This window comes from Lichenostomus cassidix, chromosome 4 (genome assembly GCF_008360975.1).
Source record: "Lichenostomus cassidix isolate B80296 chromosome 4, HeHo_3.0, whole genome shotgun sequence".
In the NCBI taxonomy this organism is placed as follows: Eukaryota; Metazoa; Chordata; class Aves; order Passeriformes; family Meliphagidae; genus Lichenostomus; species Lichenostomus cassidix.
Window position 1 is genome coordinate 55765960 of NC_139484.1, and position 121896 is coordinate 55887855.

General features: G+C 37.5%; 2 protein-coding genes across 8 annotated transcripts; one reads left to right on the forward strand and one right to left on the reverse strand.

Annotated features, from left to right (window-relative positions):
• Positions 1-37202: 37202 nt before the first annotated feature.
• LOC146438520 (uncharacterized) lies at positions 37203-39965 on the reverse strand. Of its 3 annotated transcripts, XM_085059267.1 has the most exons (3): positions 39431-39965; positions 39017-39127; positions 37203-38521 (listed from the first exon to the last, which is right to left on the reverse strand). In XM_085059267.1, the coding sequence occupies exons 1-2, from the start codon at positions 39846-39848 to the stop codon at positions 39057-39059; spliced, it is 489 nt and encodes a 162-aa protein (XP_084915393.1). In that variant the 5' UTR covers positions 39849-39965; the 3' UTR covers positions 37203-38521; positions 39017-39056. The 3 variants fall into 3 exon arrangements, with proteins under 3 accessions (XP_084915393.1, XP_084915392.1, XP_084915391.1); XM_085059266.1 differs by having other exon boundaries at positions 37203-39127; XM_085059265.1 differs by having other exon boundaries at positions 39017-39965.
• Positions 39943-121024, forward strand: LCORL (ligand dependent nuclear receptor corepressor like). 5 transcript variants are annotated; one of them, XM_085059260.1, is made up of 9 exons: positions 43650-43727; positions 51329-51593; positions 65892-65957; positions 72596-72675; positions 72898-73027; positions 82139-82393; positions 91267-91357; positions 100547-105419; positions 120830-121024. In XM_085059260.1, exons 4-9 carry the CDS (start codon positions 72628-72630, stop codon positions 120887-120889), a joined length of 5457 nt encoding a protein of 1818 aa, XP_084915386.1. In that variant the 5' UTR covers positions 43650-43727; positions 51329-51593; positions 65892-65957; positions 72596-72627; the 3' UTR covers positions 120890-121024. The 5 variants fall into 5 exon arrangements, 4 of the variants coding, with proteins under 4 accessions (XP_084915384.1, XP_084915385.1, XP_084915386.1 ...); XR_014851808.1 differs by lacking the exons at positions 43650-43727; positions 51329-51593; positions 120830-121024 and adding exons at positions 39943-40161; positions 112425-114291 and having other exon boundaries at positions 100547-112156; XM_085059258.1 differs by lacking the exons at positions 43650-43727; positions 51329-51593 and adding an exon at positions 39943-40161.
• The last annotated feature ends 872 nt before the right edge of the window (positions 121025-121896 follow it).

Sequence of the window (121896 nt, forward strand, 5' to 3'; positions counted from 1 at the left end):
AGGCCTAGTCTAAAATATTTAGATAAATCAATCAGACATCAAAGGACATGGAATTAAACTGGACTGATACAGCCAAAACAAGAAATCAAACTTTTTTGTGGGGTTCTTGGCATGGATTTATTTCTGCTCATAGAGCTAAAATTGCTGTGAAAATATGGTGATGCCATACTAATGGGCTGGATTAGATCAAAAGAAAGAAATGCCTTTCTTTTCAAGGGTATAATGTGTCCCTACAAGTAATCATTCTCCACTGCTCCTGAAAGTTTAGAGTACTTAGTCACAAGGCAAAAAAAGGAAGCCTTCAGCAGTAAGTTACAATCCCTCTGTTTTTCTGATTAGCTACTCTAACAAATTGCCTTGAGAAATACAGCTACCACATAGAGCAAAAGCACTGTGGGATAAACATGGAGTGCAACAGAACCAGAAAGTTTACTTAACATTGGTCATAACTGGTAACAAAGCTGAGGCCTTGCAGATCCTGTCATGCTGCTGCAGGAGACATAGAGTATAACAGGAATAAAGGAGGAAAACATAAGGAAGCCCATTAGTATCTGTATCTTATTTCTTCCCTTCCACTTACAGGGAAGAGGACAGATAAGTCAAGCCTGACAAGTCATCAAGTAGACCATTAGCCACTTTTTCCACAGCTTTGTCTGCAGGTTTGTGAGCAGGTAGGGAAAAAGCATTTTATTTCCCCTTGTATTTCCATTCCTCATATCTCTCCCTCTCAGATTTGCTGCACAGCAAAGGAGGTTACCTCTCTGGAGCTCTCAAAAAAGACTTTCTTCGTTCTTTGGTACATTTGGATTCTGGAGGAGAGAATTGTCCTTCCTTTTTATTTTCTTTCTCCACTTTCTGCACTCTGCCCTTAATATTGCTTCCAACAAGACTCATGGGCTTTGTGGGGTTTCTGTAGTTCTTCCAGCCTAAAGACCAAGCACTATCTTTGTAATCTGTGCCTCGTAGTTGCAAAAATAAGAGTTTTAACCTGCCAGTGCAAACAGGGGGTGATCCTATTGATTCAAATGGTCCATAAAAGCATATCATATGTAATACAAATAGACCTAGCATAAAATCACTTGCTCTAGCTACTATATATGTTAGCATTCTCCTTTTTTTTCTTTTCTTTTCTGAAGGCAAAGTATTTGTTAAAGCAAAAGTAACATTCATCTAAATTGTGATTAAGGAAAATAGTTTCCTATCTGATATGGTCAATCATTCTATTAAAATATTAATTAGGAAATGACAGCAGTAAAATTTCAGGGTTTTTTTTTAATATTTAATTTACACATTTCACATCCTCTAAATCATAGTTTACTTTGTAAATATTTGCTAATCTAACAAAACATGTACTACCAGCCTCAGATCATAACTCACGCAGATAGCAAAGAGGACTTCGTGCCATTTTATGATGTGACTTCTGCATTTAATTAACTCATTTAAACTATTAATACCAGACTTTTTTCCCTAGCTCTTGTGCTTTTGCTTGTGTGACTAAAAAGCTCGCTGTACCGTTCAGCCAGCACAGGTTGGCTTCCTCCCTCTCTCATAGCAACAACATCCTGGCTACCTCTGAAGTGGATATGCTAAATGGGAGGGATGTCACATCATCTCTTGTCTCTCTCATGCACAAAATATCACAGTTCTGCTCAGAAGGTGTTTTTCAGCAAACATTTTGTATGTGATATTAATCAGTTTTCTATTCATCACCACATCTACTCAGTAACAAAAATATATCAATAACATAATTAGTCTATTTCATGATGTATGGTATAGACAGACATTATTTTCCTAATTTTTTTTAATTTCAAACCATGCTTAAAGAGCATGAACATTTACAAATCTAGTTGCTATTCTTGTTTAAGTAAGAAAGTCACGTTCTTCTCTGGATGCTTCGCTTAGAAAAATACTTCTGGCTAGCAATCTCTTGCACCAATACATTAAGCATTTATGTTGAAAATTTCAGCCAATTTTTTCTGACAGAATATATACTTTTTGTTAGCACAGGGTCCAATCCTGGTCCAGTCCTATAGCTCTGATTCAAATGACTTCATGGGAATAATACCTCTAATTGCAATAAATCTATATGCATTTGTGCTGTTCAACATCCTGTCAGCTTGCTGAATCTGACCATTATCAAAGAAAGACAAAAGTATTCAGTGACAGGCAACTTGCACATTCCTGTTTTTAAATAAATGAACTTATCCTGCAGTGTAAACAGCATTTATTTTTCTCAAAACTTTAAAGGAATGAACACGGTCGAGATTAATCCCTTTACTATGACATATGCTATTTTTTTCATTATCCATTACTAAATTTTGTTGCATGCCCTGCAATTAGGGAATGTTTTGTTGCTTGGTTGAGCAGTAAAAAAGATAGTTTCTACAAGGCACGACTGAACTATCTCCAGACCAGTTCAATGAGTTTCTGAGCTCCTTTCAGTTGTAATCAAGCACCATTACTTACAATCATAGAGCATTTGCTAGCCTACAATAGCTCTTACTCCATGAGACTATTTATGACAGCAGAACTAAAAGTGAGTATAAGCATCTGCAGTGACAGCTTTGACAAGAGGTTCGTTGAAGAGTATTGCTAACACAACACCTTACTCCTCAGAGCAAAGGCAGGCAATGTGGAGCATTGCTAACCAAGCTGCTATGTTAATAATAGAAGAATAATTGAAGTTAGAGGGATTTTTTACCTAGTGGTAAAAGGAAAAACCAAATGCATTACCAGTTTGGTGCAGTAATATTGCCTAAATCCATTTACCTCCATCTACCCTCATCTACATTACTGTAGTGTTTTTTCTCTCCTTTTATCTAAGTCAAAATTCTGGTTTGATAGATTTGCTGGAAGGGAAATATGAGAAACAGAAGGTCTGCGGCAGCTGAAGAGAAAAGGAAAGATCAGGACCTTCAGTGAGACTGCAGTGTGCATTGCCTGAATTTTCCTTTCCATCTCCTTGGACAAATAAGAGTGCTTCTAGTCTAGGTTACCATAGTTTCTGGTTTCCTTAGTAACCCTTTTGAGAGCATTCATGTGTTTGTGTCAGTAGGCAACAGTGTGAGGGGGTCGAAAATGGAGTATAAACCTCTCAAATTTGGAGTGAAAAAATTCCAAATTTTCTCCTCAGCCAACAAAAGAAAACAAAACTTAAAGCGAGCAAAGTCTCACTGAAAATCCAGTGAAAAAACTATGAGTGGGTATGATTTAAATCATGATGTGATGAAAGGATGAGTTTGTTCTCAAGCCAGAAGGATCTTCAGGGTAAACCTGGAAATTGAACAGAAGAAATGCACAGTTCAAGTTCCTGGGTTTGGACTTTGGGTTATGATCTGTCACTTGCAAGGATGCTTCCTTTCTAGAGTTTTGTTGCGTGGTAGTTACAAAGAAAGCAGTCACCCATTTGAGGCATAATGCTAGCAAATAAAAACAAGGCCAGTAAGACTTATGTGTTAGTATCTCTGTGTAAGTATAATGGAAATGCTGTAATAAGAATATACCCAGTAATATTTTGTACAACATTTCCTCCTCCCTTCATGCAATAGACACTAAATACCAACATAATGTGGTTTATGAGCTAATGGCTTGATCTTGCTTTTTTTCTTAATCTGAAATATTTTATATGGTACTTCAACACTTGAGAGAGGAAGGAAGGAAGGAAGGAAGGAAGGAAGGAAGGAAGGAAGGAAGGAAGGAAGGAAGGAAGGAAGGAAGGAAGGAAGGAAGGAAGGAAGGAAGGAGGAAGGAAGGAAGGAAGGAAGGAAGGAAGGAAGGAAGGAAGGAAGGAAGGAAGGAAGGAAGGAAGGAAGGAAGGAAGGAAGGAAGGAAGGAAGGAAGGAAGGAAGGAAACGGATTAATACAAATAAAATCTAATAGTAACTATGGCATTGGTGTTAAATACGTCAAATGTCCTAAAAACAAGTTTGGTAATTATAGGATTTTGAATTATAGGGATTTGGTAAAGTTAGCAAAATTTGAAGTTAGAGTTGGAAGGATTTCTTTTTTGTATGAAAAAAGCTCTTGCCACATACAAATGGGAGAAAGATAGAAACCAAGGACATGGACAAGAGTGATATGAAAAATGGAATGCTGTTAAAAAGACAAGAGCATAAACTTTTTTTTTTGTTGTTCATATTTTCCATTCTTGTCCCTCAGCTGTCATTCCCTTGTGCTGTTGAGGGTTTGCTGTGTTTTTGAAGGCAGTTATGGCAAAGCTGCTGACACTACTTTTCTATTTTTTGGCTCCTGTGCCAATGTTTTTTAACTTATAGTAACAGATTGCAAAATACATTTGTTGATATTTGTCTAACCGATTTTGTAAAACAAAAATAAAAAAGTATTACATAGGTCAGCAATGAATGGTTTGGGTTTTTTCTGTGAGTTTCTTTAGCTTGAAAGGAAATTAAATTTTCATGTATTGTATGTGAAAGAAGCATCACTAACAGCCTTGTTCTATACACAATATATTACATATGCATCTTAATCAGGTAGGCAGTTTCAGTAGGTGGCTCCTAACAAGCTACACGTCAGAGGTGATTTATTGATTGGGTTTCCATTAATTAGCAGTAGGAGCTCTGCCCTTTGGTAGATATTGGCCAGTTTATCGTCCTTCAACTATCTCTGATCCTACCTCTGTTAGATGTTTCATTGCCTTGGATCTTGCACAACAATTACTTCAGCACAAAGAGGAGAATCAGAACAGTAATGTTTTGTGCCTGTTTTGTACCTATTGTTCCCATCAAGAAAGAGTCAGAACCTTTTCCTTCAGATAAATACCACGAAAAACACATGGGATTACAGCACAACACTTAAAGGTCTGACTCAAACCTCAGTAAAATCAGTGGGAATCTTCTATTTAATTTCATCAACTTCAGATCAGATCCTAAATAACCCTGGCTTTATATGAGAGTCAAAGACATCTCTCTCCTCTAAGAGGCTGAAGTGACTCCCTAGTGACTTCTAATGCTGTTTTTGAGAAGTAGAAAACTGTCAAGATGTGAATGCAGAATAACAAAGTAACAATTGAAAATACCATTGCCACACTTCTTAGCTGCTGACCACAAAATTTAAGATTCAGCTCAGCTGAAAAAAAAAACCCAAACCCAAAGCAAACCATCTACAGGGAGAGCTGTAGTTTGAATGTGTCCAGATTCCTGGTAGAATTTCCCTCCCCACGTTTAAAAAAGTCTGGACTGTAGGGGATACTTATAATTTCAGCATTATTCTTGGTTTGCAGTCTGAAAATGCACAGGTATTGAGAAAAATTCTTTCAACATAAAATAGTAGTATAACACATTAGTGCTACAGTTAAGATTAGTATTTTTAGAAATATACATATTATTGTATATTAATAAATTTTATTCTTGGTAAAGTGGGTCCCTTCCAGATGTTGATGTTTAATATTCAGTAAGAGGAAATAAATAACTGTTACTGTTTTCTTTCATCTTCTCATTCGTTCTTTTACTACTGCATTCAAGGTTCATATGGAAAAAATAATGAGCATTCTTAAATAGACAAAAAAATCACTGAAGTTCTGTTCACTTATTAACAACTAGCTATCATAAAAAAAAGTGTTTTCTAACCCAGTGGCATGCATAAATATGATAGTAAGAAGTCATTAATTGGATCACAGGCTCGTTACAATACCATATATCACAACCACAAAATCATATATGAAGTACCCAGTGCAGTATGTTATTGAAATGCCTTTCTCATATAGTAAGGTTATACTTCACACATTCTTCTTGAAATTAATTTCCATAAAATCTACAATCAAATGTCTCAGAGGATTAGCAGATCAATGCCTATACTTGCAGTTTCAGGTATGTGGTTTGAGTGTCAAAAGGTTGTAGATGTCATGTTGTTACCACCTGATGGTGTTTAATAGCTCATATAATCCAGGTCACACTTCACTTTCTTGCAGCAAGTGATGTGTCCCCTCCCCAGTAAAAGGAGACATTAACTGGCACACTGGGTGACAACCTCAACATAAGGCTTGAGTGAGAGAGGTTTAAATTATCTCTGAACATACAGAGTGCTACCCTAAAACTGAGTTTAGGCAAAATGACACGGGAAAATGTTCATTAACACTGCCTGGTATTGAAACTTGATCAGAAAAATATTACATTGCCATGGAAAAGAGCTTAGGGGACAGTGGGTTTTTGTACATGACAGCTACTTTTAACTGGAGTGCTGTGTACCACTACAGGGATAATTTTCAGTTATGGAATTAAAACAGCAATGCTGTATGATACTTCTTTCAGCAGAGGCTGTCTGGTAAGATTGTTGGAGAACCAGTCAGAAAGGTGTCTCATTCCAATTAGACTATTTCTTTCTAGTAACTTTGTAATTTGTTCAGGTTCAGGGGCATAGAAAGAAATTCATGTTCCTTATTTTGACCCTCAGTAACCCACTGGCTTTGTGTACTTTTCTTTTAGAATGAGAAGCACTGAATTTCTAAGGTACTATTAAATAGATGCATTGTCAGTAACGTTATGAAAACCCCTACTCTTATACAGTTAATTAGTCTTGTTACATTAATTGAAAACCATTCAGAACTCCGAAGTGAATGGAGGGCGCTCTGGGAAAGCAGCCAAGAGGGGTTTTAGGCAGCAGCGCACAATGGATGTGCCTCTCCGCAGCCTGCGGCAGGCAGGGGACAGAGCCTGCACCGGGCACGGGATCCGGCTACGCTCCTATTCAAAGCACAGCTGAGGAGCCACGGATTTATTTCAAGTAATCACATTTAGTAGTGGTTATAATAATGGAAAAGGTGTAAAAGGGAAAGCCTTTTAAAGACTTTCAGGAATTAAGAAGAGAGGAAGGTATCTTCTTGCATTGGCCATACTGAGTCATTGATACTGGCTAATTGCTCTTCAGGAAATAGCTGTGCCATATTGCAAATGTTTGAAATCCTCAGAATACAGTTTTGTCCTTTTGGGGTTTGGGGGGTTTTTTTCTGTTATTCCTGGTTTGATTCTTTGAAAACAGAACGGTAATAAAACAACAATAGGTTGTAAATAAAAAAGGTAGATCAAATATCCTGTTTACACCGAGAAACTGAACTCTGCAGTGCAGCAAATAGAAAAAAAAAAAACAGGACTAAGATGAAAACATTTTTAAGAGCTGGATGACTCAATGTGAAGATGTTTGCTCAGCTCCTTCTGAGCTCCCACTCTAGAAGAAAACATAAAATACAGTAACAAAGTGCCCTATGATGGATTTCTCTTACTAAAAGGCAAAAATATAGAAAATCAGAAAATTAAGAATTATATGTACACTTGTATTTTAGTTAATGGAAAACTGAATTGCAATGAACTTGTCTTCAGGAAAATAAATGTTTTTGTAGTTGCTTACCCTTGGCCATAGAACAAACTCCCACCCAGCAGCTCTGTCATTCCCCTTTTCAACAGCCCAAGGGGTGAAAATAAGATAGAAATATTCCTGGTCTAGGAGAAAGACAGGGAGATTGCTTAACAGTTTACATCATGGGCAAAAAGGACTTGACTTGGGAAAAATTAATTTATTTTAATACCAATTAAAATAGATTTGGGTAGAGAAACAAAGACAAAAACCAAAGCAACTATCCCAAATTTTTTAAATATGTTTCTCTAGAGACTCCCTACCCATGGCTAAGGGACTTAGCTGTGCTCTGCTATGAGCCTGTTGGAGCCAGATGAAATGGGCAGTGTCCTCACAGAGGCCCTTCATCAAGTAAACCCCACATAGGGTTTGGTTCAGAAAAATTACTAAATTTAAACATGAAAGAACATTGTTCTTCATAAGGAAAGCTGCTTGTGTTACCTTTGGAGGTAATAACAAAATGCTCTTGGTCTGTTCAGCCTGGAGGAGAAGACTGAGGGGAGACCTCATTACAGTCTGCAACTTCCTCATGAGGGGAAGAAGAGGGGCAGACACTGATCTCTTCTGTCTGGTAACAGGACTCAAGGGAATGGCATCGAGCTGAGTAAGGGGATGTTTATGTTTGATGTTAGGAAATCCTTCATCCAGAGGGTGATTGGACACTGGAAGAGGCTCCCCAGGGAAGTGGTCACAGCACCATACCTTACAGAGTCCGAGAAGTGTTTGGACAATGCACATGGTGTGATTCTTGGAGATGTCCTGTGAAGGGCTGAGCTGGACTTTGATGATCCTTGTTCAGTCCCTTCCAACTCAGGATAGTCCATGATTTTATGATTTATAAAGATTTGTACAATATTCTTTATATTGTTGTGATATAAGATGACCCAAATTAAATAAAATTCTAGATTGAAAGTTAGTAGTAGCACTTGATTTTCTGACAAATACATAGCTCTTCCAAAAGGCAGATCATTTTCTTTCTGGAATATGTTGACAAATTGATGGAAAAGATTCAACTCTTTTGGGAAATAATGCTTTGAAACAGAGAATGGTGTTGATGGTCTTACAGAAAAGATACGCACCTGAAGGCTCTCCTCTTTCTGTCATACTGTGGTTGGACCAGTAAAGGTATCTTTCTTAAAAATACTGCCTTTTTAAACCACTGCAGAGTTCATTCCCATGTCCTGAATACCATGGGGCTTGTAAGATATTTTCATAATCAAGACTGTCATTAAATGCTGTAATTCATTGCTACAATATATCTTTTTCTGTTTCCTCCCATAAGTATATCATAAATTACCCTCATTCCAGATACCTTATTAGAGCCATCCTTATTCAGTCATGAGCATTGTTTTTGACTTTTTCCTACTGTGACATTTTTTTCTTTTTTAGCTACAGATCATTTTGCGACCTGAGCTGTTTTTGTAATAATAGAAAAAAAAAATGGGATCAGGGCATGCATTTTTCAAAAATTGATGCTTGAATTATTAAATACATCTCTATTCCCATGTGCAGTGGCAGGCAAGTAGAAAATGGAAACTGTCTATAATTTAATCACGGTACGTACAATAATAATTAGTTGTCATTAGGACCCTGATTTTCACTGTGATGTACAAACAGAGAAATGCCAAATTCACAAAAGTGAGGTGTTGCAGTGAAGGACTGGGTAATTTTGTTGTGTAAAACTGCACTTTTTATTTATTTCTAGTGTTTATTTCTGGTGATGGTATGTCACTCTAAACTTTTAATTGGACACAGGGAGTACATGGTACTAACAAGTGTTATAACTTCGAGAGTCCGCAGCTTACAAATAATTAATTTTAATGCAAATCATAAGAGTAGGCATATTCTAGAAAAGGAATCAGAGACCATGTTCTTATATCAAAGTGATTCCTGTTTAAATTGTGAGCTCGTGCTACTATTTTGAAGTTAAATGCCACAGTCTCGGCTCTCTAATGATAGAAATTTGTTGATTATTGCAGATCTTTAAACAGCACTCGGGCACATATTGAAACAGATTGATAATGCCAACTGGAACATAGTGGGAGTGTTAAATTCTGCTGCCAGTTTCAGATGCTTTGAAACACTTCAGGAGCAGAATTCTGGTGGCTCCAGCATGAAGACTGTGCTAAGCACTCCACATATATATAATAAAAGGTGCCTAACTCAGTCAGCTTACATCCAGTGTGGAAAAAGAGTCATGTTGACCAGATCAATACTCAAGTGACACAGGGCAAAAGTCATTAACACAATGATATGAAGATATGAAAAATTCAAAGTCCAATTATCACGGCTGTGCAACTGAAGGACTGGCAGGAAAGATGTCCATAGTCTGTTGAAGGACAAGTGTAAGTCTGCTTGTGGCATTGTGTTGATGCAGCCTGGAAAATGTTAGAAATAGCTTTCAAATATATATAGTTTGTACTGAACATGTGGTGCTACTAATGACTACATTCTGTGTACATGTTTTGCATGTTAATAAATTAATTAAGCGATTTTAAAGGCACATGGTGAAAATTATAGCCTATAGGGTTTTGTTTAAGGAACTGATTAGATATCTATGAAGGAGAGGTGTAAGCTTGATTCCAGTTGCTGAACAACAGACATTGTGGTGCTGGTGATGATTAAGCAGCAAAGCACTCTCAGTGCTTTTCTGTGGCCACACAGCCTTAATCAAGAAACCATTCTCCAGGAGGTGAACCAGGAGCTGCTTCAGTCAGCCTTTGTGGCTGGGCAAGGTCAAGTAAATTTGGTTCCCATGAAAGTTAGTATTCAAGGCAGACACCAGGACAGTGAGAAGTACTCTCTGGAAGTGCCCATGAGCCTTGTAGCACCTGGCATGTCAGGGTGCTCAGCCACCCATCACCAAACAGATGAAATCTCTGTAAGAAAGATCTCAATGCTCTATATTGCATATTTTGGGGGGTTGGAGCCTTTATTTTTCACAGTTTACATGATCAACAGAATACCTAAACCTGCATATTGCAAATGGCCACTAGTTCCCAAAGAAATTAAGAGGTATTTTCAGGCTACCAGAGATTTCCTACTCAGTTGAAGAACCCTACTCATGACTATCTGAAAAAACCCTGTCAGATTCAAGACAGCACCCCACTGCTTACATACAATGGAAACAACAACACAACACTTGCACAGGAGCTTAATTGCTGAAAATTTCACAGCCAATTTTGCCACAAGTCACAAACTTTCAGTACAAAAGGGTTTTGTAAGGCCTTGGGTCTCAAACTGATGCCATGAAATGAGACTTGCAGTTTTCATGTAATCAAAATAATGATTTCCAGGTGTCATAGCTGGAAGCATATTCTTAAATGTATGACTCAGCCACACCTTGTGGGTTTAGAAAACAAAATGTAGACCAGTTATCTACAGACCTGCCTACCAAAGTGCCAGTGTCACACACATGAACACCTTTTCCTCTCTCTTACTACATAAACTTTGGTCTGAATTCTTAACAGCACCTTGATCCAGCCCTAAAATAAGGCATTCCTTACTGGTCTCACTAAACCCACCAAGTCCAGCATCAAGAAGGAACCAGCACATTCCACTCAAGTCTGCTACGAGACAGGATTTTGTCTCAAGTAAAGCAGAGTAACGATTCCATACCTACTCCTTTTTTGTTTTATGAATTTTCCACAGTATTCACCTACTGAATTATACATTTAAGCCATGATACCACAATTTTTTAAAAGTGGTTATTTTTTGAATTTGCTTTCTTTCTTCTATTGTAAGGGCCATTTAATGCTTTTAGTAACGCAGAACTTTTGAACTACCTTTAGTAACAGCATAGTTAAAACCTGTAGGCAAAACTTGAGTTCTGCACCACCCCAGGCTTTCTCTGCTTTTAAGAGAATATTTACTGGTCAAAAGACAAATTTGCAAGCCTTTCACTTCTGAAAAAAAGAAAAACTTCTGTAGCAATGTGATCTCCATGTGGTTTTTCCTTTGTTCCCCTGTTCTGTATGTTATTGGCTGTTTTTGAAATATGCATCCTGCTTTACCTGAAATCTATTGGTGTGTTCCCCTTGCCTGTCTTCCCTTCAGACCTCCTGGGATAGGCTCTGAGAGAGCCAATCCCTCCCATTTCCCTTCCCTTATAAGCCGATGCCAGCAGGAGTTCAGGGTCTCCATCTTCAAGCCTGCCAGCCCTTACTCCCTTCCCCTGCTTTCCTCACCCTTTCCCTTCCATGCACCCCACCTAAGGACCCTAATAAACTTCCCTGGCAGACCCGGAGATGGCGTCCAGTATGTTCTTTTGTCTCACCACGTTTCCTGCTAGAATTTCTGTGGCCAGAGTCCCATGCCACGCGAAGTGCACCCCGGGGCCGCCCAGCCCAGACTTCGTGGAGATATGCGCAGTGGAGACCTCTTTTTGTGAGGTTGCTGCTTCCTGCCGTCCCCCCGCAGTGAGAAAATCAAACTTCAGGTAATGGTATCAAGAAAAAGCCCCTTCTCTTTCAAGGGAAAATTTGGTTTAACACCTGTCATACAGGACTAAATATAGCCTGATTCTGTACTCCACCACCATATATTGCCTGTTTCTGAGCGCGGCAAAAGTGGTTCTAGACTTAAAAGATTCTATGCAAATTCCAGCTGCTAATGGCACTCATTTTTATGTTCAAGAGTGGTCTACCGCTTTATGTAGATATTTAATTTCTACTTGTAGTTACTTAATGTATAATTAGACATCAGATGGCACTTGTCTAAATTTTAGATGGTATACTCAGTCTGTAAACCTGTAAAGTTTCTTGAGAATAATTAGATATGGCCAACTAGTCGCAGAAAATGTTAGTTTGTGCTAATCAGCACGTTATGAAAACACATAAGTCATTGCTTAAACTCCTAGCCTCCATCTATTTGGTCCTTACAGATTACATATTCTCAAATAGAATTAGAATTATGGCTTTCTTATTAACTACTTCTACAAGAAAATAGGGTATTCTGGAAGCAGGTTAAGGGAAGCATTCCTTCCAATGTTTGGGATAAGACTCTTGCTCATACCCCGTACATACAAACACTTTTAGGCCAGGCATAAAAATAAATCCATAAGCAAAGACTACTCTGCACATGAAGAGGGAACTTTTTCCTTAGTAGTTGCAAACTGAACACTCTGTATGATAAGTTCAGCAGAACAGCCCTCCGATGAGTCCCAGAGAGTGGCAGCAACAGAAGAGAACATCTGTGAATTCAATATGCTAAACCCCAACAGAGCCCTAACACAGTATTTAAGGGCACCTCATCTCACTGTTCACTGCAGGAAAGGAATCATCCCTTTCATACCCTTAGTCTGACGCCAGGAGTGTTAAAAACTCATGAAAGAGTTGAATCCCTAGTTCAGTAATCCAGATCATCTTGATTCTGCTTAGATGTTCCCTGTATGGAGCATTTTCACTGAAACTCTCACTGTGTTCAGAGGTTGCCTAATCACAGCTTTTCAGACCCAGCCTGCCTGACCTTGTAGACCTATCTCAGTACCACTTCTATGCTTTATTTGTAGAAAGTTCAGGCCAGGTGGAAAAGTCTGGCTTTTATTTTGTTCATAGAAAGAGAGGATAGAAGAAAAGTTGTCACTACTGCATTCCATAATAATCACCTCATTTTTTGGCTTCCAATTGTCTGTAGTAAGACTTGACAACACCTTGAATAGTCAGTGACCTCTCAGAGAACTTTTGTTACTCTGTAGACACTGAACCAGAAAAACTTTTATAGTCAGTTCCAGTTCAGCTTATTTTAAAGTGTCCTCACACCCTTCTGGAGAACAGTGCTTTCTCCAAAACTGTGTTCAGAGCAGAGTATTTGGAAATCCAGTATGACAATCTGATACCTTATAATCTATATTTTCTATAAACTTACAATCAACATCTGAAACATATGGCAATTCAAAATCAAAATGCTGATCGATTTTTTTTGAAATATCGATTAATCATTTTCTTCAGTGATGTGGAATCCACTTGTGAAAAATAACAGATATGACACCTTGTAGAACCCACACCTTTTTCATCTTGCCTAAAAAGCAATTGCCAGAGCAAACAGAACAAATGCCAGAAGCTTGGAAAACTTCTTTAAAAGAAAACTCAGAAAAAATTCAAGTTCAAAATCTGGTTGATTGTGCTTTATCTTCAGGAGCCAAACTTGAAATCAACAAAGTGTTTTTGATTTTCAGGAAGCCCCAAACTCACTTTCTGAAGACTAGATCTGTAGGACAAGGCATTTTGGGACTTCCTTGTCCATTCAAATTCCTTTGAAAAATATCAGCCAAAGCCGGTGGGAGTTTTCTTAGCTCTTCAATTAAGCTGACACGTTGTCAGTTGCTATGCTGAAGGGATACATTTTAGGATGATTTAGGATTGACTTTTTGTGAAAGCCAAAACAGGGTCCAGCAATGAATTATATAAAACTGCTAATCCAGAGCTTGTATAACTAGTGTGTAACTATTAACCTGTGTAACATGTAGAACAGTTACATCATCCTATTTTGCATCTGCCTTTTTCTATTTTATGCAATTAAAGACAGTGGCATGAAAAGACCATCAAACAGGTACAGGACAAGTAATAATAAAAGATTTTATAACCATGATTCTGGGAAGAGTATGTTCCTCACAAAGAAGTTACGCAACTCATTCTTAGAAGTGACAATAAAATCTTTATTCCTCTTCTTTTTCACCCTTTCCCATCCACACACATAGGCGCAAATTTTATATGTTATCTGTTGGTAAAACATACTTTATTAAATTTTCAGATTTGGAGCCTGTTTGTCATTTGCCTAGTTTATTCACTAGTCTGTATCTGTGTGAGGCTTTTGACAGCTTCATATACACATACAAATATATGTAAATTTCTTCTTTATTCTACCCTTTTGTTAGGTATCAGAAAAAACAGTTTCAAAATATTTTAGGTCAGGTCTGGAAAGATTCATTGTTAAGTCATGCTGTTCTAAACATACTGTCTTGTAAAAGAGCATAACTGGAAACTTGCAGATTATTACATTAGACTACTAGGATTCCAGTCTCTCCCAAAACTTTTAAAGCTTTTGAAATAAACCTCCCAGATAGAAAGTCATCAGTCTCATAGTCAAAACAAGCATTTTTAGAGATAATCCTTTTAATCTATTTTGAAGTCTTGCATTTCACATTAGAGAGCACAGGAAGATCTAGCAAGGCAGAATATAAACAGCCAAACTGTGCTGAGGAATTTGTAAGGATTTCTTGGGTCAGAGCAGGCAAGCAGACTTCTACCTGTCACACACTGTCTTCCTCTGTAATAATGAATCATGGTTTCTCTCTTTCACAAGGCGCTTCAGATTTGGCTAAGTGCTTTTTTCTTTCTCTCCCCCCCACCCCTGCCCCAAGAGGAAATAAAAGTCACAAAATTAAAAGGGGGTTTCTTGAACAGAAAAATGACAAAACCAAAACTGACAGCATAATGCCAAACATTTCCATGGAGCTTATTACAATAACAGGTACAACTTAAAATACAAAAAAGGATTAGATATTGAGGGATAGTGTTCCTGACATATATTTATTAAAGATACTCCAAAACATTTAACTGAAAGATTGAGGCAAAAAACTAAACTTTTGGTTTAAACCTCTTCCTGTGCATAAGTTAGGATGGTACTTAATGTATAGGAAATTTTTTACTGTAGCTGCTCAGTGAAGTTTTTGGATCTGTGCTCTTCAGTCTGTGCTACTGGTCACTGGCTATCGGCAAAGTCTGGCTGTGGGCTTGATCCACTGTGTCAATTCCAGTATATATATTCTGTTGTTTATTACATGGATAAAACACTACCATTTCCCGGACTAAAAAGACAAAAGTGCTACCTAGTGCTACAAATTAACAAAAGCTGAAAACAGTACTTCTTAGTTACACTATTAGATTATGTGTGGTACAGGTGAATTCTTCTGAGGTGGCTCATAAATTTGAGACAAAGACTTTGCCTCCTATAAAGTCTGCAAGTTGTAGGTGCCGCCTTCTGTAAATATTAATATGGCTGCAGAGCGAGTGCCACAAGCAAAGGGCGCTCAGCCACTCGCAGCCAGCCCAACAAAACCCTCACTATGCCAGAGACCATTGCTTGTTCTCAAAGCTTCCTATAAGACTGGATATGTAAGGAATACACTTGTACATTCTGCAACATCAGGTGGATTAACGACTGCATATACACCTACACTGCTATCTGCATTTTAATTTAAATAGTTTTTGCAGCAGCTGGGAAAGATTTGGTGTGCTTTAGTAACTGCCCCAACCCAAAGTACACGCCCAGCTTCTCTAACCACATGCTAAAACATACTCTTCAAACATAAACTACTTCAAAGCAGAATCACTTAATCTCTTTCAGAAATTAAAAATAAATACATAATGGAACTTTTCAATCACTGTAAAAGACAGCACCCAAAATTCTGCTTAACAACCTGACAGCCTAAGCAGGTGCCCGGCAGAGATCCCGTGTGCCTTGCTTCCTGGGTAATGAGGACACAGGCTGCAGAATGGAGCACAAACCTGCTAGAAGCAACCCAGAGCCTTTCTACTTTTTTGCTGCTCTGTCACTTTAACATATCTCAAAAGCATCCACTGTCTCAAAAGGCTTCTTGAGAGAGGCAGAAATTGCCATGTGTGCACTCTCCTTTTGAATTCAGGGCAGATCAATGACTGTTTATTTATCCTGAGTGAAGCAAGTGATGGTTTTTTTTTTTAAATTCTAACAGAAAAATCTCCCGCCACTGAACCTGGCAGGGCACATGTCACACAGAGCTGGGAGTGGGCACAGGACTGGAGCAGGTTAGAAACCGGCTGCCTTGGTCACCAAGGGAGTACAATTACTTAATGACAGCAATTTACCCGTTTTACAGTTTGCAATGCCAAGGAAATATCGCCTGTGACAGTGGAACAAATCAAGCCTGGACTGGTAATGCAGCACAGAAAATCAGAGCTACTTCTTTTAACACTGAAAATTATGGAATTTATTTCAGTGTTTGATTAATGGTTTAGATACTTAGTCCTAAGTAGATTTGCTGGAAATTTTGGGACACCATTCCCGTCAAATAATCAGAAGTTATGGATGAAAATGTCTTTGCTTCTTGCAATTATTAACTTGATGCTAGATTTTTTTCTAATGATTATTCCCTATGTGCTACTCATCTTCCAACTGTGAGAGTTATTTATTTGTGCTGTTTTCCTAAGCACCCCTGCTAATTCCCTACTGAAAGATCATGCATAAGCATGGGGCTATCGAAGCCGGCTGAAGCCTTTCAGTGTACAAGGAGAGGACATTAAGAAAGAAAAGGGTTATTGAAACCACTCAAGGCTAGATTAATATCTTCACCTTTCCACATTTAATGAGTGCTTTTCAATTTAGTATAATCATCTGCTGTAATAGGAGCTCATGAACAGAAAAAAAAATACTCCTTTATATTTAAAATCACTTAAGGAGAAAAGACAGGAAGGGATTTGGTTTAACAGGTAACGAACTCACAACAATCTTCAGGAATAACGTCATTGGTGCACAGGAGGGGAAATCCCAGCTATATGTATTTTTCCCTGTTTATATACAGCTTTGATGATTTCTCCAAGTTAAAGGACACAAATGAAAACCAATATGTGAAAGAATCAATAATTAAACTAGAGGGTTGATTTTTTACTAAAAAAATAATTAGCCCAAAAACTAATACTAAAATATTTTTACAGTTGGATAACTTTCAGACCAAAAAACACTAGAAATCTATCACTGCTTTCTGACCTACTTTCCATGGTCATGGCTAATTCGATCTTCTTGCCTTTCATATCTCTCTGTCTCTGCCAACAGACAGATGAGCAGTGGAAGAACAGAAGAGGCAGGTTGGGTTAAGAGGCCAGATCAAGACAAATCATAACAAACAAGAGACTGGAAGATTTCAGAGACCTACTCCCTAAATAAACAGACAATTATTCTTGTTAGGATTAAGTCAAAAGACATTATTAACACAAATATAATATTTCTCATAAATCACTAAAAAGTGTTCATGCAAATGATCTATGCCAGGATAATGTCATGTCTCAAATCATTACACGACTTATAGTTTGAAATCTAAATGCTACAAGAGGTTAAACAAGGAAATTGAATAAATAGTAGATCTGTTGAAAAAAAATGAAAGAAATTAAGGGTGAAATCAAGTACTTCATACATTTGCTACAAGAATTATTATTTTTGCTTAAGAACTATGTATTTGTTTTGAAACAGAAACAATTATAGGATGTGAAACCATCTTATAAACCCAGAAATCATACATTTAATTTCAATTCAACTCCTTCACTTGACCTGAACAACATAAAGGAATGCATTTCAAGCTAATTGAATTTTGCTCTTTTTCCCCTAAGAAACTTTTCATATGTCCCAATTTCTATCCTGAGTCATCCCACATTAATTTTATTCTGACTTTCGGAGTAAATTAGGTTTAGGTAACAGTACTGTCAATTGATATCTGTATTCTGTGTCTTCTAATAGCTTTTCATCCCATGACTACATTAAAACACAAATGTAAAGATATGAATTTGCACAAATGCATCTCCTAATCGAGAGCTGTTTGAAGAAGGCAGACTAAATTGCATGTCCCTATTTAAAGCAAGACAGTGTAACTCCAGCAGTTTCCTGTTCTACAGGCAGTGTATACATGGACTAAGCCAGCCGCTGCATAAGCTGCTACGTGCCCAGCCAAACATGGAAGTGATTTAGGAGTTAGAAGAAGAAGAGGGGGAGAGGATTGGAGCAACAGCACATCAGAGTGTTCTGTGAGATGAGAGAGAGAATTAAGCCACTGAAAGGCTGAAAGCTCGTCTCCACTAGTACTGTCCCTGTGACATTTTTCCCCCTCAAATTTTTCAGTATAGCCCCCAAAACGAAGAAGTTATTATTTGCAAACTCCTAATTAAATGTTAATAAACTGATGGTAAAAGCTGCATGGAAGTGATTGAGAATGTAAATTTCAGATATTAGGAAGGTTCAAAGAGAGATACCTGACACCAGCAACAAGGCCTTGATTCTGAGGATCTGCATCTTCTGACCTTGGCCCAACTGTAAAGCAGACCACCAGCTGCATGGATCCATGTCTACAGTTCCTAAAGACAACTCTCACTCCCTTTCATGATTGCCTCTAAGAAACACATTGCCTACAGGATTGACTACCTTTTTGAGATGAACAGTTAATTCATCATTGAAAATTGTATTTGGACTGAGACAGATGTAAAAGTGGCAGGAGTGTCGAGTCACTCAAACAACATGCAGATGTCTTCTCAGTCCCATGCTGTGTATACACTGCTGTAATCCTATTTTAAAGAATGTGTTGATTTTTTTTCAGCCTGAAAGAGCTATCTGGATTTTGTGCTTTTCAATTATAACCACAGAAAACTACAGGACAAGTTTCAACCAACAGTCCCAAGCTTTCCCAAAGAAAGTTCACTTTTGAAAAAGCAATCTTTCATAGGGCTTCTTAAAACAAAGAGGAAATTTTTTGCTGTTATTCGGAAACAATTATCATTTTACAGTTTTCTGCTTCCATCCTTTTTTCCAAACCTTTGAAGCCATACTTTCACAAGAAAGGAAAAACTTACTTCCCTCAGGATAGCAGGAAGAATTTTTTAATGTGGTAGAAGTACATAGTTCAAGCTCAGAAATACTTGACAGACATCTATTTATTTATTTATAATAGTTTACCTTCTTCCTTATATGGACTAAAAATATTGTCAGAAGACCTTTTTAAAAAATAGAAATTGTTCACATACTGTGATATTGCTTCAGTGGTCTTCTAAAAAGTGTTTTAGAACCTCTGTTATAGTTTAAAATTACACATACTTTTTATAAGAATGTAATAAAATATTTAGTACAAAATTCTATAGTTCTGTACTGAAAGAAATTATGAATCTTCAAAGGTCAGCTATAAATATATTTTCTAATGCCTTTGTGACTGAAAAGAGCTTCCTAGTAATGAGTATAATCTTGGTCTAGATTTTCTTTTTCAAGGAAATCACAATTTGGTAATTTCTACTTCTTGAATTGTTTTCTCTAACTCTCTTGTTTACAGGTACTCTGCAGTGTTCACCCTTTCATAGCAAAGGAGAAAAAAATAAACCTCTCTGAAAGGAGCAGCTGGCATCACTGCAAAGTGGACTGAAAGTCTACATTCAGAGTAGAATTCAGGAAGACAAACTTCAGGGAAAAATGATCAGTTATGTTTCACCTCTGTTACAGAAATCTGAGAATTATTTCATGTCAAGGAACTGGAAGGAACTGAAAAGAATAGTAATTTTAAAAGACTGCTAAATACAGACATTTCCAGTGTTCAAGTCAATGCAGCAATAATTCATCCTGTCTGAACAGTTGCAATTATGAATATAACACAATGCCTTATGTCATGATTCCCCAATTAGTTTAATTCAGTGTAGAGCCACACTACTGCTGAAGGCATTGAGCCTGTCTTCCCCCTTCCCCATTCCACTCCCCTCTCTGGTGCTAGCACTAGCACTCAGGAAAAGACATGGTGCCTCAGACATAGATCTCATGTCCACGAAAATTACAGCTGGGGGTTTAGTTTTTAACCAGACCATTGCCAGACACAATTCACCTTGCAGTGCCATGAATATTCAGGTCTGCTCAAGGGAAGGGGCAAGAATAAACAACTAAAACTCAGCTAACTGCTGTTGGACCCCCCAGGTAACAAGGAAACCCTAAAAATGGAGCAAAGAGACTGTTGCCTACTGTAGCCTTGCAGAGGAGCAGTGACTGATTCCTCAGTTACCTCTCACAGTTTCTTTTTCTGCCTGGCACTTCATATATTTCTGTAATAATAGTTATTATTGCAGTAATAATAGTTATCTGAGCCTCATTCACTAATGAGAATAATTGCCTATTTTCATCTTTATTAAATTCCTCCTTTTCTTTTTTTTTTAATAGTTATGGTTTTTACAGTACTTCTTTCCCGTAAGTTGAATAGGATGAGTTTATTTCCACAGTGTCTGCTAGCATAGGATGTTGTTTTAATAATTATGGATTAAATCCCTGTACAAATTAAATCACAAGCATTTTTGTTATTGGATTGCTGCTTCAATTAACCCATTGCCACTCAAATGCAGGAACTCTGCTAGAAGAACTCCAAGCCTCTGTTGCTTTCTGTCTAGGGATCAGCATCCTTACTTGTGCTATAACTTCCCCAAGCCCATGCAGATTTTACAGTGCCTCTGACCTGCTGTGAAGGGAGTTGTATTTTACAGCCCAAAAGCACACAGATCTCCCCTAGCTGCCCTTAGACTAATTTAAAGACACATGGAGAATGTGGCAGACTATTGCAGTGCAGTGAATGGAACTACTGTAGTTAGTAAGGACTTCGTGAACAAGCCCATATTACAGTGTCATACCACAAATATATAACTAATTAACTAAATAATGAAGGGGAAACATAAAAACAGACTCTAATGCCTTGGGAATTAGAGAGCTTAAAGCAGAAATAGCAGCTTTAAATAAATTATTCTTTGTTTTTGTTAACACAGGTTGCTTTGTTTTAATACACATTTATATTAAAATCAATTACAATGTATATTGGATTTTGTGGCTATAATTTGTATTTTCTGCTTTATGTGTCACTCACTCATTAGTTTCCTAAATAACAGAGAACACACTTAGTCAGTTGGCATTTTCCAGTGTTTTAATTGCCTGCTGTGTTATAATTATTGTGACATTTTGGGATGTTTTTAACATCCTGAATTAAATATTCTGACATCCCACAGAGCACTTCATGAAAACAGTCAAACTGTATTCAAGTCATTAGGAGTCTACAGTTGTCCTTTAATATTAAAATAATTTTTGACATAAAAAATGCAGATAAAATTAAACTGCTTAACAACTTATATCTTATGCCAGTTTTCATCTCTAAAATTTTAAAATATTATTAGCATATAATGAGCAACTGTGGAGCTCAAAATATCACATTAATTTGTATTTTATTTTCCTTTTTTTAAAGTAGCTATCAAAGAATGTGACATAAGAAAACCTATCTACAAAGCTTAATTTTTGGTGAATTTTCAGAGCAAAATATCACAATTATTTTAAAGAATAAAATAAATCATTTATTCTGATTCTTCTTTCACAATAGCTGTGAAATACTGTACATTTTTAAAAATTATTTTACTTGCCACAGAAATAGTTCATGACAGAACATAAAATGCTTTGACTTTCAGATTAGACTTCATTTCTGCGAACATTAATTATTTAATGGGCTAAACAATGAGAATGACATATGTTAAATAAAATGTTGTGAATTAGTTTCTAACAATGTGCAAGAATCCCTAAGAGTAAGAGAAATTTACATAACAAACAGCCATTATCCTGTCTTGCTTTTTTGGCCCTGTTTTGCAAATAGTATAGAAGCTTCCTGGTCCATGCTAGGTGAGCCTAGAAGAGGTTTTGGGAAACACAGAGCCAATAAGGTCAGCTCAGTACAGACCTCCAGTGCAGCCCCTCTGTCTGTACCACCACTGCTACAAAAATGTGTAGATCTCATCGAGGACAGAAAGAGAAATCAGGAGACTGAGGGAGGGAGCTACCCTGGCAATCTCCAGTTTGCACCTGCTCCCTAAGGACTCGTATGCAGCCTTCTGCACATCCCTGTATTAAACTGCACTACAGTCACTCTGGAAAACCAGACATAACTTGCCACTTCATTTACACGTGTGAGAGAATGGCTCTAAGGGCAATGTTTTAATAAATACCTAATGTTTTAATAAATACCTAATGTTTTATTTTTGCTTAGCATTGACATGCCAAAGACTCAAACAAAATCCTCAGTTCATTTTCTCACATTTTAACAACTAAATAATTATTTCTTTTTATCTTAACTGCAAATTTAGCTAGTTTATGACATTAGTAATTTAAATTTCAAAAGATTGCCTGTATTTTCCTGAGATACAGTTTAAAATGAAATGCACTTCTGTAACACTGAAGTAATATTCCACAAGTTTTAAATGTAATTATGTATGTTTATACAAAAAATATATTGGGCTTTTGAGTGACTAAAGTCCACGTAAGAGGAGTGGCAAGGCTTTATAGCTTGTGTGGAAAGACAGTAGTCGGTAGGGAAAAAGAACAGAAACCAGAAGTGAGGAAGCAACTGTAAACAGCATTATACCATGTTGGCATCTATTTGATAGCATTATAGGAAGTGAAGTTCTTTATGTTTCTTAGGCAGAATACAGAAAAAATCTACTCAATCAAGTAAATTATCTGATACAAGTAATGAAGATGGCAGTATTTCTGAGCACAGTGTGTGCAAAATTAACATCCATCATAACTGTAGCGAGAACCTGGAGAGAGAGATAATGGAGATACAGCCAGGGGACAAATTGGCAGCAAGGATGTTACTTGTATGTATACAATTACCTGTCTCTTCTGAGTTATAGCTCTACTTATGGGAGTACTTATTTACTTTATATCTTTCTGATGATTCGTATTGACTTGGGTGTGCCCCAGTATACTTATTACAATAAAATTCACTGAAACAATTGCAATTATATGACCAAAAGCTTCAATCATCCAGCTGACATTTAATGCTGACACTCTGTCCACACATCAGGCTTCTACGCGGGCTTGAGAATGTTTTTATGTTCAAATCATGTCTTCATTTTGTATACATCTTTAAAGCAATTTCAATGAATTAAATACAATTCCAAAGAGCGGATGTGTGGTTTAAAAGACATAGGGTTTGCACCAACAGGATATCTGAGCAAATATCCTGTTAACTGAAGTGAAACTTGCAAGGATAAGGAATCAAGAAATTAGAGATGAAAAATAACACGGTTAAAATTAGGCAAACAAAACCTTTGTTTGCATTAATAGTCAAGAGCAGATCATCACTGGTCTTATTTTAGTTTATTATTGAACCCCTTTTTGATATAAGAGCATGAAGTTTAACGAGACCAAGTTCAAGGTCCTGCACCTCGGTCAGGGCAATCCCAAGAAAAAATACAGGCTGGCAGGAAAATGGATTGAGAGCAGCACCAAGGAGAAAGACTTGGGGCTGCTGAATGATGAGAAACTCAACATGACCCAGCAATGTGCACTCACAGCCCAGAAAGCCAAGCACGTTCTGGGCTGCATCAAAAACAGCATGGCCAGCAGAGCAAAAGAGCTGTTAAATGCCAGGTGCAAGACTTCAAAAATATTTTCTAAAAGTTTTTTGGGTCTTTATTTTTATCACAGGAACATCTATTAAATATTATTGTGTTTATATGTTGAAAAATGCCAAAAGACTGTCTCCTCAATTCGTTAGAAAATAAGCACCCATTTAACAAAAAAACCCTTATTTCTCTAGTCACTGAATTCATTACTTGCTCTGAGATAATACAGAGTTACTGTCATATATTTACTTACATAGTTCTTTCAGGTACATTAAAGTCCTGACTAAAATACTGCTTATGTTTCAACACTTTCAGCAAGGTATTATGCTATTAATAAGTTGGATCATTATCTTTACTGAAGGAATATTATATAACAGTAGCATTTTAGTTCAATCAGAGATTACTGTTCTCAAGCATGTTTCCCACTCATTGCCAACTACTGTTCTCTTCACCTCATGGAACTAGTCTAGAGTCTAAAATATGCATTCTTTTCAGATAAAACTAAGCCAGAAGGTATGTCCCAGAAACACAGGAAATAGTGTCCACTCCTGTCCAGTCATCTAGGCCAGAGGATAGATTACTGCAAGTCCAAAGAAAACCTCAAAAAATATAAATAACAGGAACATAAGACACAATCACTAGTGCATAACTCTACAGGTCCAATGAGGAAAGCCTCTTGCTGATATGAACATAGCCTTTCTGTCCAGACAAGTGCTATAGGAGTTTTGATTTTTAAATGTACAAATCATTTAAACTCGAGGTTTTTAAATGATAAGCACCATGGTGAATGAAACAGATGGCAGGAAGTTTCTCTCTTCTTATGAGGTACATAATAATTTAGTGGAACATCAAGTCCTCCGTTGACAATGGTTCACCTTCTAACTGTATGGGTGTCCCAAAATAAGCCATCCTTGAAACTTAAGCTTCCAGGTTATCTCTGACAAATCCTTCTTGACAATGCATCTTCACCTCTTAAATAAAAAAACTTAACAAGGTGATCCAGACTCCACTCTTGGTTCCATTTGTAGGGTTTTAAACCTCTCTCCCTCAAGAAACATCTATAGCCATGAACCTCTGGGTGATTTGGCAGATAATGTGCCCTCTAACTATACTACTGACACTGTGACACTACGCAGAAAGGAATTGGTCATAAATTGGATGGGAAAGAGACAGTCCAATTTTGACTTATTGATTGGGACATTTCTGTTAAAGGGAAAGGTAATCCTAGCATTGACTTAGAAAAAAGCATTACAACTGCATTTTGTCAGGGGCCTAATCCCATAGTATTAGGTATGCTCTGAGAATACCTCCCAGATGAAGCTGCTTAGAGGATTTGGTAGAGAAATGTTTCCCAGATTGCTGCCAGACTGTGGTAGAAAACATAGGAAAACTCCAAGTAGGACATGCGTAATACCAAGTGTCTAGACACATATACACATTAAAAGGAAAAGAAATCAAGGAAGTCAAGTGCATCTAGAATGAAACAGCTACTGAGTAAGGTCTTTTTGAATCATACTTTAGGCTTCATGATCATAAGCCTGTTATTTGAGCTTCTATCCAGTTCCTCTGACTTTGAGGTCTAGTGGTGTTCTCCCTAAAAAAGGAACAGAAGTGTATTGGAAAAATAGAGAGGGAAATGCTCTGCAGAAACAAGAGGAGGGGAACAGAAGGAAGCAAATATACTGCAAGCTGCACAACACAACAGGCTTTACCAAGGCAGCTTGAGCCCTGGAAGGCAGTCAGTGAACTCACCCCGAGTGCCAGGCAGCTGTGCTTATAGAGCATTTCCAGCCCCTGAGCACAGTCCTTTCTGACTGGCTCAGAGAGCACTGTGCTCTGCTGCGGTCAACAGGCATAGCATAAAACCAATGCAGGAAAGAACTTTTGGTATGCACTTAAGTTCATAATTAGGAAAGTGGATAAGTGGATGCTTGAAGTTAATCACCTACTTAAGTGCTTTCCTGAATTAGAGCCATACACTGGTATAACTGATAACTATATCTTTATGTAGACTCCATTTTATAATTCTATGCAGAAGCAGAGAAAGTATTCAGGTTAAAGCAAGGGAAATGAAGCTGAGTAAATTCTATTCATGCTAGTTTTGTTAGCTTTTTTCCAATGCTGTCACACCAGTTTGACCTTTATTTAGAAATCTGTTTGATTTTTGTAATTTGAGATTGATAGGTTTCTAAGCAATAGCCTATTTATACAAAAACATTTCATTTCCCTTTTGCTTTTTGTTTTCCGTCATATTATAACAATTTGTACCATTTCTTACCTCAATTGCCAAATAGATATGGTTGTTAGGTTTGCAGAAATTCCAACCACAACTGTTCAGTGTATATGTTTCCTATCCCTCATCCCGGTGAGAAGCTTTCTGAGTAAATATTTACAAGGACATAATTTCAGTGCCGTTTAATTAAAATGTTAATTTTTACAGAATTAGAAATACGTGCTGTTTAAAGCAAATTTTAAAATTCACAACAAATAAGAAAACATGAGCTAGTCTTAGTATAATCCTATTGCTCATTGTAAACAACTGGACATTTATTTTTGAAAATTATCATTCAGACTGGAATGTTTTATGTTCACTGAATTCATACAAAAACACTTCCACATTTTTGCATTTACCAAACATTCTCCCAAATGTCATAAAAAGTGGAAACAATATCATTAGCTGTTCTGAAAAACTCCCAGGTTTCCATAAATGTAATCTATTCTGCTCACACCAGAATTGAGACAGATGTAGTTAAAAGAGTTACAATATCAGCAAGGCCACTTATTAATCCACAGTTTGATCTTTGTTCTCTGAAAATTGTTGTTCAGGTTGTTAAATACTCATTGCATTTCATTTCAGGGGTAGGAAACTACTCCTAAGTATATTGTGTTTCAAGTTTGGTGTTATACTTTTCTCTAGAACAAAAATATACCATATATAGCCTCAGTCTTGCCTAGTTAAAACCAAGCTTTACTAAACATTCACCTTGGAATAAGTGACAAAAAATGGTGAAAGGATGACCAAATAAAATATTATTTTGCAGATATAGAGCTGAGTAATGAAACAAGAACACAAAGATCTTTATTTTTTACCTGCAGTCAGACAAGTTCGGATGAAACTTCTGGAAGAACAAATACTTGTCCACATAAATATTCTGGGAGGATCAAGGTTTTCAGTTATACAAAAAAAGAACCCAAATTCAGCCAGAAGCTTGACATTAGCTCAGTTTCCCCTTTTCTTAAAGATAAAGCTACCCCAAGATGTGATAGATTTATAATCCCTAAAAAGAAGTTCTCTTGGACAAATAACAAAGTAGAACAAATCCCCTGTAACTAGAGCAAATTCAAAAGTATTGAGACATGTTTAAAAAATCACCTGAAAACAAATCTGTCCCATACCTGCTAAGCCCCTAGAGGCTACAACCTTCCTTGGAGGTAATTTTTCTTACCCAGAAATTGTCCAAACTAAATAGAGTCTGTATAACCACCTCAACAAATTCTTTCTGTTCCCTCTGAGACATAACTATTTGAGTATTAATGTTACTCTAACTTAACCCTAACTCTTTTACAAATTTGTTTCCTGTAGAAATTCACTATGTTTTCTTTCTCAGACTCTCCCTCACCCTCCTAAAAAGGCAAGAGTTTTTCTCATCAGGTAGTAAAGAAATCACTTATTGTAAAAATCTTATTATTTCACACTGACACTTTCTCCCAGGTGAACACAGTTAACTGCTCCCAGGGGAATTTCCCCCCTCTCCCTATGGACTTCACCTGAGCAGAGGGCAACACCCAGAGCAATAGAGACAGGTAGCTACTCTCTCTGTGCCTCAGACACAGATTTATTAACAGAGCATAACATAGAGTAAACTGTGCACAAAAAGTTCAATTGACTATCATAATAGGCCTGGTTATAGCACTAAGCTTGGATAATCAGGTTAGATAAAAATAGTCTTTGTGTTCTATTTTCTAATCTGAAATGCATCTGTTTTAGAAGAAGGCAAAAAAAAAAAAAAAAAAGGAAACACCTTGATTTTAGCTGTGCTGGTTTCATCTGGGGTAGTGTTAACTTTTTTCCCAGTGGCTCATGTGAGGCTATGTTTTGGCTTTATGCTGAACACAGGGTTGATAATACAGAGGTGTTTTTGTTATTGCTGGACAGGGCTTACACAGAGCCAAGGCCTTTTCTGTTTTTCATACAGCCACACCGGCAAGGAAGTTGGGTGTACATGGGAAGCTGGGAGGAGATACAGCCAGGACAGGTGAACCAAACTGACCAAAGGGACATTCCAGACCATGTGTCATCCTGCTCTGTATATAAAGTCAGGGGAAAAAGTAGGGGACACTTGAAGTCATGGTGTTTGTCTTCCCAAGTCACCATTATGTGTGATGGGGTCCTGCTCTCCTGTGGATGGCTGAGCACCTGCCTGTCCATGGGAAGTAGCAAATTTATTCCTTGTTTTGCTTTGCTTGTGTGCATGGCTTTTGCTTTCCCTATTAAATTGTCTTTATCTCAACCCATGAGTCTTCTAACTTTTACCCTTCCAATTCTCCCTAGTCCCACTGGCGGAGGAGTGAGTAAGTGGCTGTGTGGGCCTTTGTTGCTGACTGGGCACCACAAGCCCTCATTTAGGGAATGATTAGCTTGTGTTTTGCATTCCTCAGCTCTTGTACTGGGTAATTCTTTGAATATATTTTCCTTTGCTCTGATTCTTTTGAAGATGCCACGTTACAGTTTTTTTTAAATTCTGTTTTGGGTTTGCTTCATTGTTTTGTTGTTCGTTGGGGTTTGTTTAACAATAAATCTGCTGATACTGCCTAAAAGCCCACAGTATGTGCTGGAGATAGGAGCATTAGTTATGTTAGAGGCAAGTGAGCAGATCTTCAAACAACCTTTCTAGAAACTCCAGGATCCCCACTCCTCCTCAGTGAGAGATGCAAAAGGAATACTGGATCACTTAATATTTTGAGGAAAGATGATTTCTAAGTCATAATTTCTTAAGCAAGTTATATCAAAATTAAAAGAAATATCTCCAAAATGAAACTTCAAGAAGCTTATGTAGCTTAGAGGTTTGTACAGGTTGTACCAAGAGGATTTCCTTACAACCTCTTTCTCTAGCTACTCTTGCCTGTCATTTATACAAAGAAGCTGTATTTCTTCTCAATAGGCAGTAGGAAAAACTGTCATAATGACCCTTTCTTTGCATACTTTTGCCCCACCAGTAAGACCCCATTCACCCATGTCTCTAATTTCTGTCATATTTATAAGAAGGAATGTGAAGGAAGAAAAATGTGTAAGCATATGTTTCAATACTCCTTTCTTTTGACTTTAATTTTCATACTGAGTTTTGCCTGCATGACAAGGAATTTCTTCTGGGTTTTTTGTATGTACATATATATGTGGCTTTGTTTCTAGGACAGAAAAATCTGCTGCAGGTGATCTGGATTCTTCACAGAATTGAACTGTTTCTTCACCTTCAAAGGTGGTTTTGTTTGTTTTCAATGTTACAAAGTGGCATTTTAAGGAAGCATATTGGCTCAGAAAGATTTGTTTTACATGCATTTCTTTGCTCCATGGCATGTTATTACTTGGCTGAATACCTCTGTAACTAAGAGGAAATGTATTTCCAGATGATCAAAAGGGTGACCATTTTCCCATGTCTACTATCTCCACCATTGTTTAAGTTTCTATCTTTAGATAAACCTATTACCTCATTTTTCTCTGCTTTTAGTCAGAGCACAGATGTGCTTCCCAGACTAAATTCTAGCTGTAGATGGAATAGCCAATTCCCATGTCAGACAGAACAGCTGAACATCATATACTGGGAAATGTAAATGAGAAAAGCAAAATCAAATAGCTAGGAGCTGAATAGGTGCACTGCCTGTTTGGTGACCAGTCATTTATCCATGCAAGGTCTTATCATGAGGGCCAATCTGAGTTCAAGTTTCTGCTTTGTTTGTTTCTCCAGCTTGCTCTTGTTTCATGCCTTCCCTGTGGCTTTTGTCCTCTACTGTGTGTATGTTTATCATCTCATCCTGGACATGGTTCTTGTATTATCTATTACATAAGTAACAGCAGCATTATTTTATTAGCAAACTCCAAGGTTTCAATTCTAGTGAAACAAATAAAATGCATCCCAAATAATATATCATGTACAAAATGGTTGATAGAAGTTGTGTAATAATATTGAACACTTAATGTGAAACTCTCTTCATGTCAAGACATCCTTGGATGACATTGATTTGTCACATACCGTGTAAGACTGTTTATGAAAACTTTGATCAGAAGTACTCAAATTTAAGAAACAATCAGGCCACAGATGGTAGTTAATCTAGTCTTTGACTAAATTAATTGGTTTCATAACTGGGTACGCATGGAGCTCTTTAAACATTAATCACAGTCCTCTTAGATATCTTTAACAAGAGAAAGTATGGCTGTTCTAACCAAATGCTTTGTGAAGCTGAAAATAACTGGAGAGTGTGTGTCCTAGGAAAAAAACCCAAACCTCAGAATGCTGTGATTGTATTTAGTCCTCCAGATACAAGAAATAGCAAGATGAAAATCGGCATGTTTAGTTAATTTTAAGAAACGCTTTGTAACTGCATAGAGGTAGGAAACTTGTTACTGTTATCCTTTCACTGGGCACTGAATTACTTTAAATATTTGAGAGAGAACATTTTTTATCAGTTTCCCCTACATTTAACCAACTGTCCACATATGAAAATAAGGGAAAGGAGTTTTAGTTACTAAATGTACAACCTTTCCTGTGCGGGAGTGTGCAGATCTTGTTGAAGTTCTGACATATCTGGCTAGGGAGCCTTTGTGAGGAGAATGGTGATAACCAGGGTGAAAACATGATAGGTGTGGTAAGGGAAATAGATAAGCACTAGAATACCAGTGAATGGGGATTTTGCACTTGTGAATTTGTGCACTTGCACAGCACTCTACAGGTAAAGTTACTTGAGCATCCTAGCAAGTTGTGCTGACCTGGATTGGTTTCTATCTGATGAGCCAAGTCTGTCCTAGCTCATCAGGTGGTTTGGGGAAGACAATTTTTCACATATTCACAAGTTTCTGTCTATCAGCCTACAGAGCTGTACAGAGCTACACAAGAATTTCTCAGCAGCAGACCAAGTTCCTGTCTTTCCAGCTGGACCTGGGAAGGCTATACCAAACAGTAAAGCACCTCCACTGAAAGTCCTAATATGCCTGAATGAACAGTGAAAGTTCTGTCATTTAGACTCTATTTATATTCCATCTAGTATGCTCTTCCTATCTTTTCCTGCCCTACAAAGGAAATGCAAGATGTTTTAAAATTTAATATTTTCACTGAAAAGAAATATTGATCCTAGCAGTAAAAAATCTTTTTTTCCAATAATCTGTTGCCAGTAATCATGCAAAAAAGTTGTACAATGTCCATGTGGAAATGAACCTGAGATTTATTTTAGAAGTAGCACTCCATGTATAGAAACCATTCACAGCGGACAAGGCCACTGCTAAAGAACTTAATGAGTTCTTTGCATCAGTGTTGGACGTGGGAGACAACAGGGAGACCCTCATGCTGAACCTTTTATTTTTGGAAGGCGGGAATTTGGCAGAGGAGTTATCAAGAGTTATAAGAGAGTGAAATCAAAGTGGTTATGGAACAAGTTGCTAAAATAAACACTAAAAATAAATCACCATGCCTTGAGTAATCAGTTGAGTTCTAAAAGAATTCCAGACTGAAATAACAAAATTACTAGGGCACGTGTGTGAGATCTTACAGTTTGTTGGAACATGATGGCTGGGTATAGTCTCCCTAGAATTTTTCTGCCTTCCAAATAAGTAAAAACTGGGGGAAAAAAGCAACCAACCGTAAATCAAGATCAACGTTGCTTTGGATTCTAAAAGCTTATGCAATTTCGACAATGAGCCTGTAGCTAAATCTATTCCAGTTTCATAGACCTGTAGATACAATAATAAAAGATTAGACACTACTTGAATCATCAGCAACAAATGGTGTTGGCTTAAGACATTCAGAGCACTTCCTTTAACCCTCCAGTCTGTAAGATTATTTGAATCTCACTAGAATCTATATTAAGGCAGCTATGCCTGATTGGCAAATGTTGAGAAAAAGCTAATTGTGAGAATGCATAAAAGGCTAACAATACAAGAAATAGTCTAAATAGGAAGGGCTTATTACAAGGGTATGAAAAGTACTCAGTATGAAACCTTGTCAGCCAGGTCTGATGAAGTGATGGTACAGTCTTGGCTTATAAAAATATTTGTGTAACACTTAAGCAGCTAATTTTTAGTAGTAAAACACTACAGTTAAGATGGAGTTTCTACCTTAAAGAACAAAACATTGTCAGCTCTAATGCTTGCATTATGAATTCTGTTTTTTCTTTAAGCCCGAGACTCTAGAATCAGAAGACAGGAGCCTTTTGGCTTTTATTTGAAAGAGTTATTCAGCCCTAAGCAGAAAGGTAAGAAAAAATGCAAAATGGAAAGTAATAGACTAGAGAGAATGGATGGAGAAGGAATAGATTTGAATCACTGTGGCACTGGGCTGAAACTTGAAGGAGCAAGATTGTAGCATTGCTCTGAAGTGCCGCACATCAGCTTCTCAGCCAACCTGCTCTGCACTGTGGGGCAGTATTGCCAGGGAATATAGACATCTAGTTGTGAAAACATCCTTCATGGCAAATGGTAGGAAATTAAACACTTAAATTTTAAACAAGAGGAGGAAAAGGAAGAAACCCTCAAAATGTTTGGGTTTTTAGGGGAAGCTGCCTTGCTTAAAACAACGAAGGAAACTATGCATCTGAACCCATGAACACTTGAACTCATGAAAGGGGTTTTTCAAGGATGATCAAATTATGGGAAAGGACAACAGCAATGTTATGCTTTTACTCATGATAATCTGCAGTAGATCATCTCTGCTGTCTACTTTTCTCAGCAGGAATCCAATGAGGAACTGCTCAGTTTGTCATATTCAGCCTACTGTGACTTCATTTTTTTATTAGCTGAGAGGCTTATTTAATGTAGTTTTAAAAAGGAATACTCAATATGAATATATACTTGTTCTGTTAATTTGTTTGAATTAGCCTAATATAAAAACAGTCTTTAAAAATTAATGTGAAAATGGTCAGTGTAAGAAAGTAATAAAATTTTAAAAAAACTACTTGAGAAATAACATGAACAAAAAAACCCCCAATTGTATGCATTTGATTTTCAAATCTCAGTATGAAAAAAGGGAAAATAAGAGAACATCTTGGTTATGATGAATTAACTGCCATTACAAAATAGAAATGTTATTTTCAGTACTTTTGCAGCACTACTGAGATTGATTATAACCACTTGAAAATATACTTATTGAAAACCAGCAGACAAAATCCCAAATATTTCAAGAATGCAGTTATGTGAAGAAATCTAAGGTCACAGCACACTAAAACCCTAAACACTGTTGTAGCTACTGAAATTAAACCCTACAACACTGATCTACCTTCTGAAAGAGTTGCATTTCAGAAATAACCAGGTCTTTTTTTTTTTCAACTTATTTTGGGTCTGAGAAATCATGTTGCTCTCTATTTTGCTAAAAGGATAGTGAATTTCATACACAACATTCCTTCTTTTCTTTTTCTTCTACTCCTTTTCAATTCAAGAAGTTTAGCTTGAAAATGGAAGATATGGAATTGGTAGGAAAAGAGGGAAAGGGGAAATCAGTGGGGGATTCAGAACATAACCTAAACTACATGCAATTCAGCTAAAAGAAAGGATATACATAAAATTGATAAGATGAAGCTTAAAGATGTAATAAAAATAGTTGTTCTAAATCAATCCATGAATAGTTCTACTTCAAGAGGGAGCAATTCTGCAAGTGACATTACAGGAAATATACTGCCTTACCCAAGTGCCTATCACCCGTGGTGGATGCTGGTTAGGCTGGTTATAAAATTGCAGCCTATTCTGGAAACTGCAGCTGGAAAGAGGTGCAAAGGACTCCAAAACATGAATTTCTGCAGTAAAACAAAAAACCTGTTACAGGCATACACCTTCCTCCTCACCAAATCACACACACATCCTGGGAAGATGCTAGAGACCCAGGAGGTGATACCCTGTGCTCTGCTTCCTGGGCAATGTCTTTCTTGGATCAGCCAGCTTGAGAACTGGGTGATTCTTAGGCAATACTCTCCCTTTCCATTTAGATTGCAATCCTTCAGGGAGAAGGAGCCACCTCCTGTGATGTTCTAATTGTGCTGTATCTTGTCACATGCTCTGTTGGTACAACTTTCATCCAGGGAAACCTACCCAGTGTGACATTCCATACAAGGAAGGGTAGGTTTTAGGCAAAGTTTCTTCCTTAGCTTAAATAATAATTAAGCTGTAGTTGCAACAAAAATAGCAGTGCTTGTCTTACTTAGCTTTAGCAAGTTCTTAGCTACTGTAATTCTAAGAGTCATTCATGAAAACATAAACAGTTCTTTGTATTTTCAATTATAACACAAGTTTGGATTACCAGTGCATACTCTCATGGCTGGCTCAGTATTTCATGTCCATCTCTTATATTAAGCTGCAATTAGTGATCTATTCTCTCTGGGTTTAATAGCAGTATATTTTCAGCTGCAGAGTTGCTCTGGTGATGGCATACTTAAATTACTTGGCCACATGGGAAACTTTAGAGGGAGTGAGTGACATTACTTGGCTGTGTGGAACACAGGATAACAGTTTAAATGGAAGAAAAAACAGCCGTATTTGATAGATGGTGCTACAGAGACATCACTTAGGAGTATATATTGGATTTTACCTTCACTCTAAATTTAATTTTAATAGTCAAATAATGACATGCTAAAACAGCAGTTTAATCTATAGAAGAGTAATTTGTTATTTTTTGGCATTTCAAGCTGACTGCTTTCACTAACACACCTTTTTCTGCCAGACTAGTACTGAAACAAGATATATCATCCTCATAAGAACACATTGAGAATAATAAATATTTTAAATTAGTACTGAACAAAAGTTGCTGTTCTACTTGCTTTTTATAAGACAACACCATGGAGTCTTTCATATAGTTGTATATTAATATTTGATTTCACCTTACAAGCCTGTGTTGTTTAAAGTCCCATTTTTCCTACCTTACTGAAACATAGCTCTGCTTTGAGGAACAATTCTATAAAGTAACAGGATTTTACTGTGATCAAGTGTACTTAGCTCACCATAAAAGTTGTGTGACTGTTTTCCTAAGAGTTTGTCTAAATACAATGCAGTCTTCATACATGTGTGTTCTCGTGTAGCAGAACATGCATGTGATGAGATCATGGCTCCATCGCCCTTTGGCCCCAGTACCACCACATCCTTAGGCTCTAAACAGTAACAATAAACAAAGACCTGAAAATAACCTATGAAAATTTCACCATATATTCTAAAATGGTATAAGCTGAGAGCTCTATTCATGTTTCAGTTGCCCACATAAAACCAAGTGCATCTATTTTATAAACATTTTCTGTAGAGTTTCATTATAATGCTTGCTTGCTACAAACAAGGATAGTTTGATATATGGAAGTGACATCTCTATTTAACTATACTAGCTGAAATAAGTAGACAGGACATGAAGAGTATTGGTGTTCTTGAAAGCCTGCCTGCTTTTTGCTGAGCTAATTAGATGATGTGATAGCTCAACTGCTCAGATACAAACTCAGATACATGCTCACATCTTTAAGAGCACTACTGCTAGAACAAAAGAATCATATTCCCACTTTTTACCTTCCTATACAAAGGACAAAGATGTTTGTAAAAAGTCTGCTTGAAATAATCATGTTTCATGTACTTCGAATTAGGTCAATAACAGGAGCAGAAATACAGGTAGTGGAATTAGCTAATGCCAATGAGATTTACAAAAGCAGACCCTGTAATTAGGAGGCAGCAGTACTTTTAATTGTATATTCTACTGAAATACACAGTCACTGAACACTAAATATATATCCTGAGATATTCCTATATGTGTGATGTGGTTTTGGGGGTTTTCCTGTGCAGAGCCAGGAGCTGGACTCAATGATCCATACGGATCCATTCCAACTCACAATATTCTATGTACCCTGAATTTTCAGGTATAAACAGGCAATTTCTTTCTTCATCTGTTAGATATTAGATATTAAATATATAATTATAGTCTCTCCACACATCATCATTTGTAAATTATTTTGAATTTTATATGAGCACAGGGAGGTAAAAGATCTAAACCTATAATGCTTACAAATCATACTTCTTCCCACTGATCCAAAAGTCAATGAGCAGACCTGAAGTTGCTTCACTTTCCTGCTCTGTTAAAAAGCTCATTCTTTCACTTGTGTGTGAAATGGAACCTTTTCCAATTGTTCATATTAGAGTTTGAGCTTTCACTTTCCCTTCATTTCCCTTCATTTTCATTTAGAACTGACAACAATGCAAAGGAATGTTTGGGGTTTAATTTTCAAGGCTCACTGGGCCCCTAACCTAGATATCAGCAACATCTGGATTATGAACATGTTTTTGTGTATCTTCACACTGATTAAGGTTGTCATGAAAATTCATAGTCTAAACTACTAGATTAGGGATAATCTTTTTACCTGGGCTGTGCTGCTTGCCACCACAGACAGGGAAGTGATAGATAAAGGGCTGGCCCCTCTCTCACAGCATTCTTGCTGTACTGCTCTACAGCTGCTGGTCCAGCTGCCTTTGCTGAAGGAAAAAGAATAGGCTGTATATCAAACTTGGAATATTGGAGATAACCGCTGTTTTGTGTTAGTATTCCCACTACTTACTAAATAACCCTTACCCAGTTTGTTAGATCCTATATCTAAATGATCATGTCAGTGTTCGTGCTGAAATATCCTCCAGTGTCATTATTTCTACCCTTCTATTTTCTGTTGCAGTATATCTTTCAAATATCAAGAATTATCTGCAATACTCATTCATGAAGCTATGACACAATTCATCACTTAACCCTTTCTGTTTTACCAAGACACTGACAATTTCAAGGTTTACAATTGCATTCATGTGAGAGAAGAGCTCACCACTGAAAAATGTATTCACTTGCAGATTGCATCTGCAGAAGGCTTGCTACAGGGTTTTGACTGCTCTAGTTAGACTGTTTTAATTGCACTTCATCCTTGCCCCCAGTTTCCATAGAGCAGTGACAAAGAGCCATGCAAAGCTGTCTGTACAGGAGTGAATTTCACCTTTGGGGATTAATTATAAAGAGGTTTTGGTGATGAACAATTTTGCAATGTTTCAATAAGATAGCTAAATCTCCCAAATGTGTTCAAAAATTAATTCAAAATGTCGGATTTTGATAGGGTTGTGGTATCAAACTGTAAGCACCTGTGACTATTTTAATTTCTCTTTACCCTCAAATTAGTATGAGATGAAACATACAGGAAGAACAGCAGTAATAGTTCCTGTAGTCTCAAAAAAAAATTGTACTGGACTTTGTATCCAGAGCCATTTCTAAGTAACTGGCACTCTGATGCCATAAAAATTAGCTAGGACAGGCAGCTAAAATTACCTAAATTGAAACTATCCCTCACTGCTCCAGCTTCTGCCCTCAATCAGCCTTGGAGTTTTGATCCAACCCTTGTTCAGAAAACTGGAAATGTTTCTATAAAATCAAGTACAAATCCACATAAAAAGTAATCTCTCGGCTAGAAAGTCACATAGAGAAGAAAAACCAGTACCGTAAATGTAAAAATATCATCCCTGAAGGTTTGATGAAGCACAATCCTTGGTTTATCTGGTTCACTTTTGTTCCAAAAAATAAAACATCTGCAAGGGAGGGAGCGGTGCAAAACTAGTCTCTACAGCATATCTGATTTCAAAGCAGTATTTTCAGAAGGATTCAGAGTTCAAAACCTAGGCAACTATAAAAATGGAGTTAAAAATGCTTTCTTTCTCCTTTTCTGCTCCTTCTCTCTGAAATCTGCCCACCAAGCTTTTTAGGTTTGTTACTTCTTTTTCCTTTCATTCCTGGAGAAGTCTCTCTAACAGGAGAAACCTTGAAACTGCAACAAAAATTATGTTAATTTCAAAAAATGAGAAGGGGGAGGTGTAGTTCCTTCTCTACTCTTTTTATTATCATAGAAACCTCAAAATAAAAGTCTTCACATTTGTGTCCCTATGAAACTGATTCATGTCACATAAGCTCAGGGATTCAGTTAAACGCCATTCATTTAAAATTCCTCTGTGTTGAATTCATTAAGCTCAATTAGCTATCTTACAGAAGAGACAAAGTTTATTTTTATGAAATTTCTTTACAAAAAAAAAAAAAAGAAAAAAAAGAAAATGTGATCTGCCATCTGTTCCCAAAGCTTTGTTTGTTCCAGTGGAAACAGAACCAATCTTCAGATCTTCAGGGCTGTCCTCTACAAGCAATCCCTGAGTGTGTCCTTCACCCATTAAAAAAAGAACACCTTTATGAAGTTCAGAAGGAAATATCCACCAGGTAAGGCTTGCAATAGAAGCCAATGCACAATAGATTTTTTTTTAACCAGTCTTATGGCCAAAAAAAAAGAAATTACAGGAGGGATACTATTAGTTTAAAACCAATGCATTCTCTCCAAGTAAGGTTACATTTTAGTTTGTGTGGGTTTTGTCTTCTCTGAGTTACCTCAGTTTTTGCCATTTCTTTGAGGCAAGAATGAAATTTTTTTTGCTGTTTGGAAGTCCAGTAAAAGTAAGAGACCCAAGGTACTTGTAAGAGATCTGAGGTGAAGAAGGATACTGGTAAGTTGCAGCTTATTTATTGCTGGCTGCCATGCTGGAAAGTTAGAGGAAGCAACAGGCTGTCTTTTCACCTCCACTTCCAGTCTTGCCATTCTCCTGAAATGCTCCACTAAAAGGCAGTAAGGGCTCCACTCCTACACAGCCTTGCTTCTGACAGTCTACACAGATATGGAGAGGGATGAATAAGTGAGGAACACCTTCCCCTTCATTGTTCAAACTTGAAGCTCTTCTGCAGTTTTGATACTTTAATGGTATCGCTGCTGTTACCTCTGCTCATACTCTAGAACAAGAAGAAAACTGGGCAAAGATGGAGTGATATGGTTCTTTCCAGCCTTGTTCCTTCAACCCGTATAGGACAGTAAGGGGATAAGCAATGGTGCTTTGTCTTTTCTATGGCCTTATTAAATCCTCTTTTCTATCACAACCTTCAAATAAACACAGAAGATGTAATTTCTTGCTGAAGTAATCCTGCTAACAAACATTGTTATGAGAAGGGGAGGATGGGGGAGGAGGAGGCACTCAAAGACACACCAGGATCTGAGAAAACGGCAAGATCTTGATTTTTCTGTCTGGGGAATTAAAGACTGTTAATTGCTCTCTTGCAAGGCATGGGTAGCGATTGTCACATTAGACTGGTGCGGAGGGCTATGTGTCTTGTGCTGGAGGCACGACACCAGGGTGGCTGTGCAGAGCAGCACAACCACCCATCCAAGTGGCTGTCAAACGCTCCAAGTAATCCAATCTGACGTTTGTGTGTTAACTTTCTTGCAGTTACCTTAATCTGACTTTAGCTGGTAGGTTGATAGTAAGCCTTCTCAGGCGTGCTCCCAGATGCTGAACTGAACTGATTTGGCTCCTAGTTTCCACGCCAGTCTGTTCCGAAGGGCTGGTGGGAGATAACGCTGTGTGACGCCAATCCCCAGCAAACCTCCCTGTCCGGCTGTAATTGACCAACACCCCCAGAAAAACTGGACTGAAAGCAAAGCCGTCGAAAACAGCCTGGTGGACCGGGCAGCAGTTCAGAGAACTTTGAATATCTCCCTACGGAGTGAAGCCGGCTTGCTGGCTCGGCAGGCACAGCGCTGTGTGACAGCCGCGTCCGTGCTGCGGTGGCAGGGGCGGAGGGGAGCGGGCGGGCGGCAGCCCGGGGCAGGCGTGGGAGAGGGGCTGGGAGAGGCGGCGGGGGCACCTGCGCTCCAAGCAGCGCCCAGGGCAGACCGTGGGATGAAGGCGAGCCCCGCGCCGGTTTTTGAGGTGTTCTGAGCGCGGCGCTGTGAGGCGAGGGGCGCTGGGGCCGCTAGCAGGGCCGGCTGTGCTGCTCGCTCGGGCACAAACCTCGGGGGCGGTGCCGCTCCCCTCACTCGCGAACTACAGCTCCCGGCGTGCCTTGCTGCCGCCCGCCCTGGCCGGGCTAGAGCAGGTGGCGCGCTGCCCTGCGGGAACTGTAGGCCGGGGCACATCGATGGGCAGCGGGGCAGTGGCGGGCAAGGAAGGGTTGTCGGTTCTCGGCCCGGTTCTCGGCCCAGCCCGCGGTCTGTGGGGGAGAACCGGGGCCCGGGCAGGGCGGGCGGCGGGGCAGGGGCGCCGCGGGGAGCGGGGACGCGCATCAGTCACCCCGCCAGGCGGCGCGCGCGCTCCCCGCGCCGGATGCTGAGGGGGGAAGGGGGGACGCGGGCGCGCGCTCGACGAGGCAAAGGGGGGTGGGGGGGAGGGAGAGGAGCCGGGGGAGCGCGCGCTCGTATGTAAATGAGCGGGCGTGAGGTCAGAGGCAGATGGAAAAGGGAACAGAAGGAATGGCCGCCGCGGCTCCCGCTCCTCCTGCCGCCGCCTCCCAGTGCCGGAGCCCCCGCTGCACGGCGGAGCGCAGGGGAGTCCGCCGAGAACTCGACTCCTGGCGGCACCGGCTCATGCACTGTGTGGGTAAGAGAGGGGGCGGCGGCGGCGTGTCCCGGCTGCAGCCGGGGGACCGAGGGGCGGGGAACGGGGTCTGAGAGGGGAACGGGCAGCGGGGCGGGCGAGGCTCTCCGAGCCCGGCTCTGTCGGGTGGGCGGAGGGGGGAAGCGGGGATGGGGGAGCGGCTCCAGCGGCTTTCTTGGAGGGCGGGAGCGGAGACGGGGTCTGTAGGGGAGAGCGAAGGTCCTAAGCCGCCTCCAGGCAGCAGAGGGTGGGTGTTACGGCTTCGGCTGGGGCCGCTCGGTCCCTTCCGTCGCCGCCGACCGAGACCCTTTCTCGGCTCGGGTCCTTTTGTCTCGGTTCCTCATCGTTCGCGCGGCGAGCGCCGGTGGCTGCCCCCCTCCTCTCCTCCTCCATCTCCAGTGCCTGGGGGGCGGAGGGGGGAAGGGAGCCCGCCTCTGTGTGTGTGTGTGTCTGTGTGTGCGTGCGCCTTTAAGAGGGAGCCGCTCCTGCACTGACGGTTGGGATTTGAAGTTTTCCCTCCCCCTGGAAGTTGTCATGGCGACGGCAGCTCTCCCCCCGCCCCGGGGCTGCCCCGGTGGCTCTCGTGCCGGGAGGTTCCCCGGGTCACGTGGCTCCCCCGCGCGTGTCCGGCTGTCGGGGGCGCGCGGGCACCGGCGGCGTTCCCGCCCGGAGGAGCGCCGGGAGCGGGGCTGCTCCGCTGCGCTCCGCCCGGGCCGTGCAGCCTCCCCTCCCGCCCCGGTCCCTGCAAACGCTGGCATTCGGCACGTGTGCCGCCTCGGGGCGGCGAGCGCTTCGCTCGGGTTTTTTGTTTGTTTGTTTGTTTGTATTGGGGAGGTGGGGTGTGAACACTGATGCCAGGAACTGCTTATTTTGTATTGTTTCAACAGACGTTTCCCTTCTTGGGGAAACAGAATTCTCGATCTTCAAGTAGCGTGTTAAGAGTCAGTGCCGATCCTCCCCGATGTCTGAGCGGGGAAACACAGCTAGTGTGGCTGGCAGGGAGAGCAGCTCTTCATTCAGTGTTTCTGCTGCGCTTGAGACCAGAGCAAAGGAAGAAGTGAATACCTAACAAGCTGGTACGCCTCTATTTGCAGGCAATTAGCGCTGTCCGAGTTCGTGGATTTTTTACATTTTTCGGTAACCTGGTATCTGCTTCGTATGTACAAGCTCTTGATCTTGCTGTGTTGCCCCAATAACACTTGTAAACACCTGTTGTAACACCTGTGTATGTGTTAACATACCTGTGCATCCTTTCACTGTCTTTTTAGTCCTCCAAGTTATAGTATTGTTTAGAAAGCAGTGCTTGTGTATTTCTGTACACTACTACGCTATGTAACACTTCTAATAAAAAGAATACAGGTTAATTAGAATATGTAGGAGAGCCAGTTTAATCGCATAGATGCTGTGATAAGATGTTCAATCTGATGATGGACATCTCTCACAAATGGCACTTTCTGTGGTTGCCTGTTATTTAATGGCATTTCACTTAAAATGTAAACTGAAATCCTGAAAGTCTGCTTGACGGTGAATGACTGAAGGGACATTTGGGTGGTAATTGTGTACTGCCAGATGTGTTTGGGAAACAGTTGGACAGCACAACCCACACTGTGAAGGAGTGCAAAGAAATACTATTGGTTGGGTCCTCTCCTGGACAGATCTTCTGGGTTTAGGGAATTTCTTCAAAGTTGCCTTTTGGGTTGCCCTTTCACTGAGACTTGCAGAGTGCAAAACAGTCACGTAATTACTTACATATTACACTAATGGCTCTGTGGTGGTGCTTTGCATTCAGCTTTGTCTTACTTGGAATAAAAGTTATTTAGGGTATGATTTCTTTGTATATTCATGATGTAAAAATTCTGTTAATAGAAAGGAGCCCTGAAATTAGTGGCAGCTGCTAAGAAGAAAGGACATAGGTTATGGTTTAATAGTTAGTCAAGAGCTATCTCGTTAAGAACTACTAACTGGCATGCCGGTTGAGCAGCCTTTATCAGAGAGACAGTGTAAACAAAGTGGCAAGAAAGTGAGTAGTTGGGATAATGGAGGTAGAGTATGCTGAACAGTTTTGGGCTGGGGTTTTTTGGTGGGGTTTTTTTTTCCCTTTACTCCTTTGAATTTTTGTTGCATTAATTTAGTAAAATAACCTACAATAGCTCAAAATAACTTCTAAAGTAAAAATGGTTCATTGTTCTCACTTGCCAAAGTATTCCTAAAGATTTGAAGAGTCTAACAAAATTAGTATTAACTGGAAGTTCTGAACAGTGGCTGGGTTGATGGCTGAAATGTCAACATGGTGGAGGAAGGAATGGTGAGTGTGATGGATTTGGTATAATTTACTTTTTCTTTCTCCACTCTTCTCAGGAACCCTATGTTTGTAGCAAAGTGAGAAAACTAATGTGGTAATGCAGTAGTCCCCCAATTCCTGAACTAGCTTAATGTCAATCCTAACAAACAAAAAACCCACCAACACCTACAAATTGTTCTACCCTTAAAATTCCTCAAAATTATTTAAAAATACTGAAAGATGATATGGTTCTGTGGACTGTCATTTGTGAAGCATCCTGTTCAGAGAGCAGAGTAAGAAAGTACAGGCTCCTTTAACAAGTCATAGTGTTTCTGCTAAACTTTTTGGATGAACAGCTTTATTTTTATATCTTGTGTCATTTACTGTATTGATACTAAATTTGATATTGGCATTTCTGTAATATAATCAGTTGAACACTTTGAAATCCTTTATCTGTCAAGGATTCTACATCTACTTTCTTAATGGAAGTGGTAAACTGAGCCAAATATAACACCTCCAAGACGGTGATTAAGATTCACAGTGGACATTGTTCATATTTACAGCAGTAAGACTGAAATAATATTCAGTGGGGGGCCAGTGATGGTTAGGGACCTCAACTCGAAAGATGCAGTTGCTGAATTGTTCGTTGGTCAAAACCTGGTTGCAGACTTAACTCTGAAGCCCACGCATATATATAAAACTTGGGGTTTGCCAGCCTAGTTTGTTAATTTGTGACCTTCAGAATATGATTTAAAGTCTTGTGTCAAAATGTTCAAACACTTAAAGAATTTGAAAAGGAAAACAGTGATAAAATTTCACTGACATTACTGCAAATTTGTTTATTTGGTATCTAAACATACTTGAAGGTACAAAGGACTCCACATGGTAGATGAGTGGAACATATGAACAGAAATTTGAAATAGGTGTTCAGTACAAAATGTCTGTTCAGCTGGAAATCTTTGTGTGTGTTATGTTGAGCACTAACATTCCTAAGATGCTTAGACTTGTGCTTATTGGATGTTCTGAACTCTTGCATGACTCAATCAGAGTTCAAAACTAGATGCTCTTAAAAGGCACCTGGAGATCTCAGTTCTGTTGATGTCCTTTCAGCTACATGGTACATGCTAACAAGTACTGCTCACAACAGTGCTCACTGGTATGTTTTGTCCTAGGTACAGTCTTTGTGACATAACAAACACAAAATACCCTAATTCTAAATTGAGAAAGCTCAGAGTTGAAGTACCAGACTTAGCCAGTAACTGAGTTCTGTGGCGGTTTAAATTGCAAGGTATTTTATAGAGGTGACTATCAGAAGGGTTAAAAATTGCTCTCCGGTGCTCTTTGATTAAAACTTTGTAATATGAATTGATTCATTCTATTCCATTGGGTTGAGAGGCTTTGTCAGTATGGAGCTGTAAGTCTAGCTTTGCAATCAGCCTTAAGAAACAGGATTTATGCAGGTTTTTTTTAGCAGTAATTGATCCCACTGCCTGATTTCATTTGAACTTCATCGGTAGAGTGTTGGCAAGTACTTTGAGTTCCCATTGCTTTCAATAGGCACAGAGGAGAGACCGAGGAATTGCTGGGATACAAGAAAGCTTCAAGCACAAGGTTGGGCTTCTTGCTAACTTATCTAAGTAGTCTGTGGCTGAGATATGGAGCAGTAACATGAGGCTTTTTAATGGAAAGTGCCAGGTAACTCCAACCAAGGATGTTGGAACCTTGCTAGGACCCTGCAGTGTGTTATGAAAATATAACAGTGTCTGAGAAAAATTTTCATTTTCAGTGAAAGATTAAAATATTATTGCTACTTTCTCTGAAAAAAAATATATCACTGTTTGGGTGAAGGGCAGAAGTTTTACTGTTCCTCTGCTGCAGCTCAAGGGCACACATTTGACAGGAAATAGCCTTGGTATTGCTTTCTTATGAAAACTGAAATTTGATCAAAGTGAAAATCCATTTTTGGATGCTTGTGAAATCTAGCATACAAATACTCCTTTACTCTTGTTACATTTTTTCAGACTTTTTGCCTTCAAAACTAGTGCATCTAACTCTGTTTTGATAGATCTAGACTTCAGGGGTTTTTTTTTAGTATTTGAGCTTCTGCTTCAGCTTACTATTTTTGAACAAGCTGTCTCAAAATTGGACTTTCCAAGCAGAGGAACTCCCCCCCAAACAAAAGACAGCTGCTTCATTTGGTGGTATTCACACACTTGCAACACTCCTGCATTAAGTACCTCCTATCTTTATTCCCTCAATATGCAGCAGTGTTCTCACTTTCCATGTGACTGTAAGTACTTTACAGCAGGTTAATGTCACTTTTTTTAGTGGTAATGGCAGAAACAGTTTACTACAGGTGTGTAAAGTTCTTGTGTATCTACTAATGATTGTTGTGGTGGCTCAGTGCTCTGTTACCTGTCAGGCCACTAACAGACTGCATGCAGGAGTTACATGCAGTAATGGCTTCAGTATAATACCTGCTTTGAACTCTTGCTTCCTTGGCACTCCAGCACCTTTCAACAGCCAGCAAGCCTGCTATGGCCATAGTGCCATCATCCAATATGATGGGCAGTAATACTGGTGTAAGGTGTTCCTGTGGGTCTGTTGTGCTTTGAGCTGTGATGTGAAACCTTTTGGAGTGATTCCAGCGTGAAGCAGATCAAGGAAGTAATCTCAGCGTTACTGCAAATGTTGGAAGAACAGGACTTAAATCTAGATCAGAATCGCAGCACAGGTTCACAGGCAGTTTTTGATGCAATGAGAGAAGATGGTATAATGTAAGGGAATAGCTCAAACTAGTATTACACAGTCAGGTGTGCAAGTTGGCATTAGTGTTGAACACTCACTGTGATCCACAGTTTAAGAATGCAGTGAAGTGCCATTTGGATTGTCAAGTCCCATGGAACTGTTACCAGAATGGAGAAATTGCAATTATGACTGCATGTTCATGCCTCTTGGATGCTTTCATCAGCACTCATTGGACCCCTGTCTGATCTGCTTTAACTCAGTAGCTAGTCAGCTGGCTGTTGAGGAGTTGGGGGTTTGCAAAAATAAATAAAAATCTGATGGATGCTTCTGCTAGCACAAGGATATGGATGGGCCTTTGCAAGAGAAGAAGCATGGGTAATAACGAAGGGAGCCACTCGATTGGTTTAGCTGACCGGATTGGAACAGTCCTAAACGTACCATCCCAATTTTCCCTGAACAAAACAGGTTAACAAAAGAGGAAAAAATGGTCAGTGTGTGTATATAGGGCCTTTGGAAGTTGCTGTGGTGTATGTATTGCGCTAACTGTCTTTAGATTGAAGTAAGAGAAAACACATGGGCTTTGTTTTGCTGGTGTTGGACTATCTTTATTTCAAATATGTAGTGTTAAATCTCTCAGAAAGAAGTAATTGCCCACTGCTGTCACTGTGTGTTTTTCAAGGGCTATCTTATGGTTGACTCTTGAGAGAAATCTCTACGTGGTGAAAACAATACAAGAAAAGTTAGATTAATGACACCCAGAGACTTAGTTGAAAAGGGGGAGGGAGGAAGTTCTGTGTGTTTAGCAGTAGATGCAGTACTAGTTCATTGATCCCTTGTGAACCTGCAGTTGTAAGGATCTATGGAGCATAATTTTTCTGAAAGACAAAACTGCACCTGCTACACAAACTAATCCATGGATTGTGTGGGGTTTAAGCAGCGCTTGGTTTGAATTCTTTGTACTTGGAACAGAAAGGTGTTGCTGGGCATGCAAGTAGATGCAAGTAGTGTTGATAAAACCTGTGATTGTTTTTGGTGCTCCCTATGTCTAGATACTGGTATGTGGAAGCAGTTCAATTTTTAAGTGTTCCAGGAACTACTGTAATCTTTGTCAGTGTTTCTAGGCATAGCTTGAACTTTATTGTATGTTCTTATATGGTAGCTGTTTACTTTTTATGTGACTGATGGAGAGCTGAGAAATTTAAACTCTGATAATCTTTCTGCATTATAGGCACTGAGAATTTCCTAAGCTGGAACTTGTGTAAACCAAAACCATGGAGTGCAAATAAAGTCACTCTAACTCCCTCTCAGTTCTTCCCTTGATTTGGCATTCAGTAACTGTGTACTCTAATGCTTGAGGTTGGTAGTTTTCAGGGGATTTTTTTTTTTTTTTTTTTTTTTCGTTGATGCATAACACAATTTTATTGTTTTTCTTTCTGAACTCATTGTACCTACCTTCATGATTTATGTTGCGTGGTATGAGCATTCATTTATGAAACAGTTTAACAAACTAGGCTGTAAAACTAATCTAGCTTAACTAACCTAGAAAACAGGAGAGGAAACGTGGCAGGAGGAGGAAGAGGAAAGAAAAGGTCAGGTCTGGTTTAACTTGGATCAGTTTTCTAATCAGGTTTACTATGTACCTGTTCTTTCTCCTGAGTTAAGTGTAAGTAGCTTTGCTGGGGAGAACAAGGCTTCTGATTTTTAGCAACTGCTTATTTTAGCAACAGTTTTTTGTGGGTTTGAAGTGAGCTGGAAACTAAGTTGGCTCTAGAGTGTCCTAACTAACAAAACTGTTGATGAGAGAAAATACAGTACCACTAACAATTAAGGTCTTTCCACTTGTTCTCCCTTTGTAGTGGAGCTTGTCTGGTGTAACAGTGACCTGCCCTTCTGTTTTAAGTTAGTCTGGGAGGCCTACTGTGAATTTTTTTGTTGTTACTCTGGTTGATTTTCTGTTGGTGGAGTCTCCTGAACTGTCTTGCTATGTAAGGGTAATAATAATAGGAATGTGTTATGCTGATCAATTTATCAGATCAGTCTATTTTGTTGAGGAGCTGTATTCCAGCTACTGGCAAATGGCCAAGGCTTGTACTGCCTGCAGCTCAAATGGGAAAAATTAGTACCTCTTTCCCTTTTCGACCCTTGCCTTTTTATTTTTCAGCTGTATTATATGGGTGTTTTGGGTAGAGTTACAATGGATCCCTTCTTCTTGAATATGACTCAAGTATCAGGGCTTCAAACAAAGTTGTTATTCTAACCTTTAGAGTTCAGTGTGTTTATGTAAAGTGTAGAGGTCAGGCGGGGCTTTATAGACTTCACTAACTTAAAATTCTTTGTCCCAGTTAGAACCACTGTCTTTTATGTTATTCTTGAACCTTGCTCTCTTCAATATGCTTGGTTGTAACTTTGATAAGATAGGTTGAAACATTAATAGAGGTTGGAACAGCACTGAATTGGTGTGATTCACATGTATAGTATCAAACTTCTGAAAAGTAAGATGACATAAATTTAGCTACCATACATTAGGGAAAAAAAACCACAGAACACAAAAGCAAACAAAACTGAAATCAAACACAACCTTGTTTAGGGGTATAAAGTTGTTATGTGATACAACTCTTCTTTTTCCACTGCTAATCTACCACTTTATCCTTCCATTCACTAAAGGCATAAAGAAGCCAGGGAGAAGGAAGGGGAGAATAGAGAAGGTGGATAGTAGTGGCTCATCTGTTTGAGTGTGTAAGGGCACAGAAGATCTATTGCAAAGAGCAGAGAACTCTGAATCTGCAGAAATGCATAGAGCTGTGGAGGCTGAATTCCTTTTTATGGGGCGTGGTCAGCAGCATGTCACTCTGCAGATCAAAGAGCCACGTGTCAGGGTTTTTTTTTGTTTCCACTTCTGGCGAAGTCCAGGTTCCTGTGTAGTATCTTGAGAAGCTGGATTAACCCCTTCTTAGATAAACATCCTATTCTTGGAAAAATTCTTCTAATGTCTCAGCTACTGCTCTTGTGCTTGGTTCTTAACGTTCATCCGGGCTTGTATCTCCATAGCAGCATGTGTTGTATTGCAGGAGGGAGAGTTGGGTAAATGTCACTAGATGCGATTTTTTTTTTTTTTTTTTTTTTTTTTAAGTTTGGTCATAAATGAAAGCTCACTGAATTTGTGACCTCTTTAACTATGTTCCTTGCTTTCAGTTTCTGTATAACTTAGTAGAGTCCTGATATCCAATTATGAGACATCCTAGCTTTTGGGGCACCTTTTTGTGGCACTCATGTTCAAAGTGCTGTTCTGTGGAAAAAAACATTGGTTTTCATGTTTTATTGTAAAATGTTGCTAATTTGTTTTAAAAATGTTAAATTTTCAGGTTATAAGTATTTATCTTCCTCCTTCCACTGTTCCCAGCCTCTTCAAATCATCTTAAAGGCTAGATAGTCTTACTTCTGAGTAATAGCTCTCACTGTCATAATTCCACTGCTTTATAAACCAGCTTTAGTGCATTTCTAGCCTGCTGATCCACTAAGTCAGAGGGCAGTGTAATTAATCTAGGGTTGAATATGCTCCTGCTTTTCATAACTTGTCAAAAAGCTTTGCATATCTTACTTAGAAGTTTTATTTTCCATTCTAAAAATACAACACCATTTAGTAATGCCAGGTTAAAATACTGCTGGTGTAAAATTACTGGACATCTTTTGATTTTCGATGAATTGGTATTGCTGTCATATATAATGTAGATTATAGAAGTCTGCTTTAATGGAGCCCTGCCTGTGACTGCAGCTGGCAGTTTGGCTCTCAGAACAGAGTGTGCCACAGCAAGGCCTAGCTAAATACGAAGGTCTGACTTTACCTGAGTGTAGCTACTAAGCCCCCTAATCTGAAAATGGGGGAGGGTTATCAAATGGCTACTGTTTTGTGACCTTAGTTCAGATGTCAGTCATTCTGGTTTTAGCCACAGATGAGGAGGAGAAAAATAGACTCTGCTTGAGTTTTACTGCTGCCTTAGGCTGTTCTGTGTATGGGCTTCAGTGCTAGTTGTGACAAACTGTTTCAAAAGTTTGCTGTGCTATCAGCTAAATCATGCAGTGATTGTGGAGTTACCTGTGAAGGAGTGAATACTCCTTCAATTTCGTTTTTGTTCCTGGGCCATCTCTATCCTTCTCTCCATCCTTCAACTATCATGAGTAGTATTTAACTGACTAAAAACAAGCTGGAAAGTGATACAGTACAATGGCTGTTGGGGAAATACAGTTTATAAACTCACTTCTGCCATTTTGAAAGGTGTCCCTTCCCACAGCAGGGGGCCAGGACTGGAAGAGCTTTAAGGTCCCTTTCAAGCTGATCCCTATCTGCTTGGGAATTTTTCCACCTGTTGTGTGTTCCATTCTGTTGTGGCTTCTGAGGTAGGAGATCTTCCTGTGATATTTAGAGAGTATCAAAGCTCTCCTGATTGAAGTCTTGCACACCTCTTTCTGTTTTTGCCTAAATCTGAGGAATTGTTCAGTTATAGTTGTCCTGTTATCTGTCAGGAAATGAGATCCTTTGGTCAAAGTAATTGCAGCTGTGCAGCTTTTATTGGATTCTTTACTTGTTTACAGGTGTATTCCTGCATGTTGTTTAATTAATGTGAAATGAAATGTCATTTGTTTCTCTTTGAGGCCTGCATCGTGCTCTCTTCTGATGCAGTGAGTCAGACTTCAGGTGTACTTGTATACTTCTTTTAATTGTTGGTTAAATGTAGTGAGGTAAAACCTACTCCTAAGGAAATTGTCTCCTCTAGGCTGGACCATCTCCTTCAGCATTACTTGTTCTTGTCTTCCTCCTTTTTCGCCAGTTCTGTGCCTGTTTCACATGCACAATTCCCCTCAGGCTTGATGAAGTTTTGTCTTGAGATGCCAATTCATGTTTAAATTGGTTAAACCATGACAACACATCTGTCATAACTCTAACTGATGTATATGCCATTAGCACTTAATATCAGTCTGCTGTAGTGGTGTCCAAAACCATGCACTCTTATTCCATGTCACCAAGCCCTCACAGCTATCTAAGGACTTCAGAAATGTGAGGTGGTTCTTGATTTTTGACCTTCCTCTTTTTTCTTAGGTGCCTTACGATAGTTTGTTTGAATCCCTTACTGCTTTTTAAACAGCAACAACAAACCCTCTCTTAAACTGATACTGGCCTTACTTTTGAAATGCTGTATATGTTATACCTTCTCAAAAAGAATTTCTTTAACAAGACCGTTAGACTAGTTAGGATATATTGGAAAGTACCTTTATTTCCCGCCTGCATCCATGTCAAAGTCTACTGACTCTTGAGCAATTGGATTCTACTCCAGTGAAACAGGATTTAACAAGAAATGATCCATTTGGAGCTTGTGGTGTCAGTTCTTATCTTGAAATATTGGAAGTGTCCAGAGACCTCTGAGCTTAGTGCTGATGTGAGAAACTGCACTTCAGCACTGACCCTAGATCTACTTTTGTCCGCAGCCCTTAGAAGCAATCGTAGATTACTCAAGTCCTGGATACCTTGCTATGTCACTTGCACAGAACAGTGCTGTCTTAAAGCTAGAGCTTTTCAGCAAAACATCAGTGTTTCACTGGAGAATTCACATTAGAGATAAACTGCTCAGTAAATACTAAAATACCAGGGTTTTTGAGGAAGCATTTGTCTGTAAATCAGTCACGTCTAAATTACTGTTGTCACCTCTGGCAAGCACTCTTTGTCCCACAAACCTTCAAAGAGTGAACTGAAAATTTAATATATCATGGATTTCTTATTTAGGTAGTCATTTATTTAGCTTTTTGCAGTTACACTGCAGGAGAAAAAACTGTGAGAGAAACACACTAATGTGGCCTAAGAAAACTTGCATCATGAATTTAGGTTATTGAAGTCTGTGATATTACTTGCTACATGTCTGTTAATTAGTGACTTTAAGAGTACTTGTCTAGTGGTTCAGGAATGGGTTTTGCTGCCCCACTCCTGGCTTTATAAGGCCTTTGCTCCAGGTTGTCACATACAGTAGTAGTTTGATGGCTGCTACTTGATGTAACTTGAAGTAATTTCTGGGTCTTTCATATTGTCTGAGGAGATCCTGACATCTTTTCGGACTGAGGAATCAAATCACTCACCTTGTCTGCCCCATTCAGCCACCAGCATCATAAACTAAGAGCCAAAACAGCCTCTTTGGCTGCTGTCTGTGAGAGTAGTCACTTGGTAGTGATTGGGACAGTGTATTTGAGAGCTGTTAACTCCCCTTTGCTCTGTGTGGTGCTGCACTTCTCCACCTGCCCTTAACTGACCTGATTAAGTGGCATTCAGGGTAGTTGCAAACTGGATACTCGACAGCTTCATCAGTTCAGCATCTCAAGTGGTAATCGGGCATTTTCTCCTCTTCCATTCTCAACCATTCTGGTAAGTAATAAATGGTGTTTTGCTCTTTGTGTGAGAGATATGAGTGATCTTGACCTATGAGACTGATTTAGAAATTTAGTACCCGATAAGTAACTTTATAGGAAGTTTTCCAGAATTCTGGAACTGAGATTTATCTGGTTCCTGCAGAAGTTTCCCTCTTGCTGGAAATGCAGACTCTAATCACACCTTTCTTTTAAGAAATCCTATTCATGTATTCTTGACCTTCATGTATTCTTGACCTTGCAGTTCATTTTGCTTCCCTGAGTGCTTCCAGTTGTCTTTCCAAATTTTTTCATTATGCGGGAAAAGTATCCTACTTATAGATCAGCTCAAAATGCTGAAGTTTCCTGTTTTGTCTTGCTTGAAACTTGTGGGAGGCAATGGGATATGGCACTGTTGGGTCAAGGAAACTCACTAAACTGTGAATGAAATAATGAACTCTGGTAAAGATTCTACCTTTTCCATTTATTTTATAAATTATGGTTCTTATAGAGAAAAAAATGAACCCCAAAACAACTGATTCAAATACTTCCTTTCATTTCTCTTTTTTTTTTTTAAGCTGCTTGATCGTAGTGCAGAATTTGTGCTGAGATGTTTTTAAGGAGTAAAAAACAAGGACATTAACTTTTTTCCTTATTTGCACAGTATAAAGTAAAGAGGTATCTCTTTGTTTTAAAAGTAAACTAACAAATGTAGAAGTGAGAATCACTGTCTCTGGAAATAATGAATGTTTGCTTTTGCTAAGGAAGAGACTGCTGGAATACAGAAGGAACAGAGTGTTTCTAAGTCAGGATAGCTGCTGTTTAAACCCATCTGCCTTGTGTAAGAGCTCTTGTCTGTTCCCCACATGATTCAAGTATTCAGAATCTTGCCAATAGGTACTTAAAGATGTATCTGGTTTTCCTTTGTGGTGTTCTACTCCCTGCTCCCCAACTCAGGTTGGACAGTTGTTAGGAATGTGAGTTTTATAGAGTCTAATCAAAGGTTCAGTACAGAACTGTTATAAAAATCTCCCAGTAAATTCTCAGATCTAGTATATGGTTGGATTTGAGTGCTGTATGAATTCTGTTCCACTGCAGATGAGTTCAAGTCCCACACTTTGAAGTTTACCATTTTGGGCCTTATCTTGTGCCATTCAGTGATTGGGAGGAAGCTTATCAAAAGGTTTTACAGATGCATGCTAATTGCTTTAAGAAAAAAAGCCAGACCAAAAAAAAAGCCCACATAAACACACCTGCTTAATCTTCAAATTGTGTCAAATACTAAAAGCAAATCCCAAAGACTTTTTCCTGTTCTTTTCTTATGTGTGACACCTTTTATCTGATGAAAATGCCTAATGTGAAGTAAAAATTTGTGTTTAAAGTCTTTGTTTCTGTATTTCTGCTTTTCTAAATCCAGAGGGAAATGAGGGGATTCAGCCTTCTTAATCAAAAGTTAAACAATTGGAAACTTGTGTCTATTCATTTCGGTATATTCTGCAAGTTCGACAGATGTTGACTTAATGCAGATTCTGGGTTGGTTGTCCATGCCCTGTGAGCTGGGATACACTGTCTGCCTATCTTGAGCAATGTCATCTTTTCTTTTGTGCACTGAGCATGTTTAAGAACTGTTTTGAAATCACAGTTTAGCCGAGTTCTTTCAGTCTAAGTGGAGCATCTGAGGCACTTGTGATTTTGACCTTGAGTACCAGAAAATATTTTTTAGAGAAAGTAGGCATAGTTAATTTTTTTTATTTTAAGTGAAGGCTTTAAATAGATATGTGTTTCTTGTTAACATGTTGCTAGCTCTAAATTTTGTCTAATTTGCCAAGCCAATTTTTGGCTGGATTCAAAAATGATGGATTTTAGAGGGGCTTGGGGAGTTTTGTTGGTTTATTTTTTTAAAACTAGGTATCTGTAAAAATAAGCTATAAATTAAAGGTGAAAATACATGGCACAGGTATTATAAAATGCAGAAAAGTGAACTAAGACGAATATAAGAAATTAACTATTATTAAAAAAGCATGTTCCACTCATTTCATGCTAACATTTTGGTATTTCTAGGATTATTTAGATGTTTTTAATAATCTGTTTTCAGTATTGATGTTAATGATGTGTTTGAAAATAAATATTTTGAAGAATGTGACACTGAGATTTATAGAGTTGATAGTTCACTTACTGTGTTATAATTTGGTGTCTTGATACAAGATGCCTTTCTTTCTGGAGCTTCAGCAGGTAAGAAAAGTGTTGATTTCACTGCAGTCTAGTCATAGGATTTCAGTCAATGTCAAACTTTTTTCTTTAAATAATAGAAACCAATAAATACTTTCTGAATAGGAGAAAGATGGATCTGCTGGGAGAGAAGAATGACTTTTCTCCAGTTCATAATTTCAAGGCTGTTTGAGGGGAATAGACAGGTTGTTTGAGTGACACAGAAATTATAATTGAAAAGAAATCTGAAAACTCCCTTGAAACTGATTCTCTTCTGAAATTCCTCTCCCTTGTAAAGCTTAGTGTCAGGCATCAGTTTTGTAGAATGCTCTGAAGACTTTTAACCTCCTTAGCTTGCAGTAGACACATGGTGCAATACAGAATCCTAAGCCTCAGTTTCTTAAAAGCCCATCAGGCTAGGAATGTTTTGAATTTTTTTTCTTGGCTCAGTGAACTGCTGTTTTCTGATAAATGTATTTTTTTCTAACAGCTTTTTTAGCAAAAAGCCCAATGTTCTTCGATTCTGGTAATTCAGGAAGTCTGCGAGACCTGTTTATTTGTTAGTTGACTCCTAGACTTTCTCCCAGATGCTGGTTATGTGTGTGGTACTGCATAGTAGTAAAACAGTGTTGTGACCTATTTATTTGACTAGGCCTTCATGTAGAAAAGAAGAATTTGTCTAACAGTTCTAAACTTGTTAGGTAAAATAGCCAAACTTTAGTTCTCTTTTTAATCTTAAAATGATATTTAAGAAATAATCGCATGTTTTAGGCACACGGTTTTCTGAAAATGACAGTTGTTTCTGTGTCTTCACTTGGGCATCATTCTCCTCATGTTGTGAAACACTTACATTGATATCAAATGAGGAAGTCATGAGCATTTTTCCAAGCTGGATGTAATTGTCTTTTACAGTGACTTCCTCCCTCTGAATTTCCTTCTCTAAGGATACAAGCGATAAACTGGTCCAATTATTGCCAGCACTGTTCTCAGTAACAGTTGGTGTCTATCTAGCTCTGATGTAGAGTCTTGGAAAAAGAAAGGCAGTAGGATAAGCTTCAGAGTCTGAAGAACACCAATATTCACACCAATTCCGTATTTAAATATCCCAGTGCAGCAGCTGAGATTAGATCACTGTTCAAAGAGAGTTTTTAGCAAGATGAGAAATGAAGTTTTAATAACTGTCACTTACAGAGCATTTTTTTCTCTCCCTATCCACAGAGCAGCATAGTCACTTCTGAAGTGTCTTCCCTACGCCTTTTAAATTATAAATAACACAAGTCTCTCAGAATATCTGGCTACTAAATTAGAAATTAAATCTACTTTTAATTTTGCCAGTGTCTGGAAGGTACAGTAAAAGGTGTCGTGTTGGGCTCTCCTGTTTACAAGTCTGCAGGGACACATTGGCGTAGAAGATTACTTTGGAAAATGGGGATGCTTTATTTTTATTGAACCTCATTTTTCTTGTTGTGATTTATAAATACCTGAACTCAGATTTGATGCTAATCGCAGTCTTTATTTGACCTACAAAAGCTTCTCCCTCCCACCCCTGTTGGCTTCCACCCCTTTCTTTAAAATTGTGAACAATTGGGGGGCAGGCATGACATTTCCTCTTTTTGTTCTGCCTCTGAGGTATGGCCAATGTCAGTTTCCCTCCTTGTGTTCCACTTAATGCTTGTAACTGCTTAATGTTGTAGCTAGGTCTTTTGAAGTACATAGTATTTTTCTGAAATTATATTTCATCACTGTCTTTATCCCCACAATAAAGCACAGCATAGAGAGTTGAAACCAAAGATTTTTTTCTTAAGTGGAATGTAAGCAGTTAGAACTGAAAGTGTTCTGTAGTCTCATTTGAAGTTTTGATCACCCTGTCTTGTTGGCAGCAGCAGTGTCCTCAGCTGTGTTAGTTCTTGGAGTCAAGATCTGCAGAGAAGGAAAAGCATCATTTTAGCTATGGTTTGGAATTTGTATTGGAGTCTAAATAGAGGATTTCCTCCCTTTCATTTTGGAATCTCTGGTATGTTGGTTCCTGTTTGCTCAGGGAACTGAATCAATATGGTAAGGAAAATGAGTCTTTTAAGTTAAATGTTTAGAACTTTCTATTATAAGAAAACTTTTTTAGTGCTGTAAGCAAGAAATGGATTCAAGCTAGACAACATATTCAACAGAAGCCCCCTCCTTCCTTCATTCCTATGTAAAGTCTGACCTAAATTAAGTCTCAAGAATTTTTCTGTAAGAAAAATGGGCTGCATTTTACCTGGTAATCTGGCCAATGTTTTATCAAATAATGGATTTGAAGAATAGATACTCAGTAGTAATGTTACAAACAGGAAAAATATAATGTTTGAATAAAGATATATTAATTTTTGTATTTGCTGTCATGCTTTGCATCTTGAATATTCTATCTAGCAAGTTACTTTATTGTTTTTCTCTTGCCATTTGTATAAATGGCAAAAAGGTGATTTGAGTGTTTGATTATTGGTTTGTGTGTTTGTATTTTTGGGGAGTTTTTTCAGGGTTTTTTTGTTTGTTTGTTTGTTTGTTTGTTTTTGCGGGGGTGGGGTTTTTTTGGTTATTTGGTTGGGGTTTTTTTGACTCAGTGCTTCAGTCGTTTCATACTATAGTCAATCCTTTCCAGATTGTTGTAGTAGTAGATTTAAAAACAAATCAAAACAAGCCACCATCAACGACAAAAACCCCATGACTTTGAGATTTATGTCAATATAGGAGCAAGACTAAAATTATTAATCCATCTATGGTTGGGGGGGTAGTGGGCAGAGAGGACAGCTGCTGACCTGTGGAAGGAAGGGACAGGCAAAAGAAACAGCCACAGATGTTAATGTTTAATTTAAGTTTCTCTGTTAAACGCACTGCTCCACTCTTATAAAATATTAAAATAACTGTCTTCTCTACAGAGTATTCTCCTTTAACAAGTTGTAAGGGAATTGCTGCTTATATCCTAATGGTAGGATAAAGGTAAATGGGTATAATAAAAAAATGGATGTAATTAATGTTTTTTCCGAATTTTGAATTAGTGTCCACAAAGCTCATAAAATGTTTTCTGCATAATTGAGAGTGGCCTGATATATCAAAGGAACTTGGTGATGGCTGAGTAATAAACACATGTTCTTAAGGGGTTTGAGTTTCTGATGTAATTAATTTTATTTTCCTGTCAGCTGGAGACAAAAAAAGAAAAAAGCAAAAGTCTGGAGCAGATAACCATTTTTCAGGTAAACCAGTTGCCTTCTGTACTGGCAAATAATGGTGGACAACAGAGTACAAGCAGCACTGGAAAATAGATGTATACTTCAGAAGGCTGTACCTTAACATGATTAGAAAGTAAAAGATGACTGAACATGAGCTCCAAGTCCCTTTTCTGTGAAAGGCAGATGACTTTTTCCTTTTTAAGTAAGCCAAAACAAAATAGTGCTTCCTACTCTTGCATATGTGTTAATGATTATTAGTATTTATCAATAAATATTGAAGCACTATTGAGAGAGAATTTGAAGCAAAGCAAAAGTTTTTCTTTCAGGGAAACTGCATCTGGTGCTTTGCCTGCCTGGGATATTTAAAAAAAAAATTAAAGGCAGTTCTAATGCTTGACAAAACTAATGAAGCTCAGTTCTGTCTGTGATATGATTGTTTTAATCCAAGGTAGCTGTCTTGGTAATGCAAACCACAAAACTTCCTCCAGATATACTCCTGTACTGGGCCAAGCTAAATAAGGCAGTCATGCAAATGTATGGGGAGAAGAAGAACTGAAGTTTTTTATTTAGATATAATACTTTTTTGAATTACATGCTGTTTTCAAAAGGAATCACTTTTCAGATTAGTGAAAGAGGGCAAAATTACAAGGCTAGTGAGGGGAAATCTAAGTCATTGTTCTCGTGGTTCTGTCAGTGAGTTTTAGCTCAGAGCTGCGTGTCTGTGTGTTATACCTTGGCATGAAGTTACTGCTACTTAAATAAAAGTGTATGGAGTGAAGGGAGCAGGTAATGGAGAAGGTTGGCCTGTTGGTTGGGGCATAAACCAGTGTGCAGGATCTGTCTTTCAGTCCTTACTTGTCCATAGTTTCTTTTCAGTGTGATTTTAGTTTCTGAGACTCCTCATACAATTTGTGTAATAGTCCTCATTGATCAAGAAATACCAACTCAAAATATAAGCTGTATAACTTCAGAATGGAAACAGAATTTATATGACAATTAGGTAAGTGTTCAGAGGCAAATACAGAAACAGGAACTCTTGAGTTGTTATCAAGTCTATTAACAACTGGGTAAAGTAACAGTAACTATTATCGCACCAAAAAATAAAAGAAGGTATTTTCATTTTAATGCTGTGTCTGGCAGTACAGTGCCCAATCTCATTAAATGTAATCTTATTCTTTGGATTTTCCTAATTACATTTTAAAAGACCATTTATTAAATTTTGCAATCTTTTAAGAATTGAAATCAGCAGTTCTGAACCTACTTTCACATTAGTTTTGATTTTAAAAGCAGCATTAATGGGCTAAACTCCACCCTGCTTAGAATGTGCAATTTTTTTTTAATTTCAACTGTCAGTTGAAATAAGAACTGTCAGTTCTTAGCAGTTTTCTCTGCTAAGTATATTAAATTCAAAAAACTAGAAGTATACATGAATCTTCCTTACTGATGCTTGTTACTTAGCAGGATCTTAATAGGAGTAGAGGTGGGGCCTGATCTTACATAAGAAACTAAATAACAAGTGTTTTGGACTTCAGTAAAACAATTGGAACTACTATAATTCAGATGTGGTCTTTGGTATAGTAAGCCACAAAGAAGGATGATGGAACTTAACTTCTGGGCACATAGAGATTTTGAAGATTTCAGCATACACTTCTGCTAACTTTCTTAGGTGGTTTAACAAAATTGTTTTTTACAGAGCCTCAAGGTTCTTCTTTTCCTGCAATGCCTCCAGAGGCTGTAGTGCTTAAAGCTAAAAGTCTCGTTTCATTATAGTGAAAATACACATGCATGCCCTGTCCTTCAAAGCAGTGTGCAGCAGTTTTACCCTGTGCCTGAGGATATGCTGGAAAAGAAAGGAGGAAGTAAAACTTAATTTGCATGCGCCCAGAATCTTCTGAATTCATTAACACGTAGTTAGAGAGGACAGTAGGATCTCATCTAAAGAATAACCTTTCATATTAAGATGAAAAGTAGAGCAGTAACTATGAATCAGATGAGCAATCTTGATAAGCATCTCCCTCTTTAATTTAAATTTTTACTATTCCTGTAAGGAGCATTCATCTGCTGGTTCTGGTATGAATCCAGAGGTAGGAATAAAACAGTCTTTATGGCTTAAAAAAATATCAAACAAAAAATGAATTTATTTAGAAGTAGTTTCACTTTTATCTTTGAGCAGATGAACTGATAAAAAGCTTGTCCTTTCCTAAACTGGAAAAAGCTGCAGCAGATCAGAGGAGACGAGAGCAAGTATAAGCAAAAGGTGGTTTTAGGTGGCTTATTGTGAGGTCATTGGTGTGATGACAGTCTGCATTACAGTGTTTTTGTTAGCATTTTCCTTCAGTGTTGTTTGGGGTTTTTCCTTATTTTAGATTCAGTGTCTAACAGCATCGTAGCTAGTTACATGGATTCCCAGTTGTCCTGTTACAAGGGCCTATATATGCCCCTTGCATCAGTTGTAATTACTATAGTTTGTAGAAGTCTTGCGAGGCCCATTTTGAGATTTAGTATTGTTGGGTTCTAGCACTGAGTAAAAGAACAAATAAAAAGTGCTTTGTTAAATTTTTTTAACAAAAAGTTATTAAATTTTTTTAAAATGTCCCAGATACAGCAGGCTTTAAGAAAAATGAAAAAAAAGCCGTGTAGCTAAAGCCCTAGAATTGGATTACTTCTTAAACAGAAGCTCAGAAAGGGGAAGATAAAAAAGACTACTGAAGGAACGAAGAGTCAAAGGGGAAAGGAAATATATCTGCTTTTATGAAACAGACTTTCATTTGAAAAGAACATACAAATACAGGAGTTAATAGGACCACATACAAGAATAGGGGAATCAAGAAATTAGTATGATCTAGAGTGTACCAAACCTATCAAAAACTTTTTAATACAACCTGTGCATATACTGCTGTTCACTTTCCCAGCTGTAGAGTAGGTACTTCTCACATCTTCAGACCCACCTAGTGTTGCATTTCAAAGCAGTAGTCAAATGTCAGCTTCCATTTATTACATTTTTTTTTGGCTGTTCTAACACATAGTCTGAGTCGTTCAAATTTTTTGAAAACATACTTGCTGGTCTCTGTTCACTAGAGGATGTGAGGAGGGAAGGAGGAGATGGACAGTTTGAGAAGGTGTTGAATTCAACTCCAAGGCTAAAGTAACTATTTCCTCTTAGAAACATTATGGAGATAAAGCTTTTGGAAAATCAATAACCAATGTATAGCTAAACCTGTCTGACCTCAATTTGTATTGTATAACTGTTCAATTACTATATCTGTCCAAAATTAACCTAGACCAACTCTGCATTAAAATTTCTGTTAATCTTCACCTCGTGATTTTCTCTAGGCTCAGTGCAGCATAGAATATCGATTGCTTCCACAGTGACAGGGACCACGTGGCTACTTAGGAATTTCTGAATGGAAGAGGCTTTTATAATACACAGCTGTGCTGCTGCTGCTGAGGAGTAAGATGAAGAAAGGCTGTGTCTGGTCATGAGGAAGAGTCCTTGTGTATTCCTTGAGTACCTCTAAGTGTGTATAAGGTGCACAGTGCTGGAAGCTTCCCATGGAATGTATCCATTTAATTATTACTTTGTTTTATTCATGAGAAAGAATTTTAGAGCCTGCGCTGTTCATATGTGGCAGCTCTCTAATGTGTAGATAGGCTTTAAGATGTTTCAGACACTAAGTAGTTTACAGTGATAAAACATTATGGAAAACTTTATGATTTAAGTTTTGTGAACAACTGAAAAGTAGCTCCTCTTTAAGAAGATTTTAAATAAAAAGTTGTGAAGACAATCTAAAGACTTCTTTGGACTTAATAATCATGTTTTAAATCTGAGTAAACTTGTAGAGGTGCTTAACATACTGGAATTAATTCATGAAGTATCATTTTTTGAATTGCTCAATAGTGGTAATTGCTCTTGAACTTGCAATTCCTTTGACTTTATAAAATAGCAGGGTAACTCAATAAAAACTTGCCATAGACCCTTGGCCCATATGAGACTTCTCTGGTTTAGGCAAGTCAGTACAACATCCTACTTCTAGTTCCACTGTGCTGACCCCATCCTGGGGGAGGGGTGTAAATGACTACTAAGCCCACAGAAAATTACTCAGCTATTCAAGTTCCTCACTTCCCTTGGGATCTTGTGTTCCATCTCATAGCTGCTGTGGCCAAGACCACTGTTAACAGTCACATCACTGATTAACTCTTCCTTAATGATGAGTAGCAGCTAGGTAGTGCCTCCCTTATTGAGCTTTTCCACCACCTCAGGCAGGTTTGTCCTCCAGACACCACGGAATCTCCTGGGTTGCTTGTGCACTGGCATATTGCCTTTCCAGCATATATCCTGGTTATTGTGCAGCCTTTCTTCTTTTTTTTTTTTTGTTAATGGTGGTGGTGGTGGTGGTTGTTTTTGGGGTATTTTTGTTTCTTGAAGACTTCATCTTTAAAAGATTGGCAGATTAGCAGTCTGTACAGTCTGTATCAGATGTTCACTATGATGTTCACCTGGTTGAATCCTGACCTGTAGATTTTTAACTGTCCAGTAGCCTATTCCACGCTAAGGCTCCATTCATTCAAGTCTAGGCACTGTCCTTGACTTCCTCACTTCTCCTTTCTTAAAAGCCAGTGTCTATCCACTGCAGTTGTGTGAACTGTCTCACCAGTAAGGTTGCTATGTGCTCTGGTTTATAATCCTTAGTGCTGCCTTCCTGTGCTCAATGCCTTCATATGCAGCTGCTTAAGGTCCCTGCTTATGGCACTTGTTCAGGGGGACTGTAAAGTCCTTGTGTGCATTTACCCTCTCTGCCATTCCCTTCCTTTCTAGGCTTCAGTCTCCACTTTCCTGACAAACCTACTTTGAAGACCTCATTATGAGGCAAGCCCGTTGGCAATAATGATTTGCATTATCAAATAGATCCTGTCTTTCTCAAGCACTGTTTCTCAGAGTATCTTACTGTGTTGAGCTGAAGTCCTGCCTGCAGCCATGTAGTCAGATGTTGATCCCACAGGATGTTTGTTTGCCCTAGGAAAGCCTTTGCCCTGGATCAGCACCTGGGCTCTATTACTTATTACATTGACACCTGGTGTCATTCACCATTGTCCCTGTGCTCCTGTAGTTAGCTCTGGTGTGCTGAAGATCACTTTTGGCAATATTGTGGTGGCCAGGTAGACGGACAACAGATTATATTTGCAATGGCCAGATGTGCTATAAGAGTTTCTCTGCAACATTCTGGGTTTGGACCAGAGACAAACAGCTGAACTTTTAAGACATCCAGTGTAGCTGTTGGGCAGAAGCCCCATGGAAGTCTGCGATTACTGTCACCTATTGCTTCATTTTGGTGGTCTTGGCTGTGACCCATGGATCAGGCTTATATGCCAAACCTGACAGAACTTGTTCCTGGGCTGTTTGCCTTTTTGGTACCTGAATAGCTACTGATGGAAAAAGAGAGCTTGCTTCCTGTTGCTGGAGGTCACAGCTTCAGCCTCCCTGCTCTGGGGAGTTCCTGTCCCATCCCAGCCCTGAGTGGGGAAAGCAGTAGAGTTGGTGGGGGAAAGGGGGTAGGGAGAGTTTTAATATCGGGGGAAAAAAAACCCTGTTCACAGCTTTATTCAGAAATGTAAACTGTGGAAACTTGTGACTGGGTTAAGAGATTATCTGTATCTCAAATTTCTACTTTTGAAGACTATTGGAGGAACCTATCTTGGATTTTCAAGGTGTCAGGTAATAAAGAAAGCTGATTCTTTCTACACGAAGATATGATCAATTTATTAGAGAAATAAGGAGTTTGAAAAATAGGGGCATTGCAAGTTAATAGAGCCAAGCATTGCTTTTCAGTTTGGAGCTAGAAAGTGTCAGATCTCAAGTAACTATTTTGAAAGGCAGTTTCAAAGAGGCAATCAACTACCAAGAGACAGAAAAATTTGTAAAATTACTTTAAAGCAGATTTTTTTCCATTAGTGAATCATAAGAAATACAAGCAAAGTGTATTTCTGACTGGTTTCTCTAGGCTCTTCAGGTTCTGGAGAGTTCCAAAGCTGCTACTACTGTTTGCATAAGCATACTGACTCAAGAAGAAAACAAAGGTTTATTGAACTGCTTGTGTCCAGGTGGTTACATTTTAGGAACTGATGCCAGCATTCATTCATCAGTACTTGAAACTAAGACATATCTTCATGTCTAGGTTAAGCTAAAATTGTATCAATTCTGCTGAAAGGCAGCAGAAGTACTTTGTGGATCGTGGAAGTAACACAGGTACTTTCTGGGGAAATTTTAGCATGAGGTGTGGAAAAGGATTTTCTTGCTGTTAGGTTGCACAAGTAAATGTTGTTTTAAAAGAAAACATCCAGTATCTAAGGATGAGGAAGCAAATGATTGTGCAGGGTAACTGTTGTGGCTGCTTGGAGAAGTTCTGTAAGACTTGGAAGAGGAGCAGCACTTTGGATGCATAGGATGGGACTAAGTTTGGTGAATTAGCAGAGAAGCAGGTTGGTGTGCTCTTTCCTCAGGGTAAAGAAAAAAACCCCAAACCAACAAAAACCCTGGCAACCCCCATAGTGTACTAATTGTCGTCTATAATACAAGCTGTATGGAAGTCTGGAAATTGCATTCTTCCTAAACTGCTGTTTCACAGAGCTGGGGTTCCTGTGCTCATGGTCTTGCTTAGGCAGGAGCAGGCAGTAGGGCAGGCAGATGAGGGCAAAAGTAAAGGCAGAAACAAGTAACAGCCTCCGCAGGGTGGGACAGCGTAGTCGATGTCCAAAGAGCAAGGAGGTTTTGGTGCTGATAGGGATGGTAAATAAGCTTCCTGTTGTTTGATTGACAAAGTCCTAAGAAATAGGAGTTGCTGTTTGCGCTTTCAAAATAAGCAGAGTGTCGCTGTTGAGCAGCTAGCAGAGTAAGGAAATCAGTTCTCAGTGGCAAGATGGAAAAGGGGCTTTATTGTTTTGATTTCATCATATATATAGAGTTTTCAAAAGTCACCTAGATTGGTCAGTCAAAAACCTCCCCCTAGGCCTGATTGGCCAGGTCTGCACCGTCCAAGTCTTGGGACACTGTTTTTAATAACATCCAAGCCTTATCTTTATTTATAAAACACAAAAGGATTTCTCATGGGAAAGACCTGTGCTAACCACAGCAGAGCTGTCTCCAAGAGCTGTTTCATTCATTTCTTTTCCCAGTGACAATAACTTGCCAGAGCCTAACTAGCTGCTGACCTGAAATGGCTTACAGTCTGTAACATTAATGGTCACAGCAATACATGTGGCATGGTTTGTATTTCCAGTCTGTTGTGTTTGGAGAATTGCTATCTTAACTTCAGGCTTCAATTCTCTTGCTTTTTTTGTTCATAACCCTTTGAAGCCAGAAGAACAGGGAATTTGTGCAATGCTAATATGATGTGAATTTATATTACATTGAATCTAAGAATCCGTGGATGGTGCTTTAAGGTAAATTTTAGCATGTGCCTGGGTCTTGGGTTTTTCATTTCTAGTTCTTGTACACTGTTTAAAAGATGTGTGTGTGTATTCGTGAGAGGACAATGGTTTTGTCATTTAATTTGTGTTGTCTCATAGTACCATATTTATTACAAAGAAAAGTGAAAAATAAAATCCATATAGCTCAAGATATAGAGATATAAATCAGTTTCTAGCTTGAATAGCAGATTTGTAGAGATTATAATTGATCGAATGTCACAACATAGTCCATATATTAAATTATTTTGTAATACAAATTTTAACAAAATCTGACTTGTCAAACTGAACAGCTCCTTTGTGTTAAGAAAGTTCCCTTGTCTGCTTTAGATACAGTACATATTTATTCTTCCTTATACTAGTGTACATACAATCTAAACCAAAAAGTAAATATAACATTTCATGAGAGAACAGGATGTTGTGTTGTCTTAAAAGGCATCACATGATGAGCAGATTTTGTGATTCTGAATGTTCTGTGTTGATGGTAGTTGTGTCCTGAATATTTTGGCATCTTTTATGTGGTGTGATGATAAAATAGTCTTGCAAAGTTCTGAGATATAAATAGCTACATATATTATACAGACAGTCCTATAGTGTAAGGAATGAGAACCTTCAAATGCTGCTTGGAATTATCCTCTTATTTTCAAATAAGCTTATTATTTGGAAGGAGAAAGGGGGGCACTTGGAAATTGTTTCTATATTGAACAGAACTTGTGTTACATTGATGCTGTAAATTCTCACCATATTTCATCAGTTGAAATGCTTTTTTTTTAAAAAAAAAATTTTTTTCAATCATTTGATTTGCTCTGTGTCTCATCTCCCTTATTGAAGTATGTGATTTTTACCAAATACCTAAGCAGACTAGCTGGTAAATCTGTAAAATAATTGGATTTATCTAATCCTCAATTTTAAAATGTTTTTGTATGGATAGGAGGACTAGAGAGCACTGTCATGGTATCAGAAGCAAAAGAAGCTTGTGTTTTTTCCATTTGTAGTAATATTAGCCTGCTCAGATTATGTAGTTCCAGGAGAACATAAATGAGAAGTTTCTGATCTTTAAGTTTTCCTTCTTTTTTCTTTTAATTTTTTCCTCTCTCTTTGCATGACTGATTCTCAGGGTAAGAGAGAAACTCCTTCACTTGCATAGAGCTGAGGCTAATCCTCCCACCTTTAAGATTCTGTGGAAGTTATTTTAAGTCTAATGAGGTTGTTGGGGCATGGCTTAATAGGGTGATTGTGGGCAGATGGCAGTTGCCTTGTCTTATTTTTATCTTCTAATGCTGTTGAGTAGTACTATAGTGGAAGGAGTAAATATTTGTGTGATAAATGTGACAGTTTTTGGAATTGCTCTCAGAATTTAAGGATATTGGTTGCCAGTTCTTTGGAATCTGCTTTCTTTTAAGAAACTTTTGATTTACTGTTTTAAATGTTTCTTTTGTCTCCAGGTTTTGAAAGTATTTTAGAAGGGCTTTATGGACCAAGGCTACGAAGAGACCTCAGTTTATTTGAAGGTAAATGAGCCAGCTTTTAGTGCAATGACCTTAACTTTCTGGTTTTTCTTTTAGCTAAAGGTAGTTTAAACTATATGTTGAATTTGAGAAAAGGAAATGTTCCAATGCTTTTCTTTCCAATATTAATTTAATAATTTTCTTGTCAGTACTGTGCATAAGCAAAACACTACTTAGAATGATACCTAGATTTTGTTCCCATACAGGAGAATTTGGATTAGCTAAGCTTTTCTGAGAAGCTCCCATGAGAAAGACTTACTCTTCTTGAATAGTGCATCTCCTACTTTGTTTTTGAGCATCTTTTAGAAAGGGAAGACAAGCTGTTCAGCTTCTTGTTGACATTAATTGGTAAAAGGAAGGTAGTGGGTGCTAGTTTGGTCTTGTAGTGGTCAAGAAAGTTTAAGCTTTTTATATATTCATATTTTTAATATCTTTATGATATATAAACCAAGCTTTTTATTTGCATAATGCTTTATATGGATAGATATATGAAGCCATATCTTTATTTAAGTGTCTGTGTGTGTATATATACACACCTTTTTCATTACCCTTATAAGACCTAGCATTAGTGCAAATGGGCTGGCTTTGCTGGAATAGCTGTCAATAACACCTAAGTCCTTAGTTAAGTATGGAATGATATATCTGTCTGACAACATGAATTGCTTTGAAGTGTTGAAAGAAGTGTTTTGCGAAGTTCATTTTACAACTTAAAAAAATGTTCTTTCTGTTATCAAACCTTCAAAATGTTCCATCTCATTTCTTTATAATTCATTGTCTGATAGTGTAATTTGTAAAGCATATCACTTATGTAGTGCTATGAGGCAGAGTGGCATGTGCTGTATATCTTTGCTTAGATTACTTTTGGTTATGGTTTTCTCCTCTTCATAATGTGCAAGTTCCTTGGCCTCTGTCATATGCATAACACAGTATTTTCATGAGGAAAGGGGGAAACTTGAAATACTACTTTGCTGATGTTTTCAGAATATTTTTTCTTGTCTCAAGCTAGGCATGCCACTAATAAAACATAAAAAACATTGCAGAAATATGTACATTTGAATTAAAGTTTGTTTTCATGACTAACGCTCCCATCTGCTGTGATAAGCAAGCACATTTGAAAAGGAAACAGGATATTGTTATAAGTGTACAGTATCTTTTTTTTTTTTTTCTGGTTGTAATTCCAGTAGGTTGTATGTATTGGGCTTTACACTGATTACTGATTAAAGCTTTTTTTTTTTTCTATCAAAGGGTTTACTCTTTTTTTTTTTTTTTTTGCTTTTGGGTGAAAAGGCAGGGAGTACTGAGCTAATGAGGCAGCGACCAAAGTCTAAATGCTACAGTTAAAGGAGCCTGACATGCTACACAGTAAAGTGTATATTGCTCCTTTAGAGTTCATGTATGCAGGTATTTGAGGTGTCTTATGGGTAGAGTTTTAACTTTATTTGCCTCATACTGTTGAAGATTTCTTACCTATTTAAAATCTGGTATTTCCTTTGCATGCATATCTCTGCTATTTGATGCCCTTGTGACTTTGTCTTGCAAATTAAATTCATGTCTATCTAAAATGTAAACTTTCAGAGCAGTTTTTAATTTCTGAAATTTTTAGTCAGTAATGTGCAAGATTTCTTTAACAAAGCCTATTTCCATGTTCGTTGCATCTTTAAAATAGATTTTAGTTCTGGAGCCAACTATAGAAGAGAGAGGTGGTGTGTTATGTTGGGATGCCCACTTTAACTTACTAGTTTTGGTTCATTTTTATAGATAAAGTATCTGTAACTTCAATAGTGCCATTTGAAATTGTTTATACTGGCACAGTAGAGGTCAACTTTATCATTAGTATAGTATGCAGGGCTATTTCTGGTTTGAGATCTGAATTTTGTTTTAAAGATTAATACAAAACTCTCAAGTAAAATTTATACAAATAAGTGCCACTTTTCACTTAACAGATGATGAAACTAAGGTATAAAGTAAATAATTTGCCTTTGTTAAAGGATATGGCTGGTAGAATTAGAATTCATATTTTTAGACTCTAAGCAATGTGCCTAAATTACTGCATCTTTTCAGCTGTTCCTTTTCCTCAGCATAACTACTAAACTGATATTGTCAACCTGCAATATTATGGCTCATTAGCAGTGAAAGCATGTTTCCTCAAACATACTTCAAGAAATTATGTGGCTTTCATGTGCAGAAATGTGAGACTTGGCTTAAATATATGCTGTTTACCTACAATGGCATTTTTTTATTTTATGTTGTTGGCTTTACTTATTGTGACATGAAAAAAAACCGATAATGTGCATAAAACATAATATGATTGATATATTTCCTCCTTGTGTCTTGAGACAGTATTTGATCTATAGATTAAATTACTGTATTGTATGCTCTTAAGGTTATTTGAGTGAATAATAAATTGTAATGACAAATTTAAATGGTAAAAGGTACACTTCAATTTTACTAGATTATTATACCTTTCAAAAAAAAAAAACCTTGTAAACCTTTTTCTTGTATGTGTAGGATTTACTTTGGACTTGCTTAATGGTTCTTGTCACCATTATTCAGCACCAGGTTTTTTCCTGACTACTTGGATTCTGCAGCTTCTGGTTGCAAAGGTGTCAAGTTCCATATCTTGGCATCTGACCTTGGTTCATGCTCTTAGGTTCATCTTTAGGGCTTTCTAATCCTTTCCTTATACCCATTTTCAGCTAAGTAGATTCACATATAAATTGTTATTTACATTCTACTTATGGGTAGTTAGCTAAATTTAAAAAGCTTTTCCTCTAATCAGGTGATATGTGTGTACTTTCTTTTTTGGGGGATTATATACTGGGGTTCTAGTCTCTTAACCACTGTTGAGAAGCTATGTCTTTTTGGAGAAAAGCAGCTCTCATTGTTCTTTCTCTGCCAGGAAAAATCCTTTTTATATAGGATGAAAGGTTTTATTTTTCCTTATATTCTTCTGGATTATTTCTAGTAGTGAAAAATTACATTAGAAACACAAATCTAATAGAATTGGAGTTTTTATGAAATTAAAAATAGGAAGGACATGGTAAACACTTCAGCTGTTTTAATGTACTTATTGGGAAGCAGCAGTGCTATGTAAAAAGAAAGGGGGTGATATGTTCAAATTGTCACAAAGCTGGAAAATCTTTTGGGACATTATTATAATCAAAAAGTACTGGAAAGTAAGGGGTGAATTTTTCAAGCTATTTTGTGTTTAGATGTACTAGACAATTATTTCATATTTTAAGATGTAAACATGGAATCTCTTCAGCACTACAGATGTCTGAATTAATTTACTTAATTTGGTGTTACTCCTTGGGAAAAGTGGTTTGGGGAAGCAAAGATTTGAGTGTCTAAGAAATTTAAAAAAAAAATTCCCAAAGTTCACCATTTTATTCTTAATAAACAGAAATAAATTGAACAGCTTTGTGCTAAATGGTTAAAATCCTATTTGCACAGTCTAAGTAACTTTTTCACATGGGCTGGCAAGCATTATACATTGTCTGCAAATCTTTCATCATCTGACCCCAAGCAAGATACAATGGGGAGGGAAGATGATCATCATCCTAAATTCAATGCAGCTGAGGAAAGTTTGTTCTGCTTAAAGTGCTGTCTGTGGCTCTGATTTTTCTGAGAGTATGGCTGCCTATCTGTGGTCAAAAACTTAATTCTGATCTGAGTACGTTTCCTGTGGTGGTGACTTGACACTGTTGGCTCTCTGGCATTTGATATATCTTGTATATATCTGCTGTCTGATGTCAGTTTTGCTTAGCTCACTGACAGACTTACTATATTGTATGTGATTTATACTGCTTTGAGTAAAGGGTTTAGTGTTATATAGAGCTGTTTCTCAAGGTTTGCTTTTTTGGCAATACACAAGGATTGGTCTCTAGTTTGACTTTTACCAGTGGAAATGCAGGATTCCAAGGCAGAAGAATTTCTCTGAAAGTATAAAACCTGTCTTATAGTTAGGTGTAGAGGTCCAGGGTTCATAAATAGATTTTTTCATGGTTGCAAGGAAAACAGTGAACTTGTTATGAAGGAGCATGGTTGTTTTTTTAATCTGTAGACATCTTAAAGGAATAGCTCTAACAGGCTGGGACAACTAGATTAATTCAGCAAAAATTACTCATTATCTCTTGTTACTGTCCAGCCAAGAAAAATACCATGTCTGTTTGTGATCATCAGCTGCCCAACGTGTAAAAACTGCTGGTTTGCATCCCTGAAAGTGTGTAACACATTAATTCAAAATTCTGTTCTAAATTAGTATCTTAGAGCAGAGCAAACTAGATTTAAGTAATAATATGGAGTTACTTCCATTGTGTTTGTGCTCAACTGAAGAACCTTTCTTTTTCAGAAAACTTTTATTCTGATTTTGCCTTTTTAATAATACCTGTGAGAAGAAATGAAAGGTCAGTAATTGAGGGAGGAGGGTGGAGGACAGTGGGCAGTGGGAAACAACCCTGCAAACAGCAAGGTCAGAAAAGGAAGAGGGGAGAGGTGCTCTGGTCTCTGGAGCAGAGATTCCCCTGCAGCCCATTCAGAGGACCGAGGTGAAGCACGTAGAACCTGCAGCCCATGGAGGGCCATGTCAGAACAGATATCTGCACTGCAGCCCATGGAGGACCCACTGGAGCAGGTGGAGATGCCCTGAAGGAAGCTACAGCCCGTGGAGATCCCAGGCTGGAGCAGACCTCTGTCAGGAATTGCAGCTTATAGAAAGGAGCCCATGCCAGGAGCAGGTTTTCTGGCAGGAACTGTGGGTCTGTGGAATGGGCTCTTCCTGAAGGACTGTGCCCTGTGGAAAAGACACGTAGGAGAGCAGTTCATGAAGAGCTGCAGTTGCGGGAAGTACTCTGGAGCAGTGTGTGAAGGTCTGTAGCCCATGGAAGTACACTGGAGCAGTGTGTGAAGGCCTGTAGCCCATGGAAAGGACCCCAAGCTGGAACAAGGGAAAAAAGCAAGTGGTAGAAAGGAACTGTTCTGGATGGAGTGCTGCCTGTTTCCCATTCTCCTTGCACTGTTTGGGGTGGGGGAAGAGGTAGAAGAGTAGGGAATGAAGGAGTAAAGCTGCAGCCTGGGAAGAAGGGGGTGGTAAGGTGGTTTAGTGTTTGCCCTTTCTTATTACACAAATCTGTTTTTATTGGCTATAAATGAAATTGATTCTTCCCCAAGTTGAGTCTGACTTCCCTGTGACAATAATTGGTAAGTGATCTCCCTGTCTTTATCTTGACCTGCAAGTTTCTCCCCCATACTTTCTCCCCTACCATCTTATATCCTCACCTCTGCCCTTTTGAGGGGGAGAGAGTGAGAGCATCACTGGCTTGGGGAGGTTGGCAGCCAGCCAAGATCAGGCTACTGATTGAAAGCAGGTAATCTGAAGAACCTCCCTAAACAGAACTGTGATTGTAATCTAGTGGTATGGAGAAATGGAGGAAACATACCTGGTAATTAATGATGGGGGGCGGGGGTTAAAAAGTTCTTTAGGTTATAAAGACGTGACCTGGAAACGAACAGGATTGAGAAGACCTTGGTGTTGTAGTTAATTGTGTTTGTATTCATGTGCCAAAACACTGCAGCTCTGATAAAGACTGCTGCATAACTAGGTTACTGTAGGAAAAGTACTGCCTGCAGTGTAAGGAAGTCCAGTGTAAAGGTGAAAGACATCATCTTGAGATCTTGGTCCCCGTGTTCAGTGAAGAAACAGGTGTTCAAGTGAGACTTGTGCAAAAGAGATGGAATTGAATCTCATGAGGAAAACCAGGTGGACTAGATTAGCCTTAAAATGAAGTGTAAAGGGGATAATTATAGTCTTTGGAAATGCATCAAGGTGCTAAATACCTAAACAGTTACTATTCATAGGTACAAGAATAATATTGCCACAAAAGCAAACTGGAATAAGTTGCCATGTGCAATTTTAAACAAGAAATTAGAAGCTTACTTTTAACTATTAGCACAGTTGGTTTGAGAAAAGTTTTACAGTAACTGGTGTTTGTGAAGAGAAGGATATTGGTTGAAAACTCTTCATTTTTGAAATGGAGATTAGTAACTTGTTTAAAGCAAGTAGACATTGTGTCTCCATTCAATAGAAGACTGGAATTGATATAGGCAATGTAAGTTTAAGTCCTGCATTCCCTCTAGACCAAAGTGCATTTTCTGATAAAACATATAATCCTAGATAAATCAAGTGCTATAAGTCTTTGATTTACCTATATTGATAGCATCAAATCAATTAAAATATTTTAAGTCCAATGCATGTAGCTCACATGGTGAGGAGTCTATATCCTAATTCCTAGCTTAGTTTACTACAAGTGTGCACACTTCAGTTAAAAAGAGTGCCTGCAATTCAGAGCTTTCTTTGCAGTATTCAGATGCCTCCAGTAATTATGACAGGTAATCAATTCAATTACATGAGTTAACCTTTCCTTTTAAGAAAGGCACTCTCTGCTATTTGTAGGGTGAGCTGTACAAGCCAGATAAAAATTTGAAAATACCTGAAGAATTATATATGACTAAATGCATTGTATCAATAAATACATATGATATTACTGATAGAATTTATTTAAGAGAATTTTAGGATGTGCATTTTGTTCTCAAAATTCATTTTTGCTTGTTTAAAACATCTAGCTTTCTTTTCTTCCTTTAAGACTGTGAGCCAGAAGAGCTAACTGACTGGTCTATGGATGAGAAATGTTCCTTTTGTAATTTACACAAAGAAACAGCCAGTGTAAGTATGAGCATTATATTAAGCATTACTTCCCAACACTCATTTTTTAATGTGAAAGTAAGAATCAGGGAATTGAATTTTGCAGATAAGTTAATTCTGTATTTTGACTCAAGATAGTTTGATTTTAGTGGTTTTATTCCATTCCATAGCTCAGTAATTTGTGTATTTTACTACCAGCAGACTAACTTCTGAAAGATGTTGTGATCTTCATATGTTTTCTAGGATCGTGCATCAGTTTTCGGTTCTTCACAGTCAACGCCTACAGAGGAACTGTCATCTCAGGGCCAGTCCAACACTGATAAGATTGAATGCCAAGCAGAAAACTATCTAAATGCACTCTTTCGAAAGAAAGGTAATAAAAGCATGTCTTTTGTATTATGAAATAGGACAAAAAATCTAGAAGAATCAAATTATTCAGGGCAATTTGATTAAGTATTTTCTCATTTATCTACTGAAACAGTTGTTTCTGCTGTTTCTCTTTTTTTATTCCTTTGGTTTTCCTTAATCTTTTTCTTACTTGAATTACCAAATAAAGTACTACTCTTCCTCCTTGCCGTTCCTCTTTGTCATGTTTCATTATGTGTCATTCTCTTGAATCCCTGTTCATGAATTGTGTTGGATTTTTCTTTTTACCATGAGCTGCTACTTTGTTTTTATGCCACCCTCAGGTGTCATTCTCTTGAATTTTTTAAATTTTCACTTCTCGTTTTCAACAAGAAGACCATTTTAGGTGAGAAAATGTGTTGTGCAAATTGCAAAATAGAATTTGGGATCTTCTTGCACAAAAGCTGCTCCTTCACATACATTCAAGTTGGAGGTTAAAACTTCTTGTCAAAATACAGTATTTAGTAATTCATTAATTCTTTGACTGTTCTTGTTCTTTGACACTCAGCAAGATAGATCAGTACATGAGTGAGTGACAAGTCAGCTTAGTTCATGGAAGTTACTTGGTTACTCACTGTCAACAGCAGCAGAAATAGTCATTTTCTTCCTTAAACTCATGTGAATGAAAAAATGTGAATGAAGTTACTGTGAATGCAGTAACTACAATTTTCAGATTTTTCTTGGGTTTAGTAGATGTGCATGGATGTCAGAATAGCTGAGTATGGCTGGGATGACAGTTCTCTCTTGCTTTTAACAAAGAGTTAGAGTCAGACACATTCTCTTCCTTCACATAGGTGGAAGAAAAAAAGCAAAGTTAGTTTTCTCCCTTTCACATTTCTGTAGTAGGAGAGATTGTTATGCCCTTGAACCTGGAGTGTGTAGAATAATTTTCTGTATGGACTTTGTGTCTATTCAGTCTACATTTTGCTTTTTTGCATTTTAAACAACATGAAATACAGTGCACCAGTATTTTGAGTCCATCCTTTGGACTCTTGGCTTTCTTTCAAACCAGCTATTTTCCATTTGAAATAAAATGTCCAATTAAGTTGGCACCTTGTTAATTCTTAAAATCTTATTATGTTTTCATCACAGGCCCAGTTGTGTGGCATCTCCCTAGGCAGGTGTTTTAATTCCTTCAAATTTCTGCTTTGTCAGATCTCTTCTTGTTCTGGATATGTACAATGTTTTTCAGTGTTCGCCTGCTTTATGCTCTTGCTGCAGATGATCTCTTTTGATACTCCTTGAGAGGAACTTTTATCATGGGAGAAGTGAAACTTGGCATGACCTCACTTTAGCAGAATGAAAGACTTTTAAGTGAAGCTTTTCACAAAGAACATTTGGCTTTTAGCATCTTCTTTAGGTTTGATCTGCTAGATCAGTAATACTAGGTTAAAAAGGTTTTGTGTATTGAAAAACAAAACTTCCAGTTGTTTTTGTGATTCTCTGAAGTACTTCTGTATTCTTGGGTAAGAATTTACTAAGAATATTGCTTCAGTTCACGTTTTAACAAAGTCTTTTAAGTTGTTTAAATTACAGGAAGTGAAAAGGAAAAAAAGTTGTAAAAGGGCATGTGAAACCAATTTATGAGGTATTCAAGTGACTGGTTTGGATTTTAGGAGGAAAATGAAGAGTTATACTAAGAAAATCCCAAGTCTGCTTTCGAAATTTTTATAGGTTTTTGTGTTCAACTATCCACTTAGGAAGAAAGGAATTAAAAAAAATTCTAGTAATTGTATAGCTAAGGAATAGTTCTTATACCTGGTCCTAAATGAGATGTTCTTTTGTTGTCAGAAAAATGTAGAATTCTTGGCTGGCTGTCTTTAAGATGGAGTAACACTTGTTTGGATTGCAAAGTCGTCAAGAGTATATACTCTCTTACTATTGTAGCTAATTTAGGCCTCTATGAACAACTTCTAAGACTAGTGAGAGTTGCATTTGTTGGTCCCATTAACCTTTTATTTTGCACAAACTAACAAAATGGCTTTTTTAACTTGCAGACTAGCTTGAGCGGATTTAGTTGTGGGTTTAGGGTTTTTTTAATATATGGAAACAAGTTCAGAAGGTCTTGAAACATGCAGCTATGATATATTGTCTGGAGCTTACAGCCTTCAGACATTAATGTATGACAATTCATCTGTAGAATCTAGGACAGAAGATGGTAGAACTACTGCCAAAATGGGTAAACTCTTGAGATGCTGTAAATAACAAAGTCTTCCCATTAGGAGCCCAACTTCACTATGTATTAGTGAAAGGCCAGTTTGGTAGTCAGTTGTCTGTGGGAAAGTCCTGTGCTCAGCAGACACCTCAGCAAATCCAAAGTGCTTCCTGTCATCAAACATTGATTGTTCCCATTAAACAGTGTATCGAAACCCAGATGCATTCTTCCCAAGTGTGACATCTCTCTTTACCCTTTTGGTGGTGTAAGCAGAGTAGGCTGTGGTACTTTTCTGCTTACATAATGCTGTAGTTCAATTTTTCTTTTTTTGTTAAGGGAAAAATGCAGTACGATTTAAAAAATACATATTCAGTCTTTTTTTACTATGAATATTATAGAAATGTGATCATTGTTATATAGCAGAACCACAGTTGTTTAAAATGTCGATCCAACATTTTGTTCATTTTGTTCAGACTATTAACTTTCTGTGTTTCTAGCAATCCACATTGTGTGTTCTTAGAAGCTCATTTTTCCATGCAATATTAATATGACCTCTTAAAAAAAAAACCAAAGAAAAACAGTTGTGAATCAGATTTTGTCTTCAGGACATGATCTACCAAGAGAAGACTGACACACGAGAAGCTCTTGTAGAAGTTAAGGAATTGAGGCACAAAATTATAGGGAGAATATTTAAGATTACTTGAACCTTACCATATTCTCTGGGCTGCTCTGTCAGGTATCATGTTTCCCAAGGTTTGGAATTTTCCTGTATGCTTTTTGAAGTTCTTTACTATTTCTAGATATCCCTTTTATGTTCTAAAATATTTCCATTCATAAATATGGCTTTCTTACACCATACCATATACCTGAATTGAACTTTGAGTTCTCCTGTTCTTTTTGTAGTTCTCTTTCAGTTGTGTAGCTGTCACAAACTGGTTATGCTTCTTGGACAATGTGTATTTCATTTAGCAAACCTCTGACAATATAATCTTGCACACATTATCTCAGACTAAAAAAGTGTTATGTTCTGAGGTGTAGTTTTGAGTTGTGCACACTATTTCATCCAATACCTGCAGTTTGTTTTTATTATTTTTTTAATTTATTAATAATCTTTTTATTATTAATTAAGAAATCTAATTTGTCCTTTCAAAATCTGTGGGGTTTTCTGTAATCACTGAGAGCTCTGCCATATTTGTGTGGTAAACTTCTATAACAGCCTAGCTATTCCTCTTGAAGTTCATCAGGAAAGAATGTTTAGTGAGGTTTCAGCTGCTTTCTTAAGGAAGTAAAGCATACTGTTTGTGTTGACCACCTACCTGCCAGTGTTACTGTCTTCACTGACTCTGAATTTCTTGATAATCCCAACTACATTTAAGAGGATTCTTAGAATTATGACCGTATATAGAGTAGTGAAAATTGCAACCCTAGCAGCGGAAGAAAAAAGGTGGAATGCTTATGAGAATAGAAGAGTGAACTTGGCCCTTATTCCTTTTGTATGGTGATCAGTCAAGTTAACTGAACTTAAGTTAACTTAATCGTGATACATGGCTCAGAATAAATAGTGGTATCCCAGTTTTAACATGCTGGTGATCTGACAGTGACCTGAACAATTTTACAAGTAGAGCTAAGAACATTGCTGGGACAGTTTGGTGGCTGTTGAGGCAGGGTTGTTATAAGAAAATGTGGTCTTTTTGTGAGAAGGGGAGAGATGGAGGGATTTTAGGAAACACACTGAGAAGCAGTCAGGTATTCTTAGTCCTGCTGCTCACACCACGGGATTGTAAGGTTCAAGGGGGAAACTGCCAGTCAAATCTGTCACCATGGATGTTGCAGTCTAGTGATCACACATCATGCTAATGTGCAGAAGAATTAAGAGTACAGATTTGAATAGTTACAAGCCGGTGCAGCACATAAACTGAGGAAGTAATGATCCTAAATGTGAGCTTTGAATTAGAATAAATCATTGCAATTAGTCATAATTACATGGTTTATTACTCTATTCTCTTGCATTCTGACTGTTACCTTGCCAATGACAAGCAGAAAATATCAGATTATATCACACAAATTCAGCCGCCTTTTATCCTAATAACATTAGGTCTACAGTGATCTGAGAGAAACTAGAGGAACATCAGGACTAAGTTGTATTCCAAACCTTTAGAGACTGTTCTACTGGGTTTGAAGTAGTAGGTATGTATATATGTACATGATCCATGGACTAAATACAGCTGCCTTGTATTTTATATCAACTGAGAAAAATAGGAGTTTAAACAGATGTAGGCATGTAAATTTAAAACTTTTTAAATAGCTGTAGTCACAACTGCTAATAATATATCTTATTAAAAAAAACTATTCAGGTTGTACCTAGTACATCTTGTACATATCTGGTGCCATCTGCTGATAGTAATTAAGAAATATTTGGTAGTGATACTAACTTCAGAGATCTAATACCTTTCTTGCCCCAAAATATGTTTCATTGTGTTTAAAAAATTTATATGACTAATTATAAATTTCTCATGTGTAGTGGAAAATTACCACTATGAATCACAGTATGGGTAAGGTTGGAAGGGACCACAGTGGGTCATCTGGTCCAACCTCCCTGCAGAGGATTGCATCCAGGCAGGTCTTGAATATCTCCAGTGAGGGAGATTCCACAACCTTGTCTGGGCAACCTGTTCCAGTGTTTGGTCACAGTAAAGAAGTGCTTCCTCATGCTCAGGTGGAACACACTGGGGAACAAGAGGCTGGAGAGCAGCACTGTGGAAAGGGATCTGAGGGTCCTGGTCAGTGGAAAGTTGAATCTAAATCAGCAGTGCCCTGGCAGCCAGGAGGGCCAACCCTGTCCTGGGGGGCATCAGGCACAGCATTGCCAGGTGGGCAAGGGAAGGGATTGTCCTGCTCTGCTCTGCACTGGGGCAGCCTCACCTCCAGTGCTGGGGGCAGCTTTGGGCACCACAACATAAAAAAGATACTAAATTATTAGAGAGTGTCCAAAGGACGGCAGCAAAGGTGGTGAAGGGCTTTAAAGGGGAAACCATACAAGGAGTAGCTGAAGTCACTTGCCTTTTTCAACCTGGAAGAGACTGAGGGAGACCTCGTTGCAGTCTATTAGTTCCTCATGAGGAAAGGAGGAAGGGCAAGCACTGATCTCTTCTCCCTAGTGACCAGTGACAAGACTCAAGGTCAACCTTGGTCCCAAAGACAAAACCTTTGGGTGGGTTAGGTTGGATATCAGGAAAAGGTTCTTCACCCAGAGGGTGGTTGGGCACTGGAACAGGCTTCTCAGGGAAGTGGTCACAGCACCAAACCTGGCAGAGTTCTAGAAGCATTTGGATGATGTTCTCAGGCACATGGGGTAACTCTTGGAGCTGTCCTGTGCAGGGCCAGGAGCTGGACTTTGATAATCCTTATGGGTCCCTTTCAACTCAGGATATTCTATGATTTTAAGACAGGGTCAAAGTCTTTACAATGGTGCATAGCAGGATAGTGACAGATCACAAACAAGTTTAAACAAAAGGTTCTTTTTTACATAAGGAAAAATGACAGCTAAGCAGTGGACCATGCCAGCCAGAGGTTGTAGAGTCTCCCATCCATGGAAGCATTCCTGACCTAGCTAGGTAAAATCCAGAGAAACCCAACTTGACCCTATAGATGACTACTTTGAACAAGCAGTTGTACTGGAGACCTCCCAAGGTACTTCCACCTTGATTTACCAGTTAATGATTTACATTACAAGTCAATGTGATAGCAGCAGTGTTTGTATTTATGGCAGGTAAGTTTAAACTACCTGAATCTAACACTGTAGATTGAATATGCATTTAGCAGCAAGAGCACTTCAGATGCACCCCTGGAGCACATCTTTCAGATTATATGCTCTAAAATACACACATCACCCCCTCATATTACCTCTAGAATAAATTAACTTAAAATCTGTAAACTGCCAATAGCTGTAGCAGTGGAATATATGAGAAATTCTGCCGCATTTATTATTCTTAGGGACTATTTGGAAATCATTAGGAAGAAATAAAACTAATACTAAAGAAAATATGTTAAGAACAAAAAATAAATCCTTTATTATTCTTACTAGGTCAAAAGATGACTTTGTTCCTAATGGAAAAGCTGACTTCTGCAGGTGTCTGAAAGCAATGTATGTTTGGCTATTACCAGTATGAAGAGTCTAAAGTGGAATAGAAAGGCAGTAAAACCTTGACAGTTCTGAATTAGTTTTGCCTTGAAGTTTTATAATAATTAATGCAGGGGATGGTGATTAATAAGGACAAATCTGTTCCAGGCTGTTGTATTTTCCAGCTAATGGTAGGTCCCCTGTACTCTCTGGTCTTTTGCTTCTTAAAAGTACAGATCACACCAGGATGTAAAATAACTCTCCCATTTGCACTGACCATCACCTGTTACCCAGAAGTTGTCAAAGAAGTTTTTCTTGCGTGCATTCAACAAATCAATTGCTCTATATAAGCAGGGTCATTCCAGACCGCAGGCCTGGTAGACTATTCAGTCTTGATAATGTTTTGTATAATTCATTTTGTATGAGTTTCTGATTACAGGCAGTCAAATTTTTGGGTTTTTAAGCTAAGCTGTTGATCAGTGGATTTCACTGTCTAGAACTATCATTTCCCTGTCATGCAAACACTTTTATTCCTAGATAATTCAAATATTTAATTCCATCTCTTAACTTTCCGTGTTCTTTTCTTGTATTTTGCATATACATTAGTACTTTTACACCTATTGCTTTACTGCTCCAATATTTGTTGTTGAATTTATTTTCTTCTAAGCGTGTCTCTAGGATGATAAAATTCCAGTTGAACATCTATTGAGTTCATTATTTAGGAATCATGAAATAGCAATATAAACAGAGAATACTCATGCCTGGAGGTTACATTGTGGGCAGAGATCTCTCTCTTTGTAGGTATCCTCTATCATTTAAAATTTTACTTCATATCTTTCTTCAAGAAACACCTGTCAATTTTTGATATTTTGGTAGAGATCTGGTGGAAAGGTTGTCAGGCTTTAACCATAAGCAGATTTGTTTTGTCATGCCTTGGGTAAGTTCTCTTAAAGTCAAGGTGTCTTGCAAATGCTGGAGTTTCACCGTACCTCAGAAAGCACTGCCAAGAGGTCAACCAAAAGGTCTTTGCAGGAAGCATCTGAGAAGTCAGTCAGCTGCCCTCTTGTGTGCAATAGCTAGCAGATCTCATAGGTGAAGGTTTGTAATTCCTGGCAATGCTCCGTTGGCAAAAATGAGTTCTCAAAATGGAATGTTTAAAATAAACCTGAAACAAACCAACAAAAGATCTTCCACACATTCAGCCTAAACTTGAGCAGCATTCTTTGATCAGTGCTGACAGTCACTCTCTTGGTAGTAGATGGATAAAGCTTCATTGGCCTAAAATGCTTGAGCAAATATGCTGTGTGATCCTCCAAACTTCCTATTAGGAAATGTACACTTTGCATGCAAACTTCTACCCAACTCAGTCTTTTCAGTTTCTTCACTTCTATGAAAACAAAATTCAGTTTATCATCTTTTTAATCTGTTTCAGATTAACTTTATTATCCCAGTAACTACAGAACCATGTCCTTTGGTATTTCCTCCAGGCAATCAGGGCTCACCTAAAAGCTAATTCTTCTTTATCACATTCATACTTGCTTTAAATCCCTGTCCTTTCTTGATTGAAAACAGTTTCACTCATTACTTATGAACTCAAGGATGGGCAGTGGTTAAAACATTGTGAGAGGAGGGTTGTAAAGTTGAAGGAAAGAAGGAAGAGTGAGATAGTGAAGTAAGTACTACTACTACTGCCAGTGTAAGGGAGAACACAGATCTCTGAGTATGGTCAATTTGCTTGTCTTGTAAAATGGCGTGTTGCAGTCCTCAATGCAGTAGCGCAGCTTACTTTGAGGTTTTTAATTACATTGTTACTTATGCTAAGTTACACTTACATGTTGTTTTTTCTTGTTGCTTCAATAGGATTCTTTTTTGTGATTCACAATTGTAGTTTCAGTTATGATTGCTAATAAGAGGCTTAACTTTTTTCTAGCTGATAGATAACATTAAAATAAAGCCATAAGTATTGCATGTTGGATCCTTTTTTTTTTTGTTTCTAAAATTAGATACTTCTTTCCATTGAGACATTACATACACAAGCGAAATGTAGGGTACACTCAGTTTAGAATGGGAAATAAAGCTTTTTTTCCAACTGTTTTTCATTGCTAGCACTTTGAAAATGTCCGGAAAATCCTGTAAGATTGAACAATAAAAGTTTAAAACTTTGTATGCAATTGCTTGTATTACTACAAATTGTATGGGACATTGCAAGTAGCATCATATCAATTTAGACATTTCTATTCTGAACCTACAATGGGGATTATAATCTGAGAGTGAAACACATCTCTTTTATTTTTCTTTTTAAGATCAGTTCCTCAAAAGTCCAAGTGTTCTGTGTTATGAAAAGGACTAATCTATAGAACTACACTTCAAAATTATTTTTGTTATGGTTGTTCTCTGAAAGTAACTTCTTTCTGTTATTAATTCCTGTCTTATTTAACTTTAATGGTTTTTATTCAAAATTCTTTATTTTCAAAACCGAAAATGAGAAGTCTGCAAATGAAAATTCAGCTTATTTGCCAACAATAAATACAGGTTCTGATTCCCATAAGAAATGCAACCCACACACTCTTATTTACATGCTATGATAGCGGAGTATGGTAAAAATTACTGATATGTGCTAAACATGTTCTTCCAAATGACTTCCAGTTAGGAATACTCATTTAAAAACTTGTTAGATATCTGAATTAATATGTTCATTACACATGTACTTAACATATTTGTGTGCTTATAGGAGGTATTTATTATAAGAAAAGTAATTAAGTTTGGTTCTTAATATATCTGTTGCCTGTGTTTTTTATTTCTAGATCTTCCTCAGAACTGTGATCCTAACATTCCCCTAGTTGCTCAGGAATTAATGAAAAAAATGATCCGTCAGTTTGCGATTGAGTACATTTCAAAAAGTAGCAAAATTCAAGAGAACAGAAATGGTTCATCATTTGAACCAAGTCTGATGTGTAAAAGTATCCAAATGAACCAAACGGAAAACTCCCTTCAGGAAGAACAGGATAGCCCTCTAGACCTCACTGTGAATCGAACTCAAGAACAGAATACTCAGCAAGGTAAATTTCTTTATCTGATAATCTGTGTTTTGCTGTCATTTATTTACTTTGTAGCATCTTATTTCCTTAAAGAATAAATGTCCGTGTCAAATAGAAGCATTTCTCATATTGTGTGTTAGCAGATAAGTATTCAAATTTCTGCGTGCCTGTGTTAAATAAAGTGGCATTGGAATTTCTCAGCTTTAGAATACTGAATCTGAGTCCTCTCACCTGTGCTGTCACAGTGGTAACAGTGGTTCAAAATATTGTTGAAAAAATAGCTGTCAAGAGGCCTGAAAAAAGCAAAAAAGATGCTGGGATTTCAGAGAGCAAGTGTCACTCAGTCTGTGTCAGCTCTTGAACACTTTGATTTTTTAAATACAGGCTGGTTAGAATGATGGGAAAAGAAGATTAATCTTGGAGGAAATTTCCATATTTTGTACTTTAATCATTACAGATCAGTGCAGCCTTCTTAACTGAGAGTAAAGCTAGAAAAATAGTCTGTCTCACTGTCATTTACAAAAAGGAAATAATTTCTTTGCTTCAAGAAATATTGCTATCCAAAACTGATAACAGTATAATCACAAGAGTGTTTTGGACTTTGAACTAGATTTGGATTAGCAGCAGTTTTCAGGAAGGGTTGTGACTGTCATGTGCAACTGAAAGCAGTGGCAAAAGCAGCTTTTGTCTCTTGCAGACACCAGGGTCTGTGTTAATCCGGTAATACTGCAGACCAAAGGGAAAAGTTGACCTGTATGTCATGTACCATACCAAAAAAGTTGAGAGAACCCAGAATTAAAGTTTTTTGGGTTTTGTTTAGTTTTTTGATTCTTTGTTTATTTTGATATACATTGTCAGAATGAGATTTGGTATGTGTGTACCTAATGATGCAGTCTTTAATGGGATGGCACATCCTTGGGGGCAGGAAGCTCTGATGGATTTCTCATGCTAAATATAGCTTTTCTAGATTAAATTTCAAGCATCCTTCCTCTTTGACAGCAAAAGCATTAAGAAATACTGGAATTCCTGCTTTTATTCTGTATGGCTGTTGGAAACCAGTTCATGCCAGGTTTTAATACTTTGTGCAGTTTAAATCCTGAGAAAATGCCTGTTGTGCTTGGATGTAATTTTGCTGTGGATGAATTACAGATTTTACAGGTTTATAATTGGCCAGGTTGGAGCACATTTCTTTTGCAAGAGCAATAAAAAGTACTTTCCTGATATCAGCACTATAGCCTGGTTATTTCAACAGCTGGTTATAAATAACTAGTCTTAAATGTTCATGAGGGAACAAAGTCTCCAAAGGCAATTTCTGGTCATTGCTGAGCCCAAATAAATTTTTGAGAAATGAAAGGGAAGGCAGAAGGTGGGCAGGGCAGGGACAGGAAGAAAGTTGTGCTGCCACCCTTAGCTATCTGAAAATCCATTGATCTTTTGTCTAAGAAAAACCTGAAATATAGATAAATTGAGTTATTTAAATGTTCTTCTTTTATAATTTGATTTTTTTCTTACAATAAGGCTAAAGAGCAAATTTAAAATTGTGCATCTTCAGTGAAACACCTAAGTCTAAAATAGTTGTTCAGCAAATATAGTATGCAAGTTACACATTAAAATATGCAAGACACTGTAGAGTCTCAGAACTTAGACTGCCATGTTTGCTGAAGTGCTTTTTAGATATTAAAGGTATTAGTCTTGCTGGGAAATTTAGAAATGCTGGAATGAGGAGAAATAGTGAAATAAGACTGTAGTTGGAAAAAGGTGGCTTGAACATCTTACCTACCAGGGAAGTTGTATTGTGCCTTCTGTTTTCCATGAACATGTTAATTTTGAGCTATTTTATCTTTTCACTCTAGTGACGGCAACACAAGAAAATAAGTTCAAGATGAAAAATGTCAGCCTGCTCTTTTTATATGCATTGTGTTCTATGTGCAAAGACTCATGAAAACGTTATTTCAATTAGCTTTTGTCAAGGACTATGTATTATTGCACCTGTCTCTCAGTTCTGTACTTTCCTGAAGAAAGCTTGGTTATAATGAAGTGTCATGTGCTTACAGTAGGGAATTATGAGGGTTTTTTAATTGGATTATTTTTTAAAATATATAAATGTCTGTCTAACATAGTATACTTCTTTGGTCTGGAGACTTACAAAAGCTGTACCATGGTTCTGGTTTTAGTAATGTTTTTTAAATGTCATGTAACTCCTTTTAGGATTTGCTATTTGTAATTCCTGTTACGATTTCCAAATGAAGTGGCAGTAACAGAGGAGGAAGTTCAAATTTGTGCATTGCTTTGATGGATCCTTGAAGCTGAAATCTTTTTAATTCAAATCCTGTTAAGCAGATAATGATCTAAGTATATATTCCTTAGGTTCACTTTCTGCTTAGGCAGCTGCTTTGCATTTACAATAGTTATCTTTGAAATGAATGATCTAAATAGTAAAACAGATGATCTTGTTCTTGTACTATGGCAGTGATTCTTGGGTTTGAGAGGAGGGAGTAAACTTTGTTTTCCAGATCAGTAGAAGCAATTGTTTTTGCACTGAGCAGATCCAAGCTAAGTATTAGTTTAGCACTGAAAAGATTCTGCAACTGAAGTTGTCTGTTGAAGAAAAGTTCTCCAGTATATGGAGGCCATCTCTGAAGCCAAAAAATCCTCAGGTCTGACACTTCAGGCCTGAAAGCCCTGATTTTTGGGCTTACATGGCAAGGTTTTAGTAGTGGGGAAAGGCTGTAGGATAGCATCTGTGAGAACCTGTTGGGGCTTCCCTGTGTGAGGCACAGCCAGCTCTGCCGCAGAACCATGCCAGGCTGAAGTGAAGCACATGAGCTGGGCTCATGGTGCTGCTGGGAGAGCATGTTTAAGACAGTGCAGAAGTGCTGGACAGGCAGAGGAGTGAGAAACAGCATGGTGAGCAATGAGCTGAGGAAGAGGTGAAGGGAGGTGCTCCAGACACCAGAGAGGTGTTTCCATGGAGCACACGGAGAGGACCATGGTGGAGCAGGTGTTCCTCTGCAGTTTATGGGGCAGATACTCATTCACACTGCAACCTGTGGAAGACCCCACATTGGGGCATCTAGGTGTTTCCTGAAGGATGTGTGGGCTGTCAAGGAGCTGGAGGGAAGAACTGACTTTAGTCAGTTAGTACTGACTTTTAGTACTGACTTTAGCCCCCATTCCAAATCTTGCCCATGTCACCCAGGGATGAGGAAAAATAGAGGAGTTGGGAGTGAAGCTGAGCCTGGGAAAAAGTAGGGGAGGGGAAGCACTTTAATTTTTATCTTTCTCATTATCCACATCTATTTTAATTTGCAATAAATTAATTTTCCCCGAGTCTGTTTTGCCTGTAATAGTAATTTGCAAGTGATTTTCCTGTATTTATCTTGATGGCCTTCATCTTATTTCTCCCTACCCCCTGTTGAGGATGGGGAGTGGTAGCAGGGGGCTGAGTTGGGGTCTAGCTACTGGCCAAGGTCAACCCATTGCACCTCTGGTACTGAAGCATTTGGTGCTGAGTATAAGTGTTTAAGCACTGGCATCCAGATATGTCCAGCTGACACCTGACTGGTAGCAGAGTCCCAGAGCATGCTCTGCTTTCCTCTACATGTGGAAGAGCAGCAACTGTCTCCAAAAATGCCTGTGTCTTGCTCTTTTTTCCTAATCCTTATAATCCTTATGACTGTCCAGGCCTTGAAAAGGAATACTCTGTATAGTGAAACAAAATTTGTTTTCCATGCATTTCATCTAATGAAAGTGGGGTGTTACAGTGTGCTTTTGCAATATTGCTTTTCTTCCAAACTAAGCCAGTGAAGAAGCAGAATCCTTGCAGAATGAAATGGTGAGTAAGGAACAGTCTTGGAATGTCCTGCAGAAACTTATTTTCTTGTGCAGTCATGATGCTGAGCTCTTTTAGGAATGTTCCTTCGTGCAGCTCACTTTGATGCACAGTCTTCTTTCCCTTGGTAGATACAGCAGAGTTGGTAGCTCTCAAGCTTCTAAGCAAAGTGACTTTAAGAGTCAGACGTAGAAGCAGTATGAATGTATAATCTGTTGGTTTAGCTGCACAAGCTTATTCTTATTCCTGGATCTTCTGGAAGCAATGATAGTGTGTAAACATAGCCAAAATATGCAAGAAAATTTTCATAATTCTCTTGTTTCGTTGAGCTGTCATGGACTGTAAGACATCAAAAGATAGCTGGCAATGTATTGAAAGAATTTTAAACTTTACTGAAAATAAACTTCTTAAGAACCTGTTTTTACTATATGTATTGGTGAAAATACTATGCATTTTGAAGATACATGTGCTATGTTCCCAAAGATAAATTGCATGAGCTGTAAATATGTTCAAGAAACAGTTTAATACTTCTACATGAGAAAGTCACCCTAAAAAGCTACAATTTTGAGGGGAATAGGTGTTTTTCTTCCTTGGCTGCCATGGTGGCTAACAGCCAAGCTCCATGTCAGATGCTTGTTTGCTTACTTCTCTCACAGTGGCACAGGGGAGAAAATGGGAAGAACAGAAAGGAGAGCTTATGAGTTGAGATAAGAACATGGTCATTGCTTACCACCACTTGCCATCATGGGCTAAACAGACTTGGCTTGGGAAAAATAATTCAAATTATTGCTTATTAGTACAAATATTTAATTATTAATTCAGGTAGTGAAAACAAAAAGACTCATTAAAACAGTGCCTTTCCTCCCTCCTTTCCCAGGCTCAGCTTCACTCCAGGTTCTTCCCTTGTGACCAGCACCACCCTTGTAGTGCAAGGGCATTGGGTGTGGGCTGTCCACAGTCTGTACCTAATGGTACATTGGGCTTACCTCTGCTTTTTTCTCATTCTTTTTGTTCCCATTTTCTCTGTCCATCTGTCACGTTTTCCCCTATCTTAAACAGAATTTCCCAGAGGTTCTGCGCGAATGGCTGCTGGACTCAGCTGTACCCTGCAGTGGGTCTGTGGGAGCCAGCCAGGGCCATCTTTGTCCAGCACAGGGTAGCCCCTGGCCTGTCCTCACAGATGCTGCCAGGACATGAACACCCAATATATGGCCCTATACTTTTCATCTTGCTGTTTTTTCATGTTATAAAATAGCACTTCTAGTCAAAAGGGGCTACTCAAAGCGGTAGTTAAGAATTAATAGAAGGCTTTGATGTTCTTTCTGACAGTTTCCTGAAAACTGTTTCTGTGTTCAGCAACACAGGAGATAGCCAGCAAAAGGCAAGGCACCATCAGGAAAAATGTTGAAGACAAGGCTGTTGTTTTGTTACTACAAATACTCTTATCCTTTGGATGGGTAAAGTAAATGGATTATTTACTGATTATTTACTAGTTATATTAGAACTAAGTGGGTCTTGCTGAAAATTCTTAGAAGAAGAAACAGGTGAGGGACAAGTTTTGCACAACAGTTTTGAAACATCTGGAACTGCTGTGACAGGAGGTCATGGATCACTGGGTTCACAAAGGACCTTAAGCTAGTTCCCAGGTAACAGAACTAAGGCCAGAAACTAAAGCTAGAGTAGGCAGGGATGTGTCTGTGAGATTCCTAAGCCAATGATAGCAGCTACTAGGAGAGCAGGAGAGCAGAGAGCTGCATGTAGTAGCCAGGCTGATGTGCTCTTGCACACAAGGAGTGGAGTGTTTCCCAAGCCTGGAGACTGACGACTGAGTAGAATAGGTTACCTGATCTAATAAGACAGTTCAAAATAGCTAATGAGAGGTTTCCTGAAACCCAGAAAAAAACCTCAGAAGTTCAGAAATCAGTGTAGAAATACCAATTGTAGGAACTCCAGGCTGACCTGGTTTCTGTTGCTTCCTCTTCCCCTCCCTGTTTCCTTCCCTAACATCCCTAGCCTGGAGGAGTTTCAAGTGATTGTGGTTCTGAGTATTTTGAAGATGAACTTTGATCATACTTAGCTTCATCTTGATATTGCTGCACCTGATGATCTTGTGCTGAGAAGCAGAGGCCAGAGGTTGAGCCATTCCTTTGAAGATCAGAATGATTTAATTTGCGTAGAAATAGCTGCATTATAAGACCATGAGTAGCAAACCTGAAAAAACATCTAATACATTCTTCTATATTATCCAGTGTTATATTCATAAACTATTGTTTATGAAGATTTTCTTCTTAGTAGTCATGGCTTCACCTAAAGAGTGGAGTAACTTCATTTCTTTTATTAAAACCACCTTACAGAGTGTTTTTTCTGTTCCTGGTACAATTCAGTTTGTGTCCAGAATTCTTGTTCTAATACCTGTTCTGATCAATTTGTAAGAAATAATAGAAAGTTCTGGCTTACTTTAGAGAAGACTGTTCTTACCTTGTGAGTAACAAACTTCCAGGATTGACAGTCCACCTGTAGGGTGCCTCTTTGCAAACTTTGTGGTGCTGTACCTAATGGACCGAAGTTAACATCTTGACCGTGTATATATACATACATCCCTTTCGTTAGGTAGGATTTCACTATGTCTTAGAGCTTTACAGCAAATGCTCTCATTTTCCTACCAATTGGAGATGGGTTTTTGTGAGGGTTGTTTCTTGCTGGTTTTTTTTCCTTCTTTTGTTGGTTGGTTGGTTAGGTTTGGGCTTTTTTTGTTTGGTTTGAGGGGTTTTTTATGGTTGGTTTGCTTTTTAATTCAAGTGAAATTGCTAAATAAAAATCTGTCGTGTAGTGACTGTCTAGTATTTTGTATGTATATCAAGTTTCTTGCATGATTCTTTTTACTGAATATCATCTTCCCACAAAGCATTGTCTTCAGGGAGGTGTCATGTACTTAATGAATTTGCATTTGCTGTGTTGGAAGAACTAACTGTCTTGAACCTCAAAGTACTTCAGTTCTGCTTACCCTTTAGAGGCCCAAAATGTAGCTGGTTTTTTGTTTCGGGAGCCTGAATTTTCACTATGGTGTTCTTTTTAGTCATTTTTCAACTGATTGCTAGCCTTGTGTTGTCAAAGCCAATCCTGAAAGATTGGGAATGAAAATTATTTTCATTCTGGAACCTTATGAGAGCCTTTGGGTTTTGTTTGTTGGGGCTTTTTCTTTTCCTAAAGGTCTAGCTAGCATTTTCTTTTTTTTTTTTCCCTCTTTTGTTTTTTTGTAAATTGGTTGAGAGACGATTAGCTCTTCATTACCTGGTAAGCTGTCAGCTTTGAAGTAGTTCTTTCTCCAGTGACTTTCTCCAGTGATATCTTCTAAGCTATTTTGTCATAATACCCAAGAGAATCAACTGAAGATGGAGAAACTGTTGTGAAAGGGAACACACAAGCACTTAAGAAAGGGAGATATACTTTGTATGGCTGACAGAACACAAGAGATGAAATCTGACTGTGGCACAGTACTCAGGGACTTTGGGTTGAGCTTGGGTGTTTGTGGGTAGGCCAAAAAGTCCATGTAGAATGTTTCTGTAGTGTTTTTAATTGGCTTTTTCTTCTGTAATATCAATGCATCAGGAAGGCTGATTAGCATTAGTCCTTCCTTTAACTTTCTTAGGAAAGACTTTGAAAGGAATGTAGTTAGGCAAAAAGGAGCACCTTTGAAAAGTGGCATATTTATGTATATTTGTCCCCTAATGCTGAGTTATGATGTTACTTTTTCTGTCTTCAGCCTCCTTCACACAGTACAAAATTGTTGTGGAAGAACAGTCAAAAAGCAGTCCAAAACAAATATCTGGATTTGATTATTACACAGAACTCTATTTCTTTGCATTATTGGTATAAAGGAGAGCTACCCAAACAATTTTCTTGACTTCTTATTTGACTGTTGGCATTTAGATCCTTCAACCAATGCTTAATTGTTTGCATCTGAGGCTGTGAGAAAATATATGCAATTGATTGATGTTTTAGAATTAACAGGAAAATGACACTGTAAATGCAATAAGGGGTAGTATAAGGGTGATTATAGAGTTGAATGTTGAGCTACATGTTGAAACTCAAAATTGAATTCGCAGAGCTCAGGCACACAAAACAGCCCAAGTTTGAAACAGAGAACCAAGGAAGAAAGGTATGAAATTAAATATATTTAGGGGATTTAATTATAATTTAAATGTCATTGATTTCTCTTTTTTAAAGGAAAAAAAATTAAAAGTAGTATCTCAACTGCCAATGCTTTTAAATACTGATTTTTAAAAAGTGTGTTTTTCTATTTCAATACTTTATAGACTTTAACAGCCAAGTATACATCTTGAATTTAGTGTTTACCAGTGACTTGACAGAGTGGACTCCCACCCCATTTTAGGTCTTTAATTTTTCTAATTTCATTATTGCACATATGTGGAGGCAACAGGAGGAATATCTATAGTTAAAGTCTTAGAACTCTGTTTTGGGCTCAAGCTCTCTTCGCAGTTCCTGGGAAGTTATCCCATTACTGGTACCTGCTCATCCAGTAACCTGGTCTGGTGTCATAGCTGATCCTGCTCTGAGCAGGAGGTTGGCCTGAAGGCCTCCTGAGATCCTTATTAGCTATTATCCTGTAAGCCTATGATTTAGTTATGTCAAGTTTAACTTCAGCATCAGAATTGTTTGTTTACAGTATGTAAATATGAATAATAATTTTAATATCAAGTGCATTGTTTTCATTGACTTAAAAGTAAACAGTGCAGTATAGATACACATGTGATTTTTAGGAAAGCAGTCACGTTTGTTAAATTACAAGTTCTTTTAAATTTTTTTATTTCTGAATGGGTTTACTTTTTATTTCTTCTCAATTTTAAAAAAGTCTGGTTATAAATCAAATATACAAAATCATTTGCTGATGGCTGATACTGTTAATGGAATAAGGTGTCAGAAATTTTACAAGACAAAATAGCTTCTTGAAAATTGTGCCATAGGTAAAAAAACATTTGCAAACAAAATCTCTGACATCTTCCTTGAAACCGCTGTTATCATCACTACTCGTTCTTTGCAGGGGATGGAGTGCTAGATCTCTCTACAAAGAAAAGCGCAAGGTTGGAAGAACCAAAATATGATCCATTGTGTTCTGAAAACTCAGTGTCTGGGTAAGCAACGTTTAGGACTCTCTTTGGCTTATCAAAAAGGCAATCCAAGTTTCTCTTCTCCGGTCAGGTTTTATGTTCATAACATACCTGTATATACTGGCACACACATGTGGTTCCTATTTTGCTTTCAGAAGAATTTTTGTCACTCATAAGTGTGTGTCTATGTATATATCATATGTTTCATTTGTCTTTTTCCTTTTTTTCTGTTTAAAGAAAAGTTATCAGAACAATCACCAAACTTTAGTTCATGTTACTAAAAATTACCTGAAAATTGATTACATAACACATTAAAAGTAAGAGAATAGTAGAAGAAAATGCAAATAATTCTTTTAGAATTTATTTAGGAAACTTCAATTTTGGACAAAAATGACCATGTTAATAATTAGATGTAAAATCCTCTTCAACTAACATGAACAAGTTAAATGACTATTATCAATAATATTCCTTAATAGAGAGAGAGCAAGCGCGTGAGAGAGAGCTCTTAATCATCATACTTATACTTACATCATGGTTCTGACTATGGTGTGTGGTGGCAAATGGTTAAATTTCCTTATTCAGCAAGGAAAACGTTATTGGATCTGCTGAAAGCTGCCACAGAATTAGTGAATTGCATTGTTTTGTTGGATTTTATGATCTTGGCATCCTCCCATCCACTAGCCATAGCAGGACCCTTTTTGTCACCTGTACGTCTTACCAAGTAATTTATTACAAATAGGACTACAGTAGCAGCATTTGATGAATGATGTAAAAGTGCATTTTATTAATTTGCTGATATGAAAAAGTTTGAAAATGAATATGACTTTGTAATTAGTGAGCTGTAAATAGTGAGTATAAGTTTTTTAAATCGTGTCTTATTTTGCGAAAAATGGACTTGATTGTTAATTACAGCACTTTATCTTCTTGTTGTAGAAAGCCTAGTTTTGTGTAAGTCTGGGATGTTTGTGTGTAGTTATGTACTTATTGCTGCAAATTTTCTATGAGGGGGTTGACTCTTTTATTACTTGTTTAGCGGTAACGTCACGTTTCTACTAACAAAAACTCCTTCAGGATTTGGGTATTTAACGGAACGTTAATTGTATAATTAAAATTATAACAGTGTTGCTCTGCAAGCATGTGAACAAGGGAATATAGCAAGCACATGAGACTATAACCAAATACAGAGCTAGGATATAAAGTTCTTGGAAGGGCTGCTGTAGAATCCACGGTATGATTTTTGACACACTGTCCTACCAGAACTGTAACATTTTGCTAGGATAATCATTTAACTACCACATCTCAAAGGCTAAAAAGTATCAGAAGCAGTGATGTTACCGAAGCAAGGAGTATAATAAAGGAGTGGACCCTTCCCTTCCATAGCTGTGTGAGAGTCTCTCATACATCAGTTTACCATCGTTTCATTCCATCCATCCAGGAGACTACACAGAAACAGAGAGGACTATGTGGAAAGAAGTGCTGAGTTTGCAGATGGTTTGCTCTCAAAAGCTTTGAAAGACATTCAGTCTGGAGCACTGGACATAAATAAAGCAGGCATACTTTATGGCATACCTCAAAAAACTTTACTTCTCCACTTAGAAGCCTTACCAGCAGGAAAGCCTGCACCTTTTAAAAATAAAACTCGAGATTTCAATGATAGTTATTCATTTAAAGACAGTAAAGAAACTTGTGCAGTCCTACAAAAAGTAGCCTTGTGGGCAAGAGCTCAAGCAGAGCGCACAGAAAAAAGTAAACTCAGTCTACTTGAAACCTCAGAATTAAAATTCCCAACAGCTTCCAGTTACCTCCACCAGTTAACTCTACAGAGAATGGTCACTCAGTTTAAAGAAAAAAATGAAAATCTACAATATGAAACTTCAAGTCCTACTGTACAATTAAAAATTCCTCAGCTAAGAATAAGTTCTGTGTCCAAACCACAGTCTGATACTGCTGGTCTTCTGGATGTTATGTACCACGTTTCTAAAACCTCCTCAGTCTTAGAAGGATCAGCTCTTCAAAAATTGAAAAATATCCTCCCTAAACAGAACAAAATTGAATGTTCTGGACCTGTAACTCACTCAAGTGTTGACTCCTACTTTCTGCATGGGGACCTCTCTCCTTTGTGTCTTAATGCTAAGAATGGGACAGTAGATGGAACCTCAGAAAATACAGAAGATAGTTTGGATCGTAAAGATAATAAGCAACCAAGAAAAAAACGTGGCCGCTATCGGCAGTATGACCACGAAATAATGGAAGAAGCAATTGCAATGGTAATGAGTGGGAAAATGAGTGTTTCCAAAGCACAAGGAATTTATGGGGTACCTCACAGCACTTTAGAATATAAAGTAAAAGAAAGATCTGGAACATTGAAGACTCCACCGAAGAAGAAACTCCGATTACCAGATACTGGCTTATTTAATATGACAGATTCAGGGACTGGCAGCTGCAAAAATAGTAGCAAGCCTGTGTAGAATAATTGTTAGCGAATTGTTTTGTGTGTGTGTATGTATGTCTGTATACACACACTATGTGAGAAATACATATGCTCACTCTGACAGAAGACATGAAACTATACAGTTCAAAAACCACATACATGCCTTTTGAAAAATAGATTTATTCAGGGTTTTCACTGTGGACAGAATTATAGAGTTGCTCACTTAATTCTGATAGTGTGTATTTAATATAATCCTTGTATAAATAGGTGAAAAGATTCAGGTTTTATTTAGTAGTCACTAGCATAAAGATGTTTTGGGAAAACAAGTATTTGTCATGTGAAGCATAATTTTTAATTGGTGAAGAACCACTTTACCCATTCAATTATCCATCTTATTACGGAAATACACAACCAAGGGTTAGCAGACTTTTGTAGTTCACAGAATACTTGCAATAAATTGTAAGTAACTCAGATTATACAAAGCAAGGGATTTAAAATAAAAAGCTAGTTCCTTACAAGGAAGTGGATTTGTGAAGTATTAGTAGGATATAGTACATTCTGTGAAAGAAAAAAGTGCGTTATTTAAATATCCAATACAAGTAAGAAAAACATTTCTTTACAAAAATGTGTATTTAGCAGGCATAAACTGCATTTTTTTATCATTTTAAGAAAATTTTGTTGTTGGTTTAGAAAGAAATTGGTGTTTACAAAGTGTACACTTATGAAATCTGAGAAATTACTGTAGTTATAGAATTATTAAATATGAAATAAGATGGAATACTAAGAGCATAAAATAATTTAAACTTTAACATAATTTTCCTTTTTAGTTTGACAGTTAAGGTAACTTGTAAGGTTTAAAAAGAAAGTTGGAATGCAACTTAGAGCATGTTCATAATGTGCACAGAATGAGCTTGAGAATGGTTTGGGTTTGTTTGTTTTTTTGTTTAAACGTGCTGGTTAGTTGATGTTATGACTACTTAAAATTTATTTAAGGATTGTGTCACACTCCTATTGAAAAACCTCACTGTAACTGTAATGTATTTGCTGCTGTGACATTTCAAAATATGTTCAGTTTATCAAAATGAATACCAAGTTACATTATCATCTTGCTAATAACCAAATTTGCAGTTCAGGGTCTTGATAGAAATACAGATATTAAACAGTGAAGCTGTTTTGAACTTTCAATAATATAAATTCTTTATAAATTTGGTAGTTAGAAGTTAGGCAGTTGATTTTAAATATGTAACTTTTAATAGAATTTAAGGGAGACCAATTACCTTCATATTGCAGTTTTTACATGAATTTCAAAGTATTCACACTGGATTTTTTATCACACTTAATTTTTTTAATGTAATATCAAAAATATGTGTCTACATATGAATGGGGGCTTGCTTCATACATTCACTACTGAACATCAATGCCCTTTTCTTCTCAACATCTAAATTTTTCTGTATGCATCTAATTTGGCATAGAAAAAGATTTTCTCCAACTTCTGTATGTGTGGTGCACATGCACACTTTTTCCCCCCCCCCCACTTAAATTGCATGTGTATGGGTTAATTACAGAAATTAAATGGGACATTAGATACATATGGGCCACATCAGGTAATTTTATTTATAGATAAACTTGCCATTAAATTCAGTGGAGAGCATACTGCGACACTGATGGCAAAATCTACCCCATATCTATTAACACTACTAAAAAAGACAACTTCCACTTTAAAACAGACTAAACCTTTGAAACTGCACAACCAGTATCAGTTCTTTGGTCTCTCAGATCTATACTCAATCTTCTTCAGTCATTCAGGTTTACTTGCATATTACAGAATGAATCTCTCAGGCACATGGTGATTCTTGAGGTGTCCTGCACAGGGCCAGGAGCTGGACTCAGTGATCCTGATGGGTCCCTCCCAACTCAGCATATTCTATGATTTTAAGTAGAGCTGTACCTGATAAGGAGTTTGCAGAACAGCAGATGTCAGGGTCATCTTTCATTTTAAAAGAATTAAGCCATATTTTGTGAGGGCCAGAAGGATTAATTTGTGGATATATCCCCACTGAAAAATGCAGCTGACAAAACCTTAGAAGTTTCAACATCTGTCTTTATACAGTTTTACTTGCAAAAATCTGGGGCTTCAATACATTGCCTAATATTTGTACCATACTGATGTTTTCTACTCCTCAGACGTTGTTAGAAGTTTGAGTCAGAACTTTATATTGAAGGCAAGTGACAGTACTCTTTTTATATCATTTAAAAGATGACCTGACCAAAAATTTAACAGGATTCATAAAATCAGGGATCATTTTACTATTGACTTAACAGTACTCAGTAGTTTTGTATGTAATATTATAATTAATTTTCAACATTTTAGTATTTGTATTTATTTTTGGTCAGAAATAGTAATTAAAATATTTTTTGATAGTTTATAGATGATACTCAACCTGTAAGTGTTTAAAGAACAGAATTATTTGTTTCTAATTATTAGGCTAACCTTTAATTATACAGCTAAGGAAAGGCAGGGAAATGTGTAAATTCTCCTTCCCCAACCCCTGTGTATTTCATTAAATGTCATTTAAATTATACATTTTGAACTGTTTTATAAATTCAGTTACCACTCACTACTTAGTAATTGATGATTTCTGAAAATTCCTGTTTCAGCAGAATTTTAAATGAAGGCGAAAGCAAGCCCTACATGCTTTCTACTTATTTGAATGTTTCTCAAGTATTTTATATTAAAAAACAGTGCCTCTGTTTTTAGAACTACTGCTCAGTAAAGCTGTTTAAACCATTTCTGGTAGCTAATGACAATTTTATATTAAATTGTATATTAACTTTAGTGAGACTGATTTTTTTTAGTTGTTTACAGTACAAATACTTGTATTTGTTTTTTAATTGCAGTATTTCCATTGTCGCAGTAATTTAGTAAAACTCTGTGGCTGCCTTGATTTTTGACAGATTTTTGTTAACAACTGATTTTTAGGCAATTAGTTATATTTATGCATAAATCAATTGCACTATAATTCATGAATTATTTATTACAATATTTTCTAATGAATTCCATGTATTTGTCTTGTGTTGTAAATGTACTGTAATTCTGTTTCTTCTTTGTGTTGTTATATTCCTAAATCTGATTGTATGAATTTAATTGTTTAGTTAACGTGTTTCTACGTTGTAATTTGTAGTAAAGCACTTCAATGCTTTTGCACATAAATTTACAACACTGATGTGTGATTGATTTGCTCATTCAGTAAAAAAAAAGAAAGAAACGAAAACCTGTACACTGACTTATTTGACTTATTCCTGAGGCACAAGGTGATTAGCAGTGGCATAAGATCAAGAACTGTACAAATTAAGCTCATAATGACTAATTTGCTATGAGAATTTTATCAGAGATAGTAGCTTTAAGTAAGGATGGTTTATTTTCTCAGAATTGATTAATTACTCATTAATGAGAAGAAAATCAGAAAATTAATTTTCTAACACCCCCTTTAGTTTGTAGCTAAAAATTATAAATAATACATAGCTTTTTTGAGGTACTTCATAAAGTCAGAAAACAAACATTTCTACAAGACAGATTTTTATTTCTCTAGTAGTTCCATGCTGTTCATATGAGTGATTGAAAGTATATTCTGTTCCAGTTTCGTTCCAGTCCCAGTCTGTAAAGATCTGGCTAGATTGATCTATCTTATCTCTGGCTGAGGTGACAGAAGACAGAACTCTAGGGAAGGACCTCTTTTGGGAGTCCTGTGATAGAGCTCTTCCCTGATAGTTTTTGTGGAGGAGGCAAAGTTTTATTTCTTTATATGTAAATTAATACACTGAAAGGCTGGTAATTAACCTTATCACATTGCTGCCTTTGTGCCATTTTTGGACTCCAGTCAATCCCCACTCCATGTTATTAACTACCTCTATCTCCCAGAAGGGAAATAATACCATTCCATGCTTAACCTTTGTCTTGAGCAATACTGTGCACAAAAGGTACCAGGGGAGCAGTGCATATTGATCCTCTCAAACCCTCAGTTTCCTGCCCACTCTCTCCAGCCATCTTTTAGTGTGTGGTTTGGAGGAAGTGTGCAATATGGCAAAATGATAGGTCTTCCTTCTATGAAATTATTGTTTAAGCCTTTTATCCTGAGGATAGCCCAAACTACTGTGTGACAACACAAATTGAAAGAGATATAGGAAAGAATTAAAGGAAACTGAAGTATAATTCCGTAGTTGTATTGAAAAGCTACTAAAAATTAGTTTGTTTAAATATATTGACATCTCTACAGAGAGACACTTAAAGGAAAATATGTTGCTTTAATGCTGGAATTTGTGTAGTAAGCTCTGCTCCCAAATGGTGACTAAGTAAAGGCTCGATGTGTTTTCAGAAACTTGGAAGATCATTTGGACTGTTGCAGTAGAATAGATGAAGTTGTCTGTCAGCTTTAAAAACTAACGTTAAGGGAAAGCAGATTATAGACATCACACAAGGGTGGATAATCAGGAAATCAGTTGTTTTAGGAGAATGTCCAGTATGTCGATGTTAATCAGAATATTGCTTTATACAACAAGTTGATCTCCACATAGCAAATTCAAAACAGTTTTGAGGCCTATGGAAGTTTTGGTCACTCTCTTAGAGAAGGTTGTAGGGCTCCAGAAGCAACCTCCACTAGTAAACAGACTTTAAATAGCAGTTATGGATACAGGTCCTCTACAATTAAAACTTTCCAGTGAAACAGTAATAGACACACCTTGCAAGTCTAGACTAGTCTAGAAAGGTACCTGTTTAGGAATTCAGTCTAAAAAAAAGACTGCACTATAGCAAATTAGTACTTAACAAATTTACTCTGGTTTACAAACAAAATACTGAAGATGAAGGGCTAGTGATACGTTGATTTTTTTTTTTCAATCTGGCCGTTCAAAACATTAATTAAAATCATGGTGGTGGGGAGGGCAATTACCTTTTATCTTTAATTGCATTATTAGAATAAGCTTTGTTTTTACAAGGGTAGTGATACATTTCAACACCTTGTGACTCCTGAATTCTTTGGAGTAACAGTCAGACTCTTCTCAGTGTAGTGGCATTTCAAAAACAGTCAAATCCTGACAGTGACATTCCCTTGAATAATGCTGATTTTACTTTATATTGCAAGTGCAAAGAGGTTGTTGGGGTTTTTTTTAAGACTTAATTATTTCAAATTAAACATAATTACAACTTCAACTAATACTGTCACAATTATCTTACGTCTTTATGAGTTAGTATCACCTAGGTGCCCGATTTTGAATATATACCATTTTATACCGAATATTACAGGAGAAGGAAAAAACCACAAAGAATTATTATGTAGAGTTGTCTGGTTTTAAGCTCTAAACTTTAAAATCTGTGTAGGACAATAAAAATAGAAACTTGCATGTAATAGCTTTTAGTGAGAAACTTGAAACTAAAAGTTATTATTGATGCTAATAATTTTGGGTATTAATTAATGAATAAGTAACTATACATTTAATTACAGCACATTAAGTTTTAAATATGTTTGTCCATTGATCAATGCAGTTGTAAAACAAATCAAAATGAAAATTTTTCAAAGTGTAGGCTTAAATACAAAAAAATTACAGGGGATAATAGTAGGGAAAAGAAGTTAGTGTCATGTTCAGAGTTTGGTGATCTGTTTAAACAATACATACTTTTCTAAAACAGAATTCTTCTAACATTTTCTGCTCATGCAATTGGTTTCAGTAAAACATTTGAATTAGATGTTAACTATCTGTTGATAGTTGCTATCCAGCATAAGGATTTTGTATTTAATTGAAGAAATACCTGTATTAATTTCTACCGTGGAAAATTTTCAGCTTTTCAGTATAAATGATTGATTAGGTAAGTAGTGACATTAGTTTTAATAATTTATAAGAAATTTATTAAATAGTTAAAGTAGTATTTTATGAGTCTGTTTTTTTTAGTTAATACCTTTGAGAACAACTGCTCAGAAGTCTATCTAGGTATAGGCCTACCCCATATTTGATGTTTAAAGGATGTTAATATTTCTCTCACAAATTACTTATTCCAGTGGTGATTATCTCTCTCTCTATTTAATTAAGGAATCCGTGTGTGTGCACACATGTGTGTTTTTAATACATTGTAATGAAAAGCTTGTGATGCACCACTGCAATTTTTTTAAAAACTGAAAGGGAGAATTTTACCTGCAAAGAGGACTAGGCTATTTTTTTCTATTTTCTGTTAGCCTGTTAAGTATTCTTTAAAAATAAATATAGAAATAAAAATGCCTTTAGAAATACCTTTAAGTATATCCTGAAGAGCACTCAATACACTTGAGTATTTAAATATCTAGGAGTGGGATTCAGGAGAGATGGATCTATTCTTTCCTCTGCCACAACCTTGAACCGTAGTCATTTACCTTCTCTGTGCCTCAGTTAGTGAAATGGGAGTGATACCAAGCTCACCAGGTTCTTGGTGAGGTTTTCTTCATTAATGGTTAAGATAATTTGAAAAATATCAGGAAATTAACACTGTTGTAATAACAGCTTCAAGAAGATATATTTCAAATTCTTTTTGCCCCTAATTTCTTCATTATTATTTTTCTTAATGGTAGTTAGTGCTATCACTGATAAGATGCACATCACTGCTAGTAACACTTGCAAGTATGATTGAATAGTGCAAATAGAACAGAACTGTTTTGTAAACTTCAGGTTTTTAGGCTTGAGTTTAACCATTATAATAAACATTAGATATGGTGTTTTACTGTAATTTATATTTTGTTTTGATTTGTTTTCATTTTCAGTTCAAGTTCAACAGCTGATGCAAATTCAGAGGAAACAGCTAATTTGGAAAAAGAAAAATCAACATTAAACAAAGTTTTGGAGTCTTTTTGTTCATATCACTGGCAACAGACTTTGGCTATGTTAAAATTCCTAATGCAAGATGAAAATGTTCCTATAGTTTGCAGTTGCAAGCAAACATACTCAGTCCACTCTGAAACTCCCAGTTCCCTTACTGAAGAGGATGTTCACATTCCATTTTGCAGTTGCAATGGACACATGCTGACAAAAAGGTGCTGTTTACAAAATCAAAGGCCAAACACTTGTTTACCACCTCTGTCTGTCTGTATTAAAGATTTCCATTCTTTGTCATGCCAAGCTGTAGCAATTGGATGTATTAAGACAATGGTGAACAAAGCATGTAGTTCTCCTAAGTACTGTCCTGACAAATTGCAAAATTGTAACAGGCATTCTGTGAAAGCAGCAGCATGTACATATTCAGCTAAGGACTGTGACCTCTTAAGCAGCATTAAAAACTCAAGCAGATCTCGCAGCCCATCGCCGCCTCCACTATCACCTGTACACAGTAAAGAATTTGAGTCGTTGGAAGGAACAGTTATGGATTTTCCAGCTTTAGACAACAACAAACTTGAAATATCCATCAACCAACCTCCATCCCTCTTGCCAGCTGAAGGAAGCAAAGGAGAATTTGAGTATGAAGGTAAAATATGCAGAGGAAAAGAGATTGAATGTTCCGATGGAGCACTGGTATCAGCAGAGCAAGAAAGCAGTGATGATTATAGGAACTCTGAGAAAGGTGAACATTCTGCCATTTTTCAAGATTTAATGGACCGCATTAATGAGAAGTTGAAATCGATAGACACTACAGATCTAGCAACAAATCTTGTAAAACTTTCTAGCAGTGACAGGGCACCAGACAATGATGTCAAATTAGGCGACTTCATAACTTCTCTTCTGCATAATGCTAAGGCAAGTGATTACAGCTTTATGGAATTGCTTCGCCAACATGATAAACAAGTGGAAAATAAAATTATCCAGACAAGATTTCGCAAGCGTCAGGAAACTTTATTTGCAACGTACAATTCTCCTGATTCACCAGTCATTCGACGACAGTCTTTGCAAATCAAGAGGGAGCTTGCAAGCCTTGATGAAACTCTTGTAAGAAAAAAGTCAATTTCTGAGAGAAATGCAAAGAAATCTACAAAAAAAATTGATAAAATGCATCCAAATAAAAGGCATAGTTTTTCTGTGATAGAAGATGAGACTTTGCAACATCTTGAAAGGAATCCATGTGTGAATTGCCAAACCAAACCAATGTGCTTTCCAGTACACCAAGCAGAGTCTTTCAAACTACCTCTTGCTAATTTTCAAACCAGCTCCAGCTTTCTAGTTCTTTCAGAAAACAGTGCTATTGCAGCCAGTCAGGCAAAACTCCCAAATACACAAGGAGATTGTGCAACCTTAAAAGAGACTGGTCAGATTCCTCTGAAGGATGAGAGTAATGAAATCTTGGGCAGAACTAAACGTAACATTGTGCCTCCTGGGTGGTACTCTGTGTATGTAACAAACAATATCATGTTCAGAAAGTCATCCAGTGCAAAAAAGTCTTTGAAAAGTTTGGAAAAAATGAAAATAAATAAAAATGTTCATGCTGAAAGATGCAGTGACATAAATATAAGCAAAATTGTGAGAGACACTAATCTGCAAGTTGTTGTTGAGCGTTTAGAAGATACAATAAACTTAGCGAGAAAGACTAACAACTCCTTGGATAGTTACAAAATAAGCCAAAAATTAAAAGATAATGCTTATGAACAGGTTATAAACCCAGCTACCAGAAGGGGCTTACCTTTCACTCTGAGTGAAATGGGATGCACAGGACAAAGCTTCCTTCCACATTCACATGTACCAAGCAGCAGTAAAATCAAAGCAATTTGTGTCACAACAAACACACAAGAAACGGTTATGGATCAAGAAATTAATGAGAGCCTTTTGAAATCTCTGACCTTTAATTCAACTGGTTCAACTTCCACTAACGGGGACTTGCATGTAACATCTGAAGCTGGGGAGATCTCATCTCCCTTAAACTACTCTAGTCCTATTAAGCTTATGTTTGTCTCAGAAGTTAATAGTCGTGAAGGAGTCAAATACACTTTGACATCTGCAGCTGCATCTTCTAAGGGAAGCACGGATCTTTCTTTGTTTCAGGGGCACACAAACACTCTGTTAGACAAACAGGCCACAGGAGATCTTTCTCATGCAGTCTGTGTCAAGGGTTGTGATTGCAGCGAAAATGATACTAAGGAGGGGTCAAGCTGTGTTTATGCAGAAGCAATTACAAGCTCTTGTCCAGTTGGTCAGACTAACTTAAATGACTCGAAAAAGAATGATGAAGTTGTGGAGAAATCAAGCAGTAGTAGTGAATCAGTTTTGAAAAGAAAACCTGGTAGACCAAAGAAAATAGGTCCTCAAGTAGTTAAGCAGGTTAAGAGACCTATTGGACGGCCTCCAAAACCAAAAGTAAACAGTGAAAGCACAAAACCTAAACCTGAACTTGGCTATGGTGGTAAAAGTGTCAAGTCTGATGCAGCAGTAATGGAGGAAGTTAACAGCAACAAAAATATTACTGTGACAGTTGTTTTTGGAAGGTCAAGAAGAACTAAGAGACATGTTTCTGAAGGTAATGTAAATCTAATCAGCATTCTGCCCAGACAACACATGGATTCTCATTTTGCCAATGATCCCAGCAAAGCAAGGCACAATGCAGAAACTGGAAATGCTTTGCCTGAAATGATAAAAGGCTTCCAGAACCCTGCAGAAAAGGAGGTCTCTGGTTATGACTATGTCAGGCCTATCAAGAGTAACCTGGCATCACCACATCCTTGCAGCAATGTTATACGTCAGATTAAGAAACCATTAACCACCGTTCGAAAACCTGGCAGGCCAGCAAAAGTAAAGATTTCCGGCATATCAGTGACTTTTAATAGATTTTCACCTCAGGAAAGAAAAGTGAGCATCAGCAATGGTTTGCCTCCTTTGCAACAGCAGAATGTGTTAGAAAAAAACATACCACAGGAAAGAAAAAATCAACTGTGCAATAATATGGGTCAAGTAAAAAACATACAGAAAGATTCTGGGGAGAGTGGATCACACAATGTTACTACAACAGTGTCAAGAAAACGTGAAATTCCATCAAGACATTCTGCTAGAGACAAAAAACCTTCACTGCATTTTTTGCATTCATTAGCATCTTCTAGTGCATTTACTTGTAGAAGTGCCTTACTACACAAATCTTACAAACTCCATTTGAAAAAAGCTAAAGAGCGAAAGGAAAAACTTACACAGTCAAATCAGAGCACAACATCCAAAGATACCTCAGAACTGAGAAATTCAGGAAATGCTCAAAAGGATCTTAAGGATGGTGAATTCGGGCCCATTAATGAAGTATCATCGGATCCCATATTTTCATCAAATCCCTCTCTCAGGTGGTGGCCTACTTCCACTTCAAGTGACACTTTGTTGGAAGAACTAAACAATAGATTTGAACAGATAACTAATACTTGGTTGCGAGTGGGGGGAAGTGAGTTTGAAAAATGTGTATATGAAAAAAGGGATCCCATTGAACAAGACTGTAATACTGAAATGTCAGACCCTTTAGACTCCTGCCTTGTAGAACTTGAAACATCACCTATAAAAATGCTTTTCCAGAAAAAGTGTAATATGAATGAACTCTGCACCTGGTTTATGCAAACTACAGAAACACAGTCTCTCTCTCTCGTGAGAAAGGCAAACGCTCGCAATCCCTTAGAAGTAGTTAGTACTAAAGAGATAAAGTTGGAAACTAAACAATCTGATCCTAGTACTTGCCCTTTCAGAAAGCACTTTAAAAAGTTTGCACTATCCTCCCCTTCAAAACCAGCAGGGAAATTGCAAATATTACATAACATGGTGAGGTCTCCAGTCTTAAGCATGAAAAGTAATTTCACTTTAGCCAGATTAAAAAGAAATGAATTTAAGAAGTTGCAGCGTGATAGGTGGGGACAAACAAAAAAGCTCTATAATCAGGCTTCTGGAGGCTGGAAATCAAAAAAGAAAAATATGAAGTTATTTTGCCAAAGCCAATTGTTTAAAAGTACAAGTGGGGAAACCAATGATGAAAGCTCCCAAGGACCCAAGCTCCAGGAGAAAAATACAGTAGAAATCCAGCCTACTGAGAATTTGGTAGAGTCTCAGAATAGCCTCTTGCCAACTGAAAACGAAGCCAGAGATGCATTTGTTCAACAGATGATGGGATCTTCTGACTTTAACCCACATCCTGGTTTAGCAAATATACTTAAGTCACATTCAGAGTCGAATGGAACCATTTGTTGCCAGCAAAATGTTAGAAAAGAACAAAGCCAAGATAAACTGTTTCAAAATACTTGGAAAGCCAAAACCTTTAAAGACTGTAGGATATTTCTGAGAAAAATCAACCATATTGAGCAGCACAATTCATTTAAGTTAAATAATGTCATTTATTCTCCTGAAGCTGTTGACAGTAAAAGCACTCAGGCTTGTATGGAAGAAAAAAGACATCCTCTTTTAAGGTCCCATTCTACTAAGCAAAATACATTAATGAAACAAGAAAGTGAAATGGAAACATCTAAAGGATCTAATTCTTCTAAAGTGACTGAAAGGCTGGATGACCAATTTCACAGCAGACAATTAAGTAGTGGTGTAAACCAGGATGATAATCCTGCTGGTAGTTCTGAAGGTCTTACCAGAATAAACAAAAGAAAAAGTCCACAATGGGAGACCACTGATACAAATTTAAGAAAAAGGCATAAGAGACAATCATGCAGTAGTGGACAAATGGCACCTTATTACCCAAAGTACCAAGTAGGTAAGTTCCTGTTCCCCCCTTCATCTTAAAATTGAAATCCTAAGGAATTGGAGAAGTCAAACAACTAAGCACTTTTTTTTTATTATTGCATGTAACTCATTTTAATTTCAGAAAAGTCATGAAATTAAACATTGCATAACATCAGAATAATTCAGAAAGTGCAATTTTGAAATGTGTATAATGTTTTGCACCATTCTTTCAGCTCCAATAAGCTAACTAATGTAGGTCAGACAGATAAGAAGTCAAGTTCTGACATTCTGAAGTCTATCACAACTGGCTATTGACTTCAAAATGAACAGAATTTCATTCCATTGTGTAGTTTCTCATATTGTGAGGAGGGGTAAATTATAAAATGAAGCATAAATTCAGTGTATTAACATTTAGCTTGTTTTTAAAAATTCTCTTTGAATGATTTCTGTTGTAAATCTGTAATAGTTTTGTAATTTTACAGTAAAATACAGTATTTTGTAGTTTTGAAAAGTATTCAGACAGAGACCATTTTAGTATCTGTTCCATGCCAGATGAAATCTGCTGACTCCGAGGGGTTTGCACATTGAATCCTTAAAGAACAATTTAAAATGCAAAATTATTTTTGACAAGTACAATATACAGTTACTGTGCTAAATACTTTGTCTTGGAATCTTTCTAGGCTAGTGTGAAATTAAATCATTTTTTAAAGATAGGTATTTATAAATACATTGTAATACAACTGTGATCTCAGAAAGGCCATTATATTACTTAGAAAGCGGATACGCTTGTGAAATTATTTCTTCTTTTGGATGAAGAGATCTCCTTAAACAGAAGTCTCAACTCATTTCAGCAAAATTACTGAGGTGTAAAATACTCACCAAGTAAAACACAACTTTTGCAATGTGATTTAAATGACTGCCTTTGTAGAAACAATATTGTATTAGCTAATCTGATATATTGCCCAAATAAAAAAAACTTATTCAAAATATCAGAACAAAATCTTAGGTCCTCCTTTGTATTCTGTATTGTGGAAAAGGATCTCTGATAATAAATGGAAAGGTTAATTTAAGTCTTAATATAAACAATATAATGGCTCTTGTATGCTTTATTTCTTGTATACTTCATGTGATATATAGAATTCTTCATATTATGCTCCTTCAGTGTAACCCTGCTTTTTCCAAAGTACAGGGTTTTTTTGATCTATAGACTACTCTTCTGTACTTTAATTCATCAATCTGAGGCCAAGCTCAACATAAATAACTTGTTTTTAAGATGTTCAAACTTTTAACACAAAATTGCTGTTTAAAACAAAAGAACTAGAAAAGGAAAGGATAGCATGTATCCATTTCTATATTGCAAATGAAGAAAGAGCTCTCTCATACTTGTAACTCATTGAGAAAATGTTACATTCCAATTATATTTATCTGTAAATGTTTTATTTCTGTGGCAATACAAGACCTATTACTGTGATACGGTCTCATGTTAGTTTAATTGGGACTCAATTTTATTTACCTGATAACTTTCCTCCTTTAGTTTTGGATCTTCAGGAAATCTGATAACTATTTTGATATTTTACATTACTTCATTTACAGTTTTTGTTATTTTCCCTTTTACTCATGGTTTCTCATATCAGCCATTGTCTTTAGAAAGGGTGTGGTTGGAAGTTCAATGGTAAAGCAAATGTTAAAAGACAAAAAACTATGATTCTGGAATTTTCTCTGCACTTGTAACCCCAGATCTTTCATAGGGGTACTGTTGCAATATCGGGGATTGTCTGATATTAGAAGGATGTCCTGTTTTGCTGTGTTGATTCAACATTGTATACTCTCTGCACCAGCCAAGGAAATCATACCAAAATTTTTAGTCTATATAACTACTCCCTGAAATGAAGCAACATGATTTCTGATTGTGCATGCATGTGGCTTCAAACATAATTCCTGCATCTGGAAGTTCAAATGCACATGAAAACATCATGTTTCGTTCATATGTTCTTTGGATTGTATTTTTGTTTATGTGGAACCATAAACTATATCATTGTTCTGTTGTCGTGCTTGAAATGTTGCTATAGACACATTTATGGTCAATATTTGAAGTTTTCCTTCAATTTTTGCGGATCTCGGGTCTTACCAAATGTTCTTGAAAAAGAGATGTTTGATGGTTTTATTGTGAAGCATTGTGGCAGGTGGGCAGAGTGTTGTTACCAAATTTTTATGTATACTTGCTTTTGATTAGCATGTGCAAGCAGGAATAAACAATTGATTTCTTACAGCTCAAGGTAACCAGAACTAGCCATGCACTCATTGCAGCAACAGAAGAGAGTTAATTGCTTTTTCACGTGGCCTGTTGTATTCAAGATAAGGTGGCTGGTAGACTCATGGCTCCATTTGATGCTTCTTGCTACTTGACTTCTGAACCATTGCTTCAACAATGCATTTGATGTGTTGAGGGGCAGTTCCCTTTTACTGTAAAACTATGTTCTGGCAATTTTAATTTCTTTAACAACACTGGAACACTATTATTCTCTGTTGTGCAAAGAAAATTACATAAACATGTTTACAGGAAAGCATTTGTTTTCTTTTCACAAGAGTCATTCACTTGTAACACTGAAGGTCACATTCATGTGCTTTGAACTTGGGCAAAAGGTTTCAAGAAAGCCAAACTAAAATACAAGAAACTGTTCATCCAACAATAAAACTGGGACATGTATAATACTCCATTTTAGGATGTTACAATATACTGAATAGTTAAAAATCTGCTGCAGAGGGTGTTGACTTAATACAGATGGAAAAGAGACTGTGAACCTTCTACAGTCGCAGGCAGTGCTGACATCACAGACCTGTGCACTTACCCTTCATCTCAGGGTGGGAGTTTGCATACAAAAGCTTTTGAAGATCAATTCCTATCACTTAAAGTTAGGATATTTTCATCTAAAATAAACTTTTTTATTTTCTCCCTTACATTTTGGCTTTTCTTCAAGTAGACTGGAGTTTTAGGACAAATATATTGGATTTGTCAGCAGAGAATACGACTTTTCAATTTTAATTTTTTATTATGTTTGAATGTGGTTTTTAAATTCTACCTTAATGAAATTAAGTTAGTGCAGTACTTGAAATGAGAATTTGCTCGTTTTTGTGGTCATTTCAAAGCTGGCTGGAAGAGTTAAGAATCTTAACTATGAAAACTTTGGTGTTGCGAGTCTAATTGGTCTCTTCATTATGCACATAAATAACAGCTGTAATAATGTCACAGACAAAACTTTTGTTAGACTTAATTTACATTACCATAAATTTTCTAAAAATAGGAAGGAAAAATTTTGTGGGCTTTTTTTACACATCTGTATTAGCATGCCTTTAATATTCCTGTATTGTTGCTTATTTGTCTCATGGTAGTGCAATCCAGTAATGATAGGGATACAGATGAGAATCACTTCCCTACTACTGTGAAAGTCTCACACCAATGATCTAGTAACAAACAACATTGTTTTTAGCAGGGTTGTGGAGCTGTCTCATGAAGGACCACATTCTACACCCCTAATGAGCAACAAATTTAAAATACTAGGTTAGGTAAAGTGCAGAGGAGACATAGTGTAACAGTCATTAAATCTGTTGATTTTAAGAAGGTTCTTTTCACAAAGGCTTTTCATCAGAGGGTTACTTGGCTCTAAAATAAGTTTCACCTGTGATGCAGAGTAAGCACATAAAAATTTTCATACCTGTAGTTGCCAGACAAGAAGTTAGTTTTTCACAAGCAGACATAAACCAAAGTAAGAGTAATAGTAGAAATGTAGGAAGAATATGAAATAAGTGACTGTTCTCAGTAAGTGGGCCATTTTTAATGCAGAAGGATAAAAGCAGAAAGGTACACTCAATATATTGTTGACTATACATGTGTAATAAATCCTTACTCATTTAATGAACTTAATGCTCTCTGCCTCATTCCCTGTAATGCAACAACAGCAGCTCCAATACCACAGTCTAATGCTCCTTTTTGGTTTACACTCTGGAATTTTACTTGCCAAACTAGATACTCTTCTTCCCTTTTTCTCACATCACATGATCTAGTGTGGGATGTGTAGGTTTTGGGTGCTGTTTAGTTTTAAACTGTGGTTATTTACATATTGCCTTATGGTGTGCTGTTCCTCATGTTCTTTCGTGGGCTCTGGGCTAAGGATTTTCTACGTTTGCTTCTTTGAATAATGGACTTTTCTCAAAGAACTCGGCTCTGAATTCTTCAATTTCCTTTACCTGCTAGGAAATATCTGTAGTTTAGTGCCATAATTGTTAAACCTTTGTGAAGGATTAATATACTCAGTTTTATACCTAAGTTGGGATGCTTTTTTCCTCATTTTATTCAGTATTGTTTTGCTATCTGTTTTTAATTTTACCTCTTCAAAAGCTGACAAACTCATACTTGCGTTCTCCTGTTTGCCCTCGGTCCTGAGGAAATAGCAACATTTTTCAGCTCTTTAGGGAACTGGTAATACTAAATAAATATAGGCAATCTTCTGTCTTTCTTTGTAAACCTTTCCCTAGAAGAGAAAATAGTAGTTTTCCGAGGCCTGCACAGTGCTTTTGAAAATCTGACAAGTACATACCCTTTTTTAAATCCTCTCTTCTGTTAAGATTTTACAGAAGGCTTCAAGGCAGAGCTTCTGTTGCTGTTAGATAGAAAAGGAGGGAGGTCAATCAACACAGCCTGTGAAGATGTAACTTGTAAATTAAGTATTTATGTAGTCTGACCATGACAGAGCAGATTCATTTTGCTGAGGCAATTCCACATTTGGGTGTTGAAAATAGTCCTGTTCAAGAAAGAGCTTTAATTTGTAGAGGCCTGTGTACTGTCCTTAGTTTATGGAGTCCTCATTAGCAATGTTTACCTCATAGTTATTTAAAGATTTTATTAGGTATTTTGAAAGAAATCAGAGGAAAATGTTTGGAAACCAAAACTACAGGTTTTACCAGATTTACTAAATAAAATTATATAGAAATGTGTGATTTATAGATTTGTACCTGAATATATTTGTATAGGGATATGTGCTACGTATGAACTGTGAACCTTTTTAAGGTGTGATTTAAAGAGAAAATCACTTCTTTGAAAAACTGAAAATAGAACCTCTATTGAGATGCCAATTGGGAAGTTATTTGGAAGTTTTTAGTTTATTGCTCACAGGGGTTTTCCTAATAGTGCTTTGTAAAAAGCTAGAAAAGTAGCTCTTATTTCACTGATAGTCAAATAAAAGATGGAAATTATTGTAACTGAGCAATAATTAAAATGTACTCCACACTCCTAACCAGGTTATGACTTGATATTTTGATTGATTGCAGTGTACCTTCATAAAATAATGCTGTTCTTGAGACACATCTCTCTCCATCTTCTCCTTGCAATGCACAAGGTGTCATCTTGAATTGCTACAGTTTTCATTCTCCTCCATTGTTTCTTCTTTCCCTTTGTTGGATTGCCACCTTTCAGCTGACTGACTTGTTTTCTCATCTAAATGCTCACTTTATATTTCATTCTCAATGTGTGATTTTTCATTAACTTTTATTAATTACTCACATTAGTAAGTCAGATTATCTGTGTTTCCCCTGCAGTTTTCTACCTTTTTGTAGAAAAGTCTGCACACTTTTTCAAGGAGGCAGATGAGCTCAATCAGGATGTTAAGCCATTGCATATCAGCATAGCTCCTGTAGTGAAAATTACACCTTTGCCGTTGGCTGTCTCTTGCTGTGTTGGCTGTCCACTGTTTTTTGTATATCGTGATACTTATTTGTGTTTTTACAGCAGTACAGGATTGGGTTGTGCTTCATCTGTGCTCCACAAGAGCTGCCTATGCCTTTGTCACAGAACTGCCTGTCCTGCACTGGTTCAGCAGTGTGTACCAGTGTGATCCTGCTGAGCTGTTAATTCCACAGCATTCCTGTTCCTCACTCAGTTTATTCAGCTCCACCTCTGAACCACAGTTCAGACCATTCAGGCCTTTACACTGGTTGTTCCACATTTGCCTGCATCCTGTCTTCATACTTTGCTCTCCTTTAGTACCAAGCTTTAATTGATTCTGAGATCATGCAGCAGCTTTCCTGTTATCCCAAGCTCTGTTTGTGAGTGCCAACAGATACCCTGCAGAGGATGAGTGCAGTTTTATTCCTGATTTGATTTTTACTGCATGTTTCTCATTGTGTACTTTGCTGGTCCATTCTGTCTGGTCCACACACCTGCTAAGAGATTCGTAATACCGTGAACAAGATGTCAGTCAGCTTTTGTCACAGATTTCTTCAAACCCAGGTATGGAAAATCTTTTGTAAAATGCCATACCAACTTTTTGATCCATTGTTTTCATATTGAAGATCAGGTAATTTAATTTTTTTGTACAGTGTAAACGTACGTCTTTTCCAAGGTCAAGAAGTTTAAACGGATTTTGTCTCCCTATCTCTGTGCTTTTGGGCCAACAGCTCTGGATGCTTTATAACTTTAGACAAGTTACAGTTTCTGCTGCCATATTCATGGCAAATTGCACATTCTGTTCTTGTGGGACAGGTCAAGCAATTTTTGTTTCTTTGCATTTTCTTACAACTGTAAGGAGACCATTTTCTGATGCTGATTTCTCTCATGTTCTGGACATCAGTAAAGGCTACTTAGATTATTCTTCAATTTCTTTTGAGTACAAGTAATGGTATCTCTTGCTGTGTCAAGAGGATGTAAACCTTTAGTGAGAAACTCAATGATTTATGGAGGCAAGGTTCTCTTTTCTGTATTCTTTTCTTTGGTTTTTGTCGCTGTTGAGCTGCTAGCAGAGAGATAGAAACCCAGGTTCTCAGGCAAGAAAATAAGCGAGTTTATTATTTTGATTTCCATATATATAGACTTCTCACAGGTCACCCAGATTGGTCAGTCAAAAACCTCCCCCTAGGCCTAACTGGCCAGGCCTGAACTGCCCAAGTCTTGAGACCCTGTTTGCAAAAACATCCAAACTTTATCTTTGTTTACAAAGCACAGCAAAATGTTCTCACGAGAAAGACCTGTGCTGGTCACAGGTTTTGTCAGTCTGACAGATTTTACTATTTGATTAGTCCTTTCAACAGCAGAAACTCACATAACTTACGTCTCCTTTCAGCTTTAGTGGTTCCTTACCACAAATTAGATTTAGGCAGGAGTTTCACAGACTTTTCTTTCGGTGGCTGTGCCAGCTCACCTACTCTCCATCCTCCACTTACTGCCATGTGCTCCTTTCTGTATCCACTTCTGGGCATCCATAGGAGGAATCTGTGCTGCTGTCTTTTATCATGGTTTATCTGTAAGTGGGGCAGGTATCTTAACTTGTCTGCAGCTCTTTCTTCAGTTAAGATCAACTTTAGACCTACTTTTCTTACTTTGTGCATACCAGTAGAAATGGCCTTAAAATTAACTTAGTACTTAAAATCCTTTCAAAAGCATAAGTCTCAATTTCTCCTTGGTTTGGAATGTTTTGTATCAGTTGTCAAGCTGTCAGGGAGTAATGGGACTACAGTCAGGTGTTTCCAAGCAGGTCTTACATAGGTATTCTTATTCTTTGTTTTCATTTTGTAGCTCAGGGTAGAATATTTTTAAGTTGTGATTCTGCTAGGAATTATAATAATAAGGCTTTCACATTTCATATTAAAATAGATGCATGCATAAAAATTAAGATGTTTAGGGAAGTCAGTCTTTTCAGATGGATCTTGTCACAGGTTCCTGTTACCTAAGGTGTGGATTTCACAAATACTTAGAGATTATACTTGGTATTTTACTGCCACCAGCCTGGCCTCAAAACTGTCTTATTTCAAACTATTGAAATCTTGGTCCAAACAGTGGATTATTTCCCTGTACATGAAAGGAAAGCCTAGCTGAAAAATTCTTGTTATAAGCTGTAAGAATGACTTCCAATATTAAAAAAAAAAAAATTCTTATTCTCCCTTGGATTGTGCTCTCTTACCTATGTGTAAAGCCTTTAATTTTGAATGCAGGGTAAATTTTAGGGGAAAAAGAAGTACTTAAAGTTAGGTTTCAGTGTTTTTATTAGAGCACTTAGCATAATTTTCAAAACACTCAGTAACAACAATTTATTTTTAAAATTTAAGAAATTTATTTACAATGCAAGTAAATATTTAAGAGCTATACTTAAGGCATCAGTTCTTAAAATTGTGGTGTTTGTTGTTACCTATCTTACTATTTTAAAGTTCTAGAGATGTGTGTTTGAAGAAATTCTCTTGTGTATCATATTTGTTGCTGACATTTCCTATTTATCAGTTTACTACTCACAGGTGGCTTTAAATTACATTTAAGTAGTAGAATTCTCAGAAAAGGAAATTACTTATTTGCAAATGGCTGTTTGACCTTCCTTAATTCAGAAGTCTGGTGGGTTGTAAGCCACCCAGGGACTGTCTCATCATATTTCTGAGATGATCTCTCTCCATAACATAATTGCATTTACAATGTAAAAAAACTATTATGAATTAAAGGTTTGAGCTCAAATGACAGGACTTCCATAGCTGCATTCATCACAGCACAGAGATGGAGGCATTCTGCTTCCTCAGAACAACCTGGACCAGCAGCTCACATAGTTCTGAACCTCCAGCCTTCGCCTTATTGGGCCTGCTTCAAAACTATTTTTAATTATTTTAATTATGATTAGGTAGAAAAAAATATGAAAAACTGCTGTTATAGTATGTTTCTAAGTCAAATACAACAGTGCTTATCTGCACAACAGGTGTATAGGGTTTGGTTTTCTAAAAAATTTATTTGTATGCTGCTAACTTCTAGTGATAAGTAGAAATTAGTTGTCTTTCAGGGCACTGATAATCAGAGGAAGGCTTGTTTCGTGGTGGTGCCTAGAAGCTAAGAATTCATTATGTTCATCATCAAATTAAAGATGTTTCCTTTCAACTGTTAGAGTCTTAGCTACCTTTTGTTTCCACGATCTTTTAAGACAGTATGCTATGAACAATTTGAGATCATAGGATTTTTTTTTTCTTTAACAGGTTATATATTGTCATCACTAGGAAATTATGCCCTAAAATTTTATGACTTCTTTATGCCCATTTCAGTGACAGCTTACATTAATATTCTACTTCTTTGTTCTTGAAGAGCCCTGTGCTTTCTGTGGGCTGCAAAATAGTCTGTAATACCACAAAACATGGTGACTTGTCAAAAAGAATATGGTTCTACATAACTTGCTCAGTCAGGCTTCTTTAAATAATTGTAACTTAAAAGGGGGGAAGCAAGCTTTTTTTTTTTTTTTTTTCTTTTTTTTTTAGTTTTAGTTCCCGATTTCTGCAATGAAAGTACAATTTAAACTTTTTATGTTGCCTATGATCTATTGTAATTTTCCAAGGCTGACTGGTTTTGGGGAGAAAGTCAAGTTTTATTTTTCTAACTGGGCTCTGAAATTGTTGGCAAATGTTTACCTGAAAATGTAACCATTTGCTGTTTGGTGTTACTCTTGTGCTGTGGTCTTTGAAGATGAAGTACTAGTGGTTAGTACTGCCGTATAATTTTATCTCTGTGCAAGTTAAACTTCAAGCTTGAACAGTGTGTGGGTATTTCAATATATACATTCAGAAAATAGCTACCAGTAAGTAATGCTCTTTCACTGTCAGGCCACAAGTGCTCACAAATTCCTAGTTACCTCTTCTAGCTCTCTTTCTCATATATTTTGTATGTATTTCATTCATATTTCCTTTCTATCCATTGGGTTTTTTTTTCCTCAAACCAAGAAAACAATTCTGAGTTGGTCTGAATAGCAAAATAAACTTTCCACCATAATTTCAGTCTGGGATTATGGCTGGTTCTGACTTTTCACCCTGTCTTTTTGTCTCCATTCAGTTCACCTCCTGTCTTGCTATTCTGTACTGTTTTATATGTCTTAGTACTCCAGCTGTGTTAAACCCAGCTCTTATGTCTAACTTTTAAGACTCCCTGCATATTGTGTGTCTCCCCAGATTGCTTTGATTGATTTCCAGGGCATTTGTTTCTCTCTTTCAGATTCCCAAATGGGATTCCATCCACTCAGCTGAAATATGTTATTTCATATTACAATGAGAATCCATTTGGCAGATGGAAATGACACATTAAAAATTTTCTTTCTAGATTTCTTTGTTGCTAGGTTTTGGCATTGTGGAAAAAATGAGTTTTAAATTTTGGAGGTAATCAGTCAGGCTGTGCGTGCCTGGTTTACTGTCTTTCCAATATATATTACATTATCAAATCAGTCTCTGTTGGAAATCATATTGAGGCTACTGTCGTCATTGTAGATTTTAACCTAGTGTATTCCACTAGTTCCTTTTTTGGGAAAATGTTTGAGTAGAGTTTTTGCAGAGAACATTTTTTTTTATTCTGCTGAAGTGTTACTGTTTCAGCTCAGTGTTTTTTAAAACCTTTCTGTCGAAGCCTCGAATCAATGCTGTGTCACGGGTGCTCTTACACTTTCCAAGCTACCAATTTGTACATCACTGCTGGTGGTGTTTAACAAGTGAAGTTTGCAGAGTTTCTGTCAGACAGGAGGGTAGGAACCAGTTTGACCTTGCATTCAAATAGTGGGGAAGGAGATGTTTTTATCTCTAAGTGTTGCAAAAGGCTCAGAGAAACATAACCCTACAGTGACACTTTCATAGCTTTTACAAACAGACGGTGTTGATGGCAATCTCTGATGGGAAATGCTGAGGACTGACCTGACAGATAAGAGACATTTTTACTCATTCCTACTTTGTCTTTTTCCTACTCTTTTTCAACATGTTGTGATAGATTTACTAAGCAAATATATGGACTTGAGCTAGCCAGATTTTTTTTGACTTTACCATTTTCATACAACAACAGGTGCCAAATTTCCTGTTTTTCCAGAAGAATGTGGTTCCAAACTGCACAGAAAATAAGCAGTTCAAAGAATACAATTTCCTTTTGTGCTTGGCAGCCTCAGTTTTTTTGGTGTTGCTCTCCAGTCCTGCTATTAAAAATCAGTATTTCTATTAGTATAATGATGATTTGGGTAAAACTGAAGAAAGAAATGTGAAATTTGCCCCAAAAAATAGTTGTATTCAGGCAGTTTTAACAAGAACTGTGGAAAAGAACAGGGTTTTCTTTAGCACTTAGGAGCATGGGGAAGCCACTCATTGCTTGCTTGAGTAGAAGGCTGAATTAAAACCATTCTATTCTTTTTATTTAATGATAGGAGGAAATTTTTGTGGGGAGAGATGATCCTTTTGGGCCCCAGCAAGCCTGAAAACTACTACACCCAGAGTTCTCTGCTTAGCCAGGGAGACGAGAGGACCTGAGAGTCCATTGATGTTACTCTGATCTGGCTGCTAAGATCTGTTAGAATACACAGGGGTGATTGTTAGGATAACACAGGCAATTCATCCTTTCTCCAGAGTTGTTGAGAGATAGTGAATTCAGAGGTGATTCAGTGATGTTGATATAGGCACTGGGAGATGCAACACACAAAAGCATCCTGGAGTCCTCACTGACAGTGTTCCAGACCCATTGGTTTGGCATGCAGCAGCTTCCAAAGAAATCCCAGAGCCAGTGAGGGCATTTCCAGCTTGCGCTGACCCAGCAGTGTGTTCTGTCACCATGCACAGCGTGGTGTGCCCACATCCTCAGTGCCACTCCTGCCACCCCTCTGTGCTTCACATGGCTCTGGGGCAGTCAGAACTCTGAGGCTGAACAGAGCCTTGCACAGAGCCATGGCAGAGCACCTGCTGAAGGGCTGCTGAACTTGGCTCCCTGGGGCATTTCTTCAGATTGCTCTTGTTTCAGATCCAAAAGCACAGTCACATTTCCATATCCCTTTTTTTTCTCTTTACTTTCTAAGAAGAGACAATTATATGGATCAGTTATTGTACACAGTGAAATATAAAATCTTTTAAATTAAGCAGTAAATATGTTACCAGCACTTCAAGAGTATTTAGAGAAAAGGGCTAGGAGAGAGTAGTGTAATTAAAGATGAAGAAAAAAATCTGAATTTTCAAGTAATCTCACTGGTTTGTCATACAAAGAATTATTAAAAAAATGAAGATGGTTTTCATCTTTTTCATTGGGATTTTAGCACTGCTGTCCTGCCTTCAAATTCCCTAGTGAAAACAGAGCTATTGGATATGCCATGGCTGGAGTTTATGTTCCATGTCACAGAAGCAGCTGTAGCTGACTTCCACAAATCACATGCACGGAAGCTGATTAACTGAGTGAGTCCCAAGTGAATAAAAACAAAACAGATTATAATTGTTGGAATGGTAAACACATGGCTTCAGAATTTTAAATTCTAACCATTATAGAGACCATTATGTAAAATCAGTATATGGCTGTTGTGTAGGAAATTAAAGGGAACTCTATCTTCTCACTGGTGTGAGTGTTGGTAGTGGAGAGCTCCAGGGGAATGCAAAGTAGGGATGCTCCAGCCTAATTCCAAGCTCTACTGAAATAGGCTTCATGGCTTCTGGGAGCATCAAGCTGTAACCTGCAGTTTTTCCTGACAGGAGGTTGCTGTGTGTAACATCTTTTGCTAGGAATGCTTGATGCACTGTGGACCTTGTGCAAGCAGAGTAGACTGAAATTTAGAGTAGAATCTATTGATGGAGTTGACAGGAGAAATTCCACTGCTTCCGTTTAATTATATCCCTTTCATTACATTCTTGGATTTAAAAATATTTAAATACACCATTTTTTACCTTGTTACTTCAACAGCTAGAAAATAAATCACTACAGGTAAAGGAATGAAAAGCAAGATGCAAGACTAGGTTCGTCTTGGTTATTGCAGATCTTTAACTATATTATTTTCCACTTTATTTTTATCGAGGTAAAATTTTCAAAAATACTAAAGCTTTTTTTGCTGATGTTACCCATACTGAGGAACTGGGGAGAAAAAATAATATTTTTCTATTCCTGTTTTTATGCATTCATTTAAAAATCAAAGTGCTGAGTCTCCTAGAGTTCTTCTCTGAGAGGTAAATAAATCACCACATGACAATCAGCACATGCTTCAGTTCTAGTTTTGCAAATTCAGTCCAGCCTGTTGTACCTTGTACAGAGACCTGTACAAACCTAAAAGATGGAGAGTAGGACAGTCCATGACAGAACTAAGTCCTTGGAAAGTGCTCTTTGGTACTATTATAGCACTTACCATTTTCATTGGTAGTCCAAGCAAAGGGGAGAACAATGGTCACAATTGCACCAAATCCTAGGATACACTGTTACCACTAGCAGTGTAGTTTGGAAAATGGCCCTTATGAGTTTGGTACAATTCCTAGTTGATACACAGAAGTAACATGCCAGGTCATATGAGGAGCCCAAACCTTTGGCTTTTTCTGTCTGGCACTTGCCCAGCATTAAACAGGGTTTATCTGTCTACTGCTTTAAAGACAGTAGAAATGCTGTTTCTTTAAAGCACTTTGCAGGTGTATTCTACTTCCTAGTTTGCAATTTCTTGGTTCCCAAGGCATTTATGTTGCTTTCAGATAGGAACCACCACCAAAAACAAACAAAAAAACCCAAAAAAAACCCCCAAAAACAAACAAACAAAAAAAAAACAAACCAAAACCACCCCTTAAAAAAAAAAAAACCAAACTAAAACATTCCTGCCCTATCCTTAATTGAGCTGTTGATTAGTTGTTAGGAGTTATGTTTTGCTACCTGGCCATGCCTGAAAAGCACAAAGTCAGTAGGGGTGAGGAAAGCTGTAACTGCAGAAGTCAGCCTTAACACCATCTCACATATGCACTTAATCCCATGGTCATAAAAAAGCCTTTGAGTTTCTGAGGGCAAAGATCCAAGTCTGAAGAGGCTTTAAATTCAACAAAGTATCCTTGCTGACTTAAGTCTTGTCCATCACCTATACTTGCACTCTATTTCCTGCAGGGAGGAAAAGATCAGAGCAACCCAGAGGAAAAGGGCACAAGGCAAAACAAGAAAAAAGATAGAGGCTGAATAATGACAAGGAAATGAAGGGCATGGGAGCAGTGCACCAGTTATGGAGGGTTGGGAACTAGTTAACAAATGAGAAATGTCTGTTTTGCTGCCATATCAGAAAGGCACACAGGCTTTGGGGGAGCTTATATTAAAATATAAAAGAATTAAAACTGTGTTTCTGATATCTGAAAAACAACAGTGAACTGTCATTTTAGCTGTCATCTACGCTGTCTATCCCTTGTGCTGTGACACTGGAAATGGTTTAATCAAAGTCAGTCATTGGTACTTGAGTGACAGAAGCCAACGTTTTAGGTTATAGTCCTACACTGACTGACTGTCCTCAGCTACTCTGTGCAGTCCTGTGAGCACTAACTACACCACAGCACATTCAATCCTTCAGAAGGGGCACCGGAGTTCTGTGATGAACCTGTTTTCTGAAATGCAGCAGTTAAAAGCCATTTTTGCTGCCTAAATACCCCTTTGATAAGAAACTGTGTTCAGATTGTTTTTAGCATAGTGATTACCTCCTACCCTTAATTACAACAGGTAAGACATTATTTTTAGCGTCTCAGAAATATTTTCAACTTTGTATCATTCCTGAAGTTCTCAGAAACTTTGAAAAGCACGGTGAGAAACAATGTATCACACAGGGGAACAAATCACAGCAGGTGGTAGTAAAATGGATAAAGAGGTTTGAAATGAGTATTGAAATTATCGTCTGACTGTGTTTTATATCTTAAAGCACTTCTGAGTGCTTCATATATTAAGGAAGACATTTTTCTACTATGAGGATGGTGGAACACTGAAACAGGTTGTCCAAAGAGGTGGTAGATGTCCCAGCCCTGGAAACATTCAGGATCAGGCTGGACAGGGCTCTGAGCAACCTGATCTAGTTGAAGATGCCCTTGCTCATTTCAGGGGTGTTGGATTCCAACACCTTCAAAAGATGTTAAAAGAGACCTTTAAAGGTCTCTTCCAGTCCAAACCATTTGATGATTCAATCCACACATCTGTCCTAGTCTGCTTAGTGATCCCCACAAAGGACTAGGTTTCTTTCCCTTCTTGTTTTACTTTTTTTCCTAGGTTTAAAACAAAATACTGTCTACATGTGAGTCCTTTCATGGCTGTACTAAGTTAATATTGTCAGCAATAAAAACAAGCCCTGTGCCTTTGCAGTAGTCAGCTGGAGATGATTTAAGCAAGGTGAGCTGTTATTGCACTCCTGCAAAGGAACAGCACAAGCAGGAGACTGACCTGGGACAGGCACTGCCAATGGACAGAGCCTCAGCCATCCCACACAAACAAGCTCAATCTACAACACAGCACAGCACAGCACAGTCAGGTTCTAACCTCAGTGTTTCTGGAACATAGTGCAGTAAAACAGTAACAAAAACCCCCAACAGAATACAAGATCTGCCACCACCTCATCTTACCTCTTCTCAGCTTGTTTACAGGGAAAGAGAAAAGTGTACTAAACTTTTTCTCATTTTTTTTCCCTCTCCTACCCCCACTTCTTTTCTCACAGCACGCTACAAGTGAAAGTCTCGGAGCCGCAGAATTCAATAGACATGAACACAGAAAATGAACATTTGAAGTCCATAAAGATGTGCCTTAATCAGCCCACTGAGTGGAATCTGAGTTTTTCAGCAGCATCTCTCGCCAGCTGTAAAGTTTTTAACCAAAATCTCAAAACTGATGAGAACAAATAGATTGCAGCTGTTCTTGCACTATTATTTTGTACATTGTTCCTGATTTTTTTTTCTGCTAAATAATAAGCATTTATTACATTGATCTTGAAATGATCTTGTGTGATTTGGCTTTATATACTACTAGCATTATTCAGTTTGATGTACTTTTTCTTTTTTAAATATGAAGTTTCACATCTGACCATCATGAAATTCTTGCAGTACAAATTTATATCAGAATCGGATGTTCCCCTTTAATAGTATTGTGATTTTTCTATGTTCTTTACATTTAACTATTGTTTCCCAGTTTTATTTTTGTGCACGAAAGTTAATATATTATGTAATTTGTGGCATAGGTCACCATGTAAAGATTTATGGTAATAACTCAAACAAATCTGTAACAGGTGGAGACCGACTACCTCGAAGCAAAGCAGTACAAAGGTAAATTATCTGAGGAGATCTCCTTCACCAATGGATTGAAATGTATGGAAGCACCAGTTTGTTTCTGCAGTATACTTTCATCTTCACTTATCTTGAGAAGTTCTGTGTGACAGTGTTTAATGACCCTAAGTCTAAAAGAAAGACCAAGCCTGCTGGAGAATCTCGTGAAAGATTGTCATTCAACAAATCTGTATCTGCACTTTTTGAGGTTTCTGCTAAATGGTCTTTCTTCCCCTTTTGTTTTTATGAATTTATGCCTGCCACCAATTAAAATGGATGTAAATGCTCTTCCTATTTTGTTTTTTCCATGTACTTTGGAAATTCAATGTAAAATCAAAATTTTATCTCTACTCAAAGAAGTAGTAAATGGTTGTAGCTGACTACATTGTAGACATTCCATGCTTAAAATGATCTTAGCAAGGTTCATGTACTTCATCAAAACTTTATTATCAATAGAGCTATAACA

Coding starts and splice junctions, on each gene's coding strand:
- LCORL (XM_085059258.1), top strand. CDS start 40,014: ATGGAAAAGGGAACAGAAGGAATGGCCGCCGCGGCTCCCGCTCCTCCT. Junction 40,162..65,891: donor CCGGCTCATGCACTGTGTGG/GTAAGAGAGGGG, acceptor TTTTGTCTCCAG/GTTTTGAAAGTATTTTAGAA. Junction 73,028..82,138: donor TGCACTCTTTCGAAAGAAAG/GTAATAAAAGCA, acceptor TTTTATTTCTAG/ATCTTCCTCAGAACTGTGAT.
- LOC146438520 (XM_085059265.1), bottom strand. CDS start 39,848: ATGCGCGTCCCCGCTCCCCGCGGCGCCCCTGCCCCGCCGCCCGCCCTG.